Source organism: Sminthopsis crassicaudata, chromosome 1 (assembly GCF_048593235.1).
Source record: "Sminthopsis crassicaudata isolate SCR6 chromosome 1, ASM4859323v1, whole genome shotgun sequence".
In the NCBI taxonomy this organism is placed as follows: Eukaryota; Metazoa; Chordata; class Mammalia; order Dasyuromorphia; family Dasyuridae; genus Sminthopsis; species Sminthopsis crassicaudata.
In genome coordinates this window covers 753,429,154-753,572,006 of record NC_133617.1, presented here as the reverse complement: position 1 = coordinate 753,572,006, position 142,853 = coordinate 753,429,154, and the positions used below count along the sequence as shown (strand labels likewise).

Sequence of the window (142,853 nt, the reverse complement as noted above, 5' to 3'; positions counted from 1 at the left end):
TTCCTTCTCTGCATGAGGGGAAATGAGGGGCCATACAAGGGAGAGGTGGGGGATGGAGTCTGGGGGTCACAGGAGGCGAACGGAGCCACAGGCCAGTGATTGTCAGGCTCTTGCAATGGTGCCATTGATTCCACTCCATTGCCCAGAGCAAGAGGTGGAAAGGGAGAGGCTGGGCTCAGGGACACTCTGGTCAGCCCCCTGGATGAGCCGAGCGGGGAGGGCGGGCCTGGAGCCAGCTCGGCCTGACTGAAGCAAGCCCCAAGCCCCCTGACCTCTCCCAAAGAGCCTCCGGAGCCAGCAGCAGAGACCCTCGCCAGCCGCCCCTCTCCCAGAGCCCAGACACGGAACAGCCCTAAGGAGAAGTCCTAGGGAGAAGTCGGAGGGATGAATGGTCTTCCCCAGCCCGGGACCCCCTCTCCCGCCCACAGGGGGCCCAGATTCTGCCGGCTCCGCAGACCCACTTCCCGCAGGCCCTCTGGCAGACCAGGGGGCTCTTGCCCTCCTCCCAGGGCGTCCCTCCCACGAGGCACTCCGTGGCCGCCTGGTTCCTTCACTTGTTCCATTAGGGGCTTAGAAAGGGGTTTTGGACTGTTCCTTTCCAACTCTGAACTGCTAGGATTTGGAAAGGAGCTCTCACTCAAGTCTAGGAGGCAGAGGCTGAGAGATGGGACAGGCCGAGCGAGCGGGAGAGGGGTGATGGGGCAGGACCACGGCCGAGGCCGCACAAAGACCTGGAGCCGAAGCTCTGGCTCTCCGTCTGGCTGCCCAGAGCAAGGAAACTGTGACCCAATTAACGGGCCAACAATGTGCGGAGAACAGGGCAACTTTAAACTTAGAACGGAGTAATGATTTTGTGTAACTAACTGGAGGAAGGAGGGTTCTCGGGGCTCGGGGACACTACATGGAATCCTGAGAGCTGTGGGGTAAGGGAAAGGGAGAGAAGAGAGGGGGAAGGGAGGGGAGCAGGGGGAGAGGGAAGAAAGGGGGAGGAGAGCAGGGGGGGAAAGATGGAGGAAAGGTCAAGGGGGAGAGGAGCAGGGGGAGAGGGAGGCAGCTGTGATCTCAGAGCTGCTTTTATGGGTGGGTCCAGATCTATATTTCACAAACTTATGGGAATTGCCTAAGACAAAGATAAATAACAAAAATAATAATAAAATAAAACCCCCCAAAATGGGAACTGCATAAGTATCCCAGAGTTTGGGGGGAGGCGGAGATAAAATAAATAGGAAATTGAAAAGAAAGCCACCAAGCCCCCAAAAGTCCTCCTCCTGGAGAGAGTGAGGGGGATTTAACTGAGACAGAGCTGCCCCAAGTCATCAGCCTCCCGCTCTCCTCCAGGGTCCTCAGAGTCCCTGAAGATGAAAGTCAGGGTGACTGGCCTTGGCCCAGGACCCGTGACCCGGGTTTTTAGACTAAGGTCTTTCTCAGGAGGCGACACCCATTCGGTGATTGAGGGCTAAGTCCGCCATCACCAGAGAATCAGCTCCGGAGGGGAGACCCTCGGAGCTTCTGGGCAGAACGAAAAACACTTTCTGAGCCACCGAAATCCAAACAACAGGACAGGAGCTTGGATCCGCCACTACTGCTGGCCTTTTAATGAGCCAGGGGTAAAGGCACGATAATCCAGGGGCTCCATTTGAATCCCAATGGACTTTTTGAAAGCCTGTTTTTCCAGATCTATATTTCACAGACTTATGGGAATTGCCTAAGACAAAGATAAATAACAATAATAATAATAATAATAATAATAATAATAATAATAATAATAATAATAACAACATAAAAAACCCCCAAATAGGAACTGCATAAGTGTCCCAGAGTTTGGGGGGAGGGGGAGATAAGATAAATAGGAAATTGAAAAAAAAGCCACCAAGCCCCCCGAAATCTTATGAAAAATCAGCAACCAAAAATAGAGCAAAAATGATATTGCTTTGAGTTCTTCCTCGTGGAAGAGAATGACTTCCCATGTGGACAAAGGGACGGTGTGCGGTGAAGGAAGGAGGTGTAGTGGTCTCTGGTTCATTTCCCGGGGTTTCTGGGAGCAGCCTTGCTTTCCTTTCAGGAATCAGGACAAGGGCAGCCAGGGTTAAGGTCCAAATCCTTTATTGTCTCTTTCAAAGTCTCATCTCCTTCCCTGGGGCTTTCTCTGCCCCCTGAATTTCCCGGACTGAGCCCCGGCTGAGGCTCCCAGCTTATAAACTTCCCACTGAGTACAAGCAATCATTCCGTCCCTGGGAACCCATAATTTGTTGTAGGATTAAACCAACCCTACTGAACCGCGCCGGGCCAGATCCCCACTGTCTGCTCAATTCCCCTGACCTAGCCCCCGTGAGAATCCTTTGTTTCAGGTTCTGAGTTCTGGCCCAGAACAAGGAGGAGAAGGAAGAGAAGCACAAATTATTAGGGAGCCGGAAGTAGCTTGGGGTCCCCTGGACCTTTCCTGGCCACACGTGGTGAGCCGTGGGCCCACTGGCCACAAAGGACGCCCGGACGGCCCCTCCCACTCCCTAGGAGACCGGCTGGTTGGGGACTGTGGGAGACCGAGCGGACTCGGACAGGCCGAGTGAGGGGGCTGGGCCCAGACGTCCGAGGGCTCCCAGGGGACACAGGGCTATCATGGGGGCAGCTCGTTCTGAAGTGCTTCCCAGAGGCCCAGGAGGGAAGAGAGGGGAGACCCCAGGGGGAAAGGCAGATCTGGGAGGTGGAGGCTGCTCTGTGGGGAGAGGGCGTGTGGCGTGGCTGTGCCAGGGGCGTGGCTGTGCCAGGGGTGTGGCTGTGCCAGGGGCGTGGCTGTGCCAGGGGCGTGGCTGTGCCAGGGGCGTGGCTGTGCCAGGGGCGTGGCTGGGCCAGGGACGTGGAGTGGCCCCTGGCTCAGCCTCCCATCCATGGGTCTGACCTTGTTTGGCTCGCCTGGCTAGGCCCCCGTCTTTCCTAATCACTTCCCTGGAGCCTGCCTGCAGAATGGAGCCTCCCAAAGACCACCACCACCTGCGTGGGGGCCCCTTCCCCACCGTGGTTTGGTTCAGTTCTTCCACAAAGGGGTCAACAACAAGGGCTCAGAGACCACTAACAGTCACGTCAATATTCCCAGCACAGTAGCAGGTGGAGAGCTGGAGGGGGGGCTTTGGGTTCGAATCCCTGCTCGGGACCACCACGCTTTCCCCTCTCTCTCCCAGAGCTGCTGTGAGGAGACTCTTTGGGGCTCTACAAGAAGAGGAGTGGCTCCTTCTCCTCTTGGGACCTGGGCTTTCCTCCTGCTCGAGCTCCCTCCTTTTCACTTGCCTTGGGAAGCGCCTGGAGCTTTGGGGACTTGCCCAGGCTCCCACAGCCCGCAGGGCGGGAGGCAGGGCCCATGCCAAGCTCCCCGGCTTCCTATCTGGCACCCCTTTATCAGCACTCCCATGGGGACATAAGAGGGAGGCCATCCCAGAGCCTCCATCACTGCAGGAAAAGGCAGGCCAGAGGGGCAGGACCGAGGCCGGGGCCATTCTGCTCCTTTGAATCCTCGGTTCTTTCTCGGTCACCCCGGCCAAAGGCTTTGTTCCCCGTGGCCGGGGCTGGCAGGCCGCCTCTCTGGCCTCTGCTGCCCTGGGGCTGGCTCGGCTCCCCTGTGGCCAAGGCGCAGGCTTCCAGAGCCCGAATTCAGGAGGCAGCCGGGCCAGGACACGGCATCAGAGAAAGCTCCGGCTCCCGTGGCAGTGACCTGCCCCCAGCTCCCGTTTCCTTCCAAGAGGGCAAGGAGAAACTCGGACGGGGACCTGACGATGGGGCGAAATAGGCCGAATGTTGGGTGGTGTGGCTCTCATGATCATTTTTAACGTGTTTCTAAGTGGGCTGTGGCTGAGATGGATTGGCAAGTGAATCAGCCTTTGGAGGGAGTTCCTCTCAAATGGAGGCCCGAGGAGGGGTGAGGGGCCATGGGAGTGTCCCAGATGGGAGGCAGTGAGGTGCCCACCTGGCCAAATGCCTGGGGGGCACTCTCCCAGCCTGAGGCCCCCTGCCCCCCGCTGGGCGTTCATCATTCCTGTATTCTGTCCCTTTGTTTCCCAGTTCCACTTGCCTGCCCCATTCTCCAGCTCACTGGGCAGTAACATGCCAGCTAGAGGAGGGCAGAAATAGTTGCTTTTTGTTGCCTCCCCCACCCCCAGCCCCTAGCCCAGAGCCTGGCACAGGGTGAGGGCTTCCCTGGCACTGGGAAAATGGAATTTTCCTCTTCTTCCTTCTCTTTCCAGTCCCTAAAGCAGTGAGGGAGCCACGGTCCGCCCGCTCCCAGCAGGGCTGGGCAGGATGTCCCCTTCTCCCTGCCAGGGCGCTCTGCCCTGCCTCAGTGGAACAGGACGGCCCGAGAGCCTCACTGTCCTGGCTGGGACCGCCCAGGGCAGACAGCGCAGGCTGGCAGAGGGGAACACGAGTCACCGCCCCAAAGGGCCAGACCAGGGACAGCTGGGTGGCTCGGGTACTTGGAGTGCTGGGCTGCGAGTTCAAATCTGGCCTTAAACACTGGCTGGGTGACCCGGGGCAAGTCACCCAAGCTCGGCCTGTATCCTAGTCTGTAAAATTGAGGATAAAAGCATCATTCACCACCACCACCATCCCCTCCCCTCCCCAGGGCTAGAAGGATCAAATGAAATTGAATTTGTAGGAGGTGCTTAATAATGTTTATTTGCTTCCTTTCATTCCAGCAACTGGTTTTCCTTCTTACTTCACCCTCACAAGATCCCCTGAAGGAAGCACCGTTATTATCTTTCCCCCTTCCCGGGATGAGGGTCCGGGATTAAACGATGATCACTTGGGGGTCATTCAGACAATAAGATGGTAGCAGGGGCCAAGCCCAGGTCTCCCCGGCTCCATGACTAGGACGCTACCCATTCCATCATCCTGCCCTTGTGGGAAGGTGGGCAGGAGCCGCCTGGACAAGGAGCAGCCCAGGAGGAGAAGCTCAGCCCGCCTTTTCCTCGGGAGCACGGGTGCGCTCCAGGGGTGCAGGAGAGACCTCCCTCTCAGACTACGGCAGCCAGCAGGTCCTTTGCTTGGTCCCAATGGGGTGTGGGGATAAACCCCAAAGCACCCTGGGGCTTCGGGCCGTTGTCAAGAGGTGCCTCAAAAGAATCTGTAGGCTTAGACCAGCTCCAAATCACGAGGCAAAAGTTTTATTATCAGGCCATTGATATCAGCCATTGACGGGGTAAAAGGGAGTTAGCCAACAACAAGGAGGAAAACATGGGCTAAGTTCCCTAGGAGGAACCCGACATGAACAAAGGGGAAGACGCCATAAGATGGGACAAGTTCCTGCTGAACGCGCCGTTGTGATGCTCAGGAAGGAGGCGAGTTCCAAAGGAGCTAACGAAAAAATGAGGTAAGTTCTTTTATAGGAGAAAAATAACCTGGGGCTGCCCTCTGTAGCTCGGCTTTCTGACTGGATACAGTGACTAGGGGGTCATGACCATTCTGTCAACGCAAGGAATTCACAAGGCCCAGGTGCCCACTCCCACAAGGGCCCACTTAAGGTCAGGATGATCTTGTTACTGCCCTCCACTCAAATTCAACCAAGGCCTTCTCCCGCTCCCCAGGGCCTGGGGTCTTTTGCCCCATCAGTCCCATCAATGCTCATCATCAGCGAGGCTTAGGTTCCTCCCAGCCTATCTCACTCTGATCTGCTCCCCCTCCTCAGAGGCCTCCTGCTCCCTAGATGAAGACTCTTTCTTCCTCCCTCCCTTCCCCCTCTTTTCCCTCTCCCACTCTCTTCTTCCTTCTCTGGGCCATCTCTAGTCATCTTGACATTTGTCCTGCTGCTGGGCTCTGGAGGAGAGAGTGAGGTGCATGACTTGGCCGTGGGAATGGACGTCACCATTCTGAGTGGGAGAAGCTCCCTAACAAGAGAAGCCAGATTTGGGCCTTGCTCTGTATGCTCAGGCAAGGGTCCCCTTGAGAGAGATGTGAGGACGAGGTCTTTGGCCGTCTGCGCTACCCAAAGATGGCCCAGTCGCCAGAGCAGGGGAGGAGAAACCCAGGATCCTCCCGTCAATTAGGGCTTCCCTCCCCACAGGTCTTCCTGGGGGCCAGGCTCAGGGCTCCCGTGTGACCGCTCTGGAGCCCACCATCTGCGTGGTGAGCCGAGCCATCAATGAGCAGCATTTATTGAGAGTCTGCTGTGCGCCAGGTACTCTGCGAGACACTGGGGACACAAGTAAAAGGAATGGACCGTGTCCCACGGCCAAAGAGTTTGTGTTCTTAAAGGGGGGGGGGGCTCACACACATCCTGACATCTGCAGCAGAAATGTAAAGTGATTAATGATCGCTCCATACATACATACACATGTGCACAAAGTGTCCATGAAACGTGTTATAAAATTTTATTTAAATTTAAAATTACATTTTAATTTAAATAAAAGCACTCAGAATTTATTAAGCACCTGTTCCTGTGCTGAGCCTGAGGATACAAAAAGGAGCGAAAAGATGGTCCCAGACCTCAAATAGAAGGTGTAGCCGGGCAGGAGACTGAGACAAGGAAGGATGCCTTGTGCGTAGTTGGGACGGCCGGCCAGACGCTGACGAGCACTGCCTCTGAGGAACAGACAAGACACATGGGTGAGGTTCTCGAGTGAGAGGGGGGTGCGGCCTGCAGGGGAGATCGGGGCCACGGAGGCAAGCTGGGAGCGCACAAGTTATCACCCTGCTGATTGGGCCCAGCTGGGCAGAGACGAGGCGCAGAGCACAGCGGCTAGGCCTGCGAGGCGACCACTGCTCACAGCCAGTGTCCAAAGGTCAGGAGGGAAGCGGGAGGAGAGTCCAGGGGCAGAGACGGGTACCATGAATCTCAGCTCATCCCCAACCTCCCGGTCAGAGGAGCTGCCGACACGGTTGGCCACTAAATGAACGGGCAGCCAGCTGTTGAGGAAATGTGGACATGGGCCGGAAGGTCACAATGTCTCCTAATCTCTAGGAATGCAGCCCGAAAGGGCTTATTTACAGGCTTTTTCCCAGTGTCAGGGAAGCTAACGCAGAGGCTCTCTTTGCAGTCCTGTGTTTCCTTCTAAAGTTTCCAACCAACTTTGAAACGGGTCCTCGGAGGGGTGAGCTGGGGGTCCTGAGCCTTATTTTTTGAAAGTCTCTTCTCCAGAGCCATTGGAACCATGCCCAAAGAGCAACCCAACTGCAAAGCCTTTGATCGAGGGTACTGCTACGTCCACATCCCCAAGAGATCAGAAACAGACCACCCATAGAGCACAGAAGTTCATAAAAAGGGAGGGAGGACCTGGAGGAGCAAAATATTAGAGCAGCTCTTTTTGCGCAGAAAAGAATTGGAAACGGACGGCCTGCCCATCGATTGGGAAATGGGACTATAACGGGATATGATTGTGCTGACAAGCAGGCAGATGTCAGAAAAACCTGGAAAGCTTTGTATGAACTGATGCAGAGGGAAGCGGGCAGAACTGGGAAGACACCGTATACAGCAGTGGCAGCATTGTACAGATGGTCACGTCCTAAGTGTGACAGCCTTAGCTCTTCTCAGGAAAACAACGATCCGGAGAATTCTGAAGAACTCGGAGGGAAAATGCCGTCTGCCTCCAGAGAAAGAACTGAAGGAGTCCGAGTGCAGGTCAAGGCATTTTCACCGTCGTTATTTTGTGTGTGTTTTCCCTTTTAGTCTGTTTCTTCTTTTGCAACACGACTAATATGGAAATATGTTTTACTTGATTGCACATATATAACCTTTAGCAAATTACTTACCATTTTGGGGAAAGAGGAGAAAATTTGGAACTCAAAATAAAATGAATGCTAAAAATTGTCTTCACATGTAATTGGAAAAAAATAAAACAACACTTAAAAAGAAAAAAAATCTCTCCTCCTACCTCTGCACATGGAACAACTTCAGATAAGAGACCCACCTTTCATTTTCTCCAATGGAACGAGGATTATCCGGAGGTCTTATTATATGGATGGTGGAAGTCCTGGATTCAAATCCTGCTCTGGCACTGCCGAGCCGTGTGACTCAGGACAAGTCACTTAGCCCTTCACTGGGCCTCAGTTTCCTGCACTGTAAGATGAAGAGTTTGACCTTGATGATCTCTGGGGTCACTTCTAGCCCCCGGTCAATGAGGCTGGATGCTGTCATCCTCTTGTGACCTGCCCCAAACCTTTGCTGTGACTTCTCCATTGACTGCCACTGGTCTTGCTTCTTTGAGACTCTCAGAGCTCAGGGTCACTGGGGGGGCCTGGCCTCCGTGGGGGCAAGGTGTCCCCCTATGGTGTTTACCCCCAGTGAGGTCAGGCCCCAAATGACCCAGAAAAGCCACCTCTGAAGCATCTGTGCCCAGGAAAGCAGAAAACTCAGGAACAGATGCATCCAGCCTGCCCCTCATGCACAAGGAAGGGGAGACAGCTGCCCCGAGGCCACGAGCCCAGTCACCCTTAGCCCAGTGGTTCCCACTGAGGCAGGGGGAAAAGGTGGCGGAATGCACTTGCTCTCCCCCAGCCAGGAAGGAGTGATAGGAAGCGAGCCAGCCGGGAGATCTGCTCCAGGGCCCCTGAGCCCTGGTTTAAAAGAGAGAAAAATATTGATCTGGGCTGGCTGCTTCCAAAAGAGCAGCTATAAAAGGTGAGACAGCAAAGGCGTGTGTGGGGACAGCTGCCACCAGCGGCATCTCAGTTAGCTACCAGGTGATACCGAGCTGCCTTTGGGCCGGCCCTGAGCAGGATTATGAGGGAACAGCTGGACTTTGGGCCCCCCCCCTACCGTTCTGTCTGCTTTCTTTCTTCTGTTATAAAGGTCCAGTGTGGGAGGACTTCCTTTCGCTGCCCCCCACTCAAACCCTCAAACCAAGGCCACTCAGGCCTGGTCTATTAGGCAGTCAGCCACTGAGTGCCAGTTACGTGGCTGCTTTGTGCCAGGCGCCGTGCTAAGTGTTCATGTTCTCCTTGTCACACAAAGGTAGAAATGACCGATAACAACAGAAAGCGGTTACCCAAGCAGGAAGTCTGTGTATTTTTACAAGGATCAAAGGTTTAAGGGGAAGAAGGTTTACAACCTGGATGGGAGGCTGGGGGAGGGAGGCCTTTTAGCCGGAGGGCCTGTCTGTACCCAGCAAACCCTGCGTGCAAGCTGGCCGCTAGACATGATTTATTCCCTGGTGGGAATGATTTACTCACCAGGAGGCCAATCTAATTCAGCAGACATTTATTGGGGGTTATTATACACAAGTGTCAGGCTGGGCCATCCATAGCTGTGGAGAACACGTGGAGCAGGCCCAGCCCCGCTCCTGTCTGTGGCCACCCGTGGATCCTCCAGGAGGGGTCCCCCAGTGTGCCGGAGGCCTCCTTTTCTCTGAGTTTTAGTCAGTTTTGTTCTCAGTTATTTCCTGTTGCTCGTTGCCCACATTTATGGGGAGCTTCCCTTTGGGACAGACTTAAGTCCTTCCCGGTCCCGACACATGGGCCAGGGCTACAGAGGAGAACTCATGCCTCGGGAGGGCGGGCTACGTAGGGACACATAGAACGGCCCTCTCGCCTCGACATCCCCAAAGTCCCGGCAGCCGGCGGCTCCTTCTCCTTGTGAACGAGCTGACCTGCACAGAGTGCTCATTTTCCTCAGCCAACAGGGAGCGAGTGTGCGTGTGTGTGCGGGCCTCTCACAGACCCGGGAGCCCGGGCGCTGCCTCCTCAAAGCCCCTTTCTTTACCCAGCTGAGTCCCCCCCAGTACAGTGCAGTGCCAGTATTCCAGGCTAGCCAGAAGGATGCCACAACAATGGACAGAAACAAGAGAGCCTTCTTCCCCTGGCACTGGGCTCAGAGGCTGCTTGTGCTCGGGGATTTTTCCCCCGCTCTCAGAATCACTTGTTGACAAGGGCTCTGAATGGCTCTGGCACGGACCTGGGCTGGTGGCTGGAAGGCAAACAATGCGATGCTATTTGTGAGAAATGGCTGCTTTTCTAGGAGGCGCAAGGTCAGTCCAACCTCTGGGAGGCACGGGGACTTTGGCAGGTACAAGGACGTCCCGGAGGAGGAAATGATCTTCAGACATCACTGTGGGTTGTCCCCTTTTCTTAAGGACTCTCAGCTTGCAGCCAGACAAAGAAGTAAACAACCCAGGCTATGGGCACTTCTTTTTCCTGGATTTTTGTTTTTGTTTTATTTCTCCCATGGCTTTTCCCATTTGCTCTGATTTTTTTCTCCCAACATAATTCATAAAACAATATGCATTGAAAACAAACTAAGAAGGGAATTGAAGGATTTTTTTTCCCCCCTTGAGGCTGGGGTTAAGCGACTTGCCCAGGGTCACACAGCTAGGAAGTGTTAAGTGTCTAAATAGATTTGAACTCGGGTCCTCCTGAATTCAGGGCTGGTGCTCTATCCATTGTGCCACCTAGCTGCCCCAGCAATTGAAGGATTAAGGGACAAGCTGAGCTAAGGCAGCAATGGCGGCCCTGGAAAGCTAGGACTCAGTGAGTCCCATGCCATCTGTAGGCCCCTGAAGCCAATCTTGCTGTGCCCTGGGGTCCTGCCCACATTGAGGACCAGTCTCAGAGTCCTGTGTATGGGGGAAAGCAGGAATCTTGGATCCAAATGGGAGAAGGGACCTCGTCTTCAGCTGTCCTGGGCTACATCCTGGGCTACACACTTACACAGACACACTCACACTCACACTCACACACAGAGATACACACACTCACACACATACACTCACACTCACACACACATTCACACTCACACTCACAGAGACTCACACACACACTCACACACATATAGAGACACACTCACACACACACATTCACACACATATAGAGACACACACACATACAGAGACACCACTCACACTCACACACACAGACACACACACTCACACACACATAAATACACACACACTCACACTCACACATGCATACACACACATTCACACACATATAAAGACACTCACACTCACACACACACACTCACACACATATAGAGACACACACATACATACAGAGACACCACTCACACTCACACACACATACACACAGAGACACACACACATACAGAGACACACACACATACAGAGACACCACTCACACTCACACACACAGACACACACACTCACACACACATAAATACACACACACTCACACTCACACATGCATACACACACATTCACACACATATAAAGACACTCACACTCACACACACACACTCACACACATATAGAGACACACACATACATACAGAGACACCACTCACACTCACACACACATACACACAGAGACACACACACATACAGAGACACACACACATACAGAGACACCACTCACACTCATACACACATACACACAGAGACACACACACATACAGAGACACCACTCACACTCATACACACAGACACACACACTCACACACACATAAATACACACACACTCACACTCACACATACACACAGAGACACACACACATACAGAGACACTCACACTCACAGAGACACACTCACATACAGACTCACACACTCACACACACAGACATACACACACACTCTCACACACACACATATAGAGACACTCACACACTCTCACACACTCACACACACACTGTGCATAGTTGTTTGCATGTTATCTCCCTCATTCAAAGATGAGCTCCTTGGACAATGAGCAGTCCTTAGCACAATATCTGACAAACAGTAAGAGCTTAATGCTTGTTGACTGATGGATCAATTCAAGGCCTCTGGGCCTTCCTTTTCTGAACCTTGCTGAGCAGACAGGACTCAGATCCCTGATCTGTTTACTTGTCCAAGGTCCTGGCAGGAAGAACCCCAATAGGTGATGAAGTTTGGGGTAAGCTGGAGAAGCCACCGTGCCGGAGGGCAAGGCAGGAGTTGCCAGGTAGAGAAGGGAGCAAGGTCAAAGGCAGCGGGCGAGACCTGCAGCAGCTTCAGGTCTGGGATCAAGAATAGATGTCACTGCTCTAGATGGAAGCCACTGGCGTGGCTCTGGTGGGGAACCTTGGCTCAGTGAGGAGTAATGGAGAACGCTGGGTTAAAAACCAGCTGCCTCCGCACCAGCTGATTGTCCACACTGGGTCAACCCTTCCCCTAGCTCTTTTTCTCCAAACGTCCGTAGGTGAGAGGAGATCATTGGGGAGGGGGACAGACATCTGCCCGTGATTCTCATGCTCATTTCTTAGGATAAAGTCCACTGCATTAACATATAAATTTTTTTAATCTAGTTCATGGGTCCCTATTTTGTTTCCAGTTCTTTGTTAGCCCAAAGAGGGCTGCTGGGAATATCCTGGTATAAGTCAGATCTTGGATTCCTCGTTGCTTCTTTGGAGACTATGCCCAACAGAGGGACTGCTGGGTCAGAAAGTGCAGCCAGTTGCATGAATTTTCTAACCTAATTTTAAGTTGATATCCAGAATAGGGGAAACTCCTAACGGCTTCCTGAGCCAGGGATGAGTCTGCTTGTTTTTATCAGGTTCCTCTATTAACTATTCTTATTTTGGGGCATCTTTGCCCACAGGATATGAAATAAAAAAATAAGAATTGTTTTTGTTTACTTTTTCCTTACTATTACGAATTGAAATGTGTTTTCATTTGGTCATTTATAGTTTATTATTAATTTTTTATATTTAACCATGTATATTGAGAAATGTCACATATCTGTGCCAATTCTCCGTGTTGCTTCTTTATCAAACTTGGATCAAATATTTAAGGCAAAAACTTTCCCACTCTACCAGTTTTCATTCTATATCAATTGATTTTCTTTGTGCAAAAACCTTTAACTTTATGTAACTAACATTATTTATTTTGTCTTCTTTCACTCCTCTGTCCTTTGTTTGGTTAAGAATTCTCCTCCTCGGAGGAAGGAGTTTGTGTCCAAGGGAGAACTAGAGACCATTATTGATCACAAAATAGAACATTTTGATTACACCAAATTAAAAAGTTTCTGCACAAACAAAACTAATGCAAACAAGATTAGAAGGGAAGTAACAAATTGGGAAAAAATTTTTACAGTTAAAGGTTCTGATAAAGGCCTCATCTCCAAAATAAACAGAGAATTGACTTTAATTTATAAGAAATCAAGCCATTCTCCAATTGATAAATGGTCAAAGGATATGAACAGACAATTTTCAGATGATGAAATTAAAACTATTTCCACTCATATGAAAGAGTGTTCCAAATCACTACTGATCAGAGAAATGCAAATTAAGACAACTCTGAGGTATCATTACACACCTGTCAGATTGGCTAAGATGACAGGAACAAATAAGGATGAATGTTGGAGGGGCTGTGGAAAAACTGGGACACTGATGCATTGTTGGTGGAGTTGTGAAAGAATCCAACCATTCTGGAGAGCAATCTGGAATTATGCCCAAAAAGTTATCAAACTGTGCATACCCTTTGACCCAGCCATACTACTACTGGGCTTATACCCCAAGGAACTACTAAAGAAGGGAAAGGGACCTGTATGTGCCAAAATGTTTGTGGCAGCCCTTTTCATAGTGGCTAGAAGCTGGAAGATGAATGGATGTCCATCAATTGGAGAATGGTTGGGTAAACTATGGTATATGAATGTTATGGAATATTATTGCTCTGTAAGAAATGACCAACAGGAGGAATACAGAGAGGCCTGGAGAGACTTACATCAACTGATGCTGAGGGAAACGAGCAGAACTAGATCATTATACACTTCAACAATGATACTGTACGAGGATGTATGCTGATGGAAGTGGATTTCTTCAACATAGAGAAGAGCTAATCCAATTCCAATTGATTAATGATGGACAGAACCAGCTACATCCAGAAAAGGAACACTGGGAAATGAGTGTAAACTGTTATTTTTACCTTCTGAATCCAATTCTTCCTGTGCAACAAAAAATTCGGTTCTACACACATATATTGTATCTAGAATATACTGTAATATATTTAACATATATAAGACTGCTTGCCATCTGGGGGAGGGGGTTGGGGGAGGAAGGGAAAAAATCTGAATAGAAGTAAGTGCAAGGGATAATGTTGTAAAAAATTACCCATGCATATGTACTGTCAAAAATGTTATAATTATAAAATAAAATAAAAAATTAAAAAAAAAAAAAAAAAAAGAATTCTCCTCCTCCCCATAACCTGCTCCCATTCCCTTTAGTTTCTCTTTTTTATCATGTCACCTTTTATGTTCAGGTCATACTTTCGTTTTAAGCTGATTGTGGTATATGGTATAACACAGTTATTCTAAATCTAATTTCTGCTATATGATTTCTAGTTTTCTCAGCAGGCCTTGTAAAAAAAAAAGGGGGGGGGGGAGTCCTTCCCCTATTTCTTTATGTTCTTGGGCTTATGAAATACTAGGTTACTATTTTCATTTGCTTTTGGTTCTTATTTATTTATTTTTATTTTTATTTGGTTCTGTCCCACTGTTTTGCTTCTCTACTTATTTATTTTGGGCCAGCCCGCACTACATGGGGTAATTTGATGTGCAGTAGTGCCCACTTTTCTGGGATGACATCTTTCACTCCACTTCTATTAATTCCTTCTTTGTCATCAGTTGCCCGGCCACGTGCCTCTCCAGGGTCTGCGTTGGGGTGACACTTCATCATTATTTCTCTTTGAAGTCTTGGGAGTTCCTCTATGGGGAGACAAGCTCAGTGATAAGTAGCCCTCTGACTGGATGCTTTATGGCATACGCAGCACCCCCTTCCAAAGGACTAGAAGTCCACCCACCAGTCAGCAGCCGTCTCCTCACAGATATCCTTTCTTAGACGTGCTTCAATGCCCGCCAGTCAGGTCTTCTCCATAAAGAACACAGAAATCGCTTAGATTTTGGCCCGACATCTCTTGGCCATCGATCCTCAGTGGGATCGGGAACACTGACCAGCTGGTGACTGGGCACGTGGCCAGGCCAGTCTTCGTGGCCTTGGGGCAGCTGTCCCCCCTTAGCCAAGGCCTTTTGCATGGGGTACGAGCTGGATGCATCTGTTTCCTTTCTGGGTTTTCTGCTTTCCTGGGCACGGATGCTTCAGAGATGGGTTTTCAGGAAAAGGCCACGGCGGGTCAGGAGCTTGCTGAAGGAAGGCTGGCTCAGGGTAGTAGAAATACATCAGGCTGAAGTCATTCTGTTTGGGCTTGTTTAGTCACCATGTCCTCTCTGACTTGAGCCGAGTTCGATTTATTTGCATTAGGCTTTTGGATGGGAGGTAGGGAGAGCTGCTGCCAAGATCAATACATTGTCTGGTTTATGAAGGCTGAGGGCTCCGCCCCGGACCAGGCCCCAATTCCCATTCCTGCCCACTTCTGATTCCGCTCAGGGAGGGCTCCAAAGTGCTGCCAGCTGGGGCCTTGTTACCTCATCCTCAGTCCTCCCCCGCATGTGGCAGCATTTTTTCCTATGGGGCATAAAGAGGTGTTTGTCCTGGCCGCGAGGTCGTGAGAGGGGGCTGCTTGGAAGCTTTAGGAGTGCGTACCAAGGCAAGGGACGGACCCGCCACTCGCCCCCCCCCCCCCCCCCGGGACCAGTTTGCATCCCGGGGACTGTGGGTGTCTGGTGAGCGGCACAGTAAGGTGCTCATTCATTCATTCATTCCTTCCTTCCTTCGCCACGGCTTTGGTGCCGCTAGTTATTCTGGGCTGTGCTTCTCACAAACGGGCCTCTGCTGGCCCTGCTTCAGGCAGCTCGGAGCAGGATGTCATCCATCAGGGCCCATTTCCCCACTTGCTCTGATCCTCTGGAGTCATCCGATGCCCATCTCCTATTTCCTTTTTCCCTAGAGCTGGTTAGGTTGTTCAGGACGGCCGTAAGAAGCCTGGAGCTCATCTGAAGAGAGCTGGATCCATACCTGGCTTAGTTGAGATAGCAGACATTTCGCCCAGGGGCACGAGGAAGCAGAAATGGCCAAGTGAAGTAGAAAGGGCAGCCGGTGTAGACCCAGAATACAGAGGAGGAGGAGAGCTGTGCTGGGGGCGCCCCATTCTGGAGGCGCCGAGGGATGGGCTCTCACAATACCAGGAAGCAGAGGGAAGAAGAGCAAAGGCCTGGAAAAGAACGTGGCATTTATCCCTTAGGAGAGAAAAAACTGGAAAATAGAAATATCGTCCAGTTTCCGGGCTGCTCCTCACATCTTGCCCCTGGCCTCCCATGCTTGAAATGTTGTCCCTCCTTTAAGCCCTTGGTGTCTTCTAAAGCTTTGCTTAAATGGCACCTTCTGAAGGTGCCCTTGGGCCTGGATTTGCCCCCCCATCCCTTCCCTTGGGAGATCCCTTCCTCCTCTCTGTCTACTCTGCCAGGTCGGGTATTGCTTTTCCCCTTCCTCCCCTCTCTTTTTCTCTTTTCCCCTCTCCCTCCTCCCTCCTCTCTCTTCCCTTTCCCTTTCCTCCCTTCCCATCCTATCCCCTATTTCCCCAACAATTCAGTAGAGCACCAGGTGGGGAGGGAGATTGCAGATGATCTTCATCCATCTCATTTCCGTTGCCACCTTCTATCTCTCATCTACCTCCCTACTGTCTCAATCAAAAAGCTTCAGTGGACCTAGGACAAATCACTTATTTCTCAATTCCAGATTTCAGATTCTTCACAATTTGGCTCCTCTCCCTCCTTCAAGACTGAATTTACACATTTCTTCCCCTTCCCCTTCTCTGTTCCCATACAGATAATTTACTTGTCCCCAGCTGCTATTGAATCTCCTCCCTCCAGGCCTGTGATCCAGCTGTTCCCCATGCCTGGTATTTCCCCTCTCATCCCCTAGCCTCGTCCTTCAAGGCTCAGTTCCAGGGCCATCCCCTCCCAGAGCCCTTTCCTGATTCCCCTCTCACCCCATCCCTTATCTCTCCACTCCCACTTTTATTGCACTGACATAAAAGTCCTTGCTCGACCTTTCCAGTGAAGGCCTCCTTAGGGAACTGTAGGCTCCTTGAAGGTAGGGTCTTTGTCTTCCCAGCCCTTGCACAGGGCCTGGCACACAGCTGAATGAAAGGAGAGATCCGGCCCAGAACAGGAGCCGAGGGTCCTGGGACTGTTTAACCCGGAGACAGCTGAGCTGGGGACAGGTTCTCACCTGGGCCCTCGCAGAGGGGCAGCTTCCCCTGCTCATTTAGCAACAGCATCCAGGCTGACAGTCTGATCAGGCCCCTCCTCACGGCCCCTAACACATCTTCAATCTGGGACTGAAGGTCTGAGCGTGGCAGTGAATCGATGAACTGATGCTGACTCTTGTTCTGCTCTAGGATGGGAGGATGGGAGCCATGGCTTCCTCCCAGCTGGCACTGTCCCCGGGCAGCACAGGCTGCTCTGAGGACGAGGGGGACAGGAAGGGGCCACTGCCCATTTCCTTGTGGGGTGGGGAATGGGGGCAGCTGCTCTCCCAGGTTGTAGAAGCTGAGATTTTCTGAGTCCTAGGTTCTATTGGGAACCTGTAGTGCAGAGAAAGTTGCCTTTGGAAGGTGCTCCCTCGTGCCATGGGTGACTAGGACAGAAGGGACACGCCTTAAGCTTCTTGGTCTCCCCATGGGAGCCATTGTGACCAAAAGGCCCAGAGGTTATTGACTGACTGACTGACTGACCTCGGTATCCTGAGAAGCAATGACTTCTCTAAGTTCATACAATTTGGGGAGGAGGACGTGTTATTCTTATACTCAGGCCTTGCATAAGTTCCCCTGATATTCTAAGCCTGATGGTTGAAGGAATGCCAGCATCCATGCCTATGGAAGTGAGTCACTCCTGAATTTGGTTCAGGTTTAAGAATAAATTACATTTTCAAGTTTCATGGAAAAACCTGGCTGTGACTGATTCTGTTCTTCTGGAAGCTGCCACAGTCCCTGCTCAGGGATGCTATTCTTACCTCAGAGAGAAGAAATGCAAAAAGTCTGTCCTTGACTTCCTCTTCCCAGGAGCATAAGCTTTAGGGCTGGGAGGGACCCTCTAGTGGGCCAGCCCAACTCATTTTATTGATGGGGAAACTGAGGCCCACTCAGCTAATAGGCTTTGAATTCAGATCCATTGGGAGAAGGAGGTCTTTCTGGATGTCCCCTTCCCAATGCTCAGAAATATCCTTTGCAAGGAAGATGTCTGACTCTCAGTTCCGGGAGTTGCCCTGGTCTTATGGTGAAGAGAGTTCTCATGGCTTCTAGTGTGATTTTCTTTGAAGTCTCTGTGGTCCCCGGGGGATGAGTTCTCTTGGTTCAGCTTCCTTCCCCTTCTTGGTTCAAGTTCATTCAGGCTTTAAGTCCCCCTGAATCCCTCATCAGCTTTGTTTCTTATGGTGCAACAATCTTTCTATTTATCATTGATTCAGCCATTTCCCAACATCCCCTTGGGTTGCAGCTTTTGTTTCCAGGAGTATTTTCTCCCTCTTTTCCTTGTCTTCTGTTACTGGGTAACCCTGGATCAAAGAGGACAGACCCAGTTTTGGCTTTGAAAAGCTTACTAATGCTTTTTCATTCATTCACTCAGAATGGTCGGCTCCATGCAGAGCTCACAACTAGAATCTCGGGCCCAAGAAAACAGAATGCATGGTTGGGTTCTGCCATTCTAGCAGGGAGCTGGAGCTAGTGACCACCCAGGGGAAGGCCAGGAAGAAAGTGGCTCAGGTCTCTATCTCCTCCAGGATCAGCTCTAGGGCCACGTCGGACTCTTCCTCCCCCACCCATCTGTCTCGGCAGCCTAAGGGTGGGTCTGTTTGGTATCTATGCATCTCCAGCACTTAGCTTTGCTGGGACTGCTTCCTGATGACTGCAGGATATTTATGCATTTTATCTATCTATTTATATTAGGAGATATGCAGTTCATGGGTCACTGGGGATGTGAGGGGAGCTCTGGAGGCAAAAAAAAAAAACAAAAAAAAACCAGGCTGGGAAGATAAGACCCTGGACCTAGTGGGTCGGTTTGCTCTTAAAGCCAGCCTTTGGTGGATTGCCCTCTGGGACGGACTTTCCTGCACAGCAGAAAAATCCTCTAGGATGCAGACTTATTCTCTTCCCTGCCCCATGTTCTCAGGAGGGGATATTTATTGATGAGACATAGCAGAGACAGAACATCTCCCCTCGGTCAGCAGCACGCTCTCCCCTAGGCCACCTTGGTTCCTAGGGCAGTGGGATGGGCCTTCCCGAGGCTACTCCAAGGCGTTGCTGCCATATGTGACTCGGCTGAGTCAAGCTGCCCTCTGGGCTGCTTCTGAGCTCCTTCGGGGGTCTCTAGGGCCTTTCTCTCTCTCAGCTTTAGTTGTCTACAGAATCAGGCAGAGCCTCCGCCTCCTCCGGAGACTTGCCCTCCAACCTTTCAGAGGCCACAAGCTTGCAGCTTAGCCCAGTACCTAAGACTGGAAGGAGAAACAGAAAAGAGCCTGGCCAGGGATGGCTGCAGGCCAGTGGCGGGGGGGAGGGCAAAGCCCAGAACTGTCTCGTCCAGCCAGGAGGCTCACAGCTCGCTCACCCGCACGGCCGAACTCCTGGGCTCAGCGGGACCCAGCCAGGATGGGGGTCTAATGCTTTTGTTAAACTACATTTGCAATAGGTGGGGCCTAAGATGACTCTGGGTGGGGGCAGCGGGTGGGGTGCTCAGACCGGAGCCCAGGACTTCATTCTCCGGGCCCATCTCTCCTATTCCTCACATGTCAAAGGGCAGGAGGAAGTGGGCCGGGCCTTCCCAGATTCCGGGCAGTCCCAGGCCCGAGGCCCTCCCTGCCTGTGGCTGCCACAGGGCCCAAGTCCCCGAGACCTCCGGGGGACCAGAGCCGGGCAGTGGCTTGGTCACAAGAAGTCACCCTCGGTCTCCCGGACGCCAGGGAAAGGAGGCGAGCCCTGATGGCCTGCGCTCCTGAGGAGGACGGAGGGCGGGGCAGAGGGCGGAGGGCCGCTCTCCAAAAACCCTTGCCCCGCAGCGCAGCGGGATCAGGGACCGCCGGCCCTTCTCTGCTCCCACCCCAGACGTGTCCTTCAGCTCCCTTTTCCCCGACCAGGGACAGACATCCACTCATGCCCCTGAGGCCCCAAGAGGGAAATCCCCGCCGGGCGCCGGAGCCTGAGAGCTCGGCCGCCTCGCTGTGACCGGACTCCCGGCTTCCGGCCGCAAGTTTAAGGGTCAGAGCTGGTCAGAGCTGGTCTGGAGGGTTCGGAATCAAAGCGGAGTTTTTCTTTAGTCTGAATTCTCAGGGCCCAGTAGAGGAGACGCCCAATAAGAGCTTGGAATTGAATGTCACGTGACTCAGTCCTGGTGCCATTTCGGCCACTTTATTAAAAAACCCTCTCCACCTACCACCATCACTTTCTATGTGAACCAGAGAGGGAGACCCTGGCGTGCACGGGCTTCCCCCATGCCGCTCCTTGCGCTGGGGACCCCCCCCCCCCAGGGCTTCACTCCCGTCTTCTCTCTACAGACCCGGCCACCGCCCCAGCCACCTGTAGTTCGTTTCACGCGTCCATGTGCAGTTCCAGCTCTCGGCCCCTCCCCCCAGCAGTGCGCATCCCCCCGGGAGGACTTTAGGACGGGAGACCCTTTTGTGAGCGGCTGGGGGGCGCTAAGCTAGTTCTCAGGCAATTCTCGGGCAATAGCGAGAAGTGGTCGGATTGGGGGGATAAGTCTGGATAGAGGGCGCTCTGGGCGGACAGACGGACGGAAGGACGCCCAGGGGATCCCGCCCCGGGAGGGCCCGCAGGGTCTCGTGGGCTCCACGCCTGGCCGGGCCTGGGAGCCGGAGGCTGTGGAGGACGCTGCCCGGTCCAGGGGCAGCCTCGGCCCCGGGGAGGGGAGGAACAGACGGGGCGCTCCCAGCAGAGGCAGGGAGGCTGGTGAAGGGCGGGTCCGTCCAGCTGCACTTCCCAGCTCTGACAGTTTGAGGTTTTTAGGCCCAGTGGGGATGTGTGTGCCCAGTGGGGGGAATGTGGTCCCGAGCTTGGGGGGTGGCCGGGCTCTCGCCCGAGCTCGCGCTCTCTGGAACTCAGTTTCCCAATCTGTAAAATGGGTCGTGACCGCGGAGGGCCCTGCATGGCTGACTCTGGGCATCCGCAGGGTGGGGGCGGGGGAGTGAGGGTCCGAGGAGGCAGCTCCTGCACCGCCCCGATTCGGCGTCACCCTCTCTAGTCCCAAGAGCAGCCCCCAAGAAGGCCGGGGCTCCCCGCCAGCCTCTGCGCCCACTGCGTAGGGAGCTCTTCCAGCGGGCTGGGGCCCCCGCGTCGCTTCCCTTACGCCAAGTGCGTGTGGAGGCCCGGCGGCTCTCCCACACGCTAATTGCGTAGGGAGGCAGCGGCCTAGTCCCGGCTCTGCATTGCCTTCCCTTCCGCCAATTGCGTAGCCAGGCTCTAAAGCTGTTGGAGACGCTCAGGTCGAGGACCGGACGTGCCTTTTAGACGGCCATCTTTGTTATGGGCAGGAGCCGCACCCTCCCGCCTTCCCTGGCCATCTCCTGAACTCCAAGGGGAGCCTCAAGAACCTCAGCCGCTTCAGGCGAGCGCGCTCATTACGACCAGAATGCGTTGCCGAATCTCTCCGGGAGGTTCGGGTACTCAGGGACCCCCGAAGCTTCCCGTCTGCCCGACTGCAAGATGGCTGCCGACGGCCGGTTGCGCCATGGTCGGCTCGGCCTTTGGGGCGGGGGTGCCGTCTGGTGCTCTCGCGAGAGCGGTCCGGGCGCGCCGCTTGGAGGGCGGGGCGCGGACGGCGGAGGGGTCGAAGCGGCGTACGTAGGCACCGTGGAGCGGCACGAGACTACGCTGCGTCAGCTGCGCAGGCGGCGTTGGAGAATCGGCGGGCGGGCGGGCGGCCTCGCCGGGGGAGGGGATGTCGGTCAGTGAGCGAGCGGCTGAGGAGAGGAGCGGCGGCGGCTGCGGCGGCGGCGCCATGGGTGAGTCTCTGCCCCGGCCCGGCGCGGACTGGCCCCCCAAGGCCCGGGGGAGGCAGTGGCGGCGCGGGACGCGGGGGCGGCCAGGCGGGCCGGGGGCGGGGGCGGCCGTGACAGTTTGAGGGGAGCCCGGAGAGGCGGCGGCGGCGGCAGGCCCGGGCTGGGCCGGACCCCTGGGCTCGCTCCTCCCCACCCCCACCCCGCGGCCCCCGCCTCAGTTTCCTCCTGGACCCCGGGGGGTGGGGCGGAGGCAGCCCCCTGCCGGGCGCCTCAGAGGCCGCAATCGCGCCCGGGACAGGCCGCGGGCTGCGGCCGCAGCGCCTGCGAGAACCCGGGAGAGCTCGGGGAGAGCCCGGGAGAGCCCGAGGCCCCCCGCGGCCCTGGCGGGGGGCGGCCGAGCCCTGGCAGCACTTGAACTCCGGGCCGGCGCCGCGGGAGGCCACTGGAGCCCGGAGAGGAGGAGGGGGTGGAGGGGGTGGGGGCGGGGAGGGCGGAGGGAGGCAGGAAGCGAGCCCCGATCCCGCCAGCTGGTGCGGGGGCCGCGGGGGGCCGGCCGTGAGCCCCCCATCGGGCACATCCCGCTTTACAGAGCGCTTTTTGTTGGGCCCGGGCCCGGGAACGTCCTTAATTCGTTATGGTCGACCTGACTAGGAGCGGGGAAACGGATGCAAAGGTTACGTAGAGGAGGCATCCTGAAGGGGGAGAAGCATTTATGCGGCGCCTACTGTGTGCCCCTCGTGGTGGTCACAGGATTTACACATTGTGGCTTCTGCGGCCTCGCCCGCCGCCTTTGCCCCAGAGGGTCTTTGCTGGGAGGGAGCTGGCAGAAATGCAGTGGAGAGCACAGTGCAGGCGCGCACACCGAGCTGGGCTGAGGACGGGGTGTCCCCAAAACCGGGGTCCCCGAATCTAGTGCAACCCCCCGCCCCAATAGCCAGCAGCTCTGCACACCAGCCTGGGGCAGTGGTTCCTCCCCCGGGAATCCTGTAGGAAAACTCCCCCTCCCTGTGACAGCTCTGGCAGACCTGGAATCGGCCCTCTCGGAGTCGAGTTCCTTCCCCTGATTCTGCAGCCTCAGCCCCGCCTGCTCCTGGTGAGCTCCGGGGCAGCCCTCGGACCCCTTCTCAGCGCAGTGGTTTTTAATAAAAGGCGTCCTTTTACAAAGGAAACTAATGCTAGTGAGTTAGAGGCTTCAGAATATTTGCACAGCACATTGAGAGACCTCAGCCTGGAAGCCCCTGCTCTGCAGAGTCTCAGCAATTTCCTTTCATTTATTAAGCAAGCTCCATGTGCTGGGAAATCAAAGGCAAAACTGTCTTCTTCAAAGAGCTTCCATTCTCCATCCCCCTTCCCGAAACTCAGGGTCAGCACTGAATACCTTTGGACGTCACCTTCTAAGTGACCAAAGATCTGTAAGGAAGCCCACTGTGATGTGGAAAATGTAAATTGTGTTTTTCATGGGGATAGCAGCGTTCGGTTTGTAGTGTGCTGAAAGGCTCATCTGCACACATGGAATAGCACATTTTGAAGAATTGAACTTTAAGGTTGTCCAAAGCACAAGCGGGGGCCTGTGGTGGGCACAAGCAGGCTGTGAAGTATCAGTAACAAAACAGGGAGCAGCCGTTTGTAAGATTAGCTTGCCCATCATAGAAGGGAGATCTGGGGGAAGGCTCCTGTGTGAAAGGAGTGATGGATAGCAGGGGCCAGAAGAACTGGATGTGATAGGATGCAAGAGATTACTAAATAGCTGAAGTTCAACATCTGAATATTGATTTGCCAAAGAATAAGAGTATTAATATGTTGGGAAACACAGTTGAGATGTTTACTTTGAAGATTTTACCAGGCGGCTTTTGGATTCTTGGTAGAGAGAGGCCTTCGGGCAGACACAGACCGACATTGCTCGTGGGGATTGGATGGATGGGCTAGGTCAGGGGTCAGGGGACCCCTTCTTTTGGAGATGTCATGTTTCGTTTTTACTCCATATCCCCCAGCGTGAGCCCTCATCACCACAAACTTGAGCCTATAAAAATGAATGCCTTCTGTGAGCCAGGCACGGTGCTAAGTGCTGATGTAAAGAGTCCTGAGCCAGGGTCCTGCTTTCGAGGAGCTGAAAGTCCGAAGGGACAAGGCTATAGTAAGCAGGACAAACTGAAATTATCTCCTTGGATCCTCACAACAATCCCAGGAGGCAGGAGCTGTGATGATCCTTTACCGATTATGGAGAGACAGTGTCAATGACTTGCAGTAATTGTCTGAAGCAGGATCTGAACCTCTGACTGACTCCAGGCCCAGCCCTCTTCTCTGCTGTGCTACCCAGTGAGGCCTGGGGTTGGACAGAACTGGAGGGCAAGACCTTTACTATTTGAGCTGAGTTACTGACAGGAAGCTCAGAGTCAGCAGAGGGGAGGGAGGGAGGGTTCGAAAATGGCCCATCCTGAGGGAGGAACAGCCAGAAGGACAGTGTCCTGAGATTGGTAGGTGTAGAGCAGAAAAGATTGGGAAGCTAGGAAAGGCTGGAGAAGCCAGAGGATTTGATGTTTATTCCTTGAGGTAATAGGGAGCCACTGGGGGAGAGGGGCAGTGATCAGATTTATGCTTTGGGAGGATCCGTGGGGAGTACATGGACTAGTCTTCCTGCTTCTGGTCTTTGGCTCTCACACTACACCAGCTTCTGGAGATGCTGTTCCGAGATGTAAGATCCACAGAGTAGAGTCCATTTTTTGAATTTGTCATTCAAGGCTCTCCCTGATCTGTCCCTGACCTCTACACTGCATGGTTCTGCCTTTTGTGGAGCTGTCTGTACCACTCTCTGCCTTGAACTGTGTTCTCCCCATTAGCAAAACCTGTTCATCCTTCATGATGCATCTCCTGGCCCCTCCTGCCTGTTCTCTGAAGCTTTGGAGCACTTCCTGTAAACCACTGTGGGCTGCTTAGAGCACCTGATGTTGCCTCACTTTGGTCTAATCTCTCCCACGCTTCGGGCCTTGCCATTTTTGTATAGCCCTGCGCATGTACTGGGCTCAAAATAAACATTTTTCCACTGAAAGACCGTTTTCTGTGCTGTTACACAGCACAGCCTGTTGTCCGTCTTAATATATACTGCTTTTAACTCCACTTACTAGATAGTCTCACCTTGGATTGTGATGTATCTTCTAAGATATTACATAGTATGTGGCATGACCTCTGGAATTCTCATTTAAGGTGGTGGTCTATTTTTAACCAATTGCAGTTTTTTCTCTTAACAGATTTAGTCATTTAAAAAAAAAAATGATTTGCTAGCTAGCTGAGTTCTCATAAAGGTTTTCTCAGTGAGGCAAGAAGGCTGACTGGTCCTTGGACCCATTTAAGTATGAGGTATGGATGGAGGAGGTATCATTTTGTGTGTGTTTGAAGCCCAGCCAGCTCAAAAGTCAGGCAGGCATTGTATTTAACCTGCTTGGCTATCCATTGATGACTTTTTGAAGACATGGATAAGGTAGTAGAAGGTCTGTGTGATCTGTTGTTTTGGGAGGAAGTACCCACATTAACAACATTAGACATAATTAAAGTTCAGCCTCATGGTCTCATGCCTGGAGAGCCAGCCTCAAAGGCAAGGCCTCTCTCTTTGACTTAGTCTGGTCTCAGGCAAGGCTCTTCTCATTAGTATGTGAATACCACCTGTCTTTTTTTTTTTTTTTTTTTTTTATTCTCAATGTTTAGCACAGAGCTTTGCACATAGTAGGTACTTTGCAATTTTCCATTTGTTTCCTTCTCTAATTTGTGGAGAATGTGAATATTTCAGTGAAATGACTAGTGTAGCCTATTGGCTCTTATCTGCATTTTGATATCTCATTTAAATCCATTCAGATATTTGCCCATTTAAAAAATTTTGGGTTTTGAAACAGTAAGGGTAGTATGTGTGAGGCAGCCAGTTGGTGTAGAGTAGTGGATGAAAGCGGTCCTCCTTGGAAGGAAGGCTTAGAGTGGACTCCTGCTGCTATCAAGCTTTGGGATCCCAGGGTAAGGTTCCTTCTCTTCTCAAATTTGCTGATTTGCATTGGTATTGGGAATTTCCCCATTAGAAATTCCTTATACCAATGAAATAAGTCTGGAGAAGATAAATGTCAGTATATTTATAGAAAGTTAACATTTATATGCAATATTTATATGAATATTACTATACTGTCTTTGAATAATAGCTAATTTAAATGGCTATTTAAAATGAAATGGTTATTATTAAAGATTCATCATGAATTCATCAAAGACTAGATCACTAATTTTAGTTACTTTTTTGATCTCCCTTATTCTTGTAGATCAGGGGAATACTGAACAGAGTGATCCTGGATTTCAGCGAGGCTTATTGACAGTTTTGTGACCCTTTTTTGGTCAGAATGGGAGACCTATGAGTTAGGCCAAAGATATCACATATGTGGCCTACCAGCTGTAACGCTTCCAAGTGTAGCCAGAACCAGATTATGATGTAATTAGGAGATATTTGACAAGATAATTAAAAATAAAGTAGAACACAAATAATGTTAATACATAGTTTTCTAAGCCAGTATTTGGCCTGCAGGGATCTTTATATATGGTTTCTATTATAGTTTGACTCCACTAATTTAGAGGACAGCACCATTCATCAGCCTGATTGCAGCTGTCCAGGGGAGTATCACAAGGACCTGTCCTTGGTCCTGTACTACTGTTCAGTACTTGGTATCGATGACTGAAGGCATAGAAGACAGATTTTCAGATGTTAGTAAACTGGAAAGGGAATGAGCTAGCACATCAGATGATAAGATCCAGAGATTTCAATGGGTTAGAAAGAGGAGTCTAGTAAGGTGATATTTAATACAGAAAAATAGAATGTCCTACTCATGGCTTTAGAAAAACATCACCTTTCTTTATATAGGAGGAAAGGGGTGTCTAGATAGCATTTCAGCATATGTCAGTGTAGATCTAATGTAAACATGAAAGCTGATCCAGAATTTAGGCTGTACTCATTGTAGAAGAGGCACCGCAGAATGAAGTCTTGTTTCTGTTCCTTGCTCTTTTATTTCTGGGCCCCATATTTATGGGGGATACTAAACTAGATTCCTTTAGTTTTTCTTTTCTTTCTTTTTTTTTGGTTGAGGCAATTGGAGTTAAGTGACTTGCCCAGGATCACATAGCTAGGAAGTATTGTGTCTAAGACCATATTTGAACTCAAGTCCTCCTGACTTCAGGGCTGGTGCTCTATCCACTGCGCCACCTAGTTGCCCTAACCAGATTCCTTTATAGGACATCTAAGATGAGTAAAGGACTGGAGAGCTGCCATATACATATCAGCTGGAAGGACCTACCTGGAGTATTTTTTCTTAGAAATTTTCTTTTTAAAAAATGTTTTATTTTTCTTTTATTTTTAAAATAAGAAACATTAATAAAAATATTAAATATATATATATATATATATATTTTTTTTTCTTTAAAGCTGCATTGATTTTGTTTGTGCAAAAAAAAAGTTTTAATTCTGTGCACAATGAACACTTTTTTAATGTTCTGGGCAGTTTCCCATCTTCTGGAATTTTTTCATCACAAACTCATCCCTATCTACAGAGCTACACAAGGAAATGTGTGACCTTTTGTCTTTAATATGTTCATTTAGGTTGTATGTTCATAAAATGACGTTAAACCTCAATTCTCCCAGACTATATTTTAGTTTTCAAGCTGAGGATTTATGATTTCAATTGTTAGTTTAAAAGGCTATTGTGTAGGAAAGGGTTTAAATTTTGTTTTGCCCTAGAAGATAAGAAAGTTTGAAGCAGATTATAGCTTGATGTTAATGAAGAAAAAAACTACACATTAGTTCAGTGGTGCTATATAGAAGCTGGAATGAGTTGATTTGGGAAGTAAGCTCTTGGTCATTAGAAGCAACAAGAAGAAGCAACCAGAAAAGTACCTATTGGGCTCTCTATTAAAAAACTGTCCCGTCATTTAGAGAAGCAGGATGTTCCTTTAATAGGGAGATTTTGGGGGATATTTCTGGTCATTTAGAGATCTGACTCTTGAGGTTCCTTTCTTTGGTGATTCTTGGATTAATATTTTTTTTTTTATAAATTACATTTTCTTTACTTTTTAGTTTAGCCTAAAACTTAAAATATTGATATTTTAATTTAAATCGCTTAATTTTATAATGCCATGCTATTTATATGTTGTGGCTTTGACAAAATTAAACTAAAGCCTATCAGTTTTTAAAAGTATAACCTCAGCTTAACCCCTGCCCTTTAGCAAGGGAGAGATTAAAAAAATTAATAGACAAGTTGGCATAAAAATTAGCCTATACCTTCTGATCTCTGATCCTGTGTATTTTGAATGTGTTGTAAATGATGATATTAAATACATATTTGAGAAAGGTAGACTAGTCTTGTGGCCAGGGTTGATGTAACAGCAGGCATTCAGTATACATTGACTGCATACTAGGTTTTGGGGATCCAAAGATCAAATGATTTTTCTCCCATCCTACCCCAGATTCATGCTAATGCTTTCTTTAGATTGTCTTTAGTTTTGTTCTATCTGGAGTTTGTTCACACATTGTTGTTTTGCATATTTTCTCCCCCATTAAATTGTGAGCTTGGGAATGAAAACTATGTTTTTTCTTTGTATCTTTAGTACTGTTAGTATCACTACTATTTAGGCAATTGGAAAGAAACAACAAGTACATAGTAAAATATATGTATGCTAAGTAATTTGTGGGGGGAAGACCCAAGTCTAACATGAAGGGTAATTTAACAAAGGTTCATTGGAAGGATAAGGAAGAGTGGAATTGGAACTGACATGGATGGGTGAGACAGCTCATAGTGTGGTAAGATGGTCAGGGAAGGGATTTTCAACATGGCCAGCCTATAGCTCACCCATAGATTTTGAGGGGAATAATAAGGTGGTATATGTTGTCATGCCCTCCAGAGGATAAAATGTAATGATACTGGTTTATCAATCCCTGAGAAGGAGGGAATAAGATAGAAAAATGGTGGCAAAGATGACATCCAGTCTTTGACCTAAATTGATAGTTCAAGGACATTGTCTATGAGATCCTAGGCCAGACTGGATATAGAGAGAGTGGGCATATTTGATGTACTTAACATTACTCCTGGCTCCAAAGTTAATTCACTGCCTTCCCCCACTTTGGGGTGAGTTGAATTTTCTAGACTGGTGACTAAGGTAGAATGTGAGGGAGCAACTTTGGGGACTCCTGTTCTAATGCTGACTAAAGTGGCCTTAACTTGCAGTATCATTTTTGTTCTTTTAAAAACTGGGCTTTTTTTTTGTAGGAGCAGCTAGGTGGCCCAGTGGTTAGAATGTCAGGGTTCAAATCTGGCCTTAAGATATTTACTAGCTGTGTGGGCCTTCATTCTGTTTCTCTCACTTTCCCTATCTTTAAAGTGAGCTGGAAGCCCTTTTTGTAGTAGCAAGGAACTGAATGTATGCCCATCATTTGGGAAATAGCTGAATAAGTTATGGTATATGAATGTTATGGAGTATTATTGTTGTATAAGAAACAATCAGCAAGGTGATTTCAGAGAAACCTGGAGAAACTTATAGGAACTGATGCTAAGGGAAATGAGTAGAAACATTTAATCATTATACATGGCAATAAGAAAATTATCTGATGATCAGTTCTGATGGATGTGGCTCTTTTCAACAGCCAGGTGATTTAGGTCAGTTCCAATAGACTTGTGACACAGAACCATCTGCACGCAGAGAGAGGGCTGTGGGGACTGAAGCTGGATCACAACATAGGATTTTTACTTCTTTGTTGTTCGTTTTTTGTTTCTCTATTTTTTTCCTTTGTGATCTGATTTTTCTTGTGCAGCAAAATAAGTAGAAATATGTGTAAAAGAATTGAACATGTTTAACATATTGGATTACTTGCTGTCTGGGGGAGAGGGTGGGTGGAAAGGGAGAAAAACTTTGGAACAAAAGGTTTTTGCAAAGGTGAATGTTGAAAACTATCTTTGCATGTATGTTGAAAATAAAAAGCCATTATTTTAAAAAATGAGCTGAAGAAGGAAATGTCAAAATATGGCAGCATCTCTGCCAAGAAATCCCCAAGTGGGGTCACAAAAAGTGGGGCAGGAATGAAAATTACTGACAACAGCAACAGCAGTTTTTCTGCCTTTATTGGGTGAGGGCCGGCCCCAGTGATCTAGCCTTTTCAATGGCCAATGTTGGTCCTGGCCCTAATTTCCTCTTCTTCCTTCCTTGGGTGTCTGTAATTTCTGAAGGCCAGTGAGCTTCTGGGACCCTGTTCTCTGTGGGAGTCTGCATGGCTGTTGGGGGTCATCATAACTCTGCTCCTTGGACCACTCTGGGTCTCATTGGAGGCCCCCTCCATTTCTAAATCTGTGGCCTGTGACATGCAGGTGCTGCTGTCAGAATGCTCTGACTGACCTCTTGTCTGACACCTGCTGGCTGGGTGACCCTGGATCAGTCAGCGAGGCCATATCTGACAGATGTTGAAAAATAAGGACCTTAGTGTAAGAGTTTCTGTTTCTGTTTGACCTAAACCACCAGCTAGTTAGGAAATGGGTGCTGCACAGTGAGTGAAAATGATGTTTTACCCTAGTAAATTTGGGTGTAAATCTGCCTCGGCTGTTGGGGGAGGGGCAGAAGGAGAGGCTGGCTAGGAGGGCGCATCAAGGGAGGCTGGGATACTAGAGAATGGGGTCCGGCGGGTGGGGGCCATCCTTTGAGAGCTGGATTCTGCTGCCCTCAGACTGTGGCAAAGTGAGTTCATCAGTTTCATTACCTTTGCTAGAACTTTACTTTCAGTTTGCATTTCAGAGCAGTGACTGTCAAAATAATTTTTATTTAAAATTAAAAAAAAAACATTTAAAATGGAGTTGGAGCCAATTTAAAATTAAATCTAAAGAGAGGCACATTTTGATGTAAAGAGTAAAATATTTTTGACACAATTGAGAATAAATTTGCTTCTTTGACCTCTTGAGCTTTTCTTTTCTACAGCCAGTGTCACTGCCTAAGTTAGCTGGCCCCACTCGGCTTCATGCCAGGAATCTTTGTCTTATGCAGCCCATGTTTAGGACTCCTTTGTCAATCTCAGTGTGAGGTGTAACAACGTATTCAGCTGTTCTTTAATCTGGCACTTATTGGTAGTTTCCAATGATGGAGTAACAAAGTAACTAGAGATTTGTAGGCCCTTTCCTCCAGTAACTCTATACTAGTGGAATCATTGGGTCAAACAGTATAGATTTGGTTTTGTAACAACTTGTAGCATTAACTGTTTTAAAATAAGCAAAATTCATTTGTGTAGTGTGAGGTTCCCGAGCCTTTTTTTTCTCAATGGTATTTTCTTTTTTCAATTACATGTAAAAACAATTTTAAACATTCATTTTTGTAAGATTTTTGAGTTCCAAATTTTTTTCTCCTTCCTCTCCCCCGATGACAGCAAACAGTCTGATATAGGTTATACTTGTATAATCATTTAAAATATATTTCCATATTTGTCATGTTGTAAAAGAAAAATCAGAAGAGAAAAAATATGAGAAAGGAAAAGCACGCAGACAAAAAAAGTAAAAATGATATACTGTCATCCACATCCAGTCTCCATAGTTCTCTCTCTGGATGCAGATGGCATTTTCCATCCAAAGTTTATTGGAATTGCCTTGGATTACTGCATTGCTGAGAAGAGCTAAGTCTATCACAATCTTCTTGTTGCTGTGTACAATGTTCTGCTGGCTGTGTCTTGAGCTTTTTTCTTCCCAGCATCTCTGTGAGATAGGTGTCACAGATGAGTCAAAGAGATAATTCACATATTTAAAACTTGTGAAAAAGTTCCTCTTTTGGTGGTTAGGTTTCTTTCTATTACAGAGAGCTTAGGGGCATAGTTAGCATTTTAAAGTGAATCACTGTTGTAGCCATTTAAAATAAAACTGAAAGGGAGGGAAATCCCAGCCATTGGACTTGCTTGTCAAGAGCTGAAGGAAGATGGAGAGCTCAGATATATCAGAGCAAGGATTCTCATTTTTTCTATTAGAATCAATGTCTAGCACAGGGTGAAAACTGAGATCAAAAGAGATTGTTTTGTTTTGTTTTTAAATAATTTTTTCTCTGAGGTACTAGTACATACCTCATATTGGTTGCGAAGATAGGAAAAGTTAATGATAAATGTTGGAGGAGATGTGGGAAAACTAGGATACTAATACATTGTTTGAGTTGTGAACTGATCCAACCATTCTGGAGAGCAATTTGGAACTATGTTCAAAGGGCTATCAAACTGCATACTCTTTGATCCTGCAGTATCTCTATTGGGCCTGTATCCCAAAGAGAGAAAAGGACCCACATGTGCAAAAATGTTTGTAGCAGCTCTATTTGTGGTGGCAAAGAATCGGAACATGAGTTCTGATTGTCATTTGGGAAATGGCTGAATAAGTTATACTATATGAATGTAATGGAATATTATTCTGTAAGAAATGATCAGCAGGATGATTTCAGAGAGGCCTGAAGAGATAGATCTACATGAACTGATGCTAAATGAAATGAGCAGAACCAGGATATCATTATATACAGCAACAGCAAGATTATACGAGGATCAATTCTGATGGATATGGCTCTTGTCAACTGTAAGGGGATTCAATAGATTTGTGATGGAGAGAGCCCTCTGCATCTAGAGAGAGGACAATGGAGACTGAGTGGATCACTACATAGTATTTTCATCTTTTTTTTTGTTTGCTTTTTTTTTTTTTTTTTTTTTTTTTTTTTGCCCCTTCTTGATATGATTTTTATTGTGCATCCTGATAAATGTGGAAATAAGTTGAGAAGAATCACATGTGTTCAATCTATATTGGATTACTTACTGTCTAGGGAAGGGGGAGGTAGAGGAGGAAGAAAAATTTGGAACACTAGGTTTTGCAATGTCTTTGCATGTATTTTGAAAATAAAAATTATTAAAAATTTAAAAAAAGAAAAGGAAAATAAAATAATTTTTATTGGTTTCATTTATATAGAAATATTTTCTAATTACATGTAAAACAATTTTTAAGAATCATTTAACATTTTTTTGAGTTCCAAATTCTCTCTCTTTTCCTTGAGAAGAATCATACAAGTGAAATGCAAGATGTCTGTATTAGCCATGTGACGAAAGAAAATACTAAGATAATAAATACTAAAAATTAATAAATACTATATTTTTTATATATAAATAAATAACAAATAGTAAAAATACTAAGATAATAAAATAGTAAAAATAAAGTTAAAAAAAGTTTGCTCATTTGGCATTCTGAGTTCCTCAGTTCTCTCTCCCCCAGAGAAATTGTTGCTTGTGGCTTGAGCAAGGTTCATTTTGACCACAGCTGACAGAAGGGGAAAAAAAAACTGTTCACATAAGTGAATTTTCTGTATAACTGAAGCTTATTACTTAAGGTACCAACCTTTTTTCATTTTAAATCATTTTGAATAGAAATACTTTTTAAAAATGTAAATGTTTCCAAGGTTTCATCCTGCACAGAATTTTAACTTCTTTGTATAGACTTGAAGTCATCTTCAATTTGTTGCCCTATGTTTGATATCTTCAAGGAGAAAAGTGAGGATTGTGCAAAGCTAGAGATTGTCAGGCTTGCCTCTGACCTCAGCAGGCTTTGTAATAGATCACTGAAAACGTTTAGGGTATCAAATCATCATGACTTACCATGGAGTTATCACACCATGAATGTGAATCAATGGAGGGAGTTTCCACATCTGCAGGTTCCCATATGGATGAGTACACAGGTCTAGACTAAAAACAGTTGAAAAGCCCCAGGGAAAACTGTATATAGAAGCATTTATTGAGCATTTACTGTGTGTGATCCCTGAGGTGCAAAGTTAAAAAGGAAACAAAATTGTCTCTGCCCTAGAGGAGCTTATATTCTGTACAGTAAACTAGAACATAAAGATAGATAAATTGATAGATAGATGATTAGATCCAAGTCAAGAATTAGGTGCCTTGATGATGTCATTCAGGTTAATTTTCACATTTTGTGAGGATAGAAAAAGTTGTCATTAACAAATAGGAGCTAGGAGACTACAACAATGATCACAAAAATTTTTACATTGTGACCAAGTGGGATTTATACCAGAAATGCAGGGATGCTTTAACATAAAATGTTAATATAGTTGATTATATCAGTAACATGTCATAATTATGTCAATAAATGCAGAAAAAACTTTTGACAAAATACAACACTCATTCCTATTAAAAACACTTGAAAACAGGTGTGAATATTTTTTTCTTGAAACGATAAGAACCAGCTACCTATCATCAGTGAGCATTATCTGTTAGTGGGATAAGCTAGAAACCTTCCCAGTAAAATCAGAAGTGAAACAAAGATGCCCATCTACCATTATTATTTTCTTCCATATTAATGATAGCAATAGCAATAAGAGAGAGGAAAAAAAAAAAGAAATGGAAGGAATCTGGGCATTGAGGTAATAAAGCTTTTTTTGGGGGGGGGCATACTTGGAAAGCCTTAAGGGAGATGTTTTATACAATTAAAGCCAAATTTAAATAATTGGAAAAATTAATTATGTTTGTAGGACCAATATTAAAAAATGATAATTATATATAAACCAATCTATTTAATGCTTTCCCAAATCAATTACCAAAATTATTGAATTGAACTAGAATAATAATGATTCATTTGAAATAACAAAATAACAAGAATAGTAAAGGAATTCATGAAAAAATGTCAAGGAAGGAGATTTTGCAGTGGCAGATCTTAAATATATTATAAGATGGTAACTATCTGATACTGTCCAAGAAAAGGAAAGGGGATTGTATTTGATGTATTTGATAAATGTAAAGATTTAAACTTTTGGAATAAGAATTCACTATGTAGTTAAAAAAAAAAAAAGGAATTGGAAAACAGACTGGCAGAACTTATAGACCAATATCTTATACCCTTTATCAAGATAAGGTCATAAATGGATACATGCCCTACTTATAAAGGGAGATCTCATAAAAAGATTAGAAGAATATGGAACATATTAGCTCAGACTTTTGAAAAGGAGTAGAATTTATGAACAAATAAGAGGTAGAGAGTATTTTGTGAATTGTAAAATTGATAATTTTGATAACATTAAATTGAAGAGGTTTTATACAAATAAAAGCAATGTAGCCAAGATTAGAAAGAAAGCAGAAAATTTGGGAAATTTTATAGATGACATTTCATGGATAAAGATCTTATATCAGATATATATAGAAAAACTATCAAATTTACAAAAATGTGTCACTCTCTCATTGACATTTAATCAAAGATATGAATAGGAAATTATTCAATGAATAAATCATTGAATCAATGAAGAAAAAGCCCTATGGGAAAAAAATACTCCAAATCATTGATTTGAGAAATAAAAATTAAAACAATTTTGAGATATCTCACACCTATCAGAATGTCGAAGCATCTGTGGGAAAATTGGGATACCTAATATGTTTTTGGTGGAATTAGGAATTGATCCAACCATTTTGGAGAGCAATCTAGAATTATGTCCCCTAAATTATAAAACTCTATGTATTTGATCCAACAATTCCACTGTTAGTTTTATTTTTCAAGTTGATTAGGGAAAAAGAAAAGAACCTATATGTTTTTAACTATAGCAGTTCTCTTTGTGGTGTTGGAATTTGAGGGGAATGCCTGCCCTTTGGGGAATGACTGAACAAGTTGTGGGATATGATTGTGATATGTGGTATGTACGGTATGTGGTTATGCTATGAAAAATGACAAGCAGGTTGGTTTTGGAAAAACATGGAAAGACTTGCATAAAATAATGAAGAATGAAATGAGCCAAGCTAAGAATGTTGCATACAGTAATAGCAAGATTGTTCAAAGAACAACTGAGAAATACAATTCTTTTGAATATTATAAATATTCAAGTCGGCTACAGAGAAACCTATAAAGGAAAATGCTATCAACTTCTAGAGAAAAGCAAACATAATACAATTTTCTGTTTGTCCATTCATCTATTCAATGGTGGCTTGCTCTAGTGTAGGATAGGGAAGGAGGGAGACAATTCAGAACTTTAAACAAACAAAAAATATTCCCACATAAAAATCCTACAATTCTGCATGATATTGTTCCTTCTCCATGTTGTGAGATGAGATGGGACTGGGCTGATGATTTCATTAATAAGAAAGCTCCTTGTCTGGATCCTCAAGCCTCAGTTTAGGCAGCAGAACTGGCATTGGATGGGGCCCTAAGGTGACATGGTTTGACCTCAGGCCCCGGGGAACTAGCTCTCCACTCCCTCTGCCTTACCATTTTACTGAAGCTGCTTTTGGGTCTTACCAGGGGGCTCTTTGGGGCCTTCGTCTTCCTCTTTCTTGGCCCCCACCGTTTAGGATGGTGCTCGAGGCTTTCCTGCTGCTGCTCTCTTCTGGTTCTCCTGCTCTTTGTTCTGAACATTCTTCCTCAGTCCTTGGCTGTGTATCTCCTTCAGTCTCTAGGCTCAGGCACTCTTTAATCTCTGTATTGCCTCATCTGGGAATTCTGACCTCTCCTGACCTTGGCTCTTGTTTTTGCGGTTCAGACTGGACATCCCATGGCAAACTTTGTGTCTTTCTCCTGATGCCCTTTGCTCTTCCTTATTTAGTGTCAAGGGCATCACCCAGGCTTACCACCCAAGAGTCCTGCTTGACTTTCCTCCTTCCCTGCAGCTTCCTCTGCTCCCCCACATCAAATCAGTTGCCAACCCTGCTGATTCCACCTTTGAAATCTCTTCTGTGCTCCCTTCTGCTCCAAGCCATCTTGCACTTCCTTGGCAAAAATCCTAGAGTGAGTGGCCCTTTCCTTCTGCAGGTCATTTTACAGATGAGGACACTGAGGCAAACAGGGTGAAGTGACTGCTTCCCTTGAATCATATCCCTAATAATGAGGTGACCCATTTCTTCATGTAACCAACTCTCTTCATGTGCTTTTGCTTGTATTCTATCTTCTTAGAGATTATTCCCTTAATCATAATCTCTCTCCATTGAAATTTCAACCATTTTTAAAACTGGTATTCCTTATTTGCTGCCTACTATTACATCCAGATCTCCATCTTTAAACTCTTGCTAAATCATTCTCTCAAGCTGTCTTAGATTTTGCCTTTTTTTTCCTCAACCAAACTTGTAGAGAAAGTTGTCTTTTGACTATCTTTTCACCAGCTTTTTGCAATCTTGTTTCCAACATTGTAATTCATTTGTTGTTTCTCTTTCCACAGTTAACAATGATCTTGTATTTGTTACAGGTGTTAGCCTATTCTCTCTGATCTCATCACTCTGTTGTGTCTAACCCTATTGCTGTATTCCTGATCATTCCTGTTTGACTTGTGATACTCATCTCCTAGCTGTTTGACAGCTTCTCATTCTCCCTTGCTGGATCAGTCATGTCCTAACTCCCTAACGTTGGGTGTATTCTGTAACAGCTCAGGACTCTAGGTCAGAGGCATCTGAGGTGAAACCAGTTAATTGCAAGTAGCATGCAGGGACAAAACACTCTTGTGTAGCCAGACCCAGATTCAAATGTCATTGGGGAAATTTTAACATAATAACATTAAAAAACAATGTAACATAGATGACACTAATTTGTGTTTTTAAGCCAATCTTCCCCCCAACCCCCAAGGGGAATTTTGAGTTTGACACCACTACTGCTTTAGGTCCCCTTCTCCTATTCTTTCTACTGAATATAGTGTGGTTATTAGAGGGAGGGCATTTAGGGGAATGGGGTGAGAATTAATAAAAGTTTTACAGCAAAGATGATACTTGCAGAAAGTCAGTGATTCCAAAAAGCAGAAGTAATGAGGGAGTGCATACAAGGCCCAGGATTGATGAGGGGAGGGAGACCAAACAGGGAACTGTTTAATATCCAGTCAGTTACTCAGCTATTCTGTCTGACACTGGGCTAAGAGAGGCAAAAAACCAATCCATCCTCTCAAGGAACTCAACAGTTTAATGGGGAAGACAACAGGTAAACAACTATATAAGAACAAAATATATACAGGATATATTGGGGGCAGTCTCAGGTAAGGCATTAGGAAGCCAGGAGATAGAGATAAGGAGGAAGAGTGCCCAGTCAGGAGGGATAGATGGGGAGGCCTGTGTCACTGGACTACAGAGTACATGGAGAGGAGTTAGGTGAAAAGCCTGAAAAGGTAGGAAGGGACCAAGCTGTGAAGGGCTTTGAGTACACCAGAATATTTTGGTTTTGATCCTGGAGGTAATAGGGAGCCACTGGAGTTTCTTGACTAAGGGGTGATATGAGTCAGACTGTCATTTTATGAAGATCAAGTTGACATTAGAGTAAAAAATGGTTTGGAATAGGGAGACACACCAACCCATAGACAGGAGGTGTTGAAGGCTTGTACCAATGGCAATTTCAGAGGAGGGAAACAACATTATTGTTAATTGATTGGATATGGTAGTGGGAGAGAGAGAAGATAGGTGATGGGAGCAGAAAGCTGCTATGGGTGGAGAGTTAGGGAGGGGAGACCTGAAGCCAATTGGGGAAAGGTTTTGAAGGATATGAAGGTGTCTCTGGGACATCCTTTCTTTCTTTCTTTCTTTCTTTCTTTCTTTCTTTCTTTCTTTCTTTCTTTCTTTCTTTCTTTCTTTCTTTCTTTCTTTCTTTCTTTCTTTCTTTCTTTCTTTCTTTCTTTCTTTTTTAATTTTATTTTCCTCAGTTGCATGTAAAAACTCTTTTTTTTCTTTTCTTTTCTTTTCTTTTCTTTTCTTTTCTTTTCTTTTCTTTTCTTTTCTTTTCTTTTCTTTTCTTTTCTTTTCTTTTCTTTTCTTTTCTTTTCTTTTTTCTTTCTTTTTTGGAATAGAAAAATCAGAACCAAAAAGAAAAAGGGAAAAAAAATGAACATAGTATATGTTGATTTACATGGCGTTTTCCTTGCAAAATTTCTTGGGATTGCCTTGGATCCCTGAAGCACAGAGAAGAACCAAATCTGTCATAGTTAAACATAGCACAATCTTGCTGTTACTGTGTACAATGTTTTCCTGGTTCTGCTTGTTTTGCTCAAGATCAGTTCATGTAAATCCCTCTAGGCCTTTCTAAAATTAGCCTCTTCTCTTCTTATAGAATAATATTCCATTATTTTCATATATCCTAACTTATTCAACTGTTTGATGGGGAATTCATTTTTCCAATTCTTTGCCACCACAAAGAGAATTACTACAAACATTTTTGCACATGTGGGTCCTTTTCCTGCTTTTATGATCTCTTGGGATACTGGCACTGTTGGGTCAAAGAATTTTATAGCCCTTTGGTAATAGTTCCAAATTGTTCTCCAGAATGGTTACATCATTTCACAACTCCACCAACAATGTATTAGTGTGGGACATTCTTTTTAAGTGGGAGATGGAGGCTTAGATCAAATGTATTGGTGCTACTGAAGGAGGAACGGGGAGTATTCTGACTTCCCTGTTGGGTACATAATCTGGATGTATTTAATGTATGTTCTTATTGTCTCTCCCATAGTGTGATGTTGGGATTACTAGGTGAGAACTCGGGTTGTCTGGATAGTGACAAGGTGAGAATTCAGGTTGGACAATTACAAGGTGAGAACTCAGGTTGACTTGATGGAAGGAGCAGGCTCATTGGCTGAGGTGGTTCTTCCCAGAAGCCCTTGCATTATCCCACGCCCATTCTCTGGGAGAATAAAAGAGAGGACTCCCAGAGATAGAAGGAGACTCTGCATTGCATCAGGCTTGACGGGGCTTTCTGCAGGAAGGGAAGTCACTTCTCTGGACAAGAGTTAACAGCAACTACCTGGAGACAACGGTTCACTACAGGAAGAAGAATCTGTCTGAGAGATTTGAGTAGACACAGCAGATCTCTTCCCAGAGAGCGATCCAGCAGCTCTGGAGACGACAGCTCGCTACAGTGTGTGAATTGTGGTTCAGAGGCAGTTTCTGCTTTGTATCCCCACCACTTTCCTTATATAAGCTTTAGTCCCAGAATTGTAGGCACAGCATGAAGTCAGATAGAATTCTAGAAAGTGGGAAGGTGACCAGAGAAAATCGGACAAGAGGAATCCAAACTTGTTCATTAGTCCCTGTTCTACACCTTTCTCACTTTATCTGGATAAATGCAGTGGGAACTAAGGCAAGAAAAGGTTTCTGCCCTCAAGGAGTTTACATTCCTTTGAAGGATATTTGTTCATAGAAAAGTGAAATACTGAGCCTATCCAAATGGGAAGTTATTAACTTTCCCTTGCTTTTTATTCCTGTTTCTTTTGAGAGTACACAATTCTTCTAGTTATAGAATTGGAGAGCTGGATGGGACCTTAGGAGCAGCCTTCCTGTCAATCACCCAGATCCCTTTTCTTGCCCCACCCCAGGACAGACAGTTGTTGGTCTCTTAATTCCCCTTTCTCCACTTAACACACAGCCATCACCCTCCTTCGGGCCTTTAGTAATTGGTTTCTCTGCCTCCATGCTCTTCTCCTGTGTAGCCTAGACAAGGCCAAATTGATTTTCTTAAAGTATGGGTCTTATCTTGGCCTTCCTGTGCTCATGAAACTTTATTGGCTTTCTGTTGCTTCTAGGAGAAGAGAGCCATTCTTTTTTCCATTTAAGCTTTTTACATTTTGATTCAAACTTCTCACATTGTTTCATTTTATTCTCTTCTACTCTTTTTATGTCCTGACTTTCTTGTTCTTTTCCAAACAAATTATTCTGTCTCTTCCATCTTCCTCAGTGGTACTGCTCAGGCACTGCCTCCTGCCTCCTTTATGAATTTTTCCATTACTTGTTGTTGGGGACATGGCCAGGGAGAACTTAACAGACTTAATTTGGTAGCTGATGAAGGAGGGAGTGGAGAGTTGAGACACCAGTCAGAAACCAGATAAATGATCTAAGGATGTGCCTAGGTAAGTAGAGACCTTGTGAAGTTTCTGGGAAAAGATTATTGTTTTGCTTTGCACATACTGATTGTGAGATGCCTGAGTGACTTGGGTGGAGCTGTCCAGCAAGCATTTAGTATGGATTTTGGAGAGAAGAGCAAGCTGGATATTTAGTTCTGTTTATCTGTCTCTCTAGGCATTTATCTCATATGTAAATTAAAATACACTAATCATACAGATATAGAGTTATCTTCAGACACATAATAGGTCATTCAACTTATATGCATGCTGTGTTTAGAGATAATGTAATGCAAAGACTTGATCATCAGTCAAAAAAAAAAAAAAAAGATGATGCAGGAGGCAGAAGCACAAGAGATTGAGAAGGAATGGAATGATCAAACAGATAAAGAGGAAAACCAGGAAAAATGAGGGTCTTAAGCTAAAGTGGATGAGAGTATTTTGGAGGAGGGGATAAAAAGCTGTGTCAATAGTAGTAGTAAGGTCAAGAAAAATGAAGAACCAGAACTTTGCGTTTATGTTTTCAGTAACATAAACTAGAAGTGAATAAAAAAGATTGTAGTATATCTACTACACTATATCCAGGAAGATCTCCACTATTTGCTTTAATAATGGGTATTTTAAAAGAGAAAGGTTAGATAAGAAGCATAATTTAAAATAACTGAAAAATATTTGGGACTAACAATGTATATGGAACATCTAATATATCCTTAAAATAATTACAATTACAAAATACTTTAAAAAGGAATTTTAAAAATGACTTAACCAGAAAGCTAGTCAGTGGGTTTGATTGGATTGTGCCAATGTAATAAAAGTGATGATCTTAAAATCACTTCATATATTTAGTGCTATATCTCCTAAATTTAGGGATTTCTTAGAATTAGATTTCTCTTGTATGCAGCCCTTGACTTTTTTCACAAGCCCTTACCTATTTAAATTACCTACATAGTTCCTTTTCTAATTCAATTTATACCCTTCTCCCATAGTCTTTCCCCACACTTCTCTGGCTCTCCTGAAGTCTTAGTTAGCATGGTAGGACCTGGCATAGCTTGTGCTCCAGTAGCATAGCCTTCAAGTACCCATACTTTTTTCAAAGTGAGGCAGTTTATACTGCATTGATGCAATCTTTTGTGGATTTACACAGCATCTTCCTGTATAGGAGGTTCATTCAAGGAGATGGTGGAAACAAGTGACCAAGTAGTCTATAGGGAGGGGATAGAATTTGAACCTGGGTCCCCTAACTTCAGTAACTTTTTCTTTCTTTCTTTTTTGCTTATTTTATTTTATGTAGATAGATATAGACATAGATTTAGATATTTATACAGTTATCTTGTATCTGATTTAGAAGTAAGGTAAAAATAACCTTAGAAAGAAAACAGAAATGCAAGCGGACAATAACAGGAGTGGAAATGCTATGTTGTGATCCACACTCATCTCCCAGTGTTCCTTCTCTGGGTGTAGCTGTTTCTGTCCATCCTTGATCAACTGGAAGTGAATTAGATCTTCTTTATGTTGAAGATATCCACTTCAATCAGAATACATCCTCATACAGTATCTTTGTTGAGGTGTATAGTGATCTCCTGGTCCTGCTCATTTCACTCAGCATCCTGTAAGTCTCTCCAGGCCTTTCTGAAATCATCCTGCTGGTCATTTCTTACAGAACAATAATATTCAATAACATTCATATACCACAATTTACCCAGCCATTCTCCAATTGATGGGCATCCATTCATTTTCCAGTTTCTAGCCACTACAAAAAGGGCTGCCACAATTCAGTACCCTTTTCGTGATGCCAGAAAAATCTTAGACTAGCACAGTGAAAATGATTCATGAGCAGGATAATTGGAAGTTTTTCATAGGAAAATTTTTAGAAAGGTGAATCTACTTGACAGGAGAAGGGCTTAAGTTGTTTTTTTTTTTTTTTTATAAAGAAATTTAGTCAAAATATATTGATATGTAGTTATGCTATTAGTATGTAGAGACAGGAAAATAATACATAATTGTTTCTAAGAATATCATCTCAGAAACTGCTAAAAAAAAAAAAACAGACTAGATTTGGAAAATTCATCAGGCTTCAAAGCAGAAAAAAAAAAAATCTCATGGTCTAAAAGGCCTGCCTTCTAATACAAATTTAATGGGAAAATAACTTCATACACAAAATTCAGACATTCAGATTTAGGTAGGTTTTTTGGTTTGTTTTTTTGTTTTTGTTTTTGTTTTTTTGGGTTTTTTTGCTGAGGCAATTGTGGGTAAGTGAATTGTCACACAGGTAGGAAGTGTTAAGTATCTGAGGTCAAATTTGAACTCAGGTCCTCCTGACTTCAGGGCTGGTGCTCTTATGTCTAGCTGCCCCCCGGATTTAGTTTTGAAAAATAGGAATGAGAGTAAACATTCAGAACTTCTATGTTGCCTTGCACATAATAGGGACTTAATAAGTTGTTGAATTGAAAAGTTCACAATCTTTCTAGGGCAGCATTCCCCCTCCTCTTCTCAGCTAGGAGGGGCAGGAAAAAAAACTTTCACCACAAACATGAGCTCAATCTAAATGAAATTACTCAGGATATCACTTTAGTTTTATAAGATGTTGGTGCTCTTGTGAGAGTGAATCTGGATATTTTAAAAGGCACGATATATTTGAACTATTAAAAAAATCTAAATGATGAAATTCCTCAGCTTGCTTCTAAGCTATATGTAAGAGTGTGTCAGTTCTGCCTGTGTGTAAGACAAGATTTTAGTGTGAAAGTGAAGTTGGAAGTGGTAGAACATACATTTCAGTCTCTTTCTCTTTTTTCTTTGATAAACTGTTATACAATCTTACTTATGTGCCGTGGTGCTGTTGGGCCTTGGAATGCAGTGATGAAAAATTGCCCCTCCCTTCGGGAGTTTGTTTTACTTGGAGCTGGAGAGAAAGATGAATGTATGATGTCATGGGAATAGATGAAGGGCCAGTGAATGCAAAGAGCACGAACGGCTAGGGTTATTGGGAAGGGCTTTTCTTAGGAAGAGACCCCAGAGCTGAGCCTTGAAGACAAGCAGTCTACGAGGCAGAGAGAAGAGAGGGTGGGCGTTCCAGGTATGAGGGACAGATGGAGAGATGGCCTGCCAAGTTTTGGAATCAGCCAATAGGCCCTTTGGGCTGAGACATGGAGTGCATGGAAGGGAGTAATGTGATATAAGCTTGGAATTCATAGAATTTTAGAATTGGAAGGCATCTCAGAAGCCATCTTGTCCAGCCCATGCATGCCTGAAAAATAATCCCCACCAACTCGTACACACAAGTGTTAGCCTTTGCTATATGAAAGGTAACCTGGAGCAAGATTTCCAAGTAGAAGAATTTAGACTTTATCCAAGAGGCAAGATGGAAATTTTTTTAACCAAACCAAGGCGGTGAACCCTGAGCCTGAGCTCTGCTTTGGGAAGATTGTCTTAGTAACTCCAGAAGAGGTGCGAATAGATGTACGACGGAAAGAATATTTCATAAGTGTTTAGTACATAGAAAACACTGTGCTCCAGTGCTAGGGATGCAAATGCAAAGGCAAGACAGCCTGCTCTCAAGGAGCTCATGTTCTAATAGGGGGGAGACCTAGCAAGCCAGATGGCAAGGCCCAGTGAGCTGAGCGCAACCGCAAAGCAGATGGTTATGTGTCAAAGAGTATCTGTTTCTGATGCTCCAAGGACTTTAGTGGCAAGAACTTTCTTTTTTTCATCTTCAGTAGCTTGTAGCTCTAAGGAGGCTGGAATTGCTGAAGCACTAGTTGTCACGGCTATCTCCATAAAATTTGCTCTTTTGGAAGAAAGATGAAGAAAGGGGCAGGCTTGTTGGTCTGAGGAATGATACTTTAGCTTTGCAGCCTGCTTGTCAGTGGCAGTTAATGGAGGGAGAGCCAGAGCCAGAGAAAGAAAATGAATGTATTTTTATTATCCCCTATATACCTTAACTCTTCCTCTAGAAATGGGGATGGTGGCTCATTCTACAGTGAGTTTGTTTTCCTCGATGATGGTTACTGTAGAAGTAGAACCTGGAGTACCATAGATAACCAAGGAGGGGGCCAAGTTTCTGAGGAAACATGGAAAACAGAGATCTCTTAAAAAGGCCTAGGAGAGGGTAGGTGACTCTCTGAGTGAAGATAAGGATATAGATAAATTCTGGAGATGGAATTGACAGGACCTGGCCACTGCTTGGATTGGATGGGTGAGGGTGAGGTGGGGATGAGTAAACTTAAAAAAATGGGGATGTTACTGAGTTGTAAGGTATGTATTGTAGGTCAAAACTTGAAGGCAATCTGATGTGGTCCTTTCTAAGCTGCATGAATAGAATTCAGTGGCCAGGCATAATGTCTAGATATAGTCCCACATCTAGGATATCATAGTCATTGTTGGATGCTATGTTTTGGCTGGGATATGAACGAGAGAGAGGATGGAGAGAGAAATGACCTTAAGGGGATTGGGTGAAGAAAGCAGAAATGTTTAGCGGGGGGGAAATAGAAGAGAGGAGACAAATATTGAGACAAATATCTGAAGCACTAGTATGGTGAAGAGGGAATAAGCTTTGGGGAGATAGGACTGAAGTATGGGAAAACTTGCTTAAAATTGGGAACTTTTCTAAACATTTTTCTAAAATTAAAATGTACTACTTTGGAGAGAAGCTAGTGGGTTCCCATTCATTGGAGTTCTTTAAGTATTAGGAATTGTTGGTCACATACAGTTGGACTAGCATATGTGAAAGAAGGGAGATTATGTTGCTATGTCAATCAGCAAGCATTTTAATAGAGTTTTGTTAATATCTTATTTTTACTTAATATTTGCTGATTAACATCACCTAAATTTCCCTCCTTATGGAGCCTTCCCCTAGAACAGATTTTTTTTTTTTTTTTTAGAAAAAGTAAAGAATAAGAAAAAAATTCAGCAGAACTAATCAATACATTGAAAAAATCTGACATACTATTATGTGATCCATATCTATGGGAGGACACCTCTCCCAATCCCTACTTATCTGTGCACATGAGTTAGGGGGAGATCTTGTCAGGTTTCTTCTTTGAGCCAAGCTTTAACTAGCATTTATTAGTTGGATGCTGGGAATCCATAGAAAGGCCAGGCAGCTCTGTCCTGGACAAAGTAACCTTCATTTCTATATCCATGGCATTTGGAATCAGGACAGCTTCAAAGTCAGGCTCTACTTACTGTAACCTGGGTCACCCCGGGCAAGTCACTGAATTTCTCATCTGTCAACTCTTAAAAGATTTGGACTGGATGGTCTCTGAGGTTCTTTCTAGCCCCATCCTGTAGTCCTCTGGTTTATAGGGACTGACTGGTTTGGACGAGATGGCTGGCTTTAGTCTTGTTTGTGATGTCATCTTGGTTTGGTCTTTTCAATAAAGTAGGAAGTGAGGTCATCTTCTGTGAGTTGGGGGGTGGGGCAGAGGTCGAGACTTAAGATTCCGAACTGCTTCATGCAATTCAGTTTGAATAGGGAAATTAATTCAAAGATCACAATTGAGGTGAGTGTATTTGTGGGTAGATTCAGGAAAACATTGACCCGACTGGCCAGCAGTACACTTTGGGGAAGGGGAACTAGGGCTGAGAATTAGCAGCCTGGATTAGGTGCCTAATAAATGTTTATTGATTGATCTCACCCACAAATTCCAAAATATTTGTCTTCTATGGGAGGGGACACCTGTCAAAATTACATGGTAGTGAATGATGGGCTTTCATGGGCTGTGAAGTTTCAGCTTGTTGGTGTCAGAAATTGACTGTCTTAATTTTTTTTTTTTTTTTTTTTTTTTTTTTAACGTATTTGTGTCCTACACTCACATGAGAGAGCCGGGTTTTGTTGTTGTTGTTGACCAAAACGTATTCAGGCTCCAGTGCCTGAAGTACAATTCTGTTTTCATTTTTAAAAAAATCCTTTATAACTCCTCCCTTATTTTTCATACATATTAAGACATATAACTTGTGGGTGGTGAAATAGTCTTATTCATCCAATTTTATATCCTGATCATCTTGAAAAAAAATTCTGTGCTTTTTGACTGCTGTTTTGAACAAATTATTACTATTTTCAGTGTTTATAATAAACCACAAAAATGTGTCATACATCTTTGTCATGTTTTCTGCATTAAGTAGATACAATAGGGTAAGATTTCTTAACATTTGGAGTATTTTTCTGATGTCTCAATTGCTGGTTGCTCTAGATTTGGAAGGCTGTTATTGCTTAGTTTAGTTATATGCCTTTAGTTTTATACACACATGCATGCACACATACATGTATATGTATAATTACACATACATAAAAAGATTGAATACTATTGTAGAATTTTTAAATGACCTTCATTCCTTTCGCTGTGAGGTTTTTGTCCATGGTAGCATAACAGATGAGCCTTCCAGATCCTCTGGGCCAACCTCTCAAATTTAGCTGAGCAAATATTAGGACAGATCAATCAATAAACATTTATTAAATGCCTACTGTGTACCAGGCACTTTGTTAAATGCTAGGCATACAGAGAGAGGCAAAAAACAATACCTTCCCTCAAAGTCTAGTGGGGGAGACACCAAAGAACCCATCCATATACAAGATAAATAGAAAATAATTAATTTAGAATTTGGGGGAAGAGAGAGAGAGAGAGAGAGAGAGAGAGAGAGAGAGAGAGAGAGAGAGAGAGAGAGAGAGAGAGAGAGAGAGAGAGAGAGAGTGAGTGTGTGTGTGTGTGTGTGTGTGTGTGTGTGTGTGTGTGTGTGTCCGTCTGTCCATCCCTCCCTGGCCATTACTCTATACGTTTTCTTGTTATGGAAGAGAGGACCAGGATATCAGGGAGGCCTAAATAAATTGGATTTAAGTAAGGGAGGACCCTTGGGCAAGGTCATCAGCCTCACTTAGTCTTCCAGAGCCCTCTGGGTCCATTGGCAAAATATAGATCAGGACAACTGGGGGTGGCCTTGGATGCTATGGGTGACCTTGGCCTTTTTAAGCAAAGATCTTTAATTGAGGCAACACCCAGATGATAAAGGATTAAAGCTAGGTGAGAAATGAGCTAGAGAATGGCCTACTTTTAATTAAACCTCTCTCCCCCCCCCCAAATATATATATATATATATATATATATATATATATATATATATATATATATATATATATATATATATATATATATATATATATATATATATATATATTCTGTGAGGGGAAGACCTTTAGGGTTTCTGGCCAAAACAGTGATCAAGTGGGGCTTGGCCTGAGACCTATTGTTGGTGGATGGGTTAGAGCCTGAGTGATTTGAGTTTAAGGCCTGTTCCTAAGCCTATAAACCCTAAAGATATCTTGTAAGGTTTCAGAGATCAAAATTTACATTCCTTTGGGCAGAATACCGGCAGGTAAGGGTATGATACCCTATGTGGACAGAGGGAACGGAAGGGAAAGAAGAAAAGAAAAGAAAGGAGCTGTGTTGCCCAACTGGCCAGTTCCAGTTGGGATCCCAGTGGAAAGCAGCTCCTACTCACAACAGAGGTTGTTGTTTGCCCTTCGTTGTCGAAGAGGATCAAGACTTCAGGGAGGTGATGCCATGACATGCAACTGAATTGGATTTAAGTGAGGGAGGGCTGTGCAAAATCACCAGCCTCACTTTCTCCTGGAGCCATCTGGGCCCAGAGGCGAGATAGAGATATCAGGATGACTGGAGATGGCCTGGAATTCAGTGAGAGACCTTGGCCTTTTTAAGCTAAGTTTTTTGTTTTTTTTTTTCCAACTGGGCAACCCCATTCAATGATTAAGGCTAAATAAGAAATAAGGCAGAAAATGGTCTCTTTTACCTTGTCCAAAAAATAAAAAATAAAAAAATAAATCAACCTGGGAGGGAAACACCTTCTGGGTTTCTAGTCAAACAATTGTTATTTATGTTTACTCTGACCAAAAAAATGACCAACTGGGACTTGGCCTGTTGTTGGTCAGTGAACACTAATGTGGGAGCAGGAGTCCACAAGAATCTGGAGTTCCTTTTCAGTTTCAAACATTTAGTTACCTTAAGCACTTGTTACCCTGGCCTGGTCCCTTGCTTTCTGCCTCTTTCCTCATTTGCAAGGCAAAAATCATAGCACCCTCTTCACTTGGTTATGGGAAGATTAAATGAGTTTTCTGGGAAGTGCAATGGAAAAAATTCTCCTTACCAAAATGCTTCCAGGCTGACCTGGATGCTAGCAAGTTTCAAGATTGAAAAGAATCTAAAACTAAGAATGTGACAATGAACACGTTCGTGTGGTCTCCTACCTTTTGCAGTATCGTGAACACAGAGTAGGGTCAGAATATTTGCTATCAAAAAGACTTCTGCATCTCTTTACCAAATGACAAAAAGTACTTCAGTACCACATATTCTTACTAGTAGGTTATTGTTTATTTTTTCCCCTCTGAAGTACCCTCTGCCCTTTTGAACTTCTTTTCTGTCTTCCCCAAAGAGATTGTAAGCATCTCAAGGGCAGGAACTGTTTTTCCTGTTTGTATCCCCAAGTGCTTGGCAAAATGCTCATGAGTTAGTAGGTGCTTAATAAATGCTTGTTGTCTAAAGTCCTTTTCCTGTGCCTTTGGTGGTAGGAGGTTTTTGGAGACAATAATGGTAAAAGTGAGGGATGATAGTGTCTTGGAGAGTTTTCAGGATGGTGGAAGTTTTTCTCCTTACCTGTGATAACAGTATATAATGGACACACATACTATATGGCACTATGTTTCTGCATATCTTTGTGGGTCACTGATATTTAGCTACATTATTCTTGGATATTCTTTCATTTTAATGGATAGTAGTTGCCTTTACTTCTAAAGGAACTATTCCTTTACCATCAAAAAGGTTTATTAACTTTGAAAAGACTGCTCTTGAGTCACCATTCATTAGATTTATGTAAGTGCTTTTTTTCCCATGGTCATGTCAGTAACCATGGGGTTGTATTACATATATATGAGATGGAATTTTGATTGAATAAATATTGGAGGGAGTTCATTAACAAGAATTCAGTTCAGTCAATCACATACATTTATCAAGGGCCTACTATGTGCCCTGGGGATACAAAGAAAGGCAGCTGACATACATCCTGCATTCAAGGACCTCATTGGAGGGATAACATATGTGCTACATTCAGAATTATACATGTATACCTGTTAGTATGATAAATTGGAGAAAAACAAAAGGAAGGAACTCCCCTTTAATGGAAGCAGCTTCTTATAGGAAGTGAGATTTTAACTCTAGTTGGGAAGATTCTAGGAATTAAAGCTGAAGAGGGAGAAATTTCAGATTTGAGAAATGGCAGCCAGTGAAATGCCCAGAGGGTTGAATACAAGGAAAAGCAGAGCACTCCTGGAGGGTGAACAAGATATAAGAAGACTGGAAAAGGATCTGTATGTGTGTGTAGGTCATGAAGAATTTGGATGCTAAACAAGCTTTTCTATTTAATCATGGAGGTGATAAACCACTAGAACTGATTGAATGGGGAGAATGTGCTCTAGTGGAAGGGGGATGAGACCAATCAGCAGGCTGTATCAGTTGTCCATGTGGGAGGTGATGATTTGCGTGAGCATGATGGCAATGTCTGAGAAGAGAGTGTATTCAAGGGATGGTGGCATGTGAGAGGGCCCTTAGATTCTGAGCCTGAGTGCCTGGGAGGATGATTGTAGTTGTCCTGATAGTAATAGAGAATTTTGGGAGATGAGAGAAGTTTTGATGATGAGAGGAGGGGAAAGGAGAGGAATCATGAATTTAAATCTTGGAAATGTTGAAGTTAAGATTTCTATGGGATGTGACCAAAAAAATTTGAGATGTTCAATAGGGAAATGGATATGTGAGCCTGGAGGTCAGCAGAAAGGTCAGCCTAGGACATTCTCCAGTTCATTTACAGATGAGGAAGGAATGGAGGCAAACAAGATTTAAATCGACTTGCCCAGGGTCACACAGCTAATTAAGTCTGAGGCTGGATTTGAATCTAACTACTCCATAATAAAACATAATATTAAATTTTGGCTTCTCATAATAGTGTATAGTGTAAAAGAGGACTTGTCCTGTAGCCAAGGGCATGGGTTTGCATTCTGCCTCCACCCATACAGGCCATGTGATCCTGGCCCACCCATTCCTCTTAACCTCTCCTTGTAGAGAATGTGCCAGTTGGTCAAGGGAATTAATTTTCCTGTCAGTGAAAGTGCCAAGTGCCTTTCTTAACCCCATATTGAGAATAATACAAGATTAATCCAAAGGGAGATGTATTGCCCACCTAAAGTTGTAGCTCCCTGTTTTTTTTATTATTGCATATTTATGTTAAATAGAAACCTTTCATCAGTGATTTGCCCAAAGTTGAGTTTATTTTCTTACTTTGTTAACTATTTTATACTTGAAACTGCCTTTTCTTTTTCTTATTTTCTTATTCTGTTAATATTTTCAATTTTATATCTCATAAACTGCCTTCAAGTTTTTACTTTTCTATTTCTCATTATCTTTATTTCCATTAATGGATTTAGCCTCAGTTTCTGGATTTATCTGATTCTGTGTCATCTAATCCAGTAATTATAAAATAATGTGCTAGGATTCTTTATTTGTCCCAGAATGGATTGTCTTTAACTACTCCTTGTATATTCCATGAGCTTAAAGTGTATATTGTAACGTCTTATGCCTTTTGATTCCCCTACTTCCTTCAGCAAAGAGAGCAGGGAAAAGAAGGGTAATACTCGTCATTTAAAAAGAGTTTGTGGTCCCCTGTAAAATATGTTTACATTTTTTTGTACCAGAGTTTGAAGAATGAGAATTAGTGTTTTTTTACTTTGGTGAAGTATTGAGATGCTATCTTTGACAAAATTATGGTTTGTTTTGCAGTTCTAAATAACTTTGAATTTGATTTGTTCATTACATGTAAGTAACTTTCATTTTTTTCCTCCTTTTTTGCTTTGTTCCTTTGGATCACACTTTTTGGCCCGACATTGCAACATACCATTCTTGGAATGCTTCATTTTACCATGCCTTTGGGGAACTCCACCACTGATATTTGGAACACTGGAATGATGGGGAAAATATTCTTTACAAAGTAGCTGTGAGTATCCTTTGTGACTTTTTTTAGTCATGTAAACAATGGATTTTCTCCTCCCCTAAGTTGTCATAAATTAAAATGTAAAATTGTTTGAAAATTGAGCTGAGGAAAAATTTAAAATGCATTTTCATGCTCTGTACATAATGGGCATGCAGTGTAATAGTTGATTTTTTGATTTTCAAACAGAATTATGAAAGACTATTCAACAGCCCCCAACAGGAGAATAATCCAGATTTGACATATTATACATATAGCTTCTTAGTAAATTTTGCAAAGGACTTTTCCAGCAACAAAAGCAAGGTGATAATGGGTTTCAAGTTAGAATTTTCACAAATGTTGATCCTGGGTAGAATTAAGAGCAAGGAATTTTTAAGGGCTCCTTTGCCATGAACTTTTAGAATGAAAATATAGTTTTCTCATCACTATAGAAGTATGCCAATAAATTGGATGAGATATAGTCATTAAGACTAGAAGCTAACCAATATGATGTCATATTAAGCCTCCAGGATGAAAATTTTTTGCAGATGGCTAAGTGAAAGATCACATTTATTTTTATAACCCCATAGGAGCATTCAAATTCCACTTTGAAGCATCCACTTGAGATGATTGAAGATTTTTAACAAGTTGAGATAAAATTGGCTTTGCAGCTTGGTTAAATTTGATTTCCCTGAAGATGACGGCAGCAGAATCTTCTGAAACATCAGCCTGAAGTCATTATCCAGCATAGCTGCTTGCCAGGGCTGCTAACATGACATTGACTGTAAAAACCTGCACAAAATTATGGAGAACAATTGTTAAGAATTCAGTGCTTTGATTTCCCTTTCGGACTAGGCTCAGTTTCAAGAAAAGTACTCTGTGGGGAGTGAGCCAAATGATTGTATAATTAAAGGAACAGAAAAATAATTCTAAATAGATTTAAATGATTTTGTGAAAAATTCTAGCAGCTTGCTTTCTTAAAGTCAAAATCTTATTGTTACTAACCTTTGGGGCTTGTCAGGTGAAGTCATTGGTCTGAGATAGGTTTCTTTAATTGTGTTGTTACTCTTCTTTCCTCCCCCACTCCCCCCATGCTGTAACTTTTCAAATGAACTCTGAAACTCAATTCATTATGCTTGTTGATGCTATTTTAATAAGTGCTTTTTTTTTAATGATATGAAAAGCTGGTATGATTTTCTGTGAATAATGATTTGTATAATTTTCAAAAATAGCTTTGAGGAGGGGAATTAGAACTTTCTAGTATTAGAATTTTTTAATGACTAATTTTGTTCCCTTTTCTTTAAAAAACAAACAGCAACAGAAGAACCTTGAAGGCTATGTGGGATTTGCGAATCTCCCAAATCAAGTATACAGAAAATCTGTGAAGAGAGGGTTTGAATTCACGCTTATGGTAGTAGGTAAGACTTTTTTGATCATTTAAAAGTAAACTTTGCTTAGCACATAGGTGGTGCTCAATAAATGCCTTTTTTCTCCTTCCATTCTCTATTCTTCTAGCTGTTCATTTAGGCTTAAATATAATATAAAAATCCCTTCCACAATATTCCCTCTGATGCTTAAAAGGAAAATATTCCAGCTGAGAAATTCTTCAGTGAGTTTTGGGGAGAAGAGTGAGGATAAAAAGGGAAATAGATGTTGCAAGAAATTACTGTTATGTTCCTGAGGCACTGAGGAGGTGATCTCCTCAGATGTGCCACCATAGAGGGCTGCCCCAGATCCATTTGGGCCTACCCCTGGACTGATAGGAACAGGGGCTGTCACTGTATGTGCCCAACCCATGGGATCCCTTTAATCTCTGCTGGGGGCAGGGCAGCCCACTAGTCTTCATTGACAGCCTTGACTCTCGGTTGATGTCCCCTGCAGAGTAAGAAGGGGGAGGCAGTCTGGCCTGGCAGAGGCAGCTGTGGAGTCAAGGAGGAGGGAGGGATTTCAGACTGCTCTTCCCTTTCTTCATGATCTTCTCAGGAGTGGATTTGGGAAGGAATAAATCCAAGTCCAGAAAAGATCAAGTCCCCTTTACTGGGAATGTTTTCTAATGGTGTCCAGCATTTAAAGATCAGAATGCATGTTATTGACAATGAACATGGTGTGGAGCTTCCCATACCCTCAGTGATTGTCCCCATTGACCTTCAGCAGATTCAGAACAAAACAGAGCAGGGCCGTTGACATCCCGCCTGCCCATGGCTCCTGATAGGCCTTCCTATAGGCCATCTAGTCAAATGAGATTGGGTTGGACATGAGAACTTTTTTTTTTTTTTTTTTTTTTTATATATATATATATATATTTTATAATATTATCCCTTGTATTCATTTTTCCAATTTACCCCCCCTCCCTCTATTCCCTCCCCCCGACGACAGGCAATACCATACATTTTACATGTGTTACAATATAGTCTAGGTACAATACATGTGTGCGAATATCACTTTCTTGTTGCACAATAAACATTAGAATCCGAAGGTACATGCAACCTGGGCAGACAGATATTAGTGCTAACAATTTTCATTCCCCTCCCAGTGTTTCTTCTCTGGGTGCAGCTACCTCTGTCCATCATTGATCAACTGGAAGTGAGTTGGATCTTCTTTATGTTGAAGATTTCCACTTCCATCAGAATACATCCTCATACAGCATTGTTGTTGAAGTGTACAGTGATCTTCTGGTTCTGCTCATTTCACTCAGCATCAGTTGATTTAAGTCTCTCCAGGCCTCTCTATATTCCTCCTGTTGGTCATTTCTTACCGAGCAATAATATTCCATAACCTTCATATACCACAATTTACCCAACCATTCTCCAACTGATGGACATCCATTCATCCTCCAGTTTCTAGCTACAACAAAAAGAGCTGCCACAAACATTTTGGCACATATATGTCTCTTTCCGCTCTTTAGTATTTCTTTGGGATATAATCCCAGTAGTAGCGCTGCTGGGTCAAAGGGTATGCACAGTTTGATAACTTTTTGGGCATAATTCCAGATTGCTCTCCAGAATGGCTGGATTCTTTCACAACTCCACCAGCAATGTATTAGTGTCCCAGTTTTCCCACATCCCCTCCAACATTTGTCATTATTTGTTCCGGACATGAGAACTTTAAGAAAATCATTTAAATGGTTGTTGGGAAGTTGGGTTCACTTAGTTTGAATGTGATTCAGGGAAGGGAAGGGAACAGACTTATTTAGCACTTACTTACTTTGTGCCAGGAAATAGCATCTTGTTGAATCTTCCCAGCAGCTCTCTGAGATTTTACCCCCATGTAACATTTGAGGAAACTGAGGCTCAGAAGCCAAGGGATTTGCCCAAGGTCACCGACTTCTAAGACTGGATTTGAACTCTGGTATTCCTGCTTTTAGTGGTGCCCCCTGCTGACACATTTAGAGAAGTTAGCTGTTTGATAAGGCCAGTTGGTCCGAGGTGGACGTGCTTTTTGTGACTCAGGCCCCACTGTATCTCGGGGATCTGCGGGCTAGCTCCCTTGGTCCAGAAGGTGGGATTGTAGTTTGTAGAACGGCTCTTGCTTTAGGGTCAGTTGGGCTGTGGAGCCCAGGGCAGCTGGGCTTTAGTTTCTCTCCCCCATCCTAGGCTGCTCCTCTACTTTTGAACTTTGTGGGTTCTTTCTTAGAGGCAAATGGCCCCCCACCCCTCAGAACTTGAGGTTTCTCTCTAACCCCTGGGCTGGGCTTCTGTACCTCAAATGAATACCCTCTGTCCTTCTTTCTCTTTAACTTGTCTATCCAGAGGGCTCAGCTTCTGGCTAAGGTTCTTACTGCAGCCTTTCCTGATTTCTTCGTATATTTTGTTGCACAGTGGTTAGAGAGCTGACCCATAAATGCTTAACTCCCTGTAAGTGACCTTAGGCAAATCCACCATGTTTGCCTCAGTTTTCTTCTCTGTAAAATTTCCTTCTGGAGAAGGAAATAGTCAGGGTCTTTGCTAAAAAATCCTGTTTGGAGTCCCAGAGTGACTGGAGCCAGTACATGTCATCACCATCCCCAGTGTCCTTCAGGCCTTTGTCTCTATAGGTGCTCAGCAGTGGATGTTGGATTCCCTAGGCCTGATAAGGAAGGGCGCCCATGCTTAGACTGGTTTGCATTAATCACCAACAATTGCTGACTAGCATCTGGCCATTGCTGAGGCTTCCCCAAGCACCCGCCCTGTAGGATGAATCCACATTTAGGGAGTTGTTTCTAGATACAAGATTAACATATAAAATATAATGAGAGGAAGCAAATATGTGAAAAGAGAATTGAAATCCAAAGATAGAAATAAATGGATTTTTTGGGCATAGATTTTTCTGACTTATTTAAGTAGGGAACAATCATTGTGGATGCGATTAAATTTGAGCTGGGTCTAGATCGCTCATTCAACAAACTTCTATTGTATGTGGAGTATTTGGCCCAGTGCTGGGAGAGATACAGAGCTTAGCAGAGGCTGTTCATGCCCTCCTGGAGGCCATTTTTATTGGGAGATAGATCCAAATAGGATTCCTAGCTCTGACAGGATGAATGGCACACAGAAAGCTATAAGAGCCAGGTGAGACCTTGGGAGGTAATTTCTTCAACAAACTGAAGGCTGGGGGACTTGAGCATATTCTAGGTACTGCCTGGCCAGTGAGCCTCGCTGCTCTGGGTGGCATGCGCATCCAGGGCTGGCCCCCTGCTTGGAATGCTTCCTCCCTCTCCCCCCCCCCCCCCCCCAATATATATATATGCCTGCCCAGCTTCCTTTCAAGTTCTAGCTGCAATCTCCTCTTTAGGAAGCTTTTTTCAACCCCCCCCCCCCTTTAACTCTGGAGCATTCTTCCTCTTCATTCTGTGTCCTTTCTCTAGACTTCTGGTTGTCTCCCTGAGTTCTGGTAATATATTTGGCCACTTTTGGTATCCCCAGAACTTAGCACAGGGCCTGGCACATAGGAGACTTCATCAGTGTTCATTGGCTGGTTTGAAGGATGAATTGGAAAAGGAGAGAGCATTGACCTGGGAAGGGCTCAGGGGAGCCATACTAAGGGGCTGGAGAGGAGGGGGAGAGCTAGCACGTGCCAGGCACTATGTTAATTCCTTTACAAACATGACCTCATTTGATGCCCACAACAGTCGCATTTTACGATTGTGGAATTTGAGGCAGACAAAGGTGAAGATCTGTCCACATCCCAGTGTGCTGGGTTTGAACTCTGATCTTCCTGAATCTGGGCCCGGTGCTTGGTCTACTGGGCTACCATCTACCCCAGAACCAGATGACTTCGAAATGGACTTTTCAGATAAAGAGCATTTATTGAGCACATGTTGTATGCCAAACACTGTCATACCTCAGATGGAATTTGTGCTTCACCTCTCTGAATGTCCCTCTAGGGATAAAGATTTCAGCATCCCCTGGCCTGGCCATCAGTGTGACTCATGTCTGTGTCCTCCTCTATAATCACTGAAGAGAAAGGGTCCCTTCAAGTCATGGCTCCTGATAAGCCCATCTTTGGCCTCCATTTATTTCCCGAGGCAACCTTTCACCTCTCTTTTTAATTGGCCAGCATGGACCTCTCCAGTGTCCCCTTGTGGTACTCATTTTGATGTTTAATTATGGGCCCAACGGGTCTCTCTGTGTTTTCTATCTACTCAGCTGTCAGTTTTCATCCAACTCCAGGTTGTTGTCCTTGCAGGAGAGACTTGTAGGGCCATCTTTGGGAAGATCTTTTCCAGGATTTGGGGATTTCATGCAATTGGAACAGTAGCATTGTCCAGTAGGAGTATTTGGGGGGAACCACATCCTCAGGGAATGTCCTTTAATGTGGACTGTGTCCTGGACTTCTTCCGTCCCATTTGGTGTGGAGCGTGTGTCTCATCTAGAATTAGGTCTGCTTGGACATTGATAGCTGGGCTGAGGACAGGAGCTTTTTGCTGTAGGGGTTTTGAGGACTCTTGAATGATTGTGGTATGTGAATGGGAGGCATCTTGCTTGAAAAGAGCCTTTTACCACCAAATGAAGTTATGTGCTTGTAAACCTACAAGGAACCTGGTGGGGATCTGGAAATTGCCACCTTTCAGACACTTGGGATGGTAAAGAAGGTACCTCATTGTACACTATTGTTTGGAGAAGTTTCTGTTTCCTCATCAGGTGTTCACATATAGGTGAGTCCCATAAAGATTCCAAGTTGATCTTGGGCAGTAGTTGTTGCTGCTTCAGACTGTTGGCAGTAACCTGAGAAGTCGTCCCTTTAAATCTTTCAGTGGCCGTTTCAGTGGCCTTAGTCTCCTAGGTAGCTTTGGTCTGAAAACACTGAGCACCCCCTGAATCTCAGCACAATTTGGGTCCCATCAAAAGTTTTTGCAGGTACAATCTGTTGTGGATACCAAGACACACCTGAAACAATCTCCTGTCCTCCTCGGGCTTCTCTTCCATTGGGGGAAACATATAAATTGTCATTGGTTAGCTTTGAACATCATGGGCAGAGAGTCTGGCAACACTATTGTGTTTGAAGAACAGCCAGGAAGCTGCTGTTTCACATCACACACTGCATGAAGGGGTGTCTGAAGAGCTTGTGAAGGGCATTGGATACTGAGCAGAAGATTTTCTGTTTGATCTTGGAAATAAGGAGTCCTTGAAGTTGGTTGAATGCTCAGGCTGCTGTTGGTTTGGAAGGAAGATTGGTTTGGTGACTGAATGGAGGAGGGCCAGGATACCAGAGTCAGGGAGATGAACCTGCAAGCTCTTGAAGCTCTGGGGTTAGGTGGGGTCCAGGTACTTGTCAGGGGTGTTGCCGAAGGGAATAGTTGTTCAAGGTTGGGTCAGTGAGTTCTGCGATCGATGCATGTGGGGGAAATGTGGATCCATTGGGCCAAGTTAAGGGTGGGCTGTCCTTGGAGTAGATTCTTCAGAATCAAAGATAGAGCCTTAGGATTACAAAAATAAACTTTGAAGGGCAAAAGCAAGGCTTGGCCTTGTCCATAAGGAACAAAGGCTGAGGGGACCTTGGATGTTCTGTAATCTAGCCTCCTAAATTCCCTATAGGTGTGAAAATTGAGGCACAGAAAGTTTTGGTGAGCTTTAATAATCACTCAACTATCAGAAGATAAGGGTAAAAAATAAATTTCCAGACTAATTATAATGAGGCAGCCTGGTGGTTCAGTGGAGTAGAACATTAGACAAATCCAGCCTCAGATACTTCTTATCTGTGATGCTCTGGACAAGTAAGTCACTTCACATCTATTTCCTCAGTTTGCTCATCTGTAAAATGAAGGTAAATAGAGAGAGAGAGAAAGAGAGAGAGCGAGAGAGAGAGAGAGCGAGAGAGAGAGAGAGAGAGAGAGAGAGAGAGAGAGTGAGTGTGTGTGTGTGTGTGTGTGTGTGTGTGTGTGTGTGTGTGTGTGTGTGTGTAATCATTTAGCAACAGTGCTTAGCACTTAGTAGGCACAATATAAACTGCCATAAAGCTGTTGAGATAATTGAATTTGTCTTGCAGACATGGAGCTAGATGTCCAGTACAGAGCCTTGGGGGATATCCACAGTTAGTAGATTTGACCTAGATAAGGAGGCTGGGAAGTAGCAGCTGGATAGGTGTGGGGGAAGACCAGCTAGTTCCTCAGGTACCTTGAGATTGGATTTGAAGCTAAATGACAGATAGATAGCCTGGGCTTGGCCCTTCAACTAGCTAGTCGTTGGCGGCCTGATCTGAGGGAAATCATGGCATCTCTTGGTTTCTCTCTTTAAATATAGGAGCTAAACTCCCTGGCTCCTGGGGTCCCTTTTGGCTTGAAATCTATAACATGCTTTTTTTGTGGGCTCTCACACAGATTTCCTGCATACTGATGTCCAACTGCTTTTCCTATTTCTGTCTTCCTTCTAGGAATATCTTTCTTGAATTCCCCTTAATTTCCTTTTCTCTGCCTTTTGGATGAAAGTTTATTTGTTTATTTCGACTTCTGATTTCCTGTCCACTGCTTCTGTCGCTTTCCATCTTGGGACAGCTCGCAAATGAGTTTGATTCTGGCAACATCTTTCCAAACTTGATATTTGTCAGACATGTGATGACTTAGGGACTTTGGGAACTCTTCTGGTTTTTTGGTAGGATCACAACTCCCTGACCATCAGCATTTCAGCACATTTTGAAAGCTCTCATCTCCCTCCCGAAGAACAGAACCTTTTTGAGGGTAGGGACTTAACTAATTTGAATTTACATCCTCAGGACTTGGCACTCCCACACTTCCCTTTTCCCCTCTCTCCTTTTTTTGCATCAAGTGCTTGTTATAGATGCTGCAATATAAGAAGACCAGTTGTCCTGTGAAATAGTTGTTATTTTTGGCTGTACAATAAGATTGACTCCTTTCTTGCTTTTGCAGCAAGTATTCCCTGGCAGCCAACCTTCCTGGACCTGGATCTTTTGCTCTTGTTTATAACAAGAATGTCAAAATTACCAGCAGTAAGTCCATTGTGGGACATAGGAGCTCACAGTTAGAGTCCCAACAGATAAACTCAGTTATTTATTTCTTTTTGAAGAATAGCTTTTCATTTTTCAAAATCCATGCAAAGATACTTTTCAGCATTCACCCTTGCAAAACCTTGTTCCATATTTTCCTCTTCCCTTTCTTTCCCCTTCCCCTACAGCAAGTAATCCAATATAGGTTAAACTTGTACAATTCTTCTAAACATATTTCCACATTTATCATTCTGTACAAGAAAAAGCAGATCAAAAAGGGGAAAAAAATAACAAGCAAACAAACAAGATGAAAATCCACATTTAAAGTTCCTACAGTCTCTCTCTCATACAAATTGATCTCTCCATCACAAGTCTATTAAAATTGGCCTGAATCACCTCAATCTAATAGACAAGTTTATTGATCTTCTTAAATCTGAAATATTTAGCACCTTCTGCAACCCCTTTATATTTATCCAAACAAGTGAATAAATGCCATCTCCAGAAGGAATTGTGTGGAAGTAAAAAGGAGTAGCTAACCTGTCCTTTGTAGAAACTTAAGGATCATAAAAAGCCACATTTGGGAGAGAATTGCATCTGAAACATTGCAAGGGTGGGGTGCCCCACTTGACCAAAGACACAAAAATGATAAAGTGGCACATTATGGACATAAAGGACAGGCTATTCCTGTGAGGGAGAAATTGGGCCCGGCGTTAGCTATGTGCCAGGGTCTATTCTGATAATTGGGAGTCACTTCCTCACTTCAGATCTTTGTCATGTTTCCAATTGGAAGGCCTAGCTAGGTACATGTGCTAGAGCTTAGTGGGCCTTTATGTACCTGCCCTTAGATGTGGGGCGTAGGAAAGAATCTCATTGTATGGCCACATTAGAGACATGTTTGTGTGTGATAGTAAAGTGACTAATGCTTTTTGTTTTCTTGTAGGAGAGTCTGGATTGGGGAAGTCAACATTAATCAACTCATTATTCCTAACAGACTTGTATTCTTCAGAGTATCCAGGTCCCTCACATAGAATTAAAAAGACTGTACAGGTATGTACATTTGTAGTTTGAATTATTTTACTTTTGATTTAATTTGCTTGCAAATAGCCCAACTTCTAGAAAGCTAGAAACTGATGCCACAGAGAAATGTTTTATTTCTGATGTTCAAGGATTATACTCTTATGTAGCTATTCTGAGTGCTCCCTCGGTCAAATGGGGTTAGTTTGTTAACTGATATTTAACCAAATGATTGCGTACCTGGTGACTTCTGGAGCCGATTTCCTTTCCAATCAGTGCCCTTGATCTTAAACAATAGGTTAGTCATAATTCCATCTAGAGAATGCAGTAAAAACTTGCATTTTGTAGTGAAGTGTCAGGAACAAAATTGGAAAGTCATTTTGAAGAGAGCTTTTAGGAGGCAGGGTTTCCAGCTTTCATGCTCACTTGGGGTTCTATAATCGTCCCAACCCCAGCTCTGGTATTCACTCCCCCTTTTAGACTCCTTTAGTCAATAATTCTGAGCCCTCTTGTGCCTTAGCCAAAGATATGACCTTCATGTCATAATGACACCGATTCATTCTGAATAGCTCTAATTGATCTTGGGCCAGAACCAGCTTTATTAGTGATCCAGCAAATGCCCTGTATATCATTAAAACATTGACCATGGAGGGAATTGTCTTTGTTCATCTATAGCAGAGATTCTTAGATTGAAACCCGTGAACTTGGATTTGTTTTTTAATATTAGATACATAGTTCAGTATAAGTTGTTTCCTTTGTGTGATCCTATGATTTTTTTCCCTTGTATTCACTTAGAAGTGCCTTCTGAGAAAGGTTACCTGGGTTTCATATTCTTGGGAAAGGTATTGTCATGGAATTGTAACAGCCCCCAGTGATCTCTTTTAGTGTTTTTGAATTTGGGAACACACAGAGGCACACGGTGGCAGATTCTCTGTTTGCTGGCAGGTTTTTTGTGGGGGCACACAAATGAAAGTAAAGCTGTCTTTGATATGGTGAAAAGTGTTAACCTCATCAGAATTAAGAGTTTGAGATCTTAAATGATTCACATGTATTCTGCCAACATTGTCTTTGTTATTGTGATGAAAAGTGATTGTGTGGCATGGGATATGGATTGCATTCTTCTGTGTAGACACAAATGGAAGTCCTATTTGTATTCTCAATGAGATTGTAAAATACCTTTTCCCCATCTTTCCTTTGTCCTTTCCAAATCTTGAGATTTCCCCTTCCCCAAGATTGTAGAAACACACAGACCCAGAAGGGACTCAGAAGCCTCCTAGTGTCTAGTCCATATTTAATTTTTTTTCTGGTAAATTTTTTTATTTTTAGTACACATTACTTTATGAATCATTGGGAGAGAAAAACCAGCAAAAGGGAAAAACCATGAGAGACATTTAAAAAAAGAAGAAGAAGTGAACATATCATGTATTGATTTACATAGTCTCCTTAGTATTTTTCCTGGGTTTTCTGGGCATTTTCTGTCCAAAATCTGTTGGGATTGCTTTGGATCACTGAAACTCTGAGAAGAACCAAATCATTCATAGTTATTATTGTTACTATACATTGTTGCTATTGTTGTTGTGTACAATGTTTTCCTGGTTCTGTTTGTTTCACTCAGTAGCCTTTCTAAACTCAGCTTGTTCATCATTTTTTATAGAATAATAATTCCATTATCTTCACACATCACAACTTATTCAGGATTCCTCAAATGATGGACATCTACTCATTTTCTAATTCTTTGCCACTACAAAAAGAACTGCTACAAACATTTTTGCATGTGGGTGCTTTTCCCTCTTCTAAGATTTCCTTGGGATGCAAACCCAGTAATAGCACTGTCCAGTCCGTATTTGAATGAAAACTCTGTGCAGTTGTCACCTAGCTTTGCTAGAAGGCACATTTCAGTAACGCTAATTTAGGGGAAGTTTTCCTTTAAATGAAGCTCATGTTTTGCTTCTTTGCCATCTTCCACTTATTGGTCTTGGTCCTTTTTTTCTGGAGCTGGGTAGAGCAAGCAGAATCAAAGCCCTTGGAGAAAAAAAACCTTCTTAATGGGGAAAATTGCTTAGAGAGACATTAAGCCAAAAAAGCTCAGCTGAGAACAACATTTTGTGTGTCCCAATATTGGTTGCCTCATCTTTTATATAGAGCAGCACATAGGGAACTTATTGTTTCAGTAACCAGAAGTTGAGGTTAGCACTTTCTCTTTTATTATTCATAAATGATACTTCACAATTCACAAATTGTTCATACTTCTAAGACCGGTTGCAGCGCCCTTTTTACCTTGGTTATTAAGCCAAAACTTCCATCCTCTTTTTGGTGAGTTTAGTGATTTCTAAAATGTAGAATGACTCTGAGCTTGCAGAGGATGTTTCTTGGTCTCCCCCCATCTCCCTCTTTCTTCCCTGTGACTTGACTAGTGGCTAGAGATCCTTTTTGGCCCCCTCCACTTAGTTAATCACTGCCATTATATGCAGATTTCCAGATTTCTAGAGTAGATGGGGTGAAGAAATAGTAAATGTTGCAAATGGAACCTTTTCTTGTTTAGTTGCTCTTGAAAGTGTGTATTCCTTTCTTGTAAAGTACATGAAGGTTAATGGTTTGCTATGATCTGCAAGGACTGCCTTGATATGACCTGGGAACAGTTTCTGCAGATAGGAAAGGTTGGTTTGAAAGCTAAGCATCTTACCTAGGGATTCTGAGGCAGTTGGAATGATGTGAGAGCCAGGCCCAAACTCAGGATTCTGTGATTCTAGACAAGTTTGTCTCGGCTTCTTCATCTGTACAATGGAGGTGATAGTACCTCTATCTTCCAGGGTGGTTGTGAAGAACAAATGAGATAATTTTTGTGACATTTGGCACAGTACCTGGCACTTCATAAGTCCTTGTTAGCTGTTATTGTTGATGCTATATTGGTAATTTGCAGATTATGTAGAATGGTATTTTTGGTTTTAAGTTCAACTATATTATTGGGGCAAGATTTTTAAACATGAATCTTTTAATCAGCTTCTGAGGTATATGAAGAATCTAGTCCAGGAGACCAGAATTATGATACAAGTACCTTAAAGGAGCTTCGATCACATTATTTATTTTTCAGAAAAGTTAAGATGCTGAATATTCTTTGTTCTTTGCTAAAGGATTAAATTTGCATTTAGTCTTGGAGGACTCCAGGGAGTGTCAGAAAGTATTCTAACATGACCCCCTGCAGTAAAGTGCATGGGAAAATAGCCATTTGGAAGAGATTTCTTAAAAGTTTGAAATTCCTGCACTTGAACCAATTTGTTTTCCATGAATCCCATGAGAATGCTTGTCAAGCTGGATGAGGGGATACTGTTGGACTCTGTGAATGACCTCAGTTCACAATTGGGTTTTCTGGATCTCCTCCAGATGTTGCATGTCGTTTGTATTTGACCATGTATGGACAACACAATTCTGTAAACTATAAATAAAAAGAAACTGTGTGAATAGACTACTTGAAGAATTCTACATGCTGACCCCCAGTTTTCACATCAGGCTGATTCTATCAGTAAGTCTAAAGGATTGTTTGCACAGTTGAATCTCATAAGAGCATCATAGTGTGTTGCTTGGCTACAGTTCTGGGAATAGCCACATGACAGATATGTAGTGGTATCTCAGAGTTGTCTTAATTTTCATGTGCTTTGATGCCAACAGAAGTGGGCTTTGACCAGAGTCACATTTTATAGAAAGAATAAACTTTCTTTTAGTGTTCCTGGTGAAAATAGGTTTTTTTGTTTGTTTGCTTGTTTGTTTTAATTTTTTCTGGGTAAATTAATGATTTTATTAATTAAGATTAGTAGATAATAAAATGACCATTTGGTTTTCTTTTGTAAACCAAAAATGAAGCAGATCCATACTTAATACACCTCTAGAAGAGTGGGCACTCCCTCAGAGGTGGGCTTTTTTTTTTTTTTTTTTAATTTATTTATTTAGAATTTTTTTCCCCATAGTATATATGCATGAATAATTTTTTTTATAATATTATCCTTTGTATTCATTTTTCCAAATTATCCCCCCTCCCCCCACTCCCTCCCCCGGATGACAGGCAATCCCATACATTTTACATGTGTTACAATATAACCTAGATACAATATATGTGTGTAAATCCAGTTTTCTTGTTGCACATTAAGTATTAGATTCCGAAGGTATAAGTAACCTGGGTAGATAGACAGTAGTGCTAACAATTTACATTCACTTCCCAGTGTTCCTTCTCTGGGTATAGTTATTTCTGTCCATCATTGATCAACTGGAGGTGAGTTGGATCTTCTTTATGTTGAAGATTTCCACTTCCATCAGAATACATCCTCATACAGTATTGAAGTGTACAGCGATCTTCTGGTTCTATTCATTTCACTCAGCATCAGTTGATGTAAGTCTCTCCAGGCCTCTCTGTATTCCTCCTGCTGGTCATTTCTTACAGAGCAATAACATTCCCTAACCTTCACATACCACAATTTACCCAACCATTCTCCAACTGATGGACATCCATTCAACTTCCAGTTTCTAGTTACAACAAAAAGGGCTGCCACAAACATTTTGGCACATCCAGGTCCCTTTCCGCTCTTTAGTATTTCTTTGGGATATAAGCCCAATAGCAGCAATGCTGGGTCAAAGGGTATGCACAATTTGATAACTTTTTGGGCATAGTTCCAGATTGCTCTCCAGAATGGCCGGATTCTTTCACAACTCCACCAACAATGTATCAGTGTCCCAGTTTTCCCACATCCCCTCCAACATTCATCATTATTTATTCCTGCCATCTTGGGCTTATTCTTTTGATTATGCCACTTAAGAATCAAGACTCTTCTCCATTCGCACCACTCCTGGACAATTTATAAAAAAGGGTCTGCCCTAAAGATGGTGGGCTAAGAATTCCACTGAGATAAGATGGTCTGGGTGCTGTTCATTTTAGGGCAAGATTCGAATTGTCTCTGAGCAAGTGAACTTTGAGGAAATAGAAAAGTCTTTGGTTATCAATATGAGAGAAATAATCATTTTAACTGAAATTAATCTCAATCTGGTACAATTTGGCCCCAAAGGTAAGACATGGGTTTGGTCTTTCACACCCACCAAGTACCTAGTACTGTGTCCTGCTTCGAGGAGATGTTTAGTGTTTCGTTAATAATCTATGATTGACTAGGAGCTCTTTTTTTTTTTTTTTTTTTTAACATATGGACTTCTAACCTCTGACTTGAATAACAGAGCCTTAAGACCTTCTTGGTTTCTTCCTGAACGCCCCCTTCTCTTCCTCTGCAACACAGAGACCCTGGCCTCCATGCTCTTCTCCACACAGGACAAGCCAATTCCTTACTCTGGGAAGTAGGTTCTCATTGAGCAGTCTGCTTAGTTGAAATTGACTGACCCCTTTCTTTACTAAGCATTTCTATTCTGTTTTTAAGGCATTCAGTCATCATCGGGGAGCCTCATCTTTTTCACTGTGCAATTTAAGCCTGAGAGTTGTTCATGAATCAGTTACTGTACAGTGAACCTAGGGTACTGAACATGGCCTCCCCTCCTCCTAGGGACTGCTACAGTTGGGCTATTTATCACTTGTGTGCATGGGGGAAAGAAATTTGTTTTTTGAACTTCCTGATTGTTTGGATTCTAGATTGAGGCGTTCACCGCTGATCCAGTGACCTTTCCTGGCCATAGAAGCGCCTGTCTTCCACAGTGAGGCTGGGATGTGGTTTAAAAACTAACAGTTGGACTGCATTTTGCTTAGGGCCAGAGATGAGTCTTAGTTAACCACCACTCCAGATATGATGTTATTGGCAGCTGACAAAACTAATTAAAAGCCTGGGGGGTTTTCATAGAATTAGGATAATCTGCCATTAGATGAACATGGATAAGACCTTGACTTCAGTTGTGGTCACAAAAAGCCACCCTTGAGCTTTAAGTAAATTAAATTAACTCCAAGTTTCTCACTTAATCTCTTGTTAGGAAAAAAAAGAATAGGCAAATAGAATAACTGGTCAATGTTAAAATTCATTTTAGAGCAAGATTTAAAGAAAACAAAACATCTGGCCCCAAGTCAGAAGAGCTCTTTCCCTCTCTCATGTCCTGCAGTCGCCTTAAGGCTAGGATTGCTCCAAGGGTGTTCCCTGGCTAGCAGCATTCCATTCTTGAGCACTGTACATAAAACAACATAGATGGGGAGCTCTTGCGGTTGATTCTTCCTTCTTCCTGGCAACTTCTTCCTGGTCCTGTTCTGATGCCTCTAGAACCCCAGAGGACACACTGAGTTAGAATTACTCCTTTGGTTTAACTGTTATTGATTCAGTATTAACCTTTGAACTGTTGAATCTTTCAGGTGGAACAAGCCAAAGTTTTAATCAAAGAAGGTGGTGTTCAGTTATTGCTCACAATAGTGGATACTCCTGGATTTGGTGATGCAGTGGACAATAGTAATTGGTAAGAGAACTCTTTGTCTCTATATTGCTTAGTTCATGGTTTTTTTTAGATGTCACAGAAACTTATTTTCACCCACTTTTTAAAATTCTGTATTGCTTTTTTCCTTTTACATTATGAGTTGGTGTTTATCTTTTTATTATCATTTAGTTCTACCATCCCCTTAAAGCTATCATCATCATTTTTCTCCTTCCTCAGCCAGACTTCTAGGGGAAAAAATTGCCTTCACTTCTTGCTTCTATTTCTTGTCATTCATTTTTTAACTTTTCTCATTCTGTTTTCTGATACACTGCCCAGCTGAAATAGCTATTTCCAAAATTACCAATTGATCCGTTATTTGCCAGATTTTAATAGCTTCTCACCTTCTTTACTCTTACTTCTTGATCTCTTTGCACCAGTTGATGGCGTGTTTGTTGGTGCTGTCTTGGATAAGCTTGAACTGCCTTTGCAGGGTCATTCCTCCCTGGCCTGTCCTCTCCTCTCCAGAGATCCTCAAGCTTACTATTCAGATCCCATTCTCTGGTCCTTTAGCCCAATCCCCCAACATTCTCCTCTGAAGCCACTCAGTGATTGCACAGATTCCTTGTGGGGCCGGCCCCTTCACCCTTTTTCTTTGTCCCTCTGTCCATTTTCCAGTTCTCACGGACTTCTGGCCTTCCTTTCCAGCACTGGCTGTACCTTCACTCATTGATCTCACTAAGGGAGCTGGAACACTTCTTGCCTCCCTCTTGCCACTTCCAAGTTTTCTCTCATTACTACTTGTGTTCTACAACTGTTGAGATTTTCCAGTTCTTATTTACTGCCCGATGGGCCTCCAGGATACTTTTTTCTTTAAGACTCATAGTCTTTCCTGCCTATATTACTACTCTCTCCAACACTCACCTGCTAGTTGCTTGGCTTTTAACATGACCTCAGTTATACTTAGAAGTGGTCCTACCCTTGACCTTGTCATTGTTCACAGATTCTCCACTCCCTTGCTCTTGATCTCTCAAATTCACATTTCCTCATTCAGGCTGTCATTATTCTCCCTCTCCCTCTGCCTTGCAGCCCCAAATCCTATCCTTTGTCCATAGCATGCTTGCCTTCTCCAGTCCTTTGGCTCTCTCTTCCTTGCCTCTCCTACTCTCAGTGTTCTCTTGATTGAAGCTGGATCCGATCAGGAAGCTGTGCCGATCAGGGCACCCCAACTCCACCTTCCCTATTGGAAGGCCTAACTCTCCAAGATCTCTCCAATCTCTGAAGGCTCCTGTCCCCCGAACAAATCCCATCACCCAGATGTCTCCTACTGAGACATATGCTCTGCACCCCCATTCTCTTTGCTTTCCCTCCTGCCCACAAACACCCTCCAGAGTGCAAACTTTGATGGTCCATCCATCTCTGCTGGAACATGTCTCTCCTCTTCTTTGTGGCTGGACTCATTGAGCACCAGTCTGCCCCTCCTTGCTTTTTTTCACCCCATAATTCTGTCCCCACTCATTCAACCAGAACTTTTCTTGCCAAAGGAACCACATTTCTTCATTGCCTTTTCTCAGTCCTCATCCTTTGATTGAGCCTGGTTCTCACCTCTCAGTCTCCTTTACAGGATCTTCATCTGGGTCCCCCAAGAAGAGCTTTGCCCTAGAGCCTCCTCTTTTCTCCTCTCTGCTTTCCACTTGGTAATTTCATAAGCTCTCCTGCATTTAGTGATCCTTTTTTTCTGTTGATTTAAATCTTCATCTCAGCCCTAACCTCTCTGTTCAGCTCCAGTCTTTAACTCCCTATTGGGCTCCTCAGACTGTCTTGTCTGCATCTTAAACTCAGCCTGAGCCTAGCTTTTGTTTTCCTTCCCCATCCTCTGTGTCTTGCCCTCCTTACTGCTCATATTGTTCCTTCCTCACATCATCTCCTGGGGCTGACCTTCATCAGTCTTTCCCCACTTCAATATATCTTCCACTAAATTATCAGTGGAAATTCCTAAAATTCCTAAAATTTCTTCCTGCCTTCTTTTCCTTTAGTTCTTCCCCTCTCCTTTCCATTTCAGGATTAAATAGAAATCTTGTTTTTTCCCTGCCTACTTTTCAGGCTTCTTACACATTACTCTTTAATCCTGAGCAGTGGCTTCCTGGTTTTTCCATGAACAAGATCTTCCATTTTGGGGCCAGAGCATTCTCTCTGGCTTATCCTCCAGGTTCTCCTTCCTTTGCTCTGATTACTGACCTCCTCAGCTCCCTTTGAATATCAACAAAAAATCTCACCCTCTAAAGGAAGCCTTTCCTAATTCCAGAGCTTTCCCTCTGGTCATTATTCCCTATTTATCCTGCACATATAGAGCCTGTATTTGTTTGCACACTCTCTCCTTACTAGATTACAAGCTTCTTAAGGGCAATTTTTAATCCCGAGAACTTGACACGGTGCCTAATGTTATTTTATTCTTGTTAAATTAGGATCTGTTTTTGTGCCTTTATGTAGAAGAATTTCAATTTATCTGACCTTAAAGAGTAATTTTATGGAGTGCTTTGTCTACTTCTCTACTTAAGGAAGAATTGGTCAGTATTAAAGTAATCTGCGTACTTTCTGACCAGGGCAGAACAAAGACATCATCAGTATTTGCATATACTTAGAAGTACTTAGAAGCGTACTTAGAAGTGCAGTGCAGATAGAGCTCTTTCTCATCGTTTCCTTTCTTTTTGTATTCTTTAGTTGGCAGCCTGTTATCGACTACATTGACAGTAAATTTGAGGATTATCTGAATGCAGAATCTCGGGTGAACAGAAGGCAGATGCCAGACAACAGGGTGCAGTGTTGTTTATACTTCATTGCCCCTTCAGGACATGGGTTAGTACCTTATTCTTTCTGTTGGGTGTTTTTAATTTGTTTTTGTGGGTTTCTGGGTGTTTTAGCTGGCCCTAAAGTCTTCTTGGATAATCCCTCTCTCAATCACAATTTCTGATAAGACATAAACCAGATAACACTTAGCAGTAACTGTATTCTCAGGGTAATTGGCTTTTGATGCTGAGAGAATGACTTTTATTTTGCTTCCTTAAATTTGGTTGTATGGCGTGGTTTCTTTGTGCCTTAGATTATATGGTGGAAATTTTTTAAATTCTCAAACCAAAATGGTGCTAAATTGAACCAAACGGGAACACTCTGAGGAGGAAGAGAAAGGCACAGAGGAACTATTTAAGCTCTCTGATGCTGAGTTTGAAACCAGTTTCCGTTGCCCTGCGGGAAACTCCAGATTTGATTGTTTAAATTGGAAATGACTTCCTGTGCCCAGAGAGTGGCAGAGAGAGTGCTCTACTTTATTTTATATTTATTGAGATTAATCTGCATTTAACAGCAAAGCAGATGGAGTTGCCTTGTGTGCCATTTTCCAAACCACTCTTCAGGAGGTGAAATCTCTATAGTTAGTACTGTGCGATATTATCTCGTTTTCTGAAAATAACACGAAAAACACCAAATTAGAATTTCCATAAGCCCCAAGTATGTCATTTTCCTAAAATGTTTCGGTGGTTCCAGAACAGTTGATAGTCAATGATAATTCAAGAAATTAATTCTAAAACTTCTGAATCTCTTGAATATTATTTGGATCAGACTAAGAGTTACTGATAAGCACTCTACAACTTTGGATTCAGTGAAAGGAAGTGATAACTATCCAATTTTTATACATTATGCCAAGTTTTATCTGTATTCTAGAAATTTCTATGATTAGATTAAAAATTTCAGGCAAAGATGGGAAAGAATCAGGGCCTTTCATGTCCATCACGGCATGCTGGGCTCTTCCTCTCACCTCCTTAGCTGCTGTGTTAGAACTACGTGGTCTGGTATTCTAAATAGGTGTTCCTGTGTCCTAAGTAGGGCTTCTGTGAAGCTTGACCACAAATGCTGTACCCCATAACTACCTTAGCCTAACAATAATAATAGCAATGGTAGTAATAATAATAAGGGGCGCAGGGGATATAGAGTGTCTACTATAGGCCAGGCATTGAAAGTGCTTTACAAATACTATCTCATTCAATCTTTGGAAGGTCCCTGCAGGAGAGGGGGCTATGGAGACAATGGAGGCATTGTCTTGGGTCCTCCTGACCCCAAACCCTGAGTCCTGTGTTCTGGGGTGTCTCCGCATGATGAAACAGAGTTTGCCCAGGATGGGGCTGCATTCTGGTGTGAATCCTCACTTGCTGCTGGCCTGTGCTCCTGCCTCCTGGAAGCCCCACTGCTTCCGGCCAAAGCCTGCCCTCCCAGTCTAGGGTCCCAAGGCTTCTCTGACCCTTCTGGATAACACAGGGCAGCCAGGGGGGTGGCTGGTGCATGAGGGGCGCCGCCTGTGTCCCTATGATGTCTGGGCGTAAGGAGCCTGAGAAATGACCCACACTGTCACCCTGACGGTCATGTCTTGCAGCCTCAAGCCCCTGGACATTGAGTTTATGAAGCGCCTGCACGACAAGGTGAACGTTATCCCCCTCATTGCCAAAGCGGACACGTTGACCCCTGAAGAGTGCCAGCAGTTTAAGAAGCAGGTATGTGGTGGGGGAGGAGTATGTGCTGTGCCCCCCTGGGCCTGCAATATTGACTGCTGCTTCTGCTTCTCGGTGCCAGAAGCTGCTCTCCTTATTTGCCTTTTTTATTAGAATGTGCCCCTGCCTTGGTCCCTGTCTCCTAGGTGCACAGCTGTGGCTGCTTGCTTGAGAAGTAGTTTCATGTTTTCTTCTCCAGTTTTCTTTCCAAGGTCCTTCCCTGCTCCCACCCCTCACCCCCTACTCCCCAGGAGGGCACGCCAAGGCTCCTGCTGTTGGTACAGAGCCAAGCTGGCAGCTCCCTTTGCCCAGGGGAACCCAGTTAGTAAGCGTCTGAGGCTGGATTTGAACTCAGATCCTCCTGACTCCTGGCTGTATGCTCTATCCACAGTGCCACCCAAGTGACCAGTTGTCACCTACTATTCACTTAGAAATAAATTGTTGATTTCATGTTGTTTTATTCTGTTCTATTCATTTTAATTTGTTTTAGATAATGAAAGAAATTCAGGAGCATAAAATTAAAATATATGAATTTCCAGAAACAGATGATGAAGAAGAAAATAAGCTTGTTAAAAAGATAAAGGTAAGCCATTCTTAGCCCATGCATTGCAATAGTATGATTTTTGGAAAGAATCCACCCCAGTGGTTTTTTCTGTCAGCAGATTAGGAGGTCTCTCTTTAGCACAGCTTCTGGGCAGATTTCAGCTGTGGGCCGCTCAGATCCCTCTGCTAAGTCTTTGGTTAAGTACAGGTCAAAGGGCAAGCATCATTGTGGGCTTAAAAATGTGGTTCTTCACTTCTGCAGTTGAGTTTGCAGCAGATGGTTGTTCTTCAAAACCAGGAGGGATGGTCACATGGTTGGCATTTCTGGAGCTTCTTCGCCAACACCTGACAGGCAAAACGGGCTCCTTATTTCTGATACTCTTGGGGGCTTCTGATCCCACGAGCTTTGTTTCTTGCCATTCCTGTTTGTTCTGGGTGTGTCTGAGAACATGGGTCGGGGTTACTGGCGCTTTGGTGCAGCCGCTGGTGTGGGGGGGACTTCCACTGTCACTTCTCCTGTTGGCTGATGGCCACATGTCTTTAGAGCGGCTCATTCTCAGTGAGGGAAGCCAGGGTGCAATAGGGCCTTGAATCCAGGCCGGGGGGGAGAGGGGGAAGCGCTCCACTCATGAGAACGAGGCTGTGCTTACTCACGTGGTATTCTAGGAACCCATCAAGGCTGTTGCAAAGATTGCTCCTTCCCATTGAAGAAGGCTGTTCTGATTTCTGCGAGCAAAAGGAACATATTTCAATCGTCCTCTTTTGTCTTCTAGGACCGTTTACCTCTTGCTGTGGTCGGTAGCAATACTATCATTGAAGTTAATGGCAAAAGGGTCCGAGGAAGACAGTATCCTTGGGGTGTTGCTGAAGGTAAGGCTTTCGCCAGGGCCTGTTCCTTATTTTTATTCGTTCAGGTTTCAGGTAGGAGCCGAAAGCTTACTGCTCAGCCATGAATCTCAGGGAGTTTGCTCTCTTGATTCAGGCTTGTAGATGCAGTCCTCATTTTGGGCCACGTGTGGCCTGGGCTTTCCTGGTTGTCAGAAAGCCACGTGCCTGTTTTCTGCATGTTCCTCCTGCCCTAACCCTGTTGGGGTTTCTAGGCTGTTTCTAGGTCACTGAAGGGCAAGGGGAAGTGTCTTCTCTTCTTTCGTAAACCTCATTTGGCAGGAATGTAAGCATCCCTGGCCTTTACCTGCAGCCTGGACATCCAGCAGGCCCCATTTCCCCTGCTCTAGCTCTCTGATAGAGCCCGATGTTCCTTTCTACCCTTAGGCTTCATGTTTGGTTCGTACTTATGTCATAGCAACATTTCCAAGTGAATGATGACCCCATAGTACTTGGCAAGAACAATATTTTACCTGTATGAGTAAAATCTCAAATTCTCATATCTCCTTATCTTTTTCCTTCATCTCTTTCGTTAAGCCTCCCAAGGACTGTTTATCATTTTGAGGCCTTTCAGCATTGCTAATATTTGGGGGCCTATGTGTCATGTTCCATTTTTTTCTTCTTCTTCTTTTTTTTTTTAAATATATCTTTATTTTTCTGGGGGCAGCTAGGTGGCACAGTGGAGAGAGCACCAGCTCTGAATTCAGGAGGACCCGAGTTCAAATCTGGTCTCAGACACTTAACACTTCCTAACTGTGTGACCCTGGGCAAGTCACTTAACCCCAGCCTCAGGGGGAAAAAATAAATAAATATATCTTTATTTTTCCAAGTACAATGCGAAGATAGTTTTCAACATTGATCTTTGTAAAACCTCGTGTTCCAAATTTTTCTCCTTTCCTCCCTCCGTCCTTTTCATTCTTAATTCAGAAGCCAAACACCTTCTTTTCCGATATCCTGGATAAAAGGGGCAAAAAGCCACAACACAATTTTCTGTGCATGTACATTTTTTTAGTGGGGGAGGTATAATTTGCTGACACTTCTCATTAGCTTTTGGGTTGCTTGATGTTCAGAAATTTGTATCAGGATTCACTGGGAGCCAGGAAGGTCTGGCCTCATGTCCCATCTGACACTCCTTTGTGTTTTTTGTCTGTTGGCGAGGCCCTTGGGATCATACCTGTTGGGATCACGCCTCCAGGATTTTGGAGGGAGTGGGCCACAGAAGCCTAAAATTGTTGTTCTATCATTTTTCAGTTGCTTCCGAGTCTGTGACTTCATTTGGGGATTTTTAGGTTAAAATCTTGGAGAGTGGCTTGCCATTTGCTTCTCTAGCTCATTTTACAGGGAAGGAAACTGAGGCAAACAGGGTGAAGTGATTTGTCCAGGGTCACCAGTTAATAAATGTCCGAGGCTGGATTTGAACTTAGCTTCCTGCCTCCTGGCCCCCTGCCCTATGCAGTACAGTGCCACCTAGCCACCCTGACATAGCTGGGAGATCATGGTCTCAGTGACGGGGACTTTTGCAGTTTCTCAGAGCACTGCCTCCCATGAATGAGGCTTATCCTTTTTTCTTCATTCTCCTCCCCTCCAGCCGTGATGGCTCACCACCTTCTTGCCTCTCCAAAAGCTCTTATCAGCTGTGTGAAGAGCCAGGCACCGAGAACCCCCCAAGCCTGAGAGCATCTCACCGAGCACGGATTGTCTGCCCTACCTCTGGCTCTCTGGTCCCCGTGGACCACATAGCCCCTGTTGCTCCCCAGTTTGCTGCTGCTCACTGCCAGAATCTCTTTTCTCTTCCCATCTCACTCTGTCCTTCAAGGCCCTATTCAGAGTCTAGCATCTTGTGAATTCTTCCTTGCTCTCCTTTCCCCTTTCTGAGCTTAGCCTGACCTTTACTATTGACCTTGGCCTTAAACAACATGGATTTCTTGATGGAACACGGAGTTTGGCTGTCTTTGACCTTGTGTCCCAGAGGAGGGTGGAAAGTGCCTCAGTTTGAAAGGCTGTTTATTTTCGTGCCATGTCAGGTGCCAGGAGGGCCCACTAAGGTGGTGCCACTTTCAGAGAGAATGTTCAGCTACTCTCCATCCCTTTTTAGCTTCTCTTTAAAAAAGCATTTTATGATACTCCAGGGTGGTCTTCTGGTAAGTATTTGATCCCTAGTTTATAAACATCAGCATGGCCTTCCATCACTTCATCATTTTCCTCTTTGTCCTCTGACCTGGAGAAGCCACTGAGTCACAAAGTGCATGTCCTTTGGGAAGATCTCCCCCTGTTCTTTCCTCCAGATTCCCTTCCTGGTGAATGGTCTCCTTACCAGTGGTGGGAAGTGAGACGGCCTCTGGCCTTTCCTCCCTTGGCATCTTCATGGAGAGCTTGTAAGCCGGTGCCCTTGTGTGACCCGCCTAGGGTGGGCCTGGTTTCTCATGCCATCCTATTGGACATGGGATTATGATCTCCATCTGAGCAGAAAGTACAGTTAACATTTGTTTTTGTAAATGGTCTTAGGATGTGATGATTCTTCATCTCTGCAGAGGTAGGATAAGAACAGGGGTACTCAGAGTTCAAACATGGGGCTAGAAGGGGGAGGGAAGGTCCTTCTCAGGAGCCCACAGGTGCCTAGCCTCTGGGCCATGGTGGGATGTCACAGAGAGAGCAATGCTTTTCACCTTGGTCTTGTGGGGGTGCAAAAAGAACAGGCTGTGGCCATTACTCCATGCTTTCCAAAAAGAGGTCACAGAGGCCCCCATATTCAGGTTCTGGTGACCCTGGCATCCCCTCTGTACAATGAGCATCAAATGAGGTAACAAAGTACAACAGGAAATGTATTTTCCCAAGGCTCCTGGGTTTCTGCTTTTTACTGGGAATTTGTGAGGGAGAAGAGGAAGTTCGGGCTGGGGTTGCCTCCATTCTAAAAAAGGCATTAAAACATTTATTTAAAAGGACAAGCAGACAGAAGGAAGTTGGGAAGAAAACACCAATGTGCAGCTTTGAAAGTCACATGTTAAATATCTGATGTATTTAACAAGAGAAGCAGGCTATACATACTGGAAGACACATCACGGTGTCTTGTGCCGGGCTCCTTTTCTGTTCTACACAATGGAAAGACTTGGTTTATTTGGTGTCATGTGCAGAAAAACAGCAGAATGTGAGAAGATAGACTGAGCTGCTTACCTAGCAAAGGGTGATGGTCTTTAATGGCCTATGGACTCCTTGAGATGTGGAGAGAACTAGAGGAACGCCCTGCAGACTTCTGGGCAGGCTTAGAGAGGGCCTGGGTTTTAAATCCCAGCTGAGTGCCCATTCTGGTTCTGGAACAAGTTGTTTCTCTGTGGGCCTTAGTAAAATAAAAGGGCTGGACCAGATGACCTCTGACATTCCTTCTATTGGGTGGCTTTATGGCTAGAAACTGCATCATTGGATGAATGAGGTGCACTGATCAATTACAAGTCACTTCTCCCCTTTGCAGAAAGGCATCACTGGCACTTCCCATCCCCAAAGTTACCCTATCCTTGCCAGTCCTTCTAGAGCCATGGCCCCACCCCAGCTTTAACCATTTGGAGCCTTAGCTGGGTTAACCATTCCCGGCCATCTACAATTCTGTTACCTTATCATTCTGGCCCCTTGGCACATTCTCCTTAAACCTCATCACATAGGAAACTTCTAGCTTATTTAAATTATTTAAAGAAGCATCGAATCTATCTCTAAACTTAGACTGAAAAGAAGCAACCCTGGAGTGAGCACACTGGCCGCCTTTTCTCTGTGAGACTGACGTGTTTTTAATGACAAAGCAGCCCCTTTCATTGAAGTTTGTGCCCAGCAGGAAATGAGGGAAGCTGAGTGGGCCTAAAAGTGGGTGTTGCTTTTTAGGGAGCCTGGTCTATGTGAAGAACTTAGGAGCGGGCTTGGTGATTTCAGGATCTCCAAAAGGAACAAAGCTATGTCTTAAGTGCCAACAGGAGGATACATCCTTCTTGGACATAGCCTAACTGACGTCATTTCTGTTCAAATATGTCTTGGCGTGGTACTGCATAAAAGCACAGAGACATAAGAGCAATGTTACAAGTGGGCATTGGGTCACATGAGGTTTCATCACTGATGCTGATTCATCCTAATGTATTTGCACATCGTGACGCAGGAACCATGATTAGGGCCGCCACTTAGGTAGCCTTGGCTCTGATTGAACCAAAACATCAGATGTGTGCAATTCCAAAAGCTGTTTCCTTTTGAGTACTGGGGTCTTGTGTAACTTTAAACCATAACATTTGAATTTAGTTGAGTTCCCAAGGTGAAAAACATATTCAGAGTAACGGTGTTCTCTGCCAGAAAATGTGTAAAGTATCGGGTTTAACTTGCCTATTGACATTTTTTGGATTTAAGATGTGAGCAAAGAAAGCCAGAAAAACATTGACCTCATAGTTTGTCTGTTGTTGAAGAGCAGACAAACAAGGATATTTCCTTCCACTTGACCCGAGGGAGGTTCTTGGTAAAGAATAAATTAATATTAATCATCATGTTTTTAAAGGCATATTGATAGTTATTGTTGGGAAAGCTTAGTATTCCTAAGTGAATTTACTTGGCGTGTTCTGTGTTTTTCCTGCAGTTGAAAATGGTGATCATTGTGATTTCACAATTCTCAGAAACATGTTGATAAGGTAAGTGTGAACAATAACATGGAGTTTAAAATAGATTTATTTAAAGAGCTGGAGAGGCCTAAAAGGCCGACCTCTCCAAGTATCAGTTATTTTTAAATTGGGGATAGTATTCATGGTGGTGTGCTTTTAATTAGCATATATTGTGATTTCTGCCGAAGTCACGACAAGAAAATAGCCAGTCAAAAAATAAATGGCTGATCTGATGGTTGGATGACAGCCAGTCTTGCTGGTTGTACGTTGGCGGTGTTGACTTTCCTCCATAAGCACAGTGTAGCCCCTTAAGTTAACTGGTTTAAATCAGGTAGATTAATCCCAGAAGAAGAGCCAAAGAAAATGGTGGAAAGCTCTAGTAGATTGATTTGAAGACAGAAAACCTAGAGTCAAACTAGGCCTCTTGGCCCCTCCATAAAACGAGAGGACTGGATGGACCCTTTGTCTCTCAGTTTTAAACTGATGATTCAGTGACCTGCCAGAGATGGGGCTTCATTCTTTGTCCTATGGGTTCTCTGTCTCTTGGAGACTCTCTTCTACAAGGTGTGTATCCAAAGTAATTCTCTCCTTCATGGAGAAAGTTCCAAGGGAAGAGATGCCCCATTTTGGGGCCTAGTATTATGTGCCTTTCACTAAGGCCCAGAATACTGCAGGGCTTGGGCAGTTGCAGTAGATGGAGAATGCTCGCTCATTGGTTGGATGGATTACTCAGTTGAAGTATAGTCCAATGGGTTGGGCCATTGATGATCTCTTGAATGTGCATTGTGAGGGACAGCAAACTCAGAAATACATGGCAGGAAGAGTGTGGATTGGGTTTGAGAAACTCCACAAGACCTCCTCAGTGTTCCCCAGGCTGAGAATCTGAACAGGGATACAATGTGGCGGGGAAACGGAAGTGGTTTGTCTAGACTGGAGCCAAGCATCTGATGGCTTGTTCGTGTTCCTCAGTAAAAATTAAGAACTCGGTGAGGGGCTGAACTTCTGAGACTGATTGTGTCATTCAGAGCTCAGTGTTCACTTGGAAGGGAAGCCTCTCTTGGGGAGTCCCAAGAATCTTACTGCTATGAATAAAGTTTAGGTGACCATTCCCATCTTCCACCACCCCCACCCCCACCCCCCCCCCCCAAAAAAAAAAAAAAAAGGCACTGGAGTGAGTAGCTACATGTTCAGTGATGTGATCCATAAAGATTTTATCAGGGTGAGACGGCAGACTGGATTGAAGAAAGTGAAACTGAGTAGAAATCTGTGTGGAACCCTCGGCCTGCTGAACATGAGCCTTTCAAAGCCCAAACTGGAGGACGTTTGACCGGAGAGAGTGGGAATCCCCTTAGGAGAGCTCTGGGCAAAGGCTCTGGTGGCTAGATGAATTTTAGAGCACATCGAGGTGCCTTAGTGGAGTCTGAAGTGGAGTTCCACAGAAACCACAGGAGGGCAGTCTGGTCACAACTTTATCTGGGCCTGGTGTTGAGAGAAGGAATCAGCTGTCAAGTTTTGGAACTGGAGATTTCTGAGCTCATTACAATGAGTAATGGGTACAAATTCCGGTTCACAGACTCACATGGGTGCACTCTAGAAACTGCCCCAAATCTTTTCCTACAGGACAGTGACATATCCTTGAGGCTATTTTCTTACATAATTCTTGGTCACATTTGACTGCTCACATCCACTGGCCTTCTCTACCTTGTCCACTGGGTGACTTCTATTGTCTTGATTCTAGGATTTACCTGTCAGGCCCCACCGGAGGAATTGTTAGAAAGATGGAGCTTTATTTCTCGGAGAAATTTGGGGGAATTAAAAGCATTCCCCCCCTCCCCAAGTGTATTTTAGTTGTTTCTCTTCCATTTTGGGCAGTTTTATCTAGAATCTTTGTCCTGCTGGTAGACCTATGGATTTCTTCCTTGTCTTCTTCCCTTACCCTTTGCTTCCCCATTCAATACTCCTTTCCCTCTTATTTTTTTGGTAAATTTTGGAGGGTGTTGCCCATTTAACCTTTTCCCAATGTGAACAGATTTTTAGAACTACAAGCCCTCCTCTTCCCTCTAATGCCTCTTTATCTGTTCTTTCTCTGCCCCTTATTTGTAAAACATAATTAGCATTTTTATCTTTTTCTAGGCAGTTTTGCTTTTAAGAGTCAGCTCATACTCAGCTCTACCCCAGTCTTCCTTTTGAGCTGCCCAGTTGCTGATGTCAGTCTTGAACATATGGTATACATTTCCATGCAGAAAACATAAATAATTTGTCCATATTAAGTTCCCTGAAATTCAACTTTGATATGGGCTTCCTACATGTGAAATTTTCTGTTGAGTTCAGATTTGGTTGAAAGAAAGTCCTGAAAATCTGCAGGTTTGTTGAATGTCCACTTTTTTTTTCCATTCCATATTATGGATAATTTTGTTGAGCGTGATATTCTTGGCCACAAGCCTGGTTCTTTTGATTGCTCGTATACATGATTCCAGAACTTGTGGTTTTCATTGTGGCTGCAAGTAAATCTTGTACAATTCTAAATTTAGGGGCAGCATATTTGAATTGTTTTTTCTTTGTTTCTTGCAGAATTTTCTCTTTTCATCTGGGGATTCTGAAATTGGCAATAATATTTTTATGTGTTTTCCACAAAAGATCTCTCTGAGGTGATGATGGGTGGGTTTTTTCTATTTCTACTGTCCCCACAGGGCAATTTTCTTGGATTATTTATTGCATTATTGTATCAAGGTTCTTTTTTTTGGTCACAGTGTTCAGGTAGTCTAATTATATTTCTCTTCTTGATCTGTTCTCCAGATGTATTGTATTTCTTATAAGATTTTCACATTTTGTTTTTTGTTGGTGTTGTTGTTTGTTTGTTTTGTTTTTGTTTTTGCTGAGGCAGTTGGGGTTAAATGACTTATCCAGAGTCATACAGCTAGAAAGTGTTAAGTGTCTAAGGTTGGATTTGAACTCAGGGCTTCCTGACTTCAGGGTTGGTGCTCTATCCACTGCGCCACCTAGCTGCCCCTATTTTTTCATTCTTTATATTTTGTTTTGTTCTTTCTTGCGAATGCATAGCTTCACTGGCTTCCCATTGCCCAGTTATAATTTTCAAAGAGTTATTTTTATCTTTAAGGCTTTTGTATCTCCTTTTCTGGTTGGTTAACTTTTTTTTTTTTTTTTTTCCATAATCTTATTTTTCTTGGATAGTTTTTAAGTTTAGTTTAGTTTTTCCTCAAGGCTTCACATTTGATTTTTAAATTCTCTTTTGAGTTCTTCTATGAATTATCTCCGGGCAGGGAACATTTCACGGCCCTCTTTGGGATTGAAGCTGAAGATGGAATCCTGGGCTTCCCTGTTCCTATAGTTAAGTTTCTGTGCTTGGAATCTTTCTATTTTGCTTGTTCACTTTTTCTTAATAAGAACTATTAATATTAAGCTCTTCCCGACAAATTCTACCTTCCTGCAAAGTGTGGTTCCTGTCCTTCCCCTTTACTTTCCCCCCACATACACTCACTCACTCCCAGTGTGTTGGTTCCTTTCCTCCCAGACACATAGCCTGACTCCATAAACAGTCCAGGAGGTGAAAGTCTCTGGTTCAGGCTGATGCTCCAGCCACCCCCAGCTCTCCCCAGGTTCCCCACTCAGAGTTTCTGTGGAGAGAGCCCGGGGGTGTCTGCACTTCACACAGGTTCATCCCAGCGGCGTCTTCAGATCTTGTCAGGTTTTATCCAGAAGTCATTTGACATTTCTTTCTGGTTCTGGTCAGATGTTGGTTTCCAGAGGCAGAAAACATTTACTGTGGAGGGAGGTTGGGGGCTTTCTGTGGTATTCAACAACAAACTCCTGTCACTACTTTTCTGTCCCCCTTTATTTTAAGCTGTCGGGGAGTTAGTTCTTAAGAAGCATCTGCTTTTGTGTGGGGGCTTCATAGAGAGATCATGGCAGTCCCTGCCTTCAGGGATCCCTCCCAGTCTAATGGGGACAGGCAGGAGCACACAGCTTTGCATGAACAGCTCCAGACAGCCTGAATAACAGTCCCAGACGGCAGGTGCTCAGATGGAGGAGGACTGGGGTTCCAGCTGGGATGAGACGCAAGCCTAGAGAAGTGCAGATGAGGAGGGTGAGCGATCCAGGATACTTGCGGGGTGGGCGTGGAGGCAAGGAGAGGAAGGGCCAAGGGGGCAGAGACATGTTTCAGACTCGTGAGAGCCATGCACAAGCCCCTGTGTGCCTTCGGAGTACAGCCCCTTCCAGCTCAGCTAGGCCAGGTTCCAGCTTGGACAGAGCTCTGATGGGCCCAAGGCATCATCATCGTGAGCCCTGGGAAGGTTTACAAACTCAAACGGGCTTTAGAAATAGCTCATTTTTGTCCTCAGAGTAACCCCAAGAGGTGGTTGAGAGGCTGCTATCCCCATTTACAGATGAGAAAACTGAGGTCCCAGAGAGAGTGGGAATCCCCTTAGGAGAGCTCTGGGCAAAGGCTCTGATGGCTAGATGGATTATATAGAGTGCATCGAGAGGTGCCTTTTGTACTTACTTAGTGGAGTCTGAATGAGGCCTGTTCCACAGAAACCACGGGAGGGCAGCCTGGTCACAACTTTATGTCTGGTGTTGAGAGAAGGAATCAGCTGTCAAGTTTTGGAACTGGAGATTTCTGAGCTCATTACAATGAGTAATGGGTACAAATTCCGGTTCACCGACTCACATGGGTGCGCTCTAGGAACTGCCCCAAATCTTTTCCTACAGGACAGTGACATATCCTTGAGGCTGTTTTTCTTACATAATTCTTGGTTACATTTGACTGCTCACATCCACTGGTCTTCTCCACCTTGTCCACTGGGTGACTTTCATTGTCTTGATTCTAGGATTTACCTCTCTCAGGCCCCACTGGAGGAATTGTTAGAAAGATGGAGCTTTATTTTCCAGGAGAAATTTGGGGGAATTAAAAGCATTTTTTAAAGTGAGATTAAAAATGACCATTGTTTTCTTCTTTAGAAAAGCATTTTATAAAGGAAGATGTGTAACGTGCTTTGCAAGTACTAGCTATACTTATAGTTGTCTTAGCCATAGGCATGGTCTCTGCTCTGATGGCTGTTGTTTCTTAGTAATCATGCTAATAAGGCCATGTGACCATCTGTTGGGTTGAGGATGAGCCATGAGGTCATTTCCGGTCTTGACCCTGATTCCATGATTCTAGTTCTTTGGCAATTGGTAATAACCGAATGATGATGTGCAGAAGAGGAGTTCCTGAAAAGCTAGTTGGAGAGCTGAAAAGCATCTCACAGAACATTTCATCTAGAAGCCACCTGTGATCCTGATGAGCCTTACTTGACAGTTCACTGATTATTACTGAAACAACTTAATTTCAGGAAAGGGAGTTTTCTGTTGCCTTATACAGTTGTCATCTGGTAGGAAAGTGCCCCCCCCCATCCCACCCTCAGACCCAGAGGGCCTCCCCTTGCACCCGTGTGTAACCAGGAGCAAACGCCTGCTGTCATCTCTGTCGTGACAGAACCCACATGCAAGACCTGAAGGACGTGACTAACAACGTGCACTATGAGAACTACAGGAGCCGGAAGCTGGCGGCCGTGACGTACAACGGGGTGGACAATAACAAGAACAAGGGACAGCTGACCAAGTGAGTGGGGCTGGTGGGAGGGCCAGTAGGGAATGGGGATGTGCGTGCTTGGGCCTGGGACTCCCTTCGGGGAGTCAAGGTCAGGCCTCGAGGCAGCTCCTCCCTAAATTCCACCATTTACCATGTCCTGGTGGGAGAGGTGGTGATTCCCCTGCCTCACCTGGCAATGTCCTGGGACATCCCAAGGCATTTTGGAAATCTCCTCTACCCCAGCGGGGTGGTGGTACAATGGACAGCGTCCTGGGGTCTTCTGGCTCCTCCCCATCTGTTCTCCTCCTGGTGGGGAGGCTGACATTCACCATTGTATCTGTCCTCTAATGCAGGGCCATATTTAATTTTAAATTTTTCCTCTTCCCTAGCATTTTGCTTTAAGTACAGTAGGTATTTAGTCATTCCTCTTCCTACTGCAATCCCAGAATCCTTTTAGCTTGAACCTCAGAGTGCTCCCTCTTTAAGCTGCCGTTTTGTGACAGCTGCTTTGGGGAGCTCTCCAAGGCTGATCTGTTTTATATTTTTTATCACTGAGACTCTGCAAAGGTGACGTGCACATGCAAAAGAGGCTGCTTATGTATGCAGGGCTCTGGTGTGCACCAGACTGGCAGGCGTGAAGACCCTTCCTCATTTTAAAGTGTCAGAACATCGTGCAAAATTAAAATGCCTGCTACTGTTTTCTGTTTAGATTAAATGAAGCTGTGCATTTAGTATGAGTTTATTCAGCAAGTACTTAAACTCATTTTTCATGGTTCCTCTGGAGTCAGAGGCCCAGTCTCATGTGTGACCCCAAGAAAGTCCCTTCCAGGCAGGTCTTCACTCAGCTGTTAAATGAGGAAAGGCCACGGTCCTCCCGTCTTCAGTATCCTGATTTTTGTGGTTTGATCACAAAACATGGTCGTCCTCAGTTTCCAATAGAGCTGATGATGGAGTTCCAATAGAGTTCTCCGATAGAGAACTGAAATGTCACCACGGGCATGCTAACTGGCACAAAATCCCATTAGAATTCTTAGGATTGGTTTTTTTAGGGCTGTTATGTTTGCTGCTTAAGCCTTTAAAATCTGGTGTGCAAATTGTTAATTAAACGTCTCTGTTAATCAGTTTCTCCCTTGGCTCTCTGTGGCACTGGCGGGGCCTGACAGTGGCCATTTTCTCTTTGTTCCGTGGGTCACCTCTGACCTCCTTCCCTTTCTCTTTCATGGGCCTCCTTGGTTCCTAGGGCTTGGAGTAGGACTTCCCTGTAGCTGCCTCCCTTCTCCACCTGGACATTCCACAGGCGCCCCAAACTTGCCATTACCTTTCCCCCTAAATGCTTTCCTTTGCCTTATACCCCTGTTTCTTTCCTAGGCCTTCCAGTCACCTCCACCTCTTCCCTTTACAGATGGGAAAACTGAGGCTCAGATAATAACAAAGGCCCTCAGACTCCAGAGCCATTATGTGCCTACTTGACCCCTTGGGGATGCACCATAGAAACAGATATAGAGTGGGAACAGCAGGCCTAGTTGTGGGCATCAGGAATGGCCTGGCCAAGCTTTGAGGGAGGGAGGGCACAGCTGGCAGAAGCTCTCAGATTGGGAGGAGCAGCATCTTGTGAGAGCGCCAACAGCTGGTCTTGCTGGGTTGGGAAAGGGGGACCAGGTTAGGGAAGACTCTTAAGTTGGGAGGGGCGTGGTTAGCCCTGGTCTTTAGGACATTGGGGTGGCCGAGGGGAGGATTTACAGCCTGGCCTCCCTTAGCCCGAGTGCCTTCTACTCCAGGGTAAGATACCTCCTGTGTGCCTTGTTGTGGATATGGCACCTTTTGGGGAGAAAGTGCTCGTATCCCCATTTTAAGTTAAGGACACAGAAGCAGACAATCATAGCTTTTAAGGATCTGAGGAGGAACTTGAGTTCAGGTCTTCCTGATTCCAGGCCTAGCACTCTGTCCACTGTGTCGCCAGCTGGTTTGGTGCCTGCCAGACTCACCCCCCCTTAAATGGAGTTTTTTATCACTTGCTTGGTTTGTGTCCCCAAAGCAGAGGTGAGGTCCGGCGCGTAGCAGCTTGTTCACTGTGGAGTGCTGCATTTGATTAAATGGGCCTCGATGCACCTGAAGAACAAACTCCAAAGGGATTCTGGAAGACTTGTGTGTGGTACCTGCAAGTGGGAGACCTATGATTGGATGAGCCCAGGGTAGCACCAAGGACAGGGCCCCACAAATCCTGCAGCCGCTCTTCTGCCATGCTAAGACAGTATTCTTCTCCAATGTCTCTGTTAGATCAAGAGCTAAGGCTTTTTACAAGGCAAATAAATTTTAAAAGGGCTCTCTGGTAGGGTGCATTCGTTTACATGTGTAATAGCTACAAAACTTGGCATATTTTCTTAAAATCTCTTCATAGTTGAGCCATTCAACAGCGGCATGTTATAGTAATTTATTAAATGAAATCGAGAATTTACCTAATGGATAGTTTTGGTTTTGATTATATACCTTAATCTTGGCGTCCGAGGAGCCTCCCGCGTTTGCTTTCAGGAGCTGCACTTTAAACATATTAAGTCTATTTTATTTTTTAGATTTGACACAGTTGAAGGCATGTGAAGTGGTCACTTAAATTATTCCAGAGTTGAGCAGTTTACTTTAATCCCTAAGAATTTTGAATTTAGGTATAGAAATGGTAGAGCGGAGAGAATTGTCAGCTTTTGCCCAAAAGTCTCCATCCCTTCCCACTATTTCTAGCAACCAAGAATTTTCAACTTACAGAAAGGAGCTTTTGAAGCCCGGGACAACTTTCTGAGGCTGGAGTGTCTTTCCTAGATGGTGGCACTGTTCTTGGGCTGGTGACTGCCACTGTTCAGTTTCTGTGGAATGGACACGTGCTGACTACTGACAATAGATGCAAACCCTAGAAAAAAATATGTGTCCTGGTTTTGTAAATTGGCTCCCTTTCTTTGAGAAAAAAACAACAGGGTTTTGTAAACACATTGGAACAAGTAGGGAAATCTCCTTTTTGATCTGAATTCTGGTTTCTTGAGCTTGTTCACCCAATTCAGGTGAACATCAGTTTTGCCAGCCCCATGTATATGTATCTTCCAAATAGAAGCTGGCCATGTTCAGACCACCCATGAATTTTAGGAGCCCAAGGCAGGTCAGACTGGCATCTACCTGATTAAGTTCTGTTATTGGAGCTGGGACGGCCTTGATTGTCAAGTGGTCGCTTTTGTGCCCTCTTAGCCTCCTGGGAGTCCACCCAATGTCTAATTCTTTGTCTCTTTACCTCCTGGGCCCGGAGGCAGAACTCCCCCTTCTATGCCAGGGGCTAGTCTTCCCACCTTCGCAGCACTGGAGCACTGAGCTTCCATCGTGAAGCCTAAGGGAAAGGCAGCCACATCCGCTCCTTGGCTTTCTGGCCATGCTTTCTTCTATGTTGAAAATGAACTTGGATGGATGTGTTGTGATGCTGGTCTGGGCGTAGGTTTGCAGGGTATCCGTTCCTCTGATTTATTCAAAAACTCTAAGCCTTGGGTAGTATCGCTGTCTTAGAATAAATGATAGGTATCACTACAATTTTAATATTTACATAAGTACAAGTTAGTCTCATTAATTCATGTACTCTCCTTTTCCCCCAAAGAAAAGAAAAAAACATTTTAAATCACTCCAGCCTTTTTCTCATGGCTTGCTTCTAAATGACCTTTAAAACATCCCAATCTCTTCTCATTTGCTTTGCTTGTCCTACCTGTTCTGAAACGCCATCTCTGACCACAAACCGTTGATTGCCGTCTCTTGGGTCTTGCCTTTGTTTTTAGTTCCTAAGACACAGGTCGTGTTCTGACTACGTTACAGATTTTTGACCATAGCTAAGCCAAGGCCTCTTGACCGGTGGGAACCTTGGGGGGGCTGTGATGATCCCTGGGGCCCTAGAACAGTGTGGCACAATATTCTGTCTGGAGGCCAGGTGTCCTGAATAACATTAGGGCAATTTCAAGAAGAGAGACATTCACAGACTTGTTTTCAAAAACCAGAGAAGACTGAGCCCCGCCACCTCGGTTTTGGTCTTGGTTGTGCATTGCATGCTCAAGATTGGTCTTCCCATAGTTAATGAGCCAAACTCTGGTTTTATCGTGCCTGCAGGAGTCCCCTGGCTCAGATGGAGGAAGAAAGAAGGGAGCACGTGGCCAAGATGAAGAAGATGGAGATGGAGATGGAGCAGGTGTTTGAGATGAAGGTCAAAGAAAAAGTGCAGAAGCTGAAAGACTCCGAAGCCGAGGTATTCTCCCTAAAGTACCATCATCTCATTAGGGGCAATGAGGAACATTTCAGTGACCAACAGCAAAGACTTTATAATCTTCATTTTAATTACTAGTTTTAACCTCTTCTAATAAACCTTTTTCCAAAACCAACAGTTTTGAGTTTCTTTCTACTCCTGCCCTGACATCTATGATGTACAAAGGCCTAAGGTTCTTAAGGAGGATGGACCCAGAGGCCGACCCCAGCTTGGCAGAAGTTGCCACCAAAACCTAAGATATAGGTGTAGCTTTTCGTCCATGACCTTTCCCAAAGGGAAAATTAATGACCAGATTTGCCACAGCTCATGTACCTGCTGCTCCTCCAGGGAGGGCCCTGAGGAAGTTTGCCCTGGTTACTCCAGCCAGACTCCTTCAGGGTACATGTTTTGAGGGATGTTAACCCAGAGCCCAAGCCCCTCAGTCAGTGGGTGCTAAAGCCCCCAGGGGGCAATTGAGCAGCTTGTCCTTAGTGGCTCTCTGGGCCCCTAGGATGGCCCTCAAGGGCTGACCTCAGGTCCAGCTTTAACCTGGCTACAGGGAGCTCAGTCTGAAGATCAGACGATGGCTGAGTTTCCCCGGTGGTAGGGAAGTACCTGTTGCTTGCTCCCTCTCCTTCCTGAAGTCTTTCCTAGACAAGAGAGTCTCAGTTGTGATGGGGGGTTGGGCTTCCCAGCAGTCACAGGGCCCTGCTGTGTTTTTACCTGTTGCCTCCTGTTTTTCTCCATTTGGGGATGTTTCTTTTGTGCTTTAGCTCCAGCGGCGTCATGAGCAAATGAAGAAGAACCTAGAGGCACAGCACAAGGAATTGGAGGAGAAACGGCGTCAGTTTGAGGATGACAAAGCCAACTGGGAAACGCAGCAGCGTATTTTGGAACAACAGAATTCTTCCAGGTAACTCGTGGGATTCCTGTAGGATTCCCTTTTTTGAGGAGTTTTGGAAAGAGCCAGTGGCATCTGTAGCTCCTCTGAGATTGGAGCCGGACTTTCTGTTTCCATGGGTTTGATAGCAAGTCACCAAGAAAGCAGCTCGAGCTCGTTCTTGGGAGGCTTCTGGGTCCATATTGGGAAATGGAACAGAGGTGGCGGTGTCCGCTTGAGCAGCTCCAGGTGACCTCTCTCTTAGGGCCTCAGTTTCCACCTTGATGAAATGAGGGCCTTAGGCTTAAGGAGCTCTCGGGACTCCTCGAGACTTGATGCCTGTGATCCTGTGGGTACAGTTGTGTAAAATGTGTGTGAAAGGAAAAGATCATTTCTGACCCTGGGGTGTAAGCATTGAACTCTAAATATTGGGTGGGAGTAGCCCAGCCCCCAAACTCTCTGGTTCTCAAAGGCATCAAGTCCTGAGGCCTTGGGGGGCTGCTCTTTGTGCTGCTTGGCAACCTTGGCAGCTCCAAAAGTGGGGTGAGGAGATGGCAGGCTCCAGGTGCCAAGATGCCCTCAGCCAGCTTGTGCTCCTTCCTGTTTCTGAGTGAGACTGGGAACTTTGCCTGTGCTTGGCCCTCAGCTGAGGAGGCTTTGTGGGGAGGGGGGGGTTTCAGGCCATTGGTGTTGACCTTGGATGCTTTTTCCTTTTCTTAGAACTTTGGAAAAGAACAAGAAGAAAGGGAAGATCTTTTAGACCCGTTCTACCACCAGTTACGTAGAAGTTGCCAATCTGCCAGCCTGGACGTCAGTGTTTGTTGGATCCCTTTGACCAATTTTGCACCATTTGTATCCATAATGATGGATTTAACAGCATGACAAAGTTTTTTTTTAGTTTTTTTTTTTTTTTTTTTTCCGGTTAATGGAGATTAAGATGCCTTGAATTGCCTCGTGGTGTCGGCGTACTTAGAAGTAAACACCTCTAAGTACCTTTCCAAAATTTTTTTTTTTTTTTTTAACAGATATCTTCACTTTAATGCAAGAGAACATTTTACTGTTGTACAATCATGTTCTGGTGGTTTAATTGTTTACAGGATATTCCAAAATAAAAGGACTCTGGAAGGTTTGCGTGGAGGAGAACTCGCCATACTCTGATACAAACTGTGCTTCTCTCTCTGTGTCTCTCTCTCTCTCTCTCTCCCCCTTAGACTTCTCTGCAGATGAGAACGTGACCTAGTCTAACACAGCTGACCCTCTTTTTTGACACTTCCATTGTTTAAAAATACACATGGAAAAAAAAAACCCTATAAGCTTCCACTGCACCTAAAAGCTTTTTATAACAGCCCTTTCTTGTTTGGAATTCTTTAAATATATGCTCTTCTCAATTTAGTGACTTCTTTAGCCAGAAGACTCTCATTACTGCTTCATTTTTGTAATAACATTTAAATTTAGATATTTCCGTATATTGGCCCTGCTAAATAGAATATAGCGTCTTTCATATGGTAGGAACCAGCGAGTAAAACTTTCCTTTAACTCCCTTTTTACACTTTATGGTAAGTAGCAGGAAAAATGCATTAATAGGTCATTTCTAGATAAAAATGTGGAGTTAACTACCAACTTGTTTCTACCTGTGTGCAGTCTCTTTATTTTACTAGAAATGGGAATCATGGCCTCTTGAAGAGAAAAAAAGTCACCGTTCTGCATTTAGCTGTATTCATATATTGCATTTCTGTATTTTTGTTTGTATTGTAAAAAGTCACATAATAAACAATATTGTGATGTAACACTTTTGTCTAAAGTACTTTGCACCTAAAAATCGAGGAGCACTCATGATCACCTGGGCAGAGACCGGCAAGGAGAGAATTCCCAGTCCTTACTGATAAGACGCCTATCCCAGAATTTTGTGTGAGTACTTTTGGCTCATTTTCAGGGAGCTCCCAGTTGCTTTTCTGCTCCAAGGAGATAAATCCTTTATATCTCCTTACTGGTGACTTATCTATCGTATTTTCTTTGAAGAAAATTGCTGATTCAGATTCAGTTTGTCCATATATTCCTAGAGCATCGAATTTAACTTCTCAAAAGCCAAATTCTGAATGCTATCATGTAATAAAATGTTATCGAGTGGGTTAGTGGGGGCAAGTTATTTTTAGTGGGTTTGTTGAATGCTCCCTTTTTTCTTAGGATTATTTATCAAGGGAGCTAAAAAAAAAAAAAAAAAAAAGATGAATTCAGGATAATCATATCCATTTTGACTTGCCTTGGAAGAATAAGATTGCCATTGCTGAGATGATGGGGCAGCACCCCCTGCCCATTTTCAGGGGTCAGTCACTGTAGGCAAAATGGGAGAACATGTCAGTTATGTTCACTGAAGACCTGTTAGAAAATCATTTTCCCATTGAGTGCATTTGAGGCAGCACCATCTCCCCTCTTTTGAACAAGAACCTCACAATGTGTTTTGAGCAAAACAGAATCAAAGTTCACTTTCCTATAATCCTACAGAAAATAGGTAATGCGGGTGAGGTGTTCATCTTCATAAACAGACTGAAGGGCACAGCCAGGAGTGTTATGCTGCTCTGGCCCATGCCACCTTGACGGCAGTGTTGAAGGGAAAGTGCCCCTGCCCACTTACACACCAAGGCCCCGCTCTGTCCTGCGCGTTAAAGCTGCAGGCGTACCTCTAGCTGCTGGGGGGTTAGGTGGGTGGGGGGCACTTCAAGTTTCTTAAAAGAATTGGCTGTTTAGGACTGGAGGACAAAGGGAAGTTTTGGTTTTGTATTTTTTGTTTTGTTTTGTTTGCAAGGTAATTGGTATTAAGTAACTTGCAATAGTAAAGTGTCTGGCTCCCCCCCCTCCGTGGAGTTTTGTATTGGGTACTGGTGATAGTGAGATGGCCCCTCCCCTCCAGGTGAGGCAATGGTAACATGAGTGTAGATGAGGTACCTGGGTACCCAGGGTGTTTGGGTGCTAAGTTCCTAGTGACTAAGGGCCTCAGGACAAGGTGAGCACCTATTTACCTTGGGTGCAGGCCTTGAGATGCCAAGCAGGAGGTGCTGATTTGGGGTGATCTTGGGGTTCGCCGCGTAGGGATGTGTTCTTACCTGTGTTTGAAGATGGCATTTTCCTCTGCATGGAAAGGGGGGATGGGACCCTGTTGTCCTTGAACAGTCTTCCCAGTTTCCCCAGTTACTAGTGTCTTCCCTGGGCAGATTCCTCATGTCTGTTAGGCCGGGTTCTCTGTAGCCTGGTCTCCATGGAGTACCAGTCTCCCTGAAGCTCGGGGTCCACGGTGCCTGGCATTAGTGGGCAGTAATGGAGGCTTGTTGGTTAAAGCAGTTTGGATTGAGAGGCGGTTGTAGTCCAGAGGAGAGGTGCTAAGGGTCAGGTGACAGTGGATGGAGAGGCATAAATGACGGGATTTGGAAACTGGGTTGGAGTGAGAGGGAGCTGTGGGCTACTGGGAGGGAGGACGGCGCTGCCCTGAACAGAATCAGGGAAACTTAGCAGAGAGGAGAGTTCAGAGGAAGATGTGCATAGAATGTCTGGTTTGAAATGGCCATTAGGCAGCTGTTGCCCGGTAACCAGAAGCTTGGCGGCCAGGCTGGGTGTGTCCCCGACAGAGGGAGGATGGGGTGGGAAGTTAGGGGTGACGGTAATCTTTACATCTTTAGGTTTTTTAAAAGAAACACAGATGAGCGTGATACATGTGAAAATGAGTTTAGAAGAATTGCAGTTTTAACCTGCATTGGATCACTTGCTGTCTAGAGGTTGGGTCGTAGAGGGAGAAAATTGGAACACAAGGTTTTACAGGAGTGATGTTCAAAACTGGCTTTGCTGGTATTAAAAAGTGTAAAAATGCAGCTAATTGATGAAAGAGAAGGATTGGGGGGGGGGGGTGAGAACTGAGCTAAGTGAGCATCTTCCAAGTAAGTGCATGATCACTTTTCTGCAGTTCTCCTTTGGGCGGGATACATGTCGGAGCTGAAGACCTCAAGTGGGCCGCATCCCTTCTCCAGTGGGTCCCTTCCTCCATTGGGCTCTTGAATATCTGTCACTTGTATCAAGCTCAGCTCATCACCCACCTTCCTAACATTCCCCTTTTTTATCCCATCTCTTAATGCTCTCCTCCCACAAAACTTACTGTTGTAGCTGCCTTGAGGGCAGAAGTTCTGTTGTTTTCTCCATGGTCTTAGACTAGGGTCTTACTGGTTTTTAATAGAATAAAATTATGATTTGTGACCTGATGTTCTCTTAAGGTTTTTTCAAATCACTGAAAACCACTAGTGGGGGTGCTCAACCCCTTATTTTACCTCTGACACTTTGACTGGATCCCAGTGTACACTGGGTGACCTTGGCCCACAAGGCGATCTGAAAAGCATAGGGGTCGTGACCTTGGATTCCCAAAGCTGGGACTCCCATTTCTTGGCAGATTTGAACTTGAGAAGTTTACTGGAAGTTGATTCTTCTAAATCCCACTCTTCAGCAGACTCCAGTAAGTGCTTTGGGGACTCGGCGGATCCTCGTTACTTTCAGGGTGAGAGATCAAGTGAGCCCTATTCTTAATCAGGCTCCTTCCTGTCCTTTGTAGTTTAGGGTTTCCATCCTGGACTGCAGGGTCCTCAGGGGCCCCTGCTTTGGCGGTCAGCAGGTGAGCTCCCTTCATCTGGAAAGAGATGGGACTGGCTTAGCTGATGGGGGGTTGTCAGCCAGATCTGGATTTCTGCAAAAGGAAACATTGATCACCTGCTGCAGGCCCTGGAGGTGGAGAGGATGGCAAAGAAAGGGGGATGGCTTTATTTGGGCTCAGGCCGGGGATGGAAGTTGGGGGGGCAGATTGAGGCTTGGTGGGAAAGAATTGGGAATGAGCCTCTTCGGAGGTCTTTAAGCAGAGGCGGCGCACCCTTGGGTGGTTATAGCAGGAGTCCTGGGGTTTGTGATTCAGGGCAGACGGCTGCTGGGGCCCTGGCCAAGTCAGAGCTCAAAGGGCTTTTGGAGACCGGATGCTCAGAGGGGTTAGTGTGTGTGTGTGCGCGTGTGTGTGCGTGCATGCGTCCCATCATTGGGTAGGAAGGAGGAGGGCACAGCTGGCAACGTTTCCACCCAGCACCACAAGTAACACTTGGGAGTCATGGTTCTGGAAGCACTGGGGCCTTAACGGGCCTTTGGGCCATGAGAGGAGCGCTTGGCCGGCTAGTTTCCAGCTCCATGGGGCCCGGGCTAACTTGGTCCCGATGCATGAGCCCAGAGCGGAGGAGGGCCGATGTCGGAAGCAACGGGGTTTGGCCCAGCTTCTGGTCCAGCTCTCCGTCTGGGGTCCCCGAGACCCGCACAGACAGCCGCCGTTGGGCATGGGAAGCGAGAGGTTGCCACGCTGGCAGCAGACTTGGTTCCCATGATTTCTGAGTACGATCAAGGGCATCCAAGCCGTGGCTGGTCCCAGTCAGAGGGGTCCTGGCCGCACTTCCTCTGCCCGGAGCCTCGAAACGGGCAGAAGAATGGGAGCGCCTTTTGCTTCCCGTGGGGCGCCAGGCCCGGTCCAGGGCCCAGGGAGAGCTCAGTACAAGGAGACCTTGTTCTGAGACGGCTCAGGGGGAGGGGAGACACAAGGGCTCCTGTTCTCAGGAAGCACCTCTGGCTGCACATTGGCGGCGGCGGCGCAGGCTCCAGCTTGGCGCATAGCGGGGCGTTGGGGGCTGTTTAGGCAAAGAGCAGAGATAATGCTGACTTTGGTGTGACATGGTCATGGGGGGGGATGGGAACAGGCTCCCGGGGCCAGTTTTAGGGCTCTGCCAACGGGCCAGGTCCAAGAAGTTCTCCAGCGACCTCCCAGGCCCGGGAAGCAGACCGTGCTCCACGGCGCCCCAGCCGGTCGGGGTGCTGCTGCTCCGGCCTGAACAAAGCGTTTCCAGCTCCCGCCTGCTGGGCTTGGTCTGGGCCCAGCCTGGGGTCCGCTGTGAGCGCAGGACCTGCAGGCGCTGCTGAACATCCATCAGCTTCCTCATTCACGGACGTGGGACAGCACCAGGCCCCCGCCCGCCCTCCCCGGCCCGTTTTAGGGAAAGCAGCTGCAGGATGGGGGAGGACAGGCAGCGCGCATTTCCCCTCCTCCACCGTGGGGCCCTCAGTGGGAGCCCCCTCAGGGCTCCTCTGGCCCTGGGAGCGCCTCCATCCCGGCCCTGCTCAGCCTCCGCATGCGGCGCTCCCCGGGCTTCTCGACCACCAGCCTCGCCTGGACTCACTCAGTGCCCTGGGCACGGACCGGGAGGACGCTGGTCACCCACAGCCCGACCTTCCGGGCGGCCGCGGCCCCCTCCCCCCTTGGAGATGGCGCCTGAGGCTGGGAGCACGGGGAGGGGCCTCCCCCCCCAGCGCTGCGGGGCCCTCCGCAGCCGGTCAGGGAGGGAGGCCGCCCGGGAAAACGAGCCTCGCCTTGGAGACGCCCCCGGCCCGGGCCTCCCCAAGTCCAACGACTGGCCCGGAGCAGAGGAGTCGGGGATGGCTCAGGAAGCCGAGGAGCAGCACGGGGAGAAATCCAGCGGCCCCTGGGGGGAGGCCGGGCTCCCGGGGGGAGAAAGGGTCAAAGCCGCTTTACAGGAACCGCCTCCTCTGACCCCCCTCCCCCAGCCTAGTGGGGGGGGGCAAGGGCGAGAGAAGGCTGAGGCTGGGGGAGGGGATGCAGCCGCCCGCTGGACTTGGGAGGACCTTGGAGAGCGTCTGGCCCCATGTGCTCTGAACGTGGCCCCAGGGCCTCCGAAGCCCGGGGCGGGGGGGCGCCGCCTGCCCCAGCTCCAGCGAAGGACCTCGCTCGGGACTTCTGGGGCCCTCGCGTCCACGCCCGTTGCCTCAGTTTCCCCCGGAGGGCGGCCCCGAATTTGCGTCTTTCTCCCCGGTCCGCCTCTTGCCGCCCCGGTACTGTAGGGCAGCGCCCCCTCTTCCTGGGGAGGCCCGATCAGACGGAGAGGGGGGCTGTCAGCTCTCCGTGGGCGCAGGGAGGGAAGGCCGGAGCTCCCACCCCGCGCCAGCGTTACTGGCCCTGAGCGGCGGCGCCCCCTGCTGGGCCCGCCAGGAACGGCGCGGGCTGCGCAGAGCCCGGACCTCGGGGCCAGCAGGGGGCAGCATTTCCCCAGGCCATCTCGCGCCCGCCGCCTGTGCTCGTTTTCGGGGATCAGGTTTCCCTCCCGGCCTGAGGAGCGAGGGGGAGGCAGTCAGGCCTGGGCCGGACTCCCAGTGTCCGCCAGGGCCGCTCCTGGAGGGGAGTCCGGCACCCCCTGCCCAGCCCAGGCCCCGGGGCGCTCTGGAGGAGCAGCTTCCCCACCCCGCAGGCCCCCTCAGCGGGGAGCCTCCGTTAGCAGCACGTGACTGCCCAGCCCGGCTCAAGTAGCCAAGACCATCCTCCATGGGAGGAGTGCTCCCCGGGAGTCCTCCCTGCTTCCCAGCCCCGATCCCGAACACATTTCCCTTCCTCTCGGCCCACAATCCCCGTCTGTGCTCCCGCTCCAGCGCGGCTGAATGCCCCCAAGGAAGCCCCCTCCGGAGCTGCCCGGGGCCCCCCCAGCCTGACGTCGCCCACCCCGGCTGCCCCTCGCACAAGCAACGCTTCGCTCTTGCTGCCGGCGGTCTCCCTCCCTCCCATCCGGGACTTCCAAACCTCCCAAGCCGCGCGGCCGCAGCGCGAGACCCGGGGAGAAGCCGAGCCCGTCCTCCCGAGTTACCTCCTCTCCCCGTCCTCCCGAGTTACCTCCTCTCCCCGTCCTCCCGAGTTACCTCCTCTCCCCGTCCTCCCGAGTTACCTCCTCTCCCCGTCCTCGCCTTCAGACTGGAGGCCTGCCTCCCGCTCTCTCCTAAGTGGGCTGCGGTCTCTCCTCTCTCCCTCTCGGCCTCTGTTTCTCCCCCTTTTTTCCCCCTGAAGCACTGGGGGTAAGTGACTGGCCCAGGGTACCACAGCCAGGAAGCGTCTGAGGGCAGATTTGAACCCAGCTCCTCAGGGCTGGCGCTCTCTCCACGGCGCCCCCTAGCGGCGCCTTCTCACAAGCCCAGCCCTTTGATTTATGACTGACCCGGGCCTGCCCTCCTGTCCCTCCTCCGTCTTTGTTTTCCGGCTCTTCTCTGAGCACACCCTCGTCTTGTCTGGCTTCAGAAAAGGGGGGCGCGACCCTCCGAGGCCCTTCCCTGGCGGCCGGAGCTCTTTCCCTTTCCCCCTCGGGCCTCCGGAGCCGCAGCCCCCACTTCTCAGCTCCGGCCTGTCCCACGTCGCGTCCTTTTCGGTCCTGACCCGCCCCGGGGGAGCGCCCGGAGTCAGCGCCCCGCCCCCGAGCCTGACCCCCCGCCCCCCCAGCGCCCCCAACCCCGGCCCAGGGTCCCAAACTCGCGCCTCCCTCCACCCTCCCCGCCCCCGGGCACGTTCAGGCGGAGGGTCCCCCTTAGCGCCCTGGCTGCGTCCTGCCCCTTCTCTCCGCTGTGCGCCCCATCCCCCGGCCTCCCTCCAGCCTCCCCGCCTCCAGTCTCCTCCCCGTCTCCATCCTTTTCAAAACAATCTCGGAGGTGATCCCGGTGCTCCTTGCTCCGAGCCCTCCTCCCCGGCCATGGGAGGGCTCCCCCTGGGGGGCTCCCGTTCGGCGCGCACTTCTGTACGGACTCTGCCTGCGCCCGCCTCCGTAGCCCCCCCTTGGGGCTGGATGAGCGCTTTCCCACGTGCCCCAGACGCCTCCCGCGTCCCGACCGGCCGGTCCCCCAACAATCCTGCTCCTACTTGTCTGTTCGGGCAGACCTTCGCAGGCAGGGGAGCGGGGCGGTTAGGGAGCCGTGTTCGGTCCTCCCGAGCCAGCGTCCCAGCTTGTTCCGGGCAAGCCCGGGTGGCCCTCGGGTCTGGGCAGCTCTGGGGCACGTCCCCATGCCTTGGTCAAGTCAGTTGGCCTTGCCCTGAGCCCTCAAAACCCGCCGTGCCCTGCGTGGTGTTTGGCATCTAGTAGGTGTCTAATAAATGCTGGTTGTGGATTGATCCGAGCCATCGTTGGCCACCCAGGAATGGACCGGGGCAAGGAGAGAGCTCTGGAGAGGTCCCGCCTGCTCCGGCTGCCAGAAGGGGCATCTCGGGAGCCTTCCCGGGTCTTGAGTTGGGCCACGGGCCTGGGCTCCCTCTCCCCAGCTCTGAGCCAAAGCCTCCCCCAGTGGCTTCCTCCTGAGCAGCCTCAGCCGGCCCGGCAGGCCCCGAGCTTCCCCGAGACCCTGGGAGGCTTCTGGTGCGGGACGTGCTCAAGCTTGGGGGGAGGGGCAAGAATCCCAAAGGCCCTTCGGGACGGGCCCCCAGGCCTGGGCTCCAGAGGGAGCAGGACAAGGTGTTATTGGCGCAGATCTCTGGTGTCTCTTTCTCTGGGCGGTTTCCAGAGAATGGATTCTCCGGCGCTTCCGAAAATGTCTCGCTTCCGCCGTGGGTCTTCCCAGCGTCGCCCTGCTGGCCGCTTGCTGGCATTGGGGAAACCGCCCCCCCTCTGTTCTACGGGCCTGGGCCGGCCCAGCTGATCTGCTCTCTCCTAAAGGCTGCTCCAGTCCCCCCTTCCTCCCATTGCACGGGACAAATGGTTCCTGTTCTAAGCATGGAGGACCCTTGGAGGCTACTGGAGGGGATCCTTGCTGGCTCCATGGGGGGGATCCTCACTGGCTCTCTGGGGGGATCCTCACTGGCTCCATGGGGGGATCCTCACTGGCCTTGGGACCCTGTCACGTTGGTGATCGATTCCTGGGCCCCTGCCTTCCCTCCATGCTTCAAGGTCCTGCCCAAATCCCACCTCTTCCCAGAAGCCTCTCCTGCTCCCCTTTATGCTCCAGGCTCACCCCAAGGGGTCTGCATGTGGTCCCCCCTTACACTGGAAGCTTCTTGAGGACAGGGGCTGCTTCCTGCCAGAGCTGCATGTTTCCCCAGTCTGGGGGGCTCCCAGCACTTGGGAAGGGCCTGGCCTCTGCTCCTCCCAGAAATGAAGAATTCTGACTTCTGGACAGTTCTTGGGGAGACCAGGGGAGCACAGGACGGAGGTGAGCCAGGCCCCTCCACCCCCCACCCCGGGCCCCTCCACCACCCCGGCCTCTCACGGCCTGAGCCAGGGCTCCTTCCCCTCCAGTAACAAGAGGAAACTCACAGCCAAATGTTCACAGAGCTTGGGCCCCAAGCTCTAATCCAGCCCCAGCTCCTTCCCAACTGATCCTGAGCCTCGGCCTGGACTGCCCCTGATTCCCCCCATAAATGGCCTGCTCCCCAGCCCACGGAGACACTGCTAAGTGCCCGTCTTGGCCCTGCTCTTCTCTGGCTCTGGGCACTTTGATGAACCCAACCATTTCCATCAGGCAGAAGAAACTGCCCGCCCCAACGCTGCCCACGGCCAGGAGGCAGACCAGAGTCTGGAGGGGGATCGGGACTGGGCAATGGGTCCCTTGGATGGCAAGGAGGCAGGGAGAGGACCCCCCCCTCCCCCTCCTGGGCTGGATTTCTGTGTCCTACAGCCTGAGGGGCGGCTCCCTCGGCTGGGCCTGGCCTCATTCAGGCTTTCTTGTCCTAGGGAACCAAAGGAAGAAGCAAGGTTAATGTTCCAAGGACTCTGGGAAGGGGAGAAAGCCCAGGCCTGGCTGGCCTGCTCACTTGCCAGCAGAGAGTTTGGGCCAGGGCTGACAGCTCTGGGGGGGAGGGGAGCCTGAGCAGATCCAGGGGGTTGGGGGGCTCTGCCCATGGCGGGGGGAAATGTCAAGTCTCCCTCTTGAGCCAGCACTTGGCAAATAGGCCGCCTCAGAGGAGAAGAGGGGGGCGGGGGTCAGGGATTCGCCATTATTCTCTTGATTTTCCTCCAAAGACACGGTTTCCCTCCCTTCTCAAGCAGCTGGCTCAGAGCCTGGGAGCAAAGGGAAGGGGCCGCCGGAGGTCTCCAGAGCCTTGTGGCCGCTGGCCAGCGGTGAGGAGACCCTCGGCAGCCAATGGGAGAAGCACTAGGCACAGACACCGATGGGGGGGGTCAGCAGAGAGTGGCCCAGTTGGTAGTCAACAAAATAGGGTCTCTGCTGTGGTCCCGTTGGAAGCTTAGCAAAGTGTGTGTGTGTGTGTGTGTGTGTGTGTGTGTGTGTGTGTGTGTGTGTGTGTGTGTGTGAGAGAGAGACAGAGACAGAGACAGAGACAGAGAGAGACAGACAGAGACAGAGAGAGAGAGAGAGAGAGAGAGAGAGAGAGAGAGAGAGAGAGAGAGAGAGAGAGAGAGAGAGAGAGAGAGAGAGAGAGACGGAGAGAGAGAGGGAGAGAGAGAGGGAGAGACAGAGACAGAGACAGACAGAATTACAGTGAGAGAGAGAAGGAGCAGGGAGAGGAGGAAAGAGAAGAGAATTATAGCGAGACAGAGAGAAAGGAGGGAGAGAATTAGAGAGAGGGAGAAAGGAGGGGAAGGGGAGGAAAGAAGGAAATTATAGTGAGATGAGAAACAGAATTACAGTGAAAGAATTACAGAGAGAGAGTGAAAGAGAATGAGAGACAGAGACAGACACACACACAGAGAAAATTATTGTGAGAGAAAATAAAGGATGGGAAAGGGAGAAGAAAAATGTGTGAGAGAAACAAGGTCAAGGGGGAAAGGAGACAATGAAAGTGAGTGTGAGAAAAAGGGGGAAAGGAAAAGAGAGTGGGGGAAGGGGGTCTTAGCAACAGAGTTTCCTTTGTGGAAAACCTCCCTTCCCCCTTCTCTCCCCTCTCCCTCCCCCAGCTCCAGCCCCCAGCCCTTGCTTTGAGAATTGGACTCTGGGAAAGAAGAGGTAGATTGGCTGGTCTGGGGAAGTGCTGACTGGGGCAGAGCTTATCTCAGGGACTCTGGGAGTGGCCGCCTCCCCCCTCCCCCAAACCCTTCCCCTGAAATGACTTCCCTTACATGTGTTTTTGCTTCTGGTCTCCATAGCTGGCCGGTAAACTTCCAGTGGCAGGGCCTTTCTGAGCATCTCTGGGCTTCAGGCCGGGCTTGGGACCGTCCCCTGACCGGACTCGCTCTCCAGCTCCCAGCCTCCTCCAGCCTCACTGACCAGCCTCTCCCCTCATTCTGCCCGAGCAGGCTGGACGGGGACACCCTGGGCTTTGCCCTCAGTGTTTCTTGTGTCTCCTTAGCTGGACTGGAACTTTCCCCAATTCAGTCCAATAAACATGCATTCAGTCAATTAACAAACATAACCAAGCCAACTGAGCTTTGTACCGAGTCCCAGGGATGCTAAGAAAAGCAAAACAGACAAACCCCCACCCAGTCCCTCAAATGGAGGAGACTACAGGTGAACGACTGAACAAATAAGCCCGCGGGGGATCCCCTGGAAATCATCCCAGAGGAAAACTCGGAAAATAAGGAAGTCGGGAAAGGCAGCTCTGGAAGTGGGAGTCCGAGGAAGGCAAGTTTGGCAAGGGAACCAGAGAGAATCCCATTGGCCAGAGCAGGAGAGGGGAGACACGGGAGAGGAGGGAGACACGGGAGAGGAGGGAGACACACGTGAATGGGGACACGGGAGAGTGAGACGAGAACCGCTGAGATGGGCTGAAGGAGATCGGGAAATTTCCCTTGGCGGAGGGCAGACTCCAGTGGTTAGGGACTGGAAGGACTCATCCCATCATGGACAGAGCGTGGGAAGGTCCTTGTGGCTCCCAATTTCAACCTTCCTTTTGCAAATTTATTATTTGTTTTTTGCCTTCTTTCCTTATTTACATTTTGAATTCCAAATTCCCTTCTTCTTTCCTCCCATCCCTCCTCTAACCACTGAGGAGGAGGAACGTGATAGCAGCTAATTCTATCACAAAACAGGAACAGACCCCAAAAATCAGGCATCCCTTTGCCCTCAGTGGGCGTTGGTCCTCTCCTGAGGCGGATTACAGTCTTCCATCCCGAGTCCTTTGGAATTGCTCTGGATCATTTTTTCGATGAGAGTTGCCAAATCTTTCCCAACTGATCATCGTGACAGGACCGCGGCACCGCTGCACGATGATCTCCCAGTGCTCATTTCGCTCTGCATCAGTTGACGGGAGTCTCACCATGTGTGTCCTGACAACACCTGCCTTGTTCTTTTTCCTGGCACAAGAGAATTCTACAAGGTACTCAAATATTCCCTCAATGGATGAGCATCCCCTCTCTTCCGCCCCTCCCCTCTTATTTCCCCACTGGCCAAATACATTTCTATTCTCAGAGCTCTGGGCTTGTATCTTCTTCTTTGACCCAATTCCAGCGAGGGTGAGGTTCAAGCCTTGCCATCGCTGCCAACCCCATCTTTCCTTCCACTATAAAAGCCCTCCCTTGAAAGCCTCTTTTCTGTGAGAAAATATTTCCCGATTCTACCTCTCCCTTCCCCTCTCTCCCAGCGCATTCCTCTTCCTCATTCCATTTTTTTCTGAGATTATCCCACCATAATTCTCTCCTGTTCCTGCCCTGGGTCTAAGTAGACTCCAACTGCCCCAATAATCCGAAAGCTCTTAGGAGTGCCGTGTGCCATTTTCCCCACATAGGAATGGAAATGGTTTAACTTCACTGACTCTCACATGCTTGCTCACTTTTGTTTACCTTTTTAGACTTGAATTTTGTGTTTGAAACCCCAATTTTCTATTCAGCCCCGGTCTCTTCATCAGAAATGTTTCCAAGTCCTCTATTTCATTCAATATACATTCCCCTCCCCCCCCAAGGATTATACTCAGTTTTACTGAGTAGGTTGTTCTTGTTTTAATCCTAATTCTTTTTGCCTTCTGGAATATCATAATACAAGCTCTCTGCTTCTTTGATTTGGTAACTGCTAAATTTTGTATGGTCCTGAATGTGGTTTCATAATATTTGAATTTTTCTTTCTGGCTGGCTTCTTTCCAGTTATAAATCATTGTTCCTCTCTTCCTCTTCTTTTTTTCTTCTTCTCTTCCTCTTTTCTCCTTTTCTTCTTCTCCTCTCTTCTCCTCTCTTCCTCCTTCTTCTGCTCTTCTTCTCCTCCTCTTCCTCCTCTTTTTGTTGCATTTTATAGTATTTTATTTTTTCTCAACTACAGATAACAATAATTTTCAACATTCATTTTTGTAAGCTTTTGATTATAATTTTTTCTCTCTCCCTACTTCTCTTCCATCTCCCCAAGCAATCCTATATAGGCCATACATGTACAATCACGTTAAACATATTTCCACATTAATCACATTGTGAAATAAGAATCAGAACAAAAGGGGAAAATCACGAGAAAGAGAAAACAACAAAAAGCGAATCTGCGCTCTTTGGCTGTGGACAGCGTTCGGTTTCCACCATGAGTCTCGGATTGTCTTGGATCACTGAATTTCCCAGAACGGCTGCGCCCTTCATAGGCGATCAGCACAGAATCTTGCCGTTGCCATGAACAGGGATCTCCTGGTTCTGCTCAGCTCACTCAGCCTCAGGTCGTGGAAGTCTTTCCAGGCTTTTCTGAAATCCACCGGCTCATCATTTCTCACTGCGAGAAGAGTATTCCAGGCCATTCATACGCCATGCTTTGCTCAGCCTCTCCCCAGGTGATGGGCATCCACTCTGTTTCTAACTCTTTGCTGCTACAAACAATTGTGCACATATGGAACCTTTTCCATTTTTTATGCTCTCTTTGGGACACATACCCAGTAAAGACACCGATAGTCCCCTGGACATGGTTCCAGATTGCTCTCCAGAATGTTTGGATCCGTTCACAACTCCACCAACAATGCATCAGTGTCCCAGTTTTCCCACATCCCCTCAGCATTCATCATTATCGTTTCCTGTCACCTTAGCCAATCTGACAGGTGGGCAATGGGACCTGAGAGTTGTCTTAATTTACATTTTTCTGATCAGTAATGATTTAGAACATTTTTTCATATGACTTTATCTGAAAGTTGCCCAGCCATATCCAGACCAGAGACCCAGTCAGTTCTGGAGCCTCCCTTGGCCTTTGGAAGCCCAGTCAATCAGACATGAGCCTGTGGAGAGAAAGGGTTACCAAAAATCCTGGTGGGTGTGAGCCAGTGAGGAATACAGAGGAGCAGAGTGGTCAGCCAGATGCCAGCAGGGGCAGAGAGGAGAGGGGGGTTCACAGGGACCCATTTAGCAGAGCTGGGAAGGAGGACTGAGAGAAGACTGGGTAACCTTGGCCCTTGTCTTGGGGTCCCTCAGTGCCCCGTTTCTCCCCAAGCTGGGGTGGGCAGAGGGTGGGCCGGCAGGGGGTCTGCGAGCATCAGGAGCCCTCTCTCTGAACAGCTGGAGTCCTCCTTGGCTGCTCTAAAGTCACTGGCCCCTGTCCAAGCCTGGGAAGGGAGCAGAGTTCACAGAACACAATAACAGGATGGACGCTGTGTTCTTGGCAGCCTGCATCTGGGGCAAACGAGTGGGAAATCTGGGCTGGGGTGAGTCCCCCGGAGGCCGGGGCCCTGAGAGCTCGCTGCAGGACTGAGCTTGCCCTGCCAGTGTGGGGTGCTGGCCCCGCCAACCTCGGAGAGTGCCCAAAACAGAGTCCGCTCCCCAGCGATTCGGCAACCTCGAGGGTTTGCCTTGGGTGCTCCCCCACTCGAGGGGCACTCCTGCACTCGGGGGGTGCCCCCCAAGTGGGGGCATTGCAGCAAGCACAGTGAGCTGCAAGCCGGGGTTTCACCATGTGGGCGAAAGAAGGTACCAGGTCGCCACATAAATTGGCTTGACAAGGAGAGGAAGAGATTCCAAGCCCAGGGAGGACAAGGCCTCCTTCTCCAGGGAGCCCACCGGCCTTGGACCCCCGCCTTCAGGACTGTCTGGGCCTCCCACTAGCTTCCGGAAGGGCCTGGGCCCCTGCCCCCTGGCCCCTGGGGACCCGTTCTGGGCGAGGAGGCTGCTTCTGCCAATTCCCCCTCCCCGAGGGGCACGGGCTGGTGGGCACCTGGAGCTGCTGAGGGCCTTCATCAGACAGAACTGGGCCTCTGGTCCCCGAGTGCAGCGGCCTCCAGCCAGCCCCTGGCCCTCCTGGAACAAGAAGCCCCTCTGGCTGTACTTGACACTGCAAGTCACTGTCCGGCCCTGCTGGCTACAGGGGCTCATGTCCCCTCTCCAGGTGATTCTGTCCTCTCTGCCCCAAGTCACCTGGTCTCTGTTTTGTGAGCAAATGTGTACGCCCCCCAGACAGCGGGAGGGTGGGCCCAGGGCCCTTCCCTGGTAACTAGCACAGAGTCGGACAAGGTACCCAGTAGAGGCTGAGCCGTGCAGGCTTCCCACAGATTTCTGGGCCCGGCCCCTGCCCCTCCTAACTCTCTTGGCAGGTCTTGCTCTAGGCTGGGATGAGGACACTCTGACCTGGGCTGGATCACACCTAGATATCTCTTGTCCTGGAGCATCTTCCCACAGGTAAGACCCGGCTATCCAGTCAGTCGTTGAACATTCATTTATTAGGCTCCTACTGTATGCTGGGAGGCAAAAAGGAGCAAAGGACAGTTTCTGCCCCCATCTAACGGGCGACATCATGCAAACAAATCCATACAAGCCAGCCATAAACGGGATGGAGAGGGAATGACCACGGGGAAAGCAGGAGAATTAAGAGGAGTCGGGAAGGGCTTTAGTTGGAACGAAAGGAAGGGGGAAGGCAGTAGGGAGAGGGGAGAAGGGAAGTGTCTGCTGTGTGCCATAGCCTGTGCTAAGTGGGGGGGACAAATAAGAGACTTTAATGAAGATGGTGAAAGGGAGCGGGGCTGGGGCACCCGGAATGGGGCGTGATGTTCTGCGGACCAATCCAAGGTGCCAAGTATCAAAAACTTAAGACATTTCCTGGTGGTGTGATCCTGAGCAAGTCACTTTCCCTATATGCCTCAGTTTCCTCATCTGTAAAATGAGAAGGAAATTGAAAACCCTTCCAGTATCTGCCAAGAAAACCCCAAAATGGGTCCTGGAGAGTCAAACATACAAAGAAAAGATTAAACAACAAAAATCTTTAAAACTGATCAGTATGGGGGCAGCTGGGTGGTGCTGTGGATAGAGCACCAGGAGGACCCAAGTTCAAATCTGGTCTCACACACTTAACACTTCCTAGCTGTGTGACCCTGGGCAAGTCACTTAACCCCAGCCTCAGAAAGAAAAAAAAAAAAAGAGAGAGAAAAATTAGGAACACTAAAAAACATAGGAATCAATGGAACTGTCCTTAACATTAGAAAAAAGTATATTTTATATTAAGCCAAGAGCAAACATTATCTATAATGAAGATAAACCAGAAGATATGTAAAGAGAAAACTACAGAGACTGAATGCAGATTGAAGCATACTATTTTCACCTTTTTTTTCTTCCATTGTTTTTTTTCTGGTTGAAGATGACATTTTCCATCCCAAGCTTATTGAAATTGTCTTGGATCACTGAATTGCTGAGAAGAACCAGTAGCTGATCATCACATAATCTTGCTGTTGCTGTGTCCATTGTTTTCCTGGTTCTGCTTACTTCATTCAGCCTTAATTTATGTAAGTCTGATTTTTCTATCCCAACATATGACTCACGTGGAAATATGTAAAAAAAAAATTAATGTAATGTGTAACATAAAAAAATTTAATTTTAAGTCGGAACAGAAGTGAGTTCAAAGGATAATGTTTTTTATTTTTATTTTTTTTATTTTATAATTATAACATTTTTTGACAGTACATATGCATGGGTAATTTTTTACAACATTATCCCTTGCACTTACTTCTATTCAGATTTTTTCCCTTCCTCCCCCAACCCCCTCCCCCAGATGGCAAGCAGTCTTATATATGTTAAATATATTACAGTATAATTTAGATACAATATATGTGTGTAGAACCGAATTTTTTGTTGCACAGGAAGAATTGGATTCAGAAGGTAAAAATAACAGTTTACATTCATTTCCCAGTGTTCCTTTTCTGGATGTAGCTGGTTCTGTCCATCATTAATCAATTGGAATTAGATTAGCTCTTCTCTATGTTGAAGAAATCCACTTCCATCAGCATACATCCTCGTATAGTATCATTGTTGAAGTGTATAATGATCTTCTGGTTCTGCTCGTTTCACTCAGCATCAGTTGATGTAAGTCTCTCCAAGCCTCTCTGTATTTCTCCTGTTGGTCATTTCTTATAGAACAATAATATTCCATAACATTCATATACCATAGTTTACCCAACCATTCTCCAATTGATGGACATCCATTCATCTTCCAGCTTCTAGCCACTATGAAAAGGGCTGCCACAAACATTTTGGCACATACAGGACCCTTTCCCTTCTCTAGTAGTTCCTTGGGGTATAAGCCCAGTAGTAGTATGGCTGGGTCAAAGGGTATGCACATTTTGATAACTTTTTGGGCATAATTCCAGATTGCTCTCCAGAATGGTTGGATTCTTTCACAACTCCACCAACAATGCATCAGTGTCCCAGTTTTCCCACAGCCCCTCCAACATTCATCGTTATTTGTTCCTGTCATCTTAGCCAATCTGACAGGTGTGTAATGATACCTCAGAGTTGTCTTAATTTGCATTTCTCTGATCAATAGTGATTTGGAACACTCTTTCATATGAGTGGAAATAGTTTTAATTTCATCATCTGAAAATTGTCTGTTCATATCCTTTGACCATTTATCAATTGGAGAATGGCTTGATTTCTTATAAATTAAAGTCAATTCTCTGTATATTTTGGAGATGAGGCCTTTATCAGAACCTTTAACTGTAAAAATGTTTTCCCAATTTGTTACTTCCCTTCTAATCTTGTTTGCATTAGTTTTGTTTGTGCAGAAACTTTTTAATTTGGTGTAATCAAAATGTTCTATTTTGTGATCAATAATGGTCTCTAGTTCTCCCTTGGACACAAACTCCTTCCTCCTCCACAAGTCTGAGAGGTAAACCATCCCATGTTCCTCCAATTTATTTATGATTTCGTTCTTTATGCCTAAATCTTGGACCCATTTTGATCTAATCTTAGTATGTGGTGTTAAATGTGGGTCCATGCCTAGTTTCTGCCATATTAATTTCCAGTTTTCCCAGCAGTTTTTGTCAAATAATGAATTCTTATCCCAAAATTTGGGATCTTTGGGTTTGTCAAAGATTAGATTGCTATTTTTATTCACTATCTTGTCCTGTGAACCTAACCTATGCCACTGATCAACTAGTCTATTTCTTAGCCAATACCAAATGGTTTTGGTGACTGTTGCTTTATAATATAGCTTTAAATCAGGTACACTTAGACCACCTTCCTCTGACTTTTTTTTCATTAGTTCCCTTGCAATTCTCGACCTTTTATTCTTCCATATGAATTTTGTTGTTATTTTTTCTAGGTCATTAAAATAGTTTCTTGGGAGTCTGATTGGTATAGCACTAAATAAATAGATCAGTTTGGGGAGTATTGTCATCTTTATTATATTCGCTCGGCCTATCCAAGAACATTGAATGTCTTTCCAATTATTTAAATCTGACTTTATTTTTGTGGCAAGTGTTTTGTAATTTTGCTCATATAATTCCTGACTCTCCTTTGGTAGATATATTCCCAAATATTTGATACTATCGACTGTTATTTTGAATGGAATTTCTCTTTGTATCTCTTGCTGTTGGATTGTGTTGGTAATGTATAAAAATCCTGAGGATTTATGTGGATTTATTTTGTATCCTGCGACTTTGCTAAAATTCTGAATTATTTCTAATAGCTTTTTAGCAGAGTCTTTGGGGTTCTCTAAGTATACCATCATGTCATCTGCGAAAAGTGACAATTTGATTTCTTCATTTCCTACTCTAATTCCTTGGATCTCTTTGTTGGCTCTTATTGCCAAGGCTAGAGTTTCTAGTACTATATTGAATAGTAATGGTGATAGTGGGCAACCTTGTTTCACTCCTGATCTTACAGGGAAAGGTTCTAGTTTATCACCATTACATATGATGTTTACTGAAGGTTTTAAATATATGCTCCTTATTATTTTAAGGAATAGTCCATTTATTCCTATACTCTCAAGCGTTTTTAGTAGGAATGGATGTTGGATTTTATCAAATGCCTTTTCTGCATCTATTGAGATGATCATATGGTTTTTATTAATTTGATTATTAATATGGTCAATTATACTAATAGTTTTCCTAATATTAAACCAGCCCTGCATTCCTGGTATAAATCCCACTTGGTCATAGTGTATTATCCTGGGGATGATTTTCTGAAGTCTATTTGCTAATATCTTATTTAATATTTTAGCATCAATATTCATTAAGGAAATTGGTCTATAGTTTTCTTTCTCAGTTTTCGATCTACCTGGTTTAGGTATCAGTACCATGTCTGTGTCATAGAAGGAACTTGGTATGACTCCTTCAATCCCTATTTTTTCAAATAATTTACATAGCATTGGAGTTAGTTGTTCTTTAAATGTTTGGTAGAATTCACCTGTAAATCCATCTGGTCCTGGGGACTTTTTCTTAGGAAGTTGGTTAATAGCTTGGTCTATTTCTTTTTCTGAGATGGGACTATTTAGACTACTTACTTCTTCCTCTGTTAATCTGGGCAAGCTATATTTTTGAAGGTATTCTTCCATTTCATTTAAGTTATCGAATTTATCGGCATAAAGTTGAGCAAAGTAGCTCCTAACTATTGTTCTAATTTCCTCTTCATTAGTGGTGAGTTCACCCTTTTCATTTTCAAGACTATCAATTTGCTTTTTCTCTTTCCTTTTTTTAATCAGGTTTACTAAGGGTTTGTCTATTTTGTTGGTTTTTTCATAAAACCAACTCTTAGTTTTATTAATTAATTCAATAGTTTTTTTACTTTCAATTTTATTAATCTCACCTTTTATTTTTTGAATTTCAAGTTTTGTGTTTGTCTGGGGGTTTTTAATTTGTTCCTTTTCTAGCAATTTTAGTTGTAAACCCAATTCGTTGGCCCTCTCTTTCTCTATTTTATGCAAGTAGGCCTGTAGAGATATAAAACTTCCCCTAATTACTGCTTTGGCTGTATCCCACACATTTTGGTATGATGTCTCATTATTGTCATTTTCTTGGGTGAAGTTATTAATTATGTCTATGATTTGCTGTTTTACCCAATCATTCTTTAGTATAAGATTATTTAGTTTCCAATTATTTTTTGGTCTATTTTCCCCAACTTTTTATTAAATGTTATTTTGATTGCATTATGGTCTGAAAAGGATGCATTTACTATTTCTGCCTTACTGCATTTGATTTTGAGGTTTTTATGCCCTAGTATATGATCAATTTTTGTATAGGTTCCATGAACTGCTGAGAAGAAAGTATATTCCTTTCTGTCTCCATTTAGCTTTCGCCAAAGATCTATCATATCAAACTTTTCTAGTATTCTATTTACCTCTTTGACTTCTTTCTTATTTATTTTGTGGTTTGATTTATCTAATTCTGATAGTGCAAGGTTGAGATCTCCCGCTATTATAGTTTTGCTATCTATTTCCTCTTGCAGCTCTCTTAATTTCTCTTTTAAGAATTTAGATGCTGCACCACTTGGTGCATACATGTTTAATATTGATACTGCTTCACTATTGATGCTTCCCTTTAGCAGGATATAATGCCCTTCCTTATCTCTTTTAATTAGATCAATTTTTGTTTTTGCTTGATCTGAGATGAGGATGGCTACTCCTGCTTTTTTGGTTTTGCCTGAAGCATAATAGATTCTGCTCCACCCTTTTACTTTTAGTTTGAATGTCTCATCCTGTTTCAGGTGTGTTTCCTGTAAACAACATATAGTAGGATTCTGACTTTTAATCCAGTCTGCTAACTGCTTCCTCTTTATGAGGCAGTTTGCCCCATTCACATTTATGGTTAGAAGGACTAATTCTATATTGCTTGCCATCCTATTAACCCCTGTTTATGCTTTTCCCCTTTCCTTCCCTTTTACCCTCCTATCCAGTATTAAACTGGTAAACACCACTTGCTTTTCACAGCCCTCCCTTTTTAGGATCCCTCCCCCACCTTAAAGATCCTCCCCTTATTTTATCCCTTTTCCTCGAAATTACTGTATTCCCTTCCCCTTAGCTTACTCTCAAAGGATAATGTAAAAATTTACCCGTGCATATGTTCTGTTATGTTATTTAAACATTTTAATTTTAAAAAGATGTCACATTCATCATAGGGGAGTGAAATGCTAAAGTAGGAAATCAAAAGATAATTGGAATAAGAGGCATGTTTGACTTTGGGTACAAAATGGAACAAGTCAAAGACAGATAGAGTTTTGTCATAATAACTCACTGATCATAGCAAATACAACAACTCCAAAGGCAACTCTACATTGTCATTATCAGATTTCCAATATAGAATAGCAGACTGCAGCCAAAGGTGGTGAAACTTTACACATTCAGTTAAAACAAGACCTGGAGCTGATTGTGGCTCAGATCATAAGCTTCTTATTGTACAATTCAGACTTCTATAGAAGAAAGTAGAAAAAACCATGAGACTGAAATAACATCTTTTATGAATATGTGGCAGAGGTAATAAATAGATTTGAGGAATTAGATCTGGTAGAGTCCCTGAAAAGGTAATGACAAAGGTTGGTAATATTTTATAGGAGGCAGCAACAAAAAACATCTCAGAGAAAAAGAGGAGGGGAAAGAAAAGAAAGAGAAAGAAAGAAAGAAAGAAAGAAAGAAAGAAAGAAAGAAAGAAAGAAAGAAAGAAAGAAAGAAAGAAAGAAAGAAAGAAAGAAAGAAAGAAAGAAAGAAAGAAAGGAAGGAAGGAAGGAAGGAAGGAAGGAAGGAAGGAAGGAAGGAAGGAAGGAAGGAAGGAAGAAAGGAAGAAAGGAAGGAAGAAAGGAAGAAAGGAAGGAAGGAAAGGGGGGAGGGCGGGAGGGAGAAAGAAAGGGAGAAAGGGAAAGAGGGAGGGAGGGAGGAAGGAAGGAAGGAAGGAAGGAAGGAAGGAAGGAAGGAAGGAAGGAAGGAAGGAAGGAAGGAAGGAAGGAAGGAAGGAAGGAAGGAAGGAAGGAAGAAAAGAGCAAGGAAGTAAAATGGCAATCTAAGGCTTGACAAATAGCTGAGGAAAGAAGGAAAGGGAAAAGGAAAAGGGAAGAAAAAGATATTCAGAATTCTAGAGAATAGTAAGGAGAGAGAAAAAGGTTTTCTTAAATGAGCAATATAAAAAAATAGAAGAAAATGAGAATGGGAAAGACAAGAAGAGATCTCTTCAAGAAAATTAGAGATATTAAAACACTGTTTCATGCAAAAAATTGGCTTGATAAAAGACAAAAACGGCAGGGACTTAGAAGTAGAAGAGATTAAGAGGTGGCAAGAATATGAAAGAAAGATCTAGACGTCACTGATAGCCACTATGGTGTGGTTGCTGACTCAGACTCAGACATCTGGAGAATGAAGTCACGTGGGCCTTAGGAAGCATTGCTACCCATAAGGCCGGTGGAGATGAAGGAGTTCCACCTGAGCTACTTAAAAGGCCTAGAAGATGATGCCGTTAAACCCACACTAGCAGATTTGGAAGACTCATCAATAACCATTCCAATTACTGAGCAGCTGCAGGCATTTCACACCTCAGCAAGACTATGTTAAAGATCCGGGAAAGCGAGGGCTTTCAATAATATGTGACCCCCGGGATTACCAGAAGAGCTGGCTGGTTTTTGAACAGGCAGAAAAACTAGAGACCAAATTGTCAGCATTGGCTGGATTATGGAGAAAGCAAGGAGTTCTAGAAAATCTCCGCTTCACACCATGCTCCACAACTATTCTGAAAGATTTATGAAAAATCCTCTCCATATACAGAGAAAGAACGATTGTGTCTAAACACAGATCAAAGGCTCCTCTCTCTTTTTAAAATTTTACTTTATTTTTCTTGAGGGTTTTTTTTGGGGAGGGGAATTTATGTTTTCTTTCACAACATAACTTTTATGGAAATGTTTTACATAACTTCACATATGCTTTCCTAATGAGATTGGGGGTAGGGATAAAGGAGAGAATCCAGTCCTCAAATTTTTTTAAAGCCTTCTATTTTCAAAACATATGCACAGATAATTTTCAAAATTTACCTTTGCAAAACCTTGTGTACAAATTTTTCCCTTCCTTTCCCCAGCCCTTTCCCTAGACAGCAAGTAATCCAATATATATTAAACGTGTGCAATTCTTCTATACATATTTCCACAATTATCATGCTGCAAAAGAAAAATCAGATCAAAAAGGAAAAAATGAGAAAGAAAATAAAATGCAAATAAACAACAATGAAAAAGGTGAATATACTATGTTGTGATCCACACTCAGTTCCCACAATCCTCTCTGGGTGCAGATGGCTCTGTTCATCACAAGACCATTGGAACTGGCCTGAATCACCTCGCTGTAAAACTCAAAGTTTTAAAAACAAATGTAAAAATTCGTTTTCAGCATAATTGGGGAAAAAATAAAAATATCAAAGAACAAAAGAAACAAAAACCTCTGCTTCATTGACTACACTAAAGCCTTTGTGTGGATCACAACAAATGTGGTAAGTTCTCAGAGATGGGAAGAGCAGATCTTCTTGTCTCCTGAGGAACCTGTATGTAAGCCAAGAAACAGCAGAACAAAACATGGAAAAAATGATTGGTTTAAGATTGGAAAGGAGTATAACAATGCTGTATCCTGTCTCCTTATGTATTTAATTTATATGCAGAGCACATCATGTGAAATGATGAATCAAAAGGTGGAATTCAGATTGCCAGGAGAAGTAGCTACAAACTCAGCTATTCAGATGATGCACCGAGGCACCGAAAAAGAATTAAGAAGCCTCGATGAGGGAGCAAGAGGGGAATGTAAAAGCTGACCTGAAGCTTAACGTCAACAGACTAAGATCTTGGTAACTGCTCCCATCACTTTTTGGCAAAAAAAAGAGGAAAAAAAATTGAAGCAGAATCAGATTGTATATTCTTGGATTCAAAAATCGCTGCAGACTGTGACCGAAGCCGTGAAATTTGAATATTCATGCTCCTCCAAAGGGAAGTTATGGAAACTCTGGACAGCCTACTTAAAAATATAAATGTCACCTTTCCAACAAAGATCCAGGTAGTCTGTAGCGATGTACATTGTGAGAGTTGGATATAACTATAAGGAAAGTTGAATGCCACAGAATCAAGCTCTTGAATTATGCTGCAGAAAACTTTTGAGAATCCCTTGGATAGCAAGGAGATTGAACCAGTCAATCCTTAAATAAATCAATTCCACTTATTCACCAGAAGATCAAATACTGAAGCAGAGATTTAAATGCTGATTGAAAGCAAAAGGAGAAGGGGGTGGTAGAGGATGCTCTAGAGAGAGTCATGGAAGCAATGAACATGAGCTTGGACAGACTTTGAGAAGTAGAGGAGGATAGAAAGGCCTCATATGGTGGGAGAAAGAGAAGGAGAAGGAAGAAAGAAGAAGAAAGAAGGAAAAAGAAGGAAGAGGGGGAGGAGGAGAAGGAGGAGGAGAAGGAAAAAGAAGAGTAGAAGGAAGAAGAAAGGGAGGAAGAAACAAGAAAAAAAGAAGGTAGAGGAGGAAAGGAACAATGATTTATAACTGGAAAGAAGCCTAGACAAGGGACTATCTATCTCTATCTATCTTTGTTCACTGTGTTGATTACAAAACTGAAAAAATAATAATAATAATTCCATAGAGCAAAGTGTCGCCTTGCAGCGCGCCTCCAATAAGGCATTATCAGTCCTGTGTGCGCTAAGACTACCCACATTCCTCCAGTGAAATGGCCACGGAGATCACCTTGTTGGCCCTTTGACCAGACACGCCAGACACGGCCTGCGGCATCCACTGCTGGTCACGGAGGATGTCCAGCACAGAGTTCGGGTTAAGGAGGATCCTCCACAGGCTCCTCCCCACAACAAGTGTTTATTGAGCACCTACTGTGTGCCAGGCACCGACCTCCTTGACTCCTCCAGAGCTGCTGTTGGCAGATGATCTTGTGTGGACCCTGGGATACTCCCAGAGCTTACTCAGTGCGAGTCAAGGCCATTGAGTCAATAGAGAGCTGGGCAGCCATGGGCCCTGGAGCTGAGACCCCCGATGTTCCCCTGCAGGCAGGGAACCCCAGGGCTAAGGCCCCACCTGCTTTCCTGGAGAGAACCCATCTTCTGGGTGGTCCTTCTAGAGCCAGGAAAGCCCCCATCCTTCACGGCTCCTGCATGGGGAGCTCGGGTCCGTGGGGGGAAACCTGCGAGCAGCCGGTGACTTTCGGATCCTGTCGGTGCCTTTCTCTTCTTTCTAGAGATGCCGTAATTTCTCTGCTGGGGAATTTTACTTAAACCAAGAGTTTTGTCAGGAAGCCACTGGGGGCCATTATTGGCGGCCTCTTCTCAGATCCTCGTGAACGTGTTTGTCCCCCTCTGCATTTGGGATCTGTGCACCTCCAGCACAGTGGGGGATAAATAAATACAAGGGAGTTTGAGAAGAGACCCCCAATAATGGGATAGCCGGGAGGCGGGTGATTGGCAGGCATCCAGAACAAGGAGGGGGTCGCTGGGCGGGCTGAAGCTACGGAGATGCAGGCCAGTGGCCACTGGTCGGGAAGGACAGGAGGAGTCCTGTGTGAGGGATAGAATCCCAGAGACCGTTTGCAGATACCGAGGAGAGACAGGAGGCGTCTGAACTAGGAAGGAGCCAGGCCCTGGCTGGGAGCCGGGAGGGGAGGCTGGAGGCCGCGGGACCGGCTCCGAGCTACAGCCATAGTCCGGGTGTCCCTGAGGAGGGTCCGAGGTCAGGCTCAGGTGGCGTCTGTGGGACTGCAGAGAAGGGGGTGCGGGGGGAGGCTTCGGCCACGGATGGGGGCGGGGGGAGGGAGATGGAAAGCCCCAAGGTTGCATGGCGGTCTCTGGCTGTGTTTTGGATTGGACTGGAGGGAGACATCCAAGCCTCCTGGTGAGATGTGCCCTTGGGAGCAAATTGGGCAGTGAGGTCAAGGGGCCTCTTCTCCTTCTCCCCCCACTTTGTGTTTCCTGTCCTTGGGGTGTCTTGGAGTCCTCGCCCCAAACAGTCGCAGGGAGGGCATCCGTATTAGGGGGGCTCGGGACCCATCCCCCCACATTTCCGAGCTAGTTCTAGGATCTTCTCGACTCTGGATTTGCATCAGAGCCCGGGAGTGAGGGGGGAGTGAGGGGGAAGAGAGGGGGGAGTGAGGGGGGAGTGAGGGGGGAGTGAGGGCCGGGAGTGAGGGGGGAGTGAGGGGGGAGTGAGGGCCGGGAGTGAGGGGGGAGTGAGGGCCGGGAGTGAGGGGGGAGTGAGGGGGGAGTGAGGGCCGGGAGTGAGGGGGGACATGCCTTTGACCGAGGCACTCTCTATCATACAATTTCTTTGAATTTCTTTACAAAAAAATTGTAAAATATTTTATTGCCTTTTATTTTTATTCTACACCTGTTTCCCTTTAGCTGCCTGGGCCGTTATTGAACTCTTCCATGTTACAAACAAGAAACAAAACATTTAAACCAAGACAACGGACCCCGGTGCAATCAGGGCTGCATCCGTTTGAGCGCCCGCTCCTCATCTGTGCTTCCCGTTCTTCTCCCCTCCTTTGCAATGAGAGCAGGAAGGAGTTTCCTTATCAGTCCCAGGACGAGAATTCAGAATCCAACTGTCCCCCCCCCCCCCGCCCCGGGGTTACAGACAGTGAGTATCTCCTCCCCCCGGTTCTCCTTTTCCTCTCTGCCCTCCCCACAAGCCCCCCAAGTTTCTCGGAACTCCACGTCTGTGTCCTTCCTCCCAGCCCAGCGGCATCCCGTCACTCTCCTACCTCCAGCTTGTTCGGCCAGTCCTCAGTTGATGGGCACCCACTCTGTCTGCGGGTTTTTGCTGCAGCAAAGACTGATGCCGGGCCTTGTCTTTGTTACAGATTGAGAGCTTTTCTTTGCCTCTGACTCCTTGGGTATGTGACGGGAGCAGGACGTTGGGTCATAAAATGTGAACAATTCAACGATTTTCTTTCTTGAATAATTCCCAATTGTTTTCCAGAACCACTGGCCCAATGTTCAGCTCCACCGACAATGCGCGAGTACGCCCTTTGAATCCATGTGTATTGCACTCAGGCTGATCCCATGAGAAATGGAGGTACCACTTGGATGAGGTCAAGGGCTAACGAAGGGGCCGGTTCCTGCAGGCTCACGCCTGGATTCTGTGGCTCAGGGACTGGCTGCCGAGGGCCAGCTGAGTCTGAACACGAAAGCGGGGGAAGGTCGGTGCAAGGCCACCGTGGCCAGGGCTTTCTCTGGGGATGGGAAGTCCAAGCAGCTTGAAAAGTGACCAGGAGCCGGGGGATTCGCGCTCCCCACCTCCGCCCTCGTGGGATCCCAGCCAAGACTCTGGATCTCGTTTTCCATACCTGTAAGGAGGAGGATGCACGCAGTGACCAAGGTTCTAATTCTACATTTATGCTCCTTTGCGTTTACTATAACCCCATTTTTACAGATGAGAAAACTGAGGTTTGCTCACAGTCACACGCCTGGGGCGCGCGGGGCTTGAGCCTGAAGTTATCTAGATAGGATTTCTCTAGAATTATTTGTGGACCAGGTGAGGAGACCGGGGGACTCAGTGGATTCAGAACCGGCTTCAGGGAACCAGCCTTCTGACCCCAAGCGCCGGGCTCTCCCCCTGCACCATCCCGCCCGTCCCGTCTGCAGCTCGTGAGACGATTTTAAAAGTCCGAGAATCTCTAGGCCCCAAAGGAAAGAGTCCCTGCCTCCTTCGGAGAGAATGCAGGGACCACGCAGGCAGATCACCGATCCATCCACAGGCACATATTAAGCGCCTGATGTATATACACTCTGTGAGTGTGCATGTGTGTGTATACAGTCACAAAGCCAAAGCACGTTCCGTTTGTTCCTGGAGGCCACGGGAGCCCCCGGAGGAGGGAGTCGCCTCCAGAGCCCTTCGCACCAGGCCCCAGCACTGACCCTGTGGCTCCGGCCGCTTTGCCGCCGCTCAGGTGTGAGCCTCCATCTCCAGACTCCAGGCGTTTGCCCATCCCAGCTCAAGCTCCGCCTTGTGAAAGAACTCTTTCCCAGCAGCCACTGGCTACTCCTCGGGTCACCGCCTCCCAGGAGGAAGCCGAGGGGTGATGAGTGAGGAGCTGAGAAGCCTGGGCAGGGAGTCCCGGGGCTCCGGGCGGGCAGTGCCAGCTCCTGGGCGCCATGCCGCGCTGTCAACATGGGCAGCTTCCCCAACAAGGAGGAGCCGGGGAGCAGCAATTTTCTCTGTCGGGAGGATGCCTTTGAGGGGAAAAATGCAGCCCTCCCACTGACTGGATCAAAGGACAATAATAATGACAGCGTTTATATGGCATGTCCGTGACACGCTCCCCGAGCCTGGCATTTGGGGACAGCCTCCGTGGAGTTCATGATGCTGGGAGCTCCCAGGACAGAAACTCCATCCACCGGTGCAGGTGGCCTCCTGTAAGTCACAGCCTCGGAAAGCTTCCTGGGGCCCTGCGAGCGAGGCTGGTCCGTGCCCGTGTGGCTCAGGGCTGGGGCTCGAAGCCGGGTCTCCCCTGGTCTCCCCCTCTCCTCGTGTCCTCCTGAGGGTGCTGTCCCATGAATTGTCCTCCCTGTGCACAGGACAGCGACTAAGGGAGGCCTCTCCCCTGGGTCCTGGGCCAGGGATGCAGGGAGGGAGTCTGGGAAGGGAGGAGACACCCCCCTCTCCTCACCCCAAACCCAGGGAAGAGGGCGGGGGTCTCTGTCCCGGCAGGTAAGTGTGTAGGGGACGAAGGCAGAGGCAGGTAGTGGGGGCCGCGGACGGGCTCGGCCCCCGAGGTCGGGTCCGGAGGGAGCCGGAGCTGACCCAGCACGTGAGGCAGAGGCAGAGTTTTTCTGCCGCAGACCAGAGGACGGTGGAAGCTGCGGCAGGAGCTCTGTCCAGGAGGGAGGAGGCTAGCAGAGGCCTGGAGTGAGGGCGCTAACCATTGGGCTCCTTCCCAGCTCTGCTGAGAACGCTCCTCCTCCGTGAGAGCCGGAACAGGGGAGCACGGAGCGGGCCCCCCCAGACACCCCCCATCCCAGCTCCGGAAAGAACGGGCAGATGGGCTCCGGGACTGGGGGGGGGTTCTGGGATTTAGAGAATGGGACGGAGCTGTGGGGCAGCGGAGGGGCACGAGGGATTGCCAGAAAAGGAAGGGGGAGTTCGCAGTCGCTACACAACAAACTTGCCAGAACCTGTTAAAGTGACGGCCGGCGGACAGCAGGACCGGAGGGCGAGGACTAAGAAGTCCAGCTCTCGGCCGAGGGCAGCTTAGGCCCATTAACACATGTCTGGTAGACGGTGATTAAACCGGCAAATCCGAGGGAGTCCTTGCGAGAAGTGAGCCGGCCCATGCGTGAGCTCAGTGGACGCCGGGTGGCACCCAGTGGGGCCAGAGCAGTAACCGAAGGGCGAAACTGCCCAGATCAGGGCCACAAACCCGCCCGCCCGCCCTGCGTTGGCCCGACGGGTCCGAACCCCGCCTCAAACACCAGCCGTGGGCCCGGCTCAGCCACTTGCCGGGCTGAGCTTCTGCCTCCCTCTGGCAAGTGGGGAAAGGATCAGGGCCGAGCCCCAGGTGGGACGAGGAAGGGGCCGAGCACGGAGGCTCCTTAGCTGGCGCTCCCCTCCGGGCTTGTTGCAGAGCGCCGGGCCCCGGCGGGCGCTCCAAGTATTCTGTGGGTTGGATGGACAGAGGACTTGGCACGCAGACCAAAGGCTGACCACCATCCAGGGCACTGGGGGCCCCGGGCTCTGCTTACCGAGATGAGGCCGGGACTCTGACTCGCTCCCCCCAAACCCGAGCGCTCCCCTGTGCCGGGCAGACCCGAGACCCGCGCCCGAGGACTGGGGCGCTCACAGCCTGAAGCCAGTGAGGTTCCCAGTCCGAGCCAGAGAGCTGGGTTAGGGTTGGCCATGGACGGGCAGAGCTCAGCTGTCTGAGAAGATGCCCTCCTCGGCAGCCCAGGGCCATGGGAAAGGCGGGCATGTGCCCGGGTGTGTGCCCGGCTGTGTGCCCAGATGTGTGCACTGTGGTTGCACCCGTGAGGGAGAGAAGGCGAGGGTGGTCGTGGCCCACATCCCCTCTGGGAGGTGCTGGGGGCACGCGGCAGGAGCCCCCTTCACAGGCCTGAGGGCTGAGGCCGGCCCAGGCTCTTGCCCCCGTTCCCACGGAGCTGGGGCCTTCTGCAGGTGGCCAGGGGTGCTGGGCAGAGGGACCCCAGAGCAGCCTCCCTCAGGGAACACTGGCAGTTCTGCCCAGAACCTGCCAGCAGAGGTGGATCACCCCCAGGCTGAGCCCTGAGCTTCCGGGGGGGGGGGGGAAGCGGGGACAGCACCACCCAGGGCCCCGAGGTGGCTCTGCCCAAGGCACCGGGTCACTGCAAGCCTCGGCTTCTCATCTGTAAATGACAGGTTCGACCACAAGATCTGCTGGGTCTCTCCCAGCCCTGGCTTGGGATGCCAGGGGAGCACCGGGCATCCTGCCTCCTTGTGGGGCGGGGCTTTCAGTCTCAGAGGGTGGCAAGGACCCGGCTGAGTGTGAGGCAGACAGAGGGCCAGAAGTCTTGCCTTTGGGCCTGGGACTCTCCTGGCTCAGAGTCCAGAACCCCCGCCTCCTCGGTGGTGGCAAAGAGGAGTGGAGGTGTGAGTGCCCAGGGTAGGGAAGCAGAACCCGTGGAGAAACTGGCTGGCACACAGACGGGACTGTCCTGCGGCGGGAGCTGCCCAGGAGGGGCCTCTGCCTTCAGGAGGCCCAATTTGGCCTCCAACCGATGGTGGATCAGAGACGGGGGGAGGCGCAGCCCAGGCCAGGGAAGAAGGTCCCCACCAAGGGCAGGGGGCCCGAGAGGGGGCTGGGGGAGAGCAAGAGTACCAGGAAGGCGAGGAGGCAGAAAATTCCAGGAGGCTGGAGGCTGACAGAGGCCGGGAAGTCCGACACCCGTGGGACCACTGGGAACTTGGGAGGAGCATCAGTGAGGAGGGGGAAGGAGCCGCCCTGGAGAGGAGGGAGGGCGAGCAAGAGGAGGGGCGGGGAGGGCGCCAGTGGAGGCTCTGCGGGAAGAGTGGCCATGGGGGGGACCCGAGGTGGGGACGGGAGCCTGTGTGTCAGCCTCCAGGAAGCAGCGGGCGGAGAGGGGGAAATGAGGGGGAGCTGAGAGGAAGAGGCGGAGGGCCAGTCTGCAGGGAGAGGGGCCAGCCTCAGGCAGGAGACGGGGGAGAGATGGGAGTGACGGAGGACGGGCTGGGGGAGCCAGGGGAGAGACATCGGGAGGAGAGGAGGGGGCCGGAGCTCAGGGGAATGGTCGCCTGCATGTGCAGGCGCGTGCGTCGTGCACAAGTAGGTGTAGGTGTGCATTGGGTGTGCAATGTGTGCACACGTGTGTAAGATGAGTGCACACGCACACTAGCACATGTGTACACTTAAGCATGCTGCTTCCTGTGCCAGGCTCAGCCCCCCCCCGGATGTGGCGGGCACAATGACGGCGGGTACCACTCTTCCGCAGGATGTCAGGTCCGTGGCCGGGACGCTGGGAAAGGGGAAGCCGGCCCAGGGACCCCCACCCAGAGTCCCAGCGTTCCCTGGCGGGCTGCCAAGCGTGGTGACCTTGGGGTAATCTGGGCTGCGGGGCCTGTGGGCAGGATTCAGAGGAAGGAAGCAAATCTGTGAAAGTTTCTCCGGCTTCTTGCATTGATGCCGGATGGCCCTGGGTTCAACCTGGGGTGGGGGGGCAGACTTTTGTTTGCCTGGCTCCCGAGAATGGTTATAATGGGATGGTTCTCGGCCTTCACACCAGGAGGGAGGGGGCAGCTTGCTTTATCTGAAAGTCACGGGCAGGCCAGCTGTCCATCCGGGGCCCCGTGGGCAGGTTGGCCGTCCGTCTGACTCCCTGCGGGCTGTCCGAACATCCGGGGCCCCCGGGCAGGTTGTCCGTCTATCCGGGGCCCCCAGGCAGGTTGTCCATCCATCAGGGCCCTGCAGACAGGTTGGCCGTCCGTCTGACTCCCTGCGGGCCATCCGTCCACCCGGGGCCCCCGGGCAGGTTGGCCGTCCATCTGACTCCCTGCGGGCCGTCCGTCCATCTGGGGCCCCACAGTGGGCTGCTTGTTCATCCAAGGCCCCGCAGAGGCTGGTCAGGGGCTCCCACATTGATGCCTCCCGAGCCCCCGGAGGCCTTTGCACGTTTGTACACACACAAGGCCAGAAAGGCGTCGGACTGGTGGCCACCTGGAGTAACTCCTGAGCCTGAGCCCGAGTCCCCTCGGTCAGTAACTTAGGGTGCAGACCCGCTGCTGGTCCCAGAGCACCTGACTCCATCCCACTTTTAGTCACTCAGTCCAATAGTATTTCCTGAGCCTTCTAGGTGAATCATTGTGCTGAGGGCCATGGAGAAAAGACCCAGAAGAAAAGACCCCTCCTGCCCTTGAGGAGCGTGAACTCCAACAGGAAGACACCCCGCAATGGAAAGGTGGGAAAAGCCTGAGGGGAGGGGAGCCGAGCAGAGCTGGAGGTGCTCATCACACTGAGAAGCCCGGTCACAGGGATGGAGGGGACCCTCTCCCTCCTGGGCTCTCACTGCAGCAAGGCAAGGGCCCAACTCCTCCGCCCTCATTCCCGTGGCTGGCTCTGGGCCCCCCGGCTTTCCGGACGGGAGAGCCGATGTCTGTGACCGATGCTGCTTTGGCCCCGGGGGGAAGAGGCCCATTGGGCCGAGGAAGGGGGTGACCCATAGTGGGTCTGCCTGGATATTGGGGAGGGCCAGAAGCAGAGAACTTGCCAGTAGTCACGGGGCAACGGCCTTGGTGGGGGGAGGAAATCAGAGACCATGTGGGGAGCAGGGTCCCGAGATGAAGGGCCTGTTGGGGATAGATGAGACAGGCTGGGGCCCATAGGAAGCCTTGAGCGCTCTGTGCATGATCTCCCTTCCTGGAGTGGCCATCATGGCAGGGGGGACCCAGGAGCTGCAATCCAGGAAACAGGCTTCAGAGTCCGCTTGTCCATGAGCCTGGGAAGCCCTGGAGAGAGACTTGGAGCTCTGCCCAACGCGCTGTCAAACAGCATCGTCTTTGATCCAGCAGCATCTCTGCTGGGCCTGTAACCAAAGAGATCAGAAAAAAGGGGAAAGAACCCCCGTGTGCAACAGTGATTGAGGCGGCCCTTTTGTGGTGGCAAGAGACTGGAAACTGAGCGGATGCCCATCAGTGAGAGAATGGCTCAATAAATTGTGGTTATAGATGTTGTGGAATATTATTGTCCTGTAAGAAACGACCAGCGAGATGATGTCAGAGAGGCCTGGAGAGACTCACAGGGACTGATGCTGAGGGAAGCCAGCAGGAGATTGGTGACCATGGCAACAACAAGGCTGTACGATGATCAGTTCTGACGGACGTGGCTCTTCTCAACAGCGAGGTGATCCAGGCCAGCTCCAAGACTTGTGACTCAGCCCCAGATCTACAGATCTGTGATCTGCAGCCCCAGAGAGACGGCGGGGTCTCAATGTGGATCACGGCAGAGTAGTTGCACTTATTGGAGTGTTTTTCCCTTTTGTTCTATTTCTTGATTCCCAACGTGACTAATGTGGAAACACAAGATTGCACATGTACCACCCATGTTAGACTGCTTGCTGTGTTGGAAGTGGGGAGGAGAGGGAGGGAGACTAATTTGACACTCAAAGTCTTTCAAAAAATGAATGTTTAGAATTGTCTCTTCATGCGATTAGAAAAAATAAAATCATATTTAAAAAAGAGAGGCAGAGAGTGAACCTTCACGTGAGTTTCCTGGATTCTAGTCATGGCACTAGCCCTGAGGAGTCAAGTCCTGTCACGTCTCTGCACATCCGTATCTTCCTCTGTCCAAGGAGGGAACTGAACTCTCAGAAAATAACAGACAATAAAAACCAGGCAAGATGCATTCATTCAGTACCTTCAACAAGCATTTATTAAGTGCTTACTGTGCCAGGCACTATATTACAAAGATAAAAAAATTAAACAGTTGCTCCTCTAGAATTACATTTTGTCAGGGAGAAACAATGTGTACACAGGAAAAAAAAAACAATAAAATAGGGGGTGGGTCAGCATAGGTCAGAAAACCATAGATTTATAGTTCAATTAAAGATTGTATTGATGAATGAATAGCTAGAGTAGTTATAAATGATTACTATGTGCAAGACAACTGTGCTGATCCCAAAGCAAATAGAAAAGCAAGGCTCAGTCTCTGGGGGACAGAATTATACAGTCAGATCTCTAGCAAAGGAGAAACTTCCACGGCTGGCCCATGGAAGCACACCACGTGCCAGGTATAAACAGCACCCCTCCTCCCATTCATACACCCGTTCTCTCCCTCACAGAGTGGCTGGAGACTTGGCTCGTGGATCTCGAAGCTGCATGGGGGGGGGCTCCTGCTCCCATAATGACTTGCATTGCTGCCTCAGAAGCAGAAATTCTGCAGCCTGAATGCCTGCTAGCCCTTGCTCTTGCCCAATGACCAGCCCTTTGTATTAAAAAAAAAAAAAAAAAAAGGGCACTCCAAAAAGCCTTTTCTTCTATCTTTGATTTTCACATCACTTACATTTGCAAATATGCCTCTTCCTGCTCTGCCTCTAAGAGAAAGAAGAGATTGAATAAACTAAGCACCCCTCACCATCAGATCCAACATGAGGGGTTTTTCCAGCCCTCTTTCCTCTGTATTAAGGAGCTCCTTGCAGAGCCGCTATTTAGATCCTGCCTTTCTCCTACATGCCCTGCTCAGGGGGCTTCCATTAACTTGTTAGTTGATTTCCCCCCACCCCTCCTTCCCATTCTCTGAACCACACACATCTTTAAGTCTTTGGAGACTCTGGGGTGACGTGCAGCTCTGGGGGAACACAAACACTAGGACTGAAAGGATGAGGTCTTGTTGTGGGAGGAGCTCGGGCTCATCAGAAGAGCCTTGCAGAGTCCATTCAGCAGCCTGCTCTTGTTCCGTCTGACTAGGCCAGCTGGTCGTCCACTCTCATGGTTTGTCCAGGAGACACCTGAGAGATGCTGGATGGATTGTCCTAATTGTTTGCTCCATCGGTGAGTCATGGGGGAAGAGGTGGACCCAGTTCAGCATCACCCAGGATGCCCAGGACCAGAAATGGACAAACTCTTACAAGAATCTTCCTCCCCAAAATGGCAACCCAAAGGGAGAAGACCCTGGTACAGCACCCCTCAGTGGTACCACTGCGGCTGAGCCAAGGTTGCTCACATTATTGCGAGGCTCTGGGAGCAGCTCTTTGGGTAGGGGCATGGCCAGGGTCCCGTTGTGTCTCCATCACGGGCCGGCTGGCAATCTTTGGCCCTCTCTGGCTCTCTGCTGGGGTTAGTCATAGCACCTTCCCTACAGGCGGCCATGTTCTGAGACCCAAATATCTTAATGTAAAGATATGGAAAGCTTTGCAAAACCCGCAACTCATGTATGGTTGGTGTTTTCTAGGTGGCTCTGGGACAGGGCTCTGTTTTCCATTGTGCCTTAATGTTTAATGCCCAGGAGCCCTGCCCATCATGCTGCCCATCAGAAGGACAGCTTTGTTACTGAATAAGGAAGGTGGGAAGGAAGGTTGCCTTTGGTAGGAGACTCTTGCCAACTTCTCATCTTTTTTATTTTCTTCTATTTACTATCATCTCTCCTCTTCCTCCTCCTCTTTATCTTCCTCTTCTTCCTTCTTGTTTTTCTCTTCTTCTTTCTCTTCTTCCTCATTTATTCTTTTTTTTCTTTTTTCCTCTTTTCCCCTTTCTCTCCTTTTCTCCTTCTCCTTCTTTCTTTTCTTCCAGTGGGATTGGGATATAAGTGGTCCTGAGGCAAATTGCTGGGTTTAATTAAGTTTAATGCTGTTTAATATTGCTCAGATTGATAACATGACAGTCTGTCATAGCTCTGTAGTTGGATAGGATGTAAGCTCAGCCTCTGTAGGCTCACTGAGAGCATCCTGATATAGTTATCATAACAACAAAACATAAATAGTAATAGTTGTGTCCTTCCTTCCTGGGGTAACTGGGGGGAGGGGCTAACTTTTGGTTCTGCTATCCACAGCCAGAAAAAGAATCCTGGGAATAAACTCTGGCCCTGGGGAACCCCTGCAGAGCTGGACAGGGGCCGACAGAGCTCCTCTCTGTGACCTCGGAGTCAGAGGTCAGGCCGCCTTCCCTCATGGACCAGCTATCTCCATGATGATTGGGAAATCAGCCCTATCTGCTCCCGGTCCAGACTGGCCAGGATGCACCTGCCCGGTGATGGGCAGCTCCAGCCCTGTGGGAGGGCTCGGCGCCGAGCCCACCAGCATCTGTCAGCTGCCTGTCACTCCCCCTCTGAAGGGACGGACAGCTAAGAATAGCTCCTCTGAGGCTAGGTCAGGGCTCGCCCCCAAAGCTCTGAGTTATGGCCTGCACCGTCTCACTCAGTGGCTGACCGGTTGCCGGTCAGCAATTTTTGTTTCTGTTCTGACAAGATTGGAGGTTAAAATTAGTCTGAGCCTCCACCGGTGAAAGCAATTTCCAATTAAAACAGTGACCCTACTTGGGGGCAGGTGTCCTTTTCCACCTCCCCGGCCAAGAAGGCCGTCATCCCCAAGCTTCTGCTGGTGGGTGCCTGACTGTGCTGCTACAACCCGAGTGAAGGCTCATGGTTGTCAGTCACAAACAAGATTTCAGGGCCTTTCCTGCTGAGGGGGAGCTGTGAGGCCGGCAGGTCAGGACAGGTCGGCCCCAAGTTCGTGGCAGCGCAGCTGGATGTCCCCTAAGATTCCCTGTCAGGCTCCTCTCCCCTGCCCTGTGACAATCCCTTGGGTGGGTAACATCCTCTCCCCATGGGACATTCTCAGGGCTGGGTATCCTTCTGAACGCCAGCTGCCTCTTGGGCGCCTCAATCTGGGGCTCCTGCAAACATCCACGCTCGGCCCGTCCAGAACCAACCTCATCCTCTTTCCCTTCAAGCCCTGCCACGGCCCCTGGCAGCCTCCCTGCCCCCCGGGCCCGAGCTTCTCTTTGCCCCTCACAACTGCCCAGGATCATCATCCCACTGCCATAGCGCCTCTTTTGGAGTCCCTTCCAAACCTTAGGAGCCTCCGGCCTCCTCCAAAGCCGTCATGGGCTGGTCTCTCCTGCTCCATCCAAGCTCAGCAGCCCGATGCTTCTCGGCAGTGTCCCTCTGGCAACACGGCCCTCGCCCTCGCTGAGCTTCGATGGTTCCAGGCCCCTCCGGAATCAGAGGCAAAGTCACAGGCTGGACCTTCCGACTCGAACAGCCTTTTTGTTGTACAGAGGACATGGGGGGCTGCAGTCCAGAGACACCGGCCTCCCTTGCCCTGTTGCCTCTACTCTTGGCTCTTCACTTCAGCCTTTTTGCTTCCCTGGCTTCCTTTAGGGCCTGGCTCAAATGGCCAGGCTACAGGAGGCCTTGCCGGGCCCCAGGCACTTCCTCTTTTCATCCACTTTGTATATACACATACAGTAAGTTACTGGCATGATGGGCCCGCCATCCGAATGTAAGTCCTTCAGGGGCCTCTGGCTTTCAGCGTCTCCTCAAACCTTAGTGCAGTGCCTGACATACATGTGGTGATTAATAAATGCTTATCGACTGACTAAAAACAGCTAAAAACAAATGCTTTAATAATAGTGATGTTTTCAGAATACATTACAAACCTGCTCTAATTTCTAGCCCAACCCAATCCAGTCCCATAATAACAGCAATAATAGAGTCTTTTAAGACTTGCAAAAACACTTTGAGTGATCTCATTTGATCATTATAACAACCCCAGGTGAAAGATACCATTATTATATACAATTTACAGTTGAGGAAACTGAGGCAGACAGGTGAAGTCACTTGCCCAAGTTCACCTACCTGGGAAGTGTCTGACACTGGATTTGAACTCAGGTTTTCCTGAATCTGGATGCTTTATGCACTCTGAGGCATGATGAAAGTCCATGCCCAAGGGACAGAGCTGGGGAGGGAGGTCTGGGAAGGGAGCCCAACCCCCACGTTCCAGATGTCGTACCCATGGCAAGGAGAGGAGATGCTCCTGGAAGCAGAGACCCTGACTCTGCCTTCTGCCACATTGTCAAGAACATTCCCCTGTGCTCAGGGACACCTAAGGGTTTGGCGCGACGGACGTCCTGAGGATCCTTGTTTGGTAAAAGAGAAAATGGCCTTCTGCAGGTGACCTCTCTTCCCTTCTCCCTTCCCCCACCCTCCCTGTCTCAGGTGACCTTCATCACTGAACATCTTCTGTAAGTCTGTGTCCCAGAGTGAGGCTAGTGACATCATTCCCTCCTACTCCTAGGGGGCCCCTGAGGGGCTGTACTGTCTGTTCTCTCGAGACCCCGTTCTAGGGGGCTCTGCTGTTAGTGCCAGTGAGAAAACCCCAGCATCCATTTAACTAATTAATACCAATTATTCTCTACAAAGGGACTTCTGCTGAGACGTGGCAGAAGTACAAACGTTTCCCTGTCTCCCCAGTACTTCCTCAGACCTGGGGAGAGGACACAGATTTTTTCTTTATTCTGGCCTGCTCACCCCCCACCGTGGCTGGAGGAGCAGATATCGGGGGTTCCAGGAGCTTCCTCTCCCAGGCATTAGTAACCACTGGCTGGCTCTATCTGGTTCGGGCTCAGTTCTTTGCCTGCTTTCGTCCCCTCAGACTGTGAGCTCCGCGAGGGCAGGGACCATTCGTTCACTTTCTCTGTATCCCTGGTGCTTGGCACAGTGCCTGGCACACAGTAAGTGCTTAATAAATGCTTGTTCTTGACCATTATGGTGGTAGGGGGCAAGACTAAATGGGATGATGATGGTGGAGGGAAAAGGGTGAAGGTGTGAGAGACTGACAATGGTTCCATGCAGGTTTGGGAAAGAGGGGAGAGATGAGGTTGTTGTGACTGGGAGGGACTGAAAGGATGGCGGCCTCCTTGGAAGAAAAGTCCAGGGATGGGGGGGGATGTGGCTTCCTTTTGGTCCAAGCAGGCCTGGCTCTCCAAAGAAGGCGGGGCTGGTGGGGGGCAGGGGCCGTGTGCCAGGGAATGGGAGGAGACGGCTCCGAGAAGGGCATGTCCCTGATGAGGAGACTGTGTTTATGCCACTTCAGACTGAAGCATCGCGTAGGAAAATCATGGCGGTCTCAGGTCCTAGAAGCCGAGGCGGGGAAGTGCCAACCTTTGAACCGAGAGGTGCTGGTGCTTGGGCCTTCCCCCCCAGCAAGCATGAGGCTCCAAGGAATCACACCAGAGCTGACTGCTGGGGCAGAGCCCCATGACCTCGGGATTGAAATAGCGGAGTGATTCCGGCCACCGGACTTAGTTGGGAAAGCCGGCCTTTGACCCAGACAATGACAAATCCCTGGTGGCTAACCCCGCCTCGGTCTGGGGCATGAACCGAAGGCGCCCTAAGGCCCAGATTCCAGAGTCTCTCCGTGCCAGTCTCCCCCACCCCCCCTGCCCCCCAGGCTCCCTGACTCTGTAGAGAGGGCTTGGCAACTCCCATCCTGGCTCACCCATGACCCGAAGGGCCTGGACACAGTTGGGTAACTCTCTGTCCCGGCCTGCCCCCCCCCCCCCCCCCAGGGAGAAGACCAAGACCAGGCATGCAGGGGCTCCCTCTCCGCCGCAAGCCCAAGCTGAGCAAATTTCCCAGCACACGTCTCAGAGGCACAGGAGGAAATAAAAGCCCTACGTCCTTGACCAAGGAACCTGGAGTCCGTGCTGGTAAGAAGGGTCTGATCAGTTCCTCTTTGGGGGGCTAAGTGCCCCAGGGTCACACAGCTATCACGAGTCTGAGACTGGATTTGAACTCCGTGGGCCATCCCCTGCAGCACCCGCTGCCCCAGCCCGGCTCGGGCTTTTCTGTCTCCAGCCGCCCACAATGCACAGCGGGGCAGGTTTTGACCCATACTCTGCAGAGCTTGAGTTCTTTTTTCTATTAAAGCCTTTTATTTTCAAAACATTTGTGCGGACAATTCCTCCATGTTAACCCTTGCAAAACCTTGTGTTCCATCCCCCTTCTGTCACCCTGGATGGCAAGTAACCCAATGTATATGAAACACAGTAGAGATACGTGTTAAATCCACTGTGCGTGTGACCATTTGTGCAGTTCTCTGAGCTGGAGTTCTTAACCCGAAGTCTGGGGGTTTTAAAAACCATTCTGATAATTGATCTCATGTAGCTGGTTGCCTTGGGAAGGATGCGACACATAGGGAATGGTCCTGGGTTCCCCCAGGCTGTCTGTCCGAGGGGCTCGGGACTCACACACACTCTCACTCACACTCACAGACACTTTCACACACACACGGACCTCCTGGTTACTGCTCCCCCAGCAAGACGGAGCCTTGGGGTGGGGGAAGAGCCACCTTCTCTTGGGCCCAACGTTCCCTGGGAAGTGGGAAAGAAAGCGGCTTCTGTCTACACTGGCTGTACTTGTGCTTGGTCCTTGGCAGCTCTGACCGCAGCTGAGGATTTCAGCCCGCGTCTCCCTGTCCCAGAATGGGACCTGAAAGTAGCCATTAGCTCTCTGCAGCCCCTGGGACTTCTTGGCTCGGAGGCTTCCAGAGCACTCCCAGGAAAGTCATTAGGCCGAGGAAGCTCGGCTCTCCCAGAAGCTCCTTCCTTGGCTTTCTCTGTCCCTGGGTCCCACCGGGCCTGCAGGAGCTGGGCCATTTGGGATTTATGTCCACAAAGTGCCCTTTCCTTCCTGTCAGAGCAGGAGAGCACTCGGAGCTCAAAGTCTTAGGGAACAGGAACGTTGAAAACTGTCTCCAAAAAATAAAACGAGAATAAACCATAGCACATGAACCCCAGGCACGTCCCTTGGAGCCCCTGGGACACGGTGCTGGCTGCGTCCTTTGGGGTGGTCAGTGAGGGGCCTCCTGGACATGGCGGTGACTGCGTCCTTGGGACTGCCGGGACATGCCAGCTGCACACATGGGACCATCAGGGTCTCCGGCTCCCTCCAAATGAGCTCATGGACTCAGAATCCAAGGCTCTGGGACGGCACACTTAGGGCTGTCTGGGACCTCCAAGATCACCCATTATATGGTGAGGAAATGGCTGGAGGGACTTCTCCAAGCTCCCATGGCTAGTCGGGGGCCTGTGTAAGGTGATTGCCAACCTACACCAGGGCCCGCTGAGCAGTCTGGACCAGCCATGGGCTGGGAAAAGGGACTCTGCTCCTTGGGGCCTCAGGAGGCCCTTCCCTCTGGTGCTCAGGTACACAGCGCCTCCACCTCCCCCTTATTCAGGAGACTCCGAGGAGGCGGAAGATGAGCTTTGGGGTGGGCGGCCTCCCTGCCACAGAGAGATGGCCCACGCGGGCCAGGACATCGCAGGGCTCTGCCCCGGAAGACCCCAGTCCTTGGAGGGACGTGAAGGCCGCTGGGAGACCCCTTGGAGAAGGCTGTTTGTCCTCCATTGGGGAAGGCCGGGAGCCGTGCAAGTGGGTTCGATGGGGGTGAGGGAGGGCTGGCAAGGTCACCGGCCTGGCCCCCGGAGGCTGGTGCTGGGCTGGAACGCAGACTGCTGATCTGGCTGCGAGCTGAGATGAGATCAGCCTTGGAGCTGAGGCTAAACAAGGCCAGGAAATGGGCCGATGAATGCTGGTTAATTGGAGAGAACACAATAGAGGCTACATTAAAAACCCGGCGGGCAAAGACTTCCATTCCCCCTCTCTGGGGACGCCCTGCCCGCTGCTGGCCAACCAGGCTGATGAGAAGCTCTGACCCGGCCGGCTCGGAGGCTACCGGCCTGGAAGCTGCGGCGCTTGGGAGGGGAGCCGGGCCTGGGCGGCCTTGGGGCCGAGCGAGCTCTTTACTGTAAACCACCTTTACTTAAAGCCGCCTTTACTGTAAACAGCCCTAGGATTTTCCCAGCTGGGCCCTGGGGTCCCTGAGCCGTCACGGATGACTCTGGCTCTCGGCATCCTGGGCAAACTAGGAAAGAAAGAAGGGGCCGGCGCGCAGCAGCCTGTGCCGACCCAGGGAAGGGGGCCTGGATGGCCTGGGACGCCCCCCAGATCGCTCCTGCTCCGAGGCCTCCCCTCAGGCCCATCACCTCGGGTTTGTGACTGCCCTTGGGGCGGCAGAACTGGGGGGCCGCCGGGGCCATGGCGGAAGGAGAAGGGGAAGCTCAGGCTTCCCAGCAGTGAATCCCCTGGAAAGAGGCTCTTGTGAGAGGCAGCCAGGTTGCAAAAAGGCTCCAAAAATCCTGCTGAGCAGGGTTCCCTGGGTTTAGATCGGCCAGGGAGCTGTGCCCTTGAATGGGTTCTGCCGTCCCAGGCCCAGCTGAGGGCAAAGTGGGCCAAGGCTCAGCTCCTGGTCCTGCGATTTGATGCTCCCTTTGTCCCTCCTTTGGTCCTCCCTTTGGCTCTCTTTTGGTCCTCCCTTTAGCCCTCTTTTGGTGCTCCCTTTGGCCCTCCCTTTGATGCTCCCTTTGGCCCTCCCTTTGGTGCTCCCTTTGGCCGTCCCTTTGATGCTCCCTTTGGCCCTCCCTTTGGTGCTCCCTTTGGCCCTCCCTTTGGTGCTCCCTTTGGCCCTCCCTTTGGTGCTCCCTTTGGCCCTCCCTTTGGTGCTCCCTTTGGCCCTCCCTTTGGTGCTCCCTTTGGCCCTCCCTTTGGTGTTCTCTTTGGCCCTCCCTTTGGTGCTCCCTTTGGCCCTCCCTTTGGTGCTCCCTTTGGCCCTCCCTTTGGTGCTCCCTTTGGCCCTCCCTTTGGTGCTCCCTTTGGCCCTCCCTTTGATGCTCCCTTTGGCCCTCCCTTTGGTGCTCCCTTTGGCCCTCCCTTTGGTGCTCCCTTTGGCCCTCCCTTTGATGCTCCCTTTAGCCCTCTTTTGGTGCTCCCTTTGGCCCTCCCTTTGGTGCTCCCTTTGGCCCTCCCTTTGGCCCGGGGCCTCCTTCCCCAAGCTGCACTCACACCTTCCCTTGTCCAAATGTACGTGCGATCCAAGCCCTGCTTCAAAGCCGGTCTGCGTCCAAAAGTGCTTGTGGTCCCAACTCCCTGAAAGGGGCGGGGATAAGGAATGGGCACAAGACCCCACAGGGCCTTGGTATAGCGGGGGCTTCATGGGTGGTTGTGGAACTGAAATGGGGAAAAAGGAGGGGGAGGAAAGGCTCCTGAAATGTCCCTTTCCCCTGTTCCCGTCTCCCACTCAGGAAGCCAGGGAAGCCTGGAGTCGGGTGTCAGGAATGGGAATAACCACTCACATTTCTGGAGCACTTTGAAGATTTGCACTTCTCCTAAAGTATAATATCTCATGGAATGTCCATTTTATAGATGAGAAGACTGAGCGTGAAAGAGGCTTAACCAGGGTCTCAGAGGGGGAAGTGCCCCCAGTCTAGAAGATCAGGCTCTGAAGGGCCTCTCCCTTGGGAGTGGTGGCAAGACCTCCGGCTCCTCCTTCCTCTTGGGAGCTGGGGGCGGGGGTCTGTTCCTCAGGGCGCCTTTGCTACTCTTACCCAGGGGCCTTTGCTGCCCTTGCCCGGGGGCCTTTGCTGCCCTTGCCCTGACCGGCCAGTCTCCCCTTCTCACTTCCTTCCGTTGCCCTGGGAGCACCCCACAAGCCCAATCCTTGGAGACTGTGCTGTTTTAGGACCCGGAGCCACCCGGTGTCTCCAGCAGAAGGACCCTCTGCTTCTGGGGGAAGCTGGGAATGCTACAAAGGACGGCTCCAGTCCATTCTCCGTGTCCTGTTCAGTTCCGGAGCCCATCCACGGTGTCCCGGGCATGAGGTCCAGCTCTGAGCACTCTCTGCTCGGCTCTGCTGTGACCTAGACAGCGGACCCTCTTCACCCCCTTGCTTTTCTTGTAGGGAAGGTCGGGGAAATGTTTCCTGGCAATCTTGGGCTTCATGGGGGGTGGGGAGAGGGCGGGGAGCTCCTCAGTATTCCACAGCTTAGTGGAATCAGCCCCCGTTCTGGGAGCCGCCGCCTCTGGAGGACGTCACCACCTCTTGATCACACAGACATGCACGGGGCATCCCAGCCGTCTCTTCTCTTGCTAACTCAAAGGCAGGATGGGGGGTGCTGTGTGGCCGGGAGAATGTGGGATTAGCTGTCTCAGAACAAGAAGCTGAATTCCAACCCCTGCTGACCGGTCCCAGGCTGAGGCCCCTGGAGACTCTGGGCCCTTCTCGGTTCTGTTCCCTTTTGGGGATTCCCTCCCAGAACCAGAGAGAAGCTGCTGTTCCTGCTCCTTGCTGACCACCATGGGGGAAAGACCAGAGAAAGGAGCGGTGACATACAAGGGGACATCAGGTTTGCTGCCATCCCTGTACGTGTGAGAGCGTCCATCTTCCCACGCGGCCGTGACCCACGTGGCAGTGAACCCGGCTCTCGGAGGTCCTAGAAGCAGACAGAGCTTCTAGGGAGGATGGCGTGTCTGTTACCGGAGAATCAGCCTGGCCACGCTCTGAGGCGCTCACGCCCCCTGACCCCCAAGCCGTGAGGATGGGGGAGGGCTGGGAGCAGCATAGGAGCACGGACCCCTCGGCCCCACCCCAAGCCAAGGTGACCCAAAAGACCCTGTGGGCAGGACGATAGAGACATAGGGAGGCTCCTCATGCACCTTAAAGAAATGGCAAACAGACCCAAAGAGACAAGTCCAGGAAAAAAGCAACAAGAAAACAGAAAACCGCGGGCACACAGCAAAACAGAGAGTGATAGTCCAGCCATTAGGAGAAGGGGACATGGAAAACGTGGGGGGGAGGCTCAGAGGGGCTGGCACAGAGACCCTCCTAAGGCTACAAGGGAGGGGACTTCTGAGAAGAGAAGAAGGGAAGGTTCGGACTTGGAGTGGTGGGTGGCAGGCCTCATAGCCCAGCTCTGTGGGCAGGAGCGGGCACCCCAACATGCCCCCTTATTTTCAGGGCGACTACGGGGGGACTTCTCAGGAGAGACTGTTTTCTTTTCCTGAGAAAGCAAAGATTTCATCTCTCCCGATGCCGAGCCCCTGTACTCTTGTGTGTTCTGTCACCTAACACAAATATATGCTTTCCTGATCATCCTTTTATCGCCTGGTGATAAATACCAGCTGTAACGGTGGGAAGGGAGTTAAGCTGCCTAAGAGGAAGGCAATCTGGAGCGGGAATACCTCCCACCTACAGCCACACGGGAAAGCGGCGTTTATTCCAGAAAGAGCATCACACTCTTGCTCTTGAAATACCTGCTGGGTGATGGATGGCTACACGTGCAGACGGCCCCCTGCCCCTCTTGAAGGAGGGCTACCCAGGCAAGGCTGTCCTGATCTCCCCAAAGAATGAGATGGCAGTGTCTCTTGGACCTGTGGGGTATGAAATACATATATATATTATGGATAAATCTATATTACATATATAAATATATATATATAGTATATAATGTATAAACACATATTACGCATATAAATATATATTATGTATAAATATATATTACATATATAAATATATATATTATGTATAAACACATATTACGTATATAAATATATATTATGTATAAATATATATTACATATATAAATATATATATTATGTATAAACACATATTACGTATATAAATATATATTATGTATAAATATATATTACATATATAAATATATATAAATATGTATGTATATTATGTATAAATATATATTACATATATAAATATATATATATATTACATAGCCCTGGTTCAACTTGTGATGAAAATGAAAGAAAAGTTTGAAGGTAAAGGATCATTCAATGAAATTAATAGAAACAAAAAATAATAAAAGGAAATGATAAAGAAAAAAAAAGGCCGGTTTGGAGGAAATGATGTAAAATATTTTTTAAAAAACTCAGATGGAAAAGTATAAAAGCACAAAAATGGTGCAGGGAGTGTCATGGGTAAGAGCTGCAGCTGAGACTATGGGGTTGGATTGTGAAGCACATGGAGCCACAGCCTTCTCCATTGGAAGGAACGATGAAGAAGGTTTTCCCTCCAACACATGGTAGCGAAGGATAAAAGTTCATGACTTGGGGACTATAGTTCTGGGAGCTTCGAAAGAACAGGCTCTAGAGGGTAATGGGGCCATCCACATGAATATGGCGGCCTCCAAAGTGACCAAGGTGAAAAACAAAGCCCCTGTTCAAGGACAGATCACAGCAGATCAGTGCTGAAGGGAAACTGAGGAAGGGGAGGTTGAGCTTCTTCCACCAGAGAAGAGGAATAATTAAATGATTAAAAACTAAGAAAAAAAGGCTTTTGACGACCTAAGGAAGAAGAGAACTGTGATCAATAACTGGATAAAATCTGCACAATGGGAAAAAAAGGTTAAAAGAAATTCAGAATTCCATGTAAGGATATTGACTCTGGCTGAAACATGTGGAAATGGAGGCATATGAATCACCACCAAGTAAATCACACCTAAAATATCCAAGATCCACCGTCACAGCTCTTCCTGGGTCAACCAGTTTGGGTACAGATACTAAAGGAGGAGGAGGTGTTGGGAAATAGTGCTGGAGGCGGACAAGTATTTGAAGGCTGGATGGAATGGCAGCCCAAGGGGCAAGCCTGAACTGCTGCATCACCTTTGAACTGAACTACAAAGAGGTAGATTAGGTACATGGCAATCGTGAAAGATTTGCCTTTGTGCACCCTGATGTTAAAAAGGACATGAAGTGTCACTTTGAAGAAAAACCTAGCTACTTCACTCAGATAAGGAAAACCTAGGAAAGCTGTGGGATTCTTTGGAAATATGGACGAACATTTCCAAAGTTTGAAGAAAAGCAGAAAGACTCAGAAAGGGTACAAGTGGTCTGAAAATATGCCCTGGGCAGGATTTCAAAGCAGAAAACCCAAGAACTCTTTAAAAATTAGACAGTCTTATAAAGAAATTTTGGGGATAGGCAAGGTATTGGAAGACATCATTGTGAGCAATCCAATCCAATCCAATCAGGCGTCTTAATTGTGTGGATTAGCTTTCATCTCCTCTTCATATCGATCATTTGTAGTTGATACAGAAGGAAAAGTGGATGAAAGAGCCCTTGTCGAGATGCCATTAATCTCAGAAAAGAGGTTCTGGAAGCAGCAGTTACAGTTCTGGATGAAGAGTTGGAAGCGGAGGATCCTGGGAGGACCAGACATGTATCTCAAGTTTGTTGGAAACTGATCCCCCACAGAATGTTTACCTTTGCCAAACTATGGCTACCACATGCCCTTTAAAATAAGGAAAAACAATCTATCATTTGCCAGAAGATCTTTGCAAACTTCTATTGGCAGGTGTCCCAAAACCAAATTATTTTGAGTGCATATTGATTTAGAATGGCAGCTGTGAGAATTTAACCCAGGCTGAAATTTGGTGAAAAGTTCCTGGAATTTGCACCAGAAAATGGGATTTCATACATCAAATTTGCTAAGACAATTCTTGGGGATTCTGAGAAAGGCAGGATGTGAATTGGCTATTGGCCAGCCATGGTTAGACATGTGCTTCGGACATCCTACATTGACTCTGAAATCAATTAAAAAAAAATCTGAAAAAACAAGAACTCTTTACTGGAGGTTGCTGCAACAGACACAGCATGTTAAGATATGGATCGATTTTGTTCAATTTAAGCTGTCTATGGAAATGAAGGAAGTTTAACTCAATGCAGACAAATTCATGAAGAAACCAACAGAACTATGAGAAACCATGAGGAAAAGAAAGACTCATCTTACTAAAAGGCCGGCGAAATTTTGGAGCTGAATTTTTGGAACAGCATCTATAAGGAGGGAGTAGACAAATTAATGCAGGGAAGGCTAAGAGGAGAAGTCCAGAGAGAAGATGGGTCTGAGGCTATTTGGGAACAGGACCTCGATTACACTTCCCAGAAGATGCTGCAAACCAGTGGATCCTCCAATTGCTGGAGGGGCGGGGCAAAAAAGGATGCTGAGAGGTGATTCAGGCCAGCTCCAATGGTCTTGTGATGGAGAGAGCCATTTGCACCCAGGGAGAAGACTGGGGGACTGAGAGAGGACCACAGCAGAATATTTCTCTTTGTTGTTGTTGTTGTTGTTTGCTTGCATTTTGTTTTCTTTCTCATTTTTTTTTTCCTTTTTAATCTGATTTTTTTGTGCAGTGTGATAATTGTGGAAATATGTATAGAAGAACTGCACATGTTTAACATATACTGGATTGCTTGCCATCTAGGGGAGGGAGTGGGGGGAAGGGAGGGAGGAAAAAAATTTGCAACACAGGGTTTAGGTGAATGTTGAAAATTATCTCTGCATATGTTTTGAAAACCAAAAGCTTTAATAAAAACAAAAACAAAAAAGAATGCTGAAGAGCAAGACCTGAACCAAGACATGGAAGAGAGGTTGCTGCATTTTTGTTATTTTATAGATTCCTATTTTGCAATTATTTTTTTTAATTATATATATATATTTGCAATTATTTTAACTCAGGAAATTTGTGTGCAGTATTTTTTTTAATCAGTGGTGAACTTCATGTCTTTGTCTAGCTTTGTCTTTAAAACACTGCTGAGTTAACATTTAGGAGACTATAAATAATGGGCACAAATTTTCTTTATAAAAAATAAAAAAACTCAGCCATATCCAACAGCAGAATTATTAGCACATGAAATGCTGAAGACAATGAAACAAAACTGGAAATATAGCCCATCCATCATATCACTGTCCTAAACCCTACCCCTTCCTCCCCTCCACTGCCGATCACTTAATTATCAAATCTGACCCAAGTGACAGAGCTGGAGGATAGCTCAGGCAGGCTACAGCAATCGCGAAATCAATGAAATTCCAGGCTAACAAAAGTAGCTTACAGGAAACAGTTTTCTATACATATCCACACATGTTCTGCCTGTCTGTCTATGTACAAATACAGTGAATCAATACAATCTATAGGATACTAAAATAGAGAAAGAAAACTACAAGTTTCCCTAAGGAATGTTGATACAAAAATTTTAACTAAAATACTAGCAAGGAGATTACAGCAATATATCACCAGGATCTATACTTTGACCAGGGATTTATACAAGGAATGCAGGGCTGATTCAATATTAGGAAAATTATCAGCATAATTGACCATATCAATAACAAAACCAATAGAAATCATGTGATTATCTCGATAGATACTGAAAAAGCTTTTGTCAAAATATAATGTCCACTCTGATTAAAACATTAGAGAGCATAGGAATAAATGGAGCTTTCCTTAAAACAAATAGTATGTATCTAAAATCATCAGAGAGCATTATTTGTGATGGAGTTAAGCTAGAAACCTTCCTAATAAGGATTAGGAGTGAAGCAAGGATAGGATGCTCATCATCACCACTTTTATTCAATTATTTATCTTTAAATTTATCTTTATTCAAGTATTCAAACTAAAAAGGTTTGCTATAACAGTAAGAGAAGGAAAAAAATCCAAAAGAATTAGAATAGGAAATGAATTTAAAAAACAGTCATTCTTTGCAAATGATATGATGATAGATAATTTTAGAGAATCAACTAAAAAACTATTGAAACAGTTAACTTTAACTTACATAAATTGAGGCTGAGTGAACAGAACTAGAACATTGTACATGGCAACCTTGTGCAGACAATCAGCTTTGCTAGACCTTGTTTTTCTCAGCAATACAAATCATCTAAAACAATTCCAAAAGACTCGTGATGGAAAATGCCATCTACATCCAGAGAAAGTACTATGGAGTCTGAATACAAATTGAAGCATCCTATTTTCGCTTTTTTTCCCCTTGTTTTTCTTTTCTTGTGATTTTCCCCTTTTGTTCTGATTCTTCTTTGACAACATGACAAATGTGGAAATGTGTTTAATATGATTATACATGTATAATCTATATCAGAATGATTGCCATTTTGGGGAGGGGAGAGGAGATGAAGGGAGAAAAAAAAAAAACAGAAACCAAAATCTTATACACGTTAATGTCAAAAACTAATAAATAATTTTTTTAAATGAAAAAGGAAATAAATAACAGGGTAAAAGTCACATAAGCCATCAGCATTTTTCTAAATACTCTCGAGCCCATTTGTCAAGACAAACTTAGTAACTATATGAACACAACTGCAAAACACTTTTCATACAAACAATGTCAGATCTAAACAATTGGGAAAATATCATTTTTTGATGAATGGTCAAAGGATATGAACAGACAATTTTCAGATGGAGAAACCAAAAGCATCGATAGTGATGTATAAAAATGCTCTAAGTCACTGTTAATTAGACAAGTATAAATTAAAATAGCTCCTATTTTATAGCTCCAAGTATAAATTAAAATAACTCCATCTGATAGATTGAGGGTACCACCTCACATCTATCAGATTGGCTAAAATGACAGAAAAGGAAAATGATAAATGTCGGAAAATTGGACCACAGAGTTCTAAATTGCTCTCCAGATTGGTGGGATTGGTTCATAATTCCATAAAGCTCCCAATTTTCCCATATTCCCAAAAAGGGAAATCAAACTGATTTAATCAGCAATTTGATCCAGTAATACCTTTCATCCAATAGATCTGTATCCCAAAGAGATTTTTTTAAAGGAAAAGGATCTACTTGTACACAAATACAGATAGCAATTCTTTTTATGGTGGCAAAAAAATTTGGAATTGAAGGATGCCCATCCATTAGAGAATGACAGATCGAGTTGTGGTATGAGAGTATAATTGTATACTATTATGCTATAAGAAATGACAAGCACACAGATTTCAGAAAAACCTGGAAAGATTTATGTGAACTGATGCAATAGGAAATGAGGAGATCCAGAAGTCACTGTACCCAGTAACACAACATTGTGTGATGATCATCTGTGATGGACTTAGCTCTTCTCAGGGATACCAGGATCCAAGACAATCTCAAAAGACCAAAGACATAAGAGGCAGCAAAGGACCTGGATTCTGTACTCCAGTTTTAGCATGAATTATTCAAGGGATGTGAAGCCAGAGAACAGATAGATCCACAGACTTTCTTCTAAAGGTCAGTAGAAAAGTCGAAAAATGGTCCATCCCTCAACAGTGGGAGTCGAGTAATTCCCCTCTGGGACAATCTGCTCCCCCCAGACTGAGCTGTATTCATCCCCTCCGTGGGAAGATGCCATCAAATGTCCCAGATGCCCCTCTCCCCTCCACTGTAAGCACACATCAAACTATTGTGGGAACTCTGTGTTTCTAGTAGAAATATTAGAATAAGAAAATGTGCATTTCCTTCCAATAGTGACTAAAGGAAAATCTAACAATCTGAATGCTAAATGTAAATGATGTGGGCTTTCGAACAAAATGCCAAAAAAAAAAAAAAAAAAGTACAGAATGATTGAAAAAGCGGGATCCAGGAACTCACAGTTTAAAGACAAATAATTCAATAAAATGTGTATATTTTAAACTAATTTAAATTTAAAATTTAAATGCAAATTAAGTTTGCAATGCTAGTCTGGGACTTATCATGCTACTGCCAAATCATTTACTCCTCTACTCCTACCAGACAAAGCTAAATTCAAACCAGAAGGTATCAGAAATGTTAAAGGACATTCTATGCTGCTCCAAGATTTCATACACAGAACACAGCCCCTAGTAAGCACTTAATAAACATTTTATCCACCCATCTACATAAACATGTGCATCTAAGAGTTCTGCAGCAAAATTCCTAAAGGAAATTCTTTCTTCCCTGCAAAAAAAAAAAAAAAAAAAAAAAAAAAAAAAAAAAATTTTAAAAATACATTTTTTAAAAAAGAGTAAATAAGGAGCATGTTCATAAAACTAATAATAACAGACTCACTAACAGAACAAAGGTCAAAGGACATGAGCAGATAATTTTTGAAGAGGGAAATATATAAACTCCGAACAATTTACTGGCAAAACGGAAACTCATAATAATGGGGTAAATGAAAATAAAGACAAAATGATCGTTTTCCACCGTTAGAAAGACAAAAAGTGCTAGTGTCGATGTTGGCAAAGCTGTGGAAAAACAGGCGCTGGGACAATGCTGCTGGTACTGCCGGCCATTCGGAAGATGTCGGGCAATGTATCACAAAACACTGTGGATTATCCCTTTTGACAACGGGCTCCCTCTGCTAGAACTGGATCCCCAACACCCAGAAGTGATGACAGAGCCTGCCGGAGGAGACAGGAAGCAATGGGATCACTTGTACAGGTAGGGGGTTAACCTTGGTCAGGAGTCGGGGCATTTCTTCATGGGAGATGGGGGTGAAGGAGGGAGAGGGGGCAGAAGGCCCCCAGGGATGGAAGGTGAGGGGCAGGTGGGAAGGGGGAGTCCGTGGGGCCTAACTTTTGGGCTCCCGGTTGGAAGCGCTATCCCTCGCATCACCCATTGCCCTACACGGCCTCTAGAGAAGTGGGACCCAGGGAGGAGTACTTAGAACATTTACTAAGTGCCTACTGTATACAAGCTCTGTCCTAAGCACTGGAGATACCAGGAAAGGTAAACTATGGCTCCTGCCCTTAAGAAGCTCCCGATCTAATGGGGGAGCCGGCCAGTAAAGATCCATGTAGCTTAAACTGGAAACTCCTGACTGCAGAATTCCCCATGTTTGTTTAGTTGTGGTTCAAGATCTGGAAAAGGAGCAGGGGAATGCAGCTGAGGAAAACTCCCAGCAGCAGATAGCGAGCCTTGCAGGGTCTTCCCGGCCAGGGACTCACGGAGGGACCTGGGATCTTCTGGAGCTGAATGGGCTAAAATTGGACTGGGTGGGAGAGGGCTCTGCAGGTGCCACAAAGGCTGTTCTGTGGGGGAGGGCAGAGGCAGGATCACTAGTGTGGCTGCCAGGGGCTGCCTGGGCAATTGTCTATGCCACGGACCGGATGCCTGGGTCGTAGACCGGATGCCTGTGCCACAGGACGCCTGTGTGGGTGAGGATTGGGCCCATGGGCCAGATGGCCGTGCCATGGACCAGATGCGTGGGTCATGGGCTGAATGCCTGTGCCACGGACCGGATGCCTGTGCCACAGGACGCCTGTGTGGGCGAGGGCTGGGCTGGCTGGTGCCTTGGGAGGCTCCCTCGGGCTCGGCGGCTCAATGATCTCAGCAGCCCCCGGCCCCGAAGCAGACCACAGTAACTGCCCTTTCAATTTTTCATGGCTCTGCTTCTAAAAACGGGAGTGACTAATAGAGCTCATGAAAGATTCAGCATCCAGGATGGGGCTCCTCAGCAGCCTCAGGCCGGCTCTCTTGCATCTGGCCGGGAGCGGGCAGCCTCTGCTTGCCAGCAGAATCGGCCCCCACTGAGTGGGCTGGGGAGGGCAGAGCGCAGCCTCCTCAGGGAGCACAAGACCCGCCTCGGCC

At 46.7% G+C, this 142,853-nt stretch overlaps 1 protein-coding gene and 1 long non-coding RNA gene across 8 annotated transcripts; one reads left to right on the top strand and one right to left on the bottom strand.

Moving 5' to 3' along the window:
* Window positions 1-21,620: 21,620 nt before the first annotated feature.
* SEPTIN7 (septin 7) lies at window positions 21,621-90,559 on the top strand. 7 transcript variants are annotated; one of them, XM_074284534.1, is made up of 14 exons: window positions 21,729-21,787; window positions 52,237-52,430; window positions 52,962-53,064; window positions 61,002-61,108; window positions 67,398-67,498; window positions 70,175-70,309; window positions 71,877-71,994; window positions 72,482-72,574; window positions 73,308-73,404; window positions 78,020-78,071; window positions 83,539-83,664; window positions 87,760-87,895; window positions 88,666-88,805; window positions 89,493-90,559. In XM_074284534.1, exons 2-14 carry the CDS (start codon window positions 52,419-52,421, stop codon window positions 89,530-89,532), a joined length of 1,260 nt encoding a protein of 419 aa, XP_074140635.1. In that variant the 5' UTR covers window positions 21,729-21,787; window positions 52,237-52,418; the 3' UTR covers window positions 89,533-90,559. The 7 variants fall into 7 exon arrangements, with proteins under 7 accessions (XP_074140637.1, XP_074140638.1, XP_074140635.1 ...); XM_074284539.1 differs by having other exon boundaries at window positions 21,750-21,787; window positions 52,237-52,532; XM_074284536.1 differs by lacking the exon at window positions 52,237-52,430 and having other exon boundaries at window positions 21,621-21,787.
* LOC141552102 (uncharacterized) lies at window positions 89,838-92,326 on the bottom strand. Its single transcript, XR_012485058.1, has 2 exons — window positions 91,874-92,326; window positions 89,838-91,103 (listed from the first exon to the last, which is right to left on the bottom strand). It is a non-coding gene; the product is annotated as an uncharacterized LOC141552102 (long non-coding RNA).
* Window positions 92,327-142,853: the final 50,527 nt, after the last annotated feature.

Excerpts from the sequence above, each read along its gene's own strand:
- SEPTIN7 (XM_074284533.1), top strand. The coding sequence starts at position 46,078 with ATGCAATTCAGTTTGAATAGGGAAATTAATTCAAAGATCACAATTGAG. Across the intron at positions 71,995-72,481 it reads GCCAGCAGTTTAAGAAGCAG|ATAATGAAAGAAATTCAGGA; the intron begins GTATGTGGTGGG and ends AATTTGTTTTAG. Across the intron at positions 87,896-88,665 it reads TGAAAGACTCCGAAGCCGAG|CTCCAGCGGCGTCATGAGCA; the intron begins GTATTCTCCCTA and ends TTTGTGCTTTAG.